The sequence below is a fragment of the Chaetodon trifascialis genome, chromosome 12 (assembly GCF_039877785.1).
Source record: "Chaetodon trifascialis isolate fChaTrf1 chromosome 12, fChaTrf1.hap1, whole genome shotgun sequence".
Classification (NCBI taxonomy): domain Eukaryota; kingdom Metazoa; phylum Chordata; class Actinopteri; order Chaetodontiformes; family Chaetodontidae; genus Chaetodon; species Chaetodon trifascialis.
This window is the reverse complement of record NC_092067.1, coordinates 522436-666614: the sequence shown is the minus strand read 5'-3', so window position 1 is coordinate 666614 and position 144179 is coordinate 522436. Positions and strand designations below refer to the sequence as shown.

Below are 144179 nucleotides of genomic sequence, written 5' to 3'. Positions count from 1 at the left end.
CAACCACATCATTACAGCTAAATACAACTTTCTACCAGAAATCAACCCATTACTCTTTATAATCGACCCCAAGGACCACATCCACTGGACCCCCCAGATGGCCGGGATGTTGCTCAGGTACTGGTGTCAACAATTAAACTGCTAACTGGGTAGAAATGTTCATCCACAACTCCCCACTCATCAAACATTACTAACCTCTGTTCTCCTCTCTCCATCACTCTGACAGCCGCTACAGATCTGTTATCACACACTCTGACTTCCAGGGAGGGAATTTCCCTGAAGTCCAACCCATCATTAATGAATGTAGCGCATCCTCTGCCATTTTGATTGTTAGCTCCATCATGTCTTATACTAAACCCAGGAATTACAGAATCTAACTGAGGTCGTAACCAAGTTTCCTGCACACATAGCACATCTGGAACTGTTTCTAGTACATGGATGTATTTTTTAAGTTCTTGCATTGCATTGCACTCCTTGCATTCCATTGTAGTATTTGCAGAACCATGATTAAGGCTTCAACTCTCATCTTGAACCTTCTCTGCTACTTCAGTTGCTGTTAACATTGCATGTATCTGCTCTGCGTTGATGTCTTTCATGTCAAGGAATTTTACAGCTGCCTCCACAATTGTTTTGATTTTATCACTTTTCTTTTTCATCATTGCTGTGACATTAATGGTGTGACAGATAAAGGCCACAAAGTTGACCTTTTTCCACCACCATTATGTTTTCATCCACTTTGCATTTATGTGTACAGGCAGTCTGAATGTGCACTGGTGCTACATGGATTGGAGCCTGATTTTCATGTGCATTCCTTTTCCCTTGTCCTGCATTACTTTGAGCCACTCCACCATCATTCCTGCTGTTTGCTCCCTCACTTCTTACTCCTTACTTTCTTTAGTGCTCCTGATATGACGCTTTATCCATTATTTTAACTCTCTGGGCTTCTCTGGCTTCTCACTGTACTATACAGCCTCCAAATGCTACACTGTGTTCTCCTCCACAGTTGCAACATTTTACCTTGGTATCTTTTTCATATTTTCCATACTCATGTTGCCCTCCACATCTTGCACATCTTAGCTTTCCATTACATAGTTGCGCCGTGCGCACCATTCTCTGGCATGCATAGCACCTGAGTGGCTTGGGGATGTATTCCCTCACGTTATAGTTCATGTACCCCATCTGCACTGATTTAGGGAGTGACTTCTCAAACATGAAGATAACTGACAATGTTTCTTTAAGCACACCATCCCTTTTGCTTTTAATTCTTGTGGCCTCACTTATTTTACCACCTTTGATTTCATTTTTAACATCTTCCATTGTCATACTCAGTGGTACTTCTTAGAATTACACCTCTCAGTTTTGCTAGTGCTTCATCCTTTCCCCATCAAGTGATGTCATTCTGAGTATCTTTTCCTGTTGCTGTCGACTAACTGCACCTATTAGTACTCGCTTGTTATTCATAAACTTGGTGTACTTGATTTTCCCCATTTCTTTCTCAATTGCTTTTGTGAGTTTGATCGGATGGTAGTGTCCACCATCCTGATTGAATTCAATCATTACTTTCCACTCTCTTTCCCGTGTTTGACCCACTTGTGTCTGTTTAGTCGGGCTTTTCAATAATTTTTTGTTAGTACTAGGCCATGACACACTCCCCTCCAACCAACTTTCCATTCTATCTTGCCTCTCTCTTTTTCTCAAATCTCTTTTCAGCCTTGAAGACCGAGATATCATCCACTCCATTTCATTCTCACTAGACCCATCCGACGTAGTTGACATGATGTTACAGTCAGAGTACAGTTTACGCAAATCCGCCAAATAATTTCCGATTTGCAATCCTACCGCTTTCGTCTCGTCGCATCTGCTTCCGCTCAAAAGTGTGCTCTGCCCTCTCACTTTTCTCGTCTCTCTCCTTCTCTCGTCTCTCTCCCAACCACCTTCCAATCATCTCAGACAGAATGATCTGACCATGTATGCCCCAGTCTAGGGGAGCAGGGACGCAACATAAAAGAGTGGAAAAACAAACTTTGTCTCCAAACCAACAAATGCTCTAAACCACAACCGGGTACATTATTAAATCACAATTTTATTGTTATTAACAAAAAGAGACCTGATGTACAGGCAAAAAGGGTCACAGCCAAAACAAAACAAAATAGTGCTAAATATATACATTGTAACAACCTATAACCCAAAAACCCGAAGAAGATCTACAACCCACCACCAAAAACCACACTACTAAACTAACGCTATCACACTATACACAATATGCACAAGAGATTTGGGGACAAAGTTCTCAATTCCAAAAATGCCAGAGACCACACAAGCCACTGCTGTGAAGCCAAGTCCCCCGATGAATGAAAAATCCACGGCTTGAAACAGGCTGGATGGGGCAGCAGGGACCAATAGGATAGCGGCACCACTTGCTGTATGGAGGAGGGCTGGACCAGCATAGCTGCTAAAAAAAAGAAGAGCACACACGCACACACAAAAACAAGGACCAGACAGAATGACACCACAGGACCACACAGGACAACCAAACAGTGCAAAAGCAATACGGCCAGGGCCGTAACACTGATATATCACATAAGCACATGAATTGACAGCAATCTTGTGTGTCCCGACCCTTTCACGCCTGCGCATTTATCATCATAGTCCTATATTTTACTTATTTACGTAGATATTTTAAGGGTTCCCAATTAATTACTGTGGTCTGTTATTAAATGTTATTTTATCCTCTTTGTTTCATCTTATTTCTCATGTTTAATTTGGTCTTCAGAATAAATCAAATGAATTTAACCCTTTATTTGCCTCACCAAATTACTTTATCCCCCATCTCCCTGGTTATGTTTACCTCACTTCTCTTTTTGAAAAATACATTAATTTAAATCCCTTTATGCCCCAAAACATTAGGTCAACCAGTATTTGACCACCAGGCTACATATAGTTAGTCTCTGTATTTGGGCTTTGGCCTACTGATATGACCTGAGTGGGTTCGGTAAGGACACTCAGTGGTATTTGAGGGAAGTTTAGCTTGTGGCACCTCAGACAGCTTAGAGTCCGTCTCTGGTCTGTCATTTGTGTGAATGCCACAGTCCTTCAATTTTGTTCAGTGTGTTGTAGGTGGTCATTGTCACTTAAAGTGGGCTGTGCTGGAGCAGGCTCGAGTACAGGCAGGATATGTCGGCGATTCCTCCTATACAGCTGTCCTTCTGAGTTGATAAGATAGGATCTGGGCTCTTTACAGATTCCCTTTATCATGCCTGTTCGGTTGTAACCATGTGGGGTTTGCAGCCTGACAACCTGTCCTGTCATCAAAGGCTGAAATGGCAAGCTTGATTTGTCATAGCACAACTTTTGTGACAGTCTCTTACTGAGACGCTGTGCCTTCACCTGTTGTGGTTCACACATATGTGGTTCAAAGCAGCTTGCTTGAGACTGGGAGAATAGTGTGTGTCTACCTTGACATCAGTCTCTGTGCAGGTAATCCTAGCGTTACATCACGTGGCACGTGTCTGACATTCAGGAGGTTAAGAAAAACATCAGTCCTATCTCTGTGAGACTTCTCCATGAGTTGTTTAGTGCTACGGACAGCTCTTTCAGCAAAGTCTTTTGAAGAGTTGGCTTGTGAACTGTTGGGCATTGTCTGATATCAGTGTGTGAGGGGCTCCATGCACTGAAAAGTGTCTCTTAAGTTTTGCAATAACTGTTGCTGAGGTGAGGTCGCGAAGCAGGTCAATCTTGTACCAGCCTGAATATGAGTCCACCAGAACCAGATACTGTTTATTGTGCCATTCAAAGATGTCCATTGCCACAGTTGACCAAGGCAGGTCTGGGACTGGGTGCAGTTTGAGTGGTTCTTTCTGCTGGTGTGATTTCGTGCTGTTACAGACGGCACATGACTGTATCTCTTTCTCAATGTCGTCAGTCATTGTGGGCCAGAAAACTATACCTCTCACTCTCTGCTTAGTAGCTTGTACACCAGGATGTCCTCTGTGCATAATGCTGATGTACTCCTTTTGCAGAGAGTAGGGGATGACTGCCTTGTGACCCTTCATAATGACACTATTTTCAATAGTTCATCTCTGAAAGGAAAGTAGGGGTGGAGTGCATGTGGAAGACTGCGCTGTTTGCTGGACCACTCATGTCTGATGATAGCACTGAGAGTCTGCAGAGTTGTGTTCTCAGCTGTGTGTTTCTTAAATTCCTCAAGGCGAGAAGAAGATATGTAGTTGACTGTCATCACATCGAAACTGTCCTTCTCAGCAGCATGTTGAGCTGTAGATCTTGTGGGAGCTCGGGACAGAGTGTCAGCCAAGTGCATTTGTTTCCCACTATTGTAGATGAGAGTAATGCTGTACTTCTGAAGTCTTAACATCATCCTCTGTAGTCTCGCCGGTGCCACATGTATGGGTTTTTTTAGTATTATAACCAGAGGCTGGTGGTCTGTTTCTATGGTCACTGGCCTGCCATAGATATAGTCTTTGAATTTTGAACACCGCAAGCAGCTCTTTCTCGATCTGAGCGTAACTGGTTTCTGTATCTGTCAGTGTCCGTGAAGCATACGCCACAGGTTTCCCTTCCTGTAAACATGCCACACCAAGCCCATACTGTGAAGTATCACAGGTGAGTGTTACAGACTTGCCGACATCATAATATGACAAAACTGGTGGGCTAGACAAGTGGTTTTTCAGTGCTTCAAAAGCGTTCTACTGCTGTTTATGCCATGGCCATTGAGTGTCTTTGTGTGTGAGTTGTTGCAGCAGAGCTGTCAGCTTACTGAAGTTTGGAATGAATTTTCCCAGGTAGTTGACCATTCCCAGAAATCTTTGCAGAGCTGACACATCTGCTGGCACTGGCATTTCACTGATTGCCTTTGTCTTGGAAGGGTCTGCTTTGAGGCCGTTACTTGTAAAGGCATGGCTGACCTCATTCAGTCAGAACCTGCACTTGAGCAGATTAAGCCCCAGGTTCACCTTTCTGGCACGGTTGAGCACTTTCTTTAAGTTGATATCATGTTCCTCATGTTCTGCCTCCAATCAGGATGCCGTCAACTATGATTGCACAGGGATATCCAGTGAAAATCTGCTCCATAGAGCGCTGGAACACTTCACTGGCAGAGTTGAGTCTGAATGGCATTCTCAAAAATCTCACTTGACCAAATGGAGTGCTAAATGTTGTGAGCATTGAAGATCTATGGTCGAGTGAGCAGTACAATAGCCCTGAAACACAAAAGCTTTCTGAGTAACACTCCAGACAGTTTTGTAAAATAAGAAAATGAATGCACATGCACACATTTTGTGAAGTTGAAGAAAATTCTTTAAAAAAAATCAGAATTGACCTTAAAAAGGTGTGCTTAAGTCAGTGTTTGTATAACTATCACTATACACCTGACTGTGTATATATGAAAACTACCTGATTATCTGGTCCTTTTTATCCACAGACACTCTTCCAGTGTATCCACAGCTTACTATGCCATCAGTAAGCTCATCAATGTTCTCATCAGTCGCTCTGTTTATCTGAAAGCAAACAGCATAAAGCAGAATAATTGAATTAAGTCAATGAAAAACTGTTTCCTGTCAAGGACACAACTGATGACACACTGTTAACTGTTTAGAAACTAAATTAACATTACCTCTATTATAAGCTCTGACAATTCCAAATCTGTGACATCGCTGGTTGATACCTGTATGCTGTCAGAGTCACCAGAGCAGAGGTATCTGTAACACCACTCACACATTAAGTTGGGGAGAGGTCCACCTTGTGCTATGCTAGCTGCCATAACTTCTCCTGCAGTCCTATTTTAATTAAAGTAACTTTTCAATTAATAAAATTATTTACAGGACACAAGGACAACACTATGCACCTGAAGTAGTTGTTATCCAGGCTGTTGAGACAGTAAAGGGGATTTTTCCCCATGTTGTCACTGCTGCCCATGAAAAGTTTCTTTTCGATTCCTGCAACCATTTCTGATTAACATAAAAACAGAAAACTGAAAATCTGTTATTACAAAAAAGTGACAACTTTCAAAATTGCAGTGCTATTCAACGGTACCTGTCAGAAATTCTTTACTAAGAGCACCGGTGTCAATGCCTGATTCGCCTAAAAAAGTAACCTTCAGTCTGCATTTAGGGGAGGATTTTTTTTTGGCGTTGCCACTGTTGCATTCCTCTAATAAAGAGGTCACTTCTCAACACACAAAGAGGAAATGTGCTGTCTTCATCCACCTGGCAACTGATCCAGTTCAGGACATCCTCTGAACTTTTATTTGAAAACACACATAAAGAGAAATACAAAAGATAAGTTCATGCTTTATTGATCCCTTTGAGGAAAATCAGGTGTTAAAAAAGTTGATTTTTAAAAAATTAAAAAAGAAATGCAATGGAAAATAAAGCTACACCATTCTAGAGATATTGAGTAAGTAACTTTTTTTAAAGAAGCAATAGAGATTATGCAGTTTTCAAACAGCTGAAACAGGAGGTTTTACCTTTGAAAAGAATGCATTGCTTCACTTGAGACATTGCCATTGCCATCATGGTCTGCAACTCTGCAGTAACAAAAAAAGTTGTAATTTACACACCCTGAATTAAAATGTAATTTAGTAATACTGAAATATTTTTGGTTCAAGTACCGTAATCCACACTCAGATGCATGAATCTCAATGACACTGTTGCTGAATACACCTCTGCACACAGGACACTCAGCTGTCTAAAAAATAATAATTTACCATAAATTAATATCAGAGGGTTAGCTTATTAACATAAAAATAAAATATAGGAATCTTACCATCTCTGCCTGGTTTTCCAGGCACACTGGAGACATATCATCCTGGGTGTAGTTTTCTTAGTGACAAAACATAAAACAGTATGAAATAACCCCACTGTATAAGTCACAGCAAAAAATACTTGAAGCCTGATAGAGGATTTGACATACATCCTCAGAAGAACTGCACAGATCTATATTCTCCTCCTTGCAGCTCTTGATGTGGTCTGGAAGAGCCTGAAGAGGAACAAGCTTTCTGCAAGTGTTGCATGGGGCTTTGGGCATTTTCTCAAATTCTTTCACTTCTGGTGGTAATGGAGTAGTGTCAATTTCCTCTTGTAAAGGGGCAATGTACAGTGTGCACTTTCCATTCCCACTCACTCCTTTTAGCTATTGCCCATTGTATCCATCTGAGTCAGGAGAAATGACAGCTAATTTGCGTTGCCCACCCCCACCTAGAAATGAAACAGCCATTAATTTTAGCAATCAAAGCTTTTAAAATGCAATAAAAACAATATATAAAGGTCCATGTATACCTGTGGCCTTGTGTAGCAACCAGCCACCACTGATACTTCCAAGTTTTGGATATGCATTCAAAAGCAAATCTGTCAACTTTTAGAACATGTTAGTTGATAAATTTAGTAAATATATGAACTAATGTGTTTATCATTTATGTAAACATGCAATTAGTTTCTTGTAATCACAAGAAAGACTTCTTGTGATTACAAAAAACTACACTTAATGTTGGTGTTGGTAATGGTAGTGCCTAAGATACTTCATCTCTTTTAAAAAGCATACCTCTGAATGTGTGATGTTTAAAGGCACTGTTAGAGAACGTTTCCCAAGACCAGCTAGTGTAAGTTGGAGTTCCTCGTGTCCTCTGGGGGTCTTTGAGCGCTGTTTGTCAAGCAGAAAAAAGTTTACCAAATAAGTCTTTTCTGGTCGTGCATATGGTGCAAAACGTGGTTTGCCTTTTGCCTCTTTGCGAAAAAGTCCAGGAAACGATCTGAAAATACAAATATTTTTGATCACTCACCAGAAACAATGAAAATAGTTTAAAAGATGAAAGACAAAGGCAGTATCACCCACAGGCAGGGCTACTATACATTTTTAGCAGAGATTTTCAATTACTTCTCCATGACCTCTCCCCAGACATTAAATACAATTGAAAGACCAAAATAAATTATACATAAAATTATTGAAGGCTATTCATATTAGCCATTCAATTAGCTACTTGCGACTGAGAGGGGGACTGGACAACAAACACATCCAAGGATTTTCTGTGTCATGACTCACCTATATAAAACTGTCAAGCCCAAAAATAGCCAAAACGCTGTTTTGAAGACAATTTTAATGGTATTTTGGAGTATGTTTGTGCAAATATGAGTTTATATCTTGCCAAATTACCAGTTAACAGCCAGATGCTAACAAACAGCACATTTACAATGAATAACTCCGGACTGGAGCAACACACGATGACAGAGATCATCACAGTGCCGAGGTGGCAGCTTTATAACTGACTGCGGCAGCTTTATAACTAAACTGAGAGTTAACTGCAGCTAAATGTAGCCGCTGTTGCTAACGTTAGTTAGCCCTGTGAGCACTCCTCTATCCTGACACAGCTCTGAGCTGTCCGGAGCCAAACTCGGCAAGAAATCCTCCTCGGTTCTGTATTCCCTTGTCATCAAGGTCACAGCCAGCGCTGCAGCTACATGACAAACATACCTAGCCATTTCCTGGCGCATTGACACTCCGGAGCCATTGCGTTGGGGGCACCTTAATTGTGAACCTGACAGTTGAGATGTCTGTGATTGACCTCTCTGTCCCTCAGCAGGCTGTGATGTATTTCCCTGAGTAACTGGCCTGACATTCCCTGGAGAACTTAACCTGCTGTTCAACATTGACACTAGACTGTGTGCCGTGTTGAGTATATCGGCTAACTGCACCTAGCACAAAGAAACCGATAAAGTTAGGTAATTAGAAACAAAGACTACATCAACAAAAGTAAAGCCACTTCATTGCCGACTCTGTAATATTTTGCGAATATCATGTTAGAACAAAGTAAAAAGAGATTAACATTACCTGATTCCTTGCTGTGTCCACATCGTCTGCCATCTTGGCGCCAAGAACCCATGGTCGAATTTCTAACACCTGCGCAGTTTGTAGAATCGATGTTATCTTTCACTCGATACATAATGCCTGTGACCTCGTGACGTAGTTTTGACAGTTACTTCACGCTTGTCAGATTCATATACATTCTGAAGGAAGCGTACGTCCGTAAACTGCAATCCGTATTTGTAATTTTGGAAAGTTGTAACTTTACGAGTTGCATTCTCACAGATAATGTATACACTGCATAATCTATGCATGATTTGACGTAAACAAGAGTTTACAAATTTTTTATTTATGCACAACTACAGACTAACACGCACACATTTTTAATACGTGCACGATTTTTATGTGTCCACGCACAAAACTTTTGACAGTAACCTTACCCCATAGTTATAAGACATATGAGTGAAATGGGTTTCATGTGTCACATACCTAAGGAACCAATCCAGTCACCTTGCGGGATAGGGCATTTCTCTGGGTAGCCAGGTGTAGTTTTATAACGGTATTTTGTAAGCTAAGTTTCAGTATTTTCAAGACGATGAAAGAGACATGTTCTATTTTCAGTTGCAAAGTTGCAAAAGGAGAAATAGCTAGGCTTCATGTCTAACCAAAGGATTTCAAAATCCAAGAGCCAAACTTCCAAAGAAAATGCTGATGTGCAGTAGCCATTTTCCAGAGCACTGTATTAAAAATTTTACAGAAAACTGATTTTGCCACAAAACTTATATTAAAGCACAATGCTGTTCGATCCATTTATTCTGACAACACAGAGAGTATGAGCCACCATGTTGATAAGTTTATTTTTATTTTTTATTTTTCTTCTTTTATCCATTGACTGGTGTCCAACAAATCTGCAGTGTGCTAGATGATGTTAGCCAGTACCAGCCTGCCAAGTTATACATGACAATTCATATCAAATGCTGACAGGACATTTTATATGGCTTGAATGTTAAACAAGAAAGTTGCGGCAATTGTTACTTAAAACACTTTGTCAAATAGCTAAGATGTTGAATTAGATGACTGCTGTATTCTTACAGAAACAGAAAGCTTCATGTCATGGAGTCATGCGTTGGAACTGGTTTCCCACTGGAATATGTCTGGCTAAATTACTCTATATTACCACTTGCCATTGTGTAGGATACCGTAGGCACCAAAATAGAAAACAAGCAGAGGTTTGTGTCTATGGTGATTAGGTATGCTTCAGCTGTAAGCGAGTGGTAGAGGGGTAGGTGGGGATAGAGGTGAGGACTATTTCGATCCACAAAGGTGTAGCCTAAAATGTAAGCAGTTAACTTGTTAATATGCATTTTTGATGAACAAAGATGAGTTTTTAGGAGTTTTATTAATGCCAAAAGCAATTTTAAGTGGTCTTTGTTTTGCCACTTATCACACAAAACAATGATGAAACACCCCTCACCATGTGATATGAAAGCATTATCAAATTCATACCCTCATACAAGATTCTTTGAAATAATCAAAAGCATATTACAAATATGATTATCTATTTCTAACAGTCAGTTAGAAACCCAGTGGTTGGATAGGAACTCTTCCTTAAACGTTTCAGCTGTAGGAGGTTTCGTCCATCTTTACTGTGCTCTCACAGGGAAAAAAAGGCTTGCAGAGCCTTCCCCCTGGAGATGTACTTGATGCTCTCTATCTCACCGCCATAGTTGCTGGGCTTCTGGAAGTGGATCTCCAGGTGGTCCTGCAGGTCCTCCTCATCCTCCATGTCATCAATGTCATCCAGGAGGATGGTTCGCTTCGGAGAGCCACAGAAGGTCTGAAATACAGTACATGTTCACATGTACAGAACATAAATGACAAGCTCTGTCATTAAGGTGCAAACACAATAATTATTAACAGTAACTTTAATTGTAAAATACTGCTCAATGAGAGAAATGGCATTTGGGGTTTGAAGCCATGGCTTTGAACTTTGGCACATTTTCACTTTTTATCAGAGCAACCGTCTTTAAGCATATTAAGCACATAGGTTTGGTACTTGCAGGTGGTAAAATGGACGCATATTTGTCAGTCCATTCCTCATTGAAACGGCGATTTTCACTGTCCACTTTTCTTCTCTTGGTCAATTTTGAGCATGCCATTTTGCTAGATTCGGTCTTCTACTGGTGGCATGTAAACAAACAGATTGCAAAGGGCTGGGTACGATTCGTGTTTCACACTGCTGTGGTCCGTCCAGTCTAGCTAGCAGCATGCACACTCTCTCAGCCAATCAGCGCATCGTTGTCATAGAGATGACAGCCCATAATACCCTGTCACCCAGGCAACAGCCAATCAGTGCTGTCTCCCGAAGCACACACTTTCTCTCACACACACACACACACACACACACACACACACACACACACGCATGCATGCACGCACACACACGCACGCACACACACACACACACACACACACACACACACACACACAGAACACAGAGCGCATGCAGTGATTGAATACAACAGAAGTGGGAACATGGGAGATATTTGACTAAACAGAATTTAGCGATAGAATAGTAGCGCATAGTGATAGATCAGCGATTAATACAAATAATACATGTTAAAAAAAGTTTGTTTTTTTATTTATTGTTTTTTTATTATTTATTTTTTTTTTGAAAAGTGCCATTTGCCCTGGGTCCGCAGAGAGGTGTGCCGCAGTCCGGTCGTGGACCGTGGTCCGCTAATTGAGGACCCCGGAACAAGAATATAGTACATCACTGCAGAGTGAATATTGTACCCTGCTTTAGTTGGCTGTATTGTATTTAACCGTGATGTTTGGTTTTCATAATGTGGAGGTTTGGTGTGGTTATTCACTGATTATTATATACCAGATGCAGAATCACAGTAAGTCCTCTCCTTGAGGCACGTTCAACACCCCAAAGGAGGTAGTCTGGTACCTCAATGCCATCAATGAGCTACTGTGACTAAACGCACTGAACAAATCATTGAGGAGGTGGAAGATGAGCTAAAAGTCAAGCTAGCCAGGTCAGACCACCTTGCTCTGACAACCAACTGCCAGACACCTGTCACTTCATCAATGCTGACTGGGAACAGGGTTTCTGTTATCTGGTGATTTTTTAGTGGAAAAATCTATTGAAGTCATATTCTAGGACACTTTTTGTAACAAAAAATTTTGTCTACAAAAATTGTATGGGTTTTTTTGCCTTTACCTTCACAAATTTTTAACATATAATAAATATGCATTTTTACACTTTTACAGCACGAATCTGCATTCACTCTATCGCACGCACATTCGTATGGCGGGACAGGGATCGAACCATCACCCTTCTAAAACATTGACAACTGCTCTACCTCCTGAGCCACAGCTGGTAAAGTAAAAGTTTGGGCACCCAAGGTCAGTTTTTCTGTAGCTGTGAATAGCCAAGCAAGTAAAAGATGACCTGATTTCCAAATGGCATTAAGATAATGATGACACATTTCTTTATTTTACACTTCTTACAACCCCCTTGGGAAGTGTCACAGCTTGTAAACGCTTTTTGTAGCCAGCTAAGAGTGTTTCAATTCTTGTTTTGTGAATTTTCGCAGATTCTTCTTTTCAAAATATTTCTTGCACGCACTGCTCTTTAGAGGTCTATCCACTGATTTTCAATAGTGACTTTGAGGACCATGGCAAAACCTTCAGCTTGTGCCTCTGGAGGTAGTCCATTGTGGATTTTGATGTGCGTTTCAGATCATTATCCTGTTTTACAAGCCATCCTCTTGACATCTTAAGCTTTTTAACAGATGTGTGATGTTTCAAAAAGTTCCATTCTAACTTCATCAGTCCACTTCACTCCTGAGGCTGAATTTTGTGGTAAGGATGAAAGAAAGGTTTTCTTCTGATGATTTGTCCATGAAGGTCATGTTTCTACAGGTGTCACTGCACAGTAGAAGAGTGCATCACCACTCCAAAGTCTGCTGTTCACTGCCATTTCTTAATTACATTGAATTACACTCGAGGAAACAGCAGCCTGAAAATACTTTGCTATCTCCTTAAAGCCTTCTCCTACATTGTGGGCAGTAATTATTTTAATTTTTAGAGCGCAAGGCAGCTGCCATGAGGAGCTTGTGGCTGATGATTGTTGGCAAAAGGTTTGAGGGGACAGAATATTATATTACTGTGATCAAGTAATAGTCCCAACAGTTTAATTAAGGTTAAAGATCTTGATAAAAGTTATCTGAGCCCTCAAATCTCCTGGGATGCACAACTTTTATATGTTGTTCCTTTCCTCTTTTCCCCTGTAAAATTGTTCAAATAAGAAATAATGCACAGATCTTGCTTAAAATGGTGAAAAGAAAGTTAAATCATGGAGATCAGTTCATCTTCTCTTCACTTAAATCTTCACATGGACAAAAATTTTGACCAATTCTACTTTTTCATCACACTGTATGCATATGAATGGAGGGATGAGTGTCAGTGTCACTGTTTTGGGTGGTTCACCCCTAAACAAGGTATCATACTAAAACCTCATTATAGGTTTTATGTGGACAATTTTAACCCGAAAAGTAACTACAGCTGTTAGATAAATGTAGTAAGGTAAAAACCACAAAATTACGAGAGAATACGCACTATGTGGTTGTCTGGTTTTGATCTCACCTGCCTCACCCTCTTGTACATCTTTGTTTAGTTTGTTTTTTTGTTTAATAAGTTATTATTTAAACTGCTTCTGCCATGTGTTTTGTTTGTCTGCCCAGCATTTCAGAGGCTACGCTGCCCAGCTCCTCATCTTCACCACTGCCCATCTCCTCGCCCTCGTCCCATCCTCACCGCTGCCCAGCATCCCAGAGGTCTTGCTGCCCAAAATCCCAGAGATCACACTGCTCAGCCTCCCAGAGGCTCCACAGCCCAGTGTCCCAGTCTACACCTCTCCAGTTCCTGTGCTACAGTCATCTCTAAAGCCAGAGCTGCAGGTGTCCCCAGATCCAGAGCCGCAGGAATCACCAGTCTCCAGTCCTGCTGTCCCGTCGCCAGCCTATTTCCTGTGTTTTCTTGCCCTCGTGATTGTATAGTTGTTTTCACCTGTATGTAATTAGTTCTCCTCCCCAGTCTAATTAAGTTACTGCGTGGCCCTTTGTCCTTGTCGGGGTCATCCCTTATATGTGGTGTTCCTGCTTCTTGTCTGTTGGTAAGAATATTGCCTCTCAGAGTTCTTCCTGGATTACCAGTGTGTTTGGGCTTTTGCCTTGATTTTCCACTGGACCTTGCTTGTTTTTGGATTTTTCAACTTTGTTTGCCTTATGATCTTTTACTTTGGTTTTGACCGTACCTGCCTTGCCCTCCTCTTGTTTGTCTGCACATTGGGTACACTTCCTGTTTTTTCTTTTTTTTTCTTTTGTTTTTTTGCATGGCCACACATAACATGCTGGTTGGAGTGAAGAGCATGCTGTACAAATGACTGAGTTTAATTCTTAGCATTGTATCTTACCTGAAACTTGTTCAGCTGATATTTGTAAATGGGTCCAACCTGCACATTCACTTCAGAGTACAGATCCACACAATACCGCCGTCTCAGGGCCAGGCTCTCAGCAACTACACACGTAGACACAGACAAACACAGACTTTTGCATTGATATATCATGAACACAAAAAACAACCCTTATCTTCAGTAGATTTACGCTGCTGTATCACTTTTTTTTTTGGTTATTAATATACCAGAACTTTGCAGTTTTTCATGTGTTTATTGTTGTTGCAGTAAAATTCAGCTCAGTTCAGGGAAATAAGAGGCATTCATCAGTCTTAATTCTTTGTGTTAATCAGAATTAGCCTATTAAGCAACCACATGAATTATTCGTCAAGTGTTATTTCAAAGTCAGCATAAGACTATTTATTTGGTGATAAGGTGAGTTTCTGCTGCAGAATATTGTCTATGAATTAACAGGATATATATTTAGTGATAAGTGAGTGATAGTGTTAATCCAGGTTTAAATGCTATGAATGGCAATCATGTTTCAACATTATATACCAAAAAATGGAAACCATTAACATGTTAAATCACAACTTTGTTTCTCTGATAGTTCCAACAAAGAATATCATTACACATTTGATTCTACATGGTTTTTCTTTTTATGAATTCACACTGTGATGTGAGCTCCCTGGCCAAGTCTGGGGACTTGGATTATTGATTTATCAGTTTAGTGTAGTACTATTCTGTAGTGAGCTGGTCATTTGTCACTGATTCTTCTATGATGTCCTCATGGGATCTTTGCAGGGCACACTGTATGGCCAGAGGAGGGTCCTGTACTTATTGTAACATTTTCAGTCAACTGATACTTTATGACGTGTATTACAAGGGGACATGGGTGCAAATTTATTTTAATCTTGATTTTTGGACAAGAAATCATCAAGGTAGGCTAAGTGGAATCTCAAAATGCAGTAACAGTAAGTCCTTAAATGTAATACAAGGAGCTTTTAACTGATTAATTGACTTATTAACTTAATACCGATACCTCCATGTGACCTACATAAGCAAATGTAACAATCAGCAAAAGACTTGCTATTTTTAAATAGTTACTCTTCATGTCCGTGGGACATCAGACAAAACAATTTAAGGTATACAGACCAGAAGAGCTTATGTTTCCATTTTCCCAGGCAAACTTTCACAGACAGTATGCCAGTTGCCAGTTTGCCAGTTAAAAGGAAGCAGGAAGAGATATTTGACATTGTATTTTGTGGTTATGGCTGATACTTTGGCTTATAAATTTTCAATTCATTTAGAATTCAGAATTGGTTCATAACACCCACCCCACACCAAACAATATGATGACAAATAACACATATGCTATTTTACATTGACAACTACCTATTATTTACAGCTCACAAATAATTTCTTTTGCTCCAGTAGCCAGAAAATAATAAGTTGGAGTCTAATATTTATGTCACAACTAGCTGGACTGTTTTTACCTCTAGTTAGTTCTCTGCCTCTAAATACCAGGCATAAACATAGTGCTGAAGGCATTTAAATACAGGCCTCAACAAGGATTGTAGTAGGAAAGGAAGCATGGCTTTACCTTTAATTCTACAGAAATCTAAATGATTAATGAATATGACCCAACTATTTGTAACAGTTTGCTTGGCTGCATTCACCTCAGTGTTGGTCAGAAGTGGGCGTTACACTGAGTTTGTCGCCATGACTAGTGTCACATTTTGCTATGACATGGATTTTGCAATGACGTCTTTACCTTGACAAATGTTTCAGCCTGGTAAAAATAATAAGCTTTACTTTGGTTGTGATAACATATAGGTAGAGAGCAACGCATATACATATACTAATAGAATTGGAGTTACATCGAGGAACATCTATTTTCCTGACTATAATGCCAACTCCGGTAACACGAAGACGTGGAAGGTAACATTATGAGCAATGTACCCCAAGTTGTTGGCTTCAAGAGCCAACACAAAAGTCTTCATCTACTCCCACCATCCAAGGAAGTGAAGACCTTGTGGACTTGTTAACAGTGTTGGGAGTAACGCATTACAAAAGTAATGCCATTACTGTAATGCATTACTTTTTGCTGTAACGTGGTAACGTATAGCATTACAAAAAAAAAATTGGGAATATTTTACTTGGTACAAATCTCAGTAACGCATTACAATGTATTTTAAACCTGAAATTAAGTGGTGTGTTGTTTTCATACAAATTCAAGGAGACAAATCCGCGCAAATGTTTCACTTCCTGTTAGTGCCAGAGAGCTACACTGATTGAGGTGAAGATCACTGCAGCAGCAGCTGAGTCGGACTCTACATTCGCCAGATGGCCATACACTCATTATTTTCAGCTCGTCAGAGACAAGGATACGAAGAACATTATAGTTCAACCGGTTTCTGTTCCATGAACAGATTTAGGCTACATCGATGTGCGTTTCAAAACTTTCAATATAATGTAGATGCATTATAAGAATATGTACTGTCCCTGATAGAGGAAGGTGGGACATGTCCATGCATGTTTAATCACATCTAGAGGACATTAGCTTTTAGAAAATGTATGGTGAAATCAGCTTTCCTTTAATACAGACCAAGGTCTTGACATACAAAGAATTTTGACACATAGTGATTTTTTCAACGTAATTCTTCTCATGGGACTGAAACAGGTACTGCACCCAAAATGTTTCAATTTTAACATTACATTCATATTCAGCATGGCCAACCATTTTCAAAAACTGTTGTTTTCAGTGTTGGTGGTTATGAATGGAGGGTAGCCTATATTTAAAGGTCCTTTAGCTAATGTTCAGTGTTTATTGCCTTAGGCCTCTATCTTACGCCCAGGCTACATGTGTCATTATGTTAATGTTAATAAAAGAGAATAAAGGGATAGAAATGTAAAAAGGGTTGTGTATCTTGTCATGTCTTTTTTTTTTAAGTTACAATATACAGTAGTATGCTCTAGTTCTACTGATTTCAAAATAAATACGCATAAATTTACAGTATTTCTATTATAATATGTATTGCGCCATGAGACATAACTGCGGCCATTATATTGTACAGTTGCTGCTGTTGTCAAATCCATATTTCCAGTTATTTTGGTGAAAGTAATGCAAAAGCAATGCGAAAGCAGTGTAATGCCTTCCAATTCAACGACAGTAATATTATAATGTAACGAATTACTTTGAAATTACAGTAACAAGTAATAAATAATGCATTATGTTTTTGAAGAACTTGCCCAACACTGCTTATTAAGTAGTGCAGTGTGTTTGTTATGTTTGTCTGTGTTGTGGCTGGGCCTAATGTTTGTGTTTGAGTTTTCCCCTCCAGTGTGGCAGTGGAGGTGTGGCCAGGCTGCTCGGCGGGGCAGACAGCACACCGCAAACTAGTGATGGGTAGTACCGTCCCAACGCTTTGGTGCATGTGTCGAGAAATCCTGGAAGTGTTAAGTGATTTCTCTCAGCTTTATGGTAGACTTTCCAGCCTTTTGTAGTGTTTGTTCCAAGCCTAGTTCCTAGTAGCCTGTGTGTGTTAACTCCTAGCCTAGTTCCTTAGTACCTTGTTTGGTTATTCCTAGCTTTGTTCCTAGTAGTTTGTTTGTGTCTATTTTTGCATTTTTCCTACTCCCTTGCCATGGTGTAGCTGATTTTTGTTTAAGGGCTGTTTTGTGTTTTTGAGACTGTGTTTCTCTTTTGTGGTTGTTTTTACTACTGTATTGGTATTTTCTGATGTTGTAAATAAACTGTTCGTGTTTAAACGGCTCCCTTAGTTCTGTGCTCTGTTTCTGCCACTTGGGGCCCTAATCAAAAAACCCTAAACCTAACATGACTGACTTGATGGAAATGTGCCCACAACAACAACTGCGGAAACTTGCTACGATCCTGCAGACTTGTCTGTCCTTTGTGTTTTCCTCTGTCCCTTTCCCCAGTCTAGATCTTGTCTGTCTGTCTTCCCTGTCTGTCTAGCTGGGTGTGTCTCTACACCTGGCCAGAGGTGGAGGTGCAAGCGTTAAAAGGGGAGAGCTCTCTCCTACCTGTCACTGGATTGTTTTCCTGACTCCTGGCGTGATCGTGTGTTCCATGATTGTGAGTAACGAATCCTCTGTCTCCTCTGCTCGTGTGTGCTAATGTTCCTCTCATGAACTACCACTCAAAGTGTGTTTATGTGTTTCAGTTGCCTGCCTGCCACGTCAGCGTGTGCCTTGCCTCAGACCCATCGCAACGGAGCTCCCTCAGTTTTTTTCTCCACTCCTTCTGAGTGCACTCTTTGTTGTAATTTATTTATTGTAAATAAATTGTGTTCTTTTTCTAACTACCTCTGGTTTGCATCTTTGGGTCCAACTAAGAACTACCATTCACAAGCAGAAACAATGTGTGCACAATTCATTTTACCTCAGACTGCCTTAAGAGCAATACAAAGCAGCATTCACTTCAAAACTGAAGCTCAAAGATGGATCAATAACACTTCATACTTCTGATATTTTGACATTTTTGCATTGCTTTACTTTTTTTTTTTTTGCTGGTTACACCAACATTGCTGGACCAATGTGTTTTATGTGGGACAGTCAAAAGAAACTATGAATGTTCAGCCTCATTTGAAGCCAGTTAAAGTAATAACTCGGATGTGGGAAAATGTTTCCTCATGTTGCTTTTGGTGTAGTCTCGCTTAGCCAGACCTAGCATTATCTCCACACTTCATAGTGCATAGCAAGCTCAGCTGGTCTTGTTGGTACACAAAAGCCCCCCCGTTATGCTGCATTGGTATGTGTGTCTGTCGCTGCCTTGTGTAAATGTACTTGACAGACATGTCCTGTTATAACTGTTCACTGTTACACTTACTTCGGGTTTTCTGCCAAATAAATGCTGTTGTGATGCTTAATCCTACCCATTGGCTAACTCTGAGAATGAATCACATTACATTTACTAATTAACATTATGAGGCAGGATATTCCTTCCAAAACACATGTAGGCATATACCTCAATTTCATTCTTATTTCAAGTGAAAAAAACTTAATAAAAAGCCAAATTTTAAATACTTTTTTCTTTCTTAAGATATGTTCCTTACATTGCTGATAGAGAAAAGAGATAGAATCATGTTTTTAGTTGGAGAAACATATACTCAATATCCACCTTCACCCACTACACTCTGAGCTGCTGAACTCTCTTTCTCTCTCACTACGAGATGAGGATGCTTACATTTACATTTTTCAGATTTTGCCATATCCTGCTTTATCATTCTGTCGCAGAAAATCAGAAGCTTAATACACAAAGAACGCGCCTGAAATTTCACTGAGAACTGCACCACCTTATGGTCTTTGTAAATGTGGTACAGAGAGTTGTACCTCCAGGGTGCAGGAAGGTGATCTGTCCTGTCCCAGTGTCCTGATCATACTCCACACTCTCCACCTCTCCTCCTCCTCTACTAGGTCTAGAGAAACTCATCTCCAGTTGGTCCCTCATTCTCTCATATGGCATGGAAGAAGGGATGTCAGAAACCTTGAGCCTCTTTCTGGACACATGAAGGTGGACCTACATTGATGACAGCACACACTCGTGGTCATGGTCATGGTCACTCATGGTCAACACAAAGAATACTTGTCAGTGCAATGTGAATAAACCATACAGTATGTAACTGAATAACGGCGTAACACATAAAGCACCATTAATCTTTAAATAAGTATGGAACTGAATTCAGCCTTATCTCAGCATATTTGAGTAAAGTCCCACTAAATAAGATTTGATGATGTGCTTAGGACAAATTTTGAACATATCTGGAGAGCAATGGGGCACACAGAAAAACTGTTGCTGAACTTGGAATATTAGTGACAAAAAACTTTTGCAAGTACAATTGCATACTTCTGCAGAGTGCAGACTATATGTGAGGAAGTAATAATTCAGGAAATTCAGGAAACTGTTAAAAACAAACTGGTCAGGAGAGCTGGCTCTGTCCTGGATTGCCTCTGGAACATCAAGGAGGTGGGTGAGAGGAGGATGTTCCCCAGCTGACACCAATCACGGACAAACCAAGATGGCGGTACATGCACAATGCAAGGCTCAGCGTCCCACTATCGCTTTGCGATATAGTTATTTTTTTCTTACTGATTTCAAGCCTGTTCCTTCCTACAGCAGACAACAACTTTTGGATCTAAGATTTCGATTCACAAGCAGTGTACTCGACAAATTTCAGCTCCCCCAAGAGATTGCCAGGATTGTGAGGCCGACCAACTCAGCTATGCTGACCGGAAGTGACCATTAGTGGCGTCGAGATCGTAAACAAAAGAGGTGGAAGTCCAGAGGTCTATGGACTAAGCTATGGTTAACCCTGCACCGAATATCACAACATACTATCTTCCTCACCAACGTTCGGTCCTTGGCGAACAAAATGGACGAGCTATGATTTCGCATCACCTCACAGAGAATGTATATGGACTGCAACGTCATAAACACGCTGAGATTGCCCTGCAACGGGTGGTGAAAACCGCCCAGTACATCAACATACCCCGAGCTCCACCAGTCTGCCGCGATCCAGATCTCCTTCCTTCACAGAAGTGCAACAGCATATTCCTGAACCAAGATTCACTTTCCACTGTTCAATATCTGTCAGTGATTTTGTATACCGAAGCAATCTCATTACTGCAAATCAGTTTGAGCTCACTCTCTGCTTAGTATGGTACACTGTCAGCTCGGTTTCCTCATTGTGTGTCCTGTACGGTAAGTGGCCAGTACTGCTTCTGGGTCCTAAACACACCCGTTACAAGATCTATGACGTCATAACTCACCAGTAAAACACACATTTGGTTAAAGTTGTATCAAACTCTGGGAGATACAAATAGAAAAAAATCAATATCTTTGTGTGATTTATACTGTGTGCCCACAGTGGATATTTATGAAACTCTCCATTGAGAAATTGCTTATTTCCAGGTCAAGGGAAACGTGCTTCTAACTGGATGAACAGGAACTGAACCTGATGTCATCAACCTACATGGCGATAACCATGGGTTTGGTTCATCTCCCCTGTTTAAAATACTATTATCCACTGAATCAACCTTGACCCCGAAAAATATCAATGTGGCTGTCTGTCACTCGTGGTAGGTTCAGTGAGGACTCTTTAAGAATGTTCACATACTCCTACAATGGCCGACACACACACACACACGCACGCACGCACGCACGCACGCACGCACGCACGCACGCACGCACGCACGCACGCACACAGATTCTCTTATGCTTGCACAAATGTACAATATCATTACTGAATTGCATTATTCTTGACACTTTGGCAATATTGTTCACCTGACATGTATGCCAGTAAACCATGGATCATATTTCTCCCATATTAGCCTCTCTGGACTGGCTCCCCACAAAATAATTAACATAGTTTTTGCTCTCCTTATCTACAAAGCTCTAAATAGTCAGGCACAATCATATCGTAAAGAACTCATAGCATTCTCCAAAAGCAAAATGGGAGCCAGAACCTTCAGCTTCTTCAAGCTCCACTCTTTTAGCACTTTTAGTTAGACAGGCAGACAGTCCATTTAAGAGTAGGTATAAAACAACAGTTTTTGAGGTATACATTATAATTTTTCAATGATTAAGACATGTATTTAGAATGTAAATAAGGTATGAGCTAATGTGTGAGCTGACAAACCAAAACCAGTTTAGGTGTGTGTGTGTGTGTGTGTGTGTGTGTGTGTGTGTGTGTGTGTGTGTGTGTGTGTGTGTGTGACCAGGTATTTATCACGTTGTGGGGACAAAAATCTGTTTGCATAGTCACATTGTGGGGACTCACCTGCCTTACAGGGACAAAATGCAGGTCCCCTTAATGTAAATCATTAAATTTTAGGGTGAAGACTGATACCCTCAGTCTTGGTTACGGGTTGAGTAAGGTTAGATTAGGTGTAGGGTTAGGAATAGGCAAATAGTGGTTATGGTTAGGGTTAGGGTAAGGCTCCAGGAAATGAATGTAAGTCTATGTAATGTCCCCAAGTGATAAAAACGTGTGTGTGTGTGTGTGTGTGTGTGTGTGTGTGTGTGTGTGTGTGTGTGTGTGTGTGTGTGTGTGTGTGTGTGTGTGTGTGTGTGTGTTGATGTGCAGCACAAGGTGTGCAGCACAAGGTTACCATCACCCCTGTATCAAAATGTACCTCAAACTTAACTGCAGAATCCATGGTAATTGTTTTTGGTTTCACATCCAAACTAATGGTGTCACAGGACACAGAGCATTTGGCAACCTTCAGGATTTGAGAGGCCACTGGAAGACAGAAAACATGAGAAACATGTATACTCATCACAGTGACATATTTTTAAAGTCTGAGTGTGGAACCACTGCTGTATCTTATTGGCACTGGTACATGATTGTCAGCCTTAGCCCCCAGGTCATTTTTGTCATGTTAGTCCAGTCATTCCTATCCATTCCATATATGTCCAAGACAGTAGCATACCCTGCTGGCTGAGTAGCTTCACTAGCTGAAATCAGCAGGAGGCCACACAAGTGTTTCTGCCAGACTGATGGAAGACACTGAGGTCATTTTGAAAATAAACATTTTCCTCTACATTTTGGCCTCTTATCCACACAGCAACAGAGCTCAAACAGACATTTTTGAAAATGCCTACAAAATATATATATATATATATATATATATATATATATATATATATATATATATATATATATATATATATATATATATATATATTTTGTATATATATATATATATATCGTCGCTGTCCAATAAAAAACACGTATCTCCACTTTTTACGATTTTGACTTTCCATTGGCTAAGGAATATTCACATTCTCCCCCAGCAACAGGTAGCATTGGGGATCCAAGTGACCAATGGAAAGACGTTTTATTACATCATATATTTAACACGTATCTCCATTGGGTGTCAGAAGTGTCCATCAATGCACTTATCTCCCGCCTCTGGCGTTGCCTGTATATCAGATGATTTGTCATGTCCGTAAACACAGACTGTATACCGTCAGTACTTGGCAGACTTATTATAGCATCTAACGCTAGACTAATGTTGTCCTTGCATCGAGCGATGCCGTTCAAAAACTTTTTATAACCATGACAGTGTTGTTTACGTTAGATTACTGACCGAGATGTATTCATTGACGTCTGATGTGTCTGTTATGTGCACTGTTTTCTCCTTTTCAGGCTAGACATGTCTCTCACGTTAGAGGAGCTATGTGCAATAGCAAAAGTAAAATACAGTAGAGCAGTTGAGGCAGAGAGGAGGGTCAGCAGCAGTGAAGCGATAGACGATAAACTCTGTGATTTCCTTGAACCGAGTCAGACTGATGCATGTGTGTTAATACAGTATTAGATGACTCTTCGCCTATATGGACTAATCTGATTTCAACACAAAATACCAAAAAAATCTTAGATTAGGGTAATGTGCTATGTGGAAATGTAGGATCGCCTGCTATCAATAGTTTACGGATTTAGTGGGACGAACGGGATTACTGTGGATAATTACTGTGTTTTGGGTTTAATTTGTAAGTTAATTGACGAGTAAAACACTTTTTTCATGCTCCTGAAAAAAACGAGTTTTGGAGATATGTGCTTTTTATCGGACAGCGACGATATATATATATATATATATATACATACGCACACTCAGCTACTTATCAGATTACAGTGCATCACACAGTAAAATAGATTAAGTCATGTGTACCTCTCTCCTCTTCGAACGTGATGAGTGCCTGTCCTCCCTGCAGAGGCACAGTGGGTCTCTGGCTAATGGCAAACACTCCTCTGATTGGCTGACTGTCATCCACCTTCTCATTTTTATTCTGACTCCTGAACTTCACCTCTGTGTCAGGAATCTGAACATTGATCTAGACAGGTGGAGAAACACTGTGAGTTACAGAACAATAATAACATCTGTGGCATTATAAGTGTCAAGTGTCATATTGTATGTTATTATTGTATCACAAACTCGCCTACTGTGTTCGTACTGCTTATGTATTGCTATATTATCGAGAGATCTTGTATTGTTACTAATCAATAGACTGAAATGGATGCTGTGAAGATTTTTAGTTATGTTGGCTGGTGGATGGTCTAGAAGACTTTCTTCATTCTTACCTTGAATTTCAGCTTCAGTTTGGTGGACTCAGTCCTCTTAGCCTCCAGTTCAGCTTGATATCTCTTCAGTTTTTTAAGCAAATCCTGTCTGTTTTTATTAAGCTTCAGGATTTTGTCCTGTATGAAAGCATCAAGCAAAGTAATTAGTTCCTTATTATTCTCACCTAATTTCTTCCCAACAGTCCATAGATGTTACAGAAACTACTGTACCTGTATGACAGTAATGCTTTGAGTGAATTCCTTCTGACACTCCTCCTGCTTTTCAATAGAAGCCAACATCTCCCGTTGGGCCTTTGTCTTGGCATCATCTTCTTCCAATTTTTCCAATATCAGCCTGGCTTTCAAATCATCAGCTTTCTCTACTTTAGTCTTAAAGACAAAGTAGGAATTTCTCAGAAAGACAACAGTTGGACCTGCAGGCATTTTTCTTAGAGACTGTTTCTTTCAGGAGAAAACAGTTCCAGTTCCAGATGATGATAATGGACTACCACATTAACAGGGAAAGAAATGTTTAATGTATTTTTTAATGATGTGAACACTACAAACTAAATTCCATTCACCTCTACTATATTGTGGATGCAGAAATCGTCAAAATAAATACAACCTGGTCTATCTGCATGGATTGATACCACACAAGAAAAAAATGAAACGAGAAACAATGCCTGAAGTTTAAGTCCTGACTGTCAGCTTCACTTTGTTGATGTCTAAATCAAATGTAAGAATCAAATGTTGCCTGACCTCAATCCAACTGAGCATGAGTTTCACCTGATCAAAACAGCTGCTGTACATGCCTGACAGATCCCTGACCATTAACAGGAAAGATACTTCACTAATGTGTGTGCACCACATACTTCAGCCAGTCACTGACTGCAAATGTAGTGCAGTCTTTAATTATCAAGATGTATGCCTCACTGTGTGGAACAGACTGGGATCAGGCTTCTATGTTCAAAAGTGCAGTTTCTTTTGGTTCCATAATATTTACAGACTATATACAAAAATAAAAAAAAAAAAAAAAGATTCCAATACTGTTGATCTGATGTAACCCACCTCTAATTAAGATAGTCAGCACTTTAACAGTACAGTCTTTTTTTTTTCCAATTCACTCTCTTTGAGTGCAGAACACTATGATACTCCATTGTAATCTGCCACAGACACAGGTGGAGATACTGAGAAGTGAAGTGTAATTTTGTCATATTGTTTCATTTTTTTCCAGTGAAAATCTATTTTCCATTACACTGTGAAGAACACACGTGGTTAAGTACAACAACATGCAACCTTGCCAAAGAGCACACAAAACATCAAAACACATGACCATCTGTCAGGAAGAGGTGAAAACGTATTGCTCACCCAACAATAACAGTAAACTCTGTACACAGACAGTGACCAACTTGGAGCCACTTCAGATTTCAGCTATATTCAGACTGGAGGCACAAGTGGCCCAAATCTGTTGTTTTTTTGTTTGTTTGTTTGTTTGTTTCATGCGTGCGTGCGTGCGTGCGTGCGTGCGTGCGTGCGTGCGTTCTGTTTGTTTTGGGGTTTTTTTGCTCATACGTGACTCAGATTTATTTTTTGTATGACAGTGTGAGCAGCAAAAATATTGTGGAATGTGATCTTTTCAATTCTGATTTGGGCCACTTTCATATGTGGTCACAAGTCAGATATGGGTCAGACTTTTTGCAATCCGACTTCAGTCTGAACAGTCAGATTGGAATCCACACAACTTTTATATCACTCACTCACATGAACTGACTGTTTTGCTGAGAGTCTTGTGGAGAGGCACTGACAGATGTTCAAAGTAGCCCTTGACATCCTGAAATTTTGAATGAAATCTGTTTCTTTGAGGCCATTCTCATCAAAATCCCATCACTCCTGGTTCTGTGGTGAGAGCTTCAGTGGGAGCCAGGAGCCAAGCAACAGCATTGGTCGCTACTTGTGTCACCTGTGTACAAGTACAAGCCATTGCTCCATATCATCATAATCAGATGATATGGCCTTCACATCATCTGATTATGAATTGGTTGGCACACTGCACATCAGTTTCTAATTGAGATCCTAAACACTGATTACAGTGGCATCCACGTTTACTTCTGTACATCAGCATGTTGTTATGATGTCTATGATGTGTTAGTGTTCTTTTCAGTCAGTTCAGGACCATGAGCAGTTCACACTAGAATCTGATATTCGCCATATTTAAAAAGTAATATGTACAGCCAAACAAACAAACACACACAAAAAAACAGATCTCAGCAATGAATGCCAATTGAGTGCTGAGGTTTGCTGTGTGACCATAGTCTATGAGTTGTTAGCAGTTCCACCACAGAGACATTTTCCTCTAAACAAAAAAGAAAACAGACTTATGTATAAAAGTGTTTTTTCTTAATGTCTCTCCCATTAATTATCTCATAACCCCTCTGACCCCGACCCCTCGGTTGGGAACCACTGAACTATACTAAGTGTACAGTATATAAAATATTTAAGACTAGAATGGGGTTATAGTGAGGGGAAAAGTGGAACTAAGTATCCATCAAGGCTGTAACATGGGGATAGCCCTCAAAAAGGCTGGAAATGCAACTTTGAAAGTTAACATCATTAACATAAATAAACTATCACTTTTACTGCACTGCCACTTACTACCTGTTGCACATGTCACCTGTTTACATACCGTGTTGCACATATTTTTATGGTTTCATAGAAATTACTTGCACTACCTGCACCTACCTGATACTGTTCATACCTCATGCCACTTGCATGTATTTATATTTTGGATATTATGACTATTTGCACTTCTGGTTAGATACTAAACTGCATTTCGTTGTCTCTGTGTTGCACTCTGACGATGACAATAAAATTTAATCTAATCTCATTATCTAATCTAAATCATTTGACAGGCTATTTCTATATCTAAAACTTGTTGAATATGGCTTCCTCCATGACAGACAATGACTCCCAACCACTCCATCACCGCACTGAGGAGCTCCATCAGTGATAGGATGCTACATCCAAAGTGTGTGAAGGAGCGGTATCGCAGGTCATTCCTTCCTGCTGCTGTCAGACTGTACAGCAAAAACTAATGAAAGTAATTTTTTGATAATTTATCTGTAAATCATCTGTAAATTACCTGTGCAATAATCTGGGCAATAACTGGTGCAATAATCTGTGCATTTATCTGTAATTTATCTGTAAATTATCTGTACAATAATCTGGGCAATAACTGGTGCAATAATCTGTGAAATTCATCCTGTACATAACAGTCCGCAAATACAATTTATAATTTGATAATGCTTATTTTTATATAATGCTTATTTTTATTACACTCTTTTGTATATACTTGCTGTTTTTTTGTTTTTTTTTTTACATAATTCCATCTTTTACTGGTGCTGCTGTAAATTGGAATTTCCCCTTGTGGGACAAATAAAGGTATATTGAATTGTATTGAATATCTGTATAACAACGGGTTATCCTGTGTTTTCAGGGGGTTTTTTTTGTTTGTTTGTTTGTTTGTTTGTTTGTTTGTTTGTTTGTTTTTTACATATCTGTGCCTTTAAGTTTAAAAACATTTATTATGCTATTTCTGTATTGCAACAGACTGAGCTAGCACTTGTTGGAAACGAAACATGATCCCAACGAAGTCTTATGTCTTATTCTGGAACCTCCTATTCTGAAGTAACAGTATTTGAACAGAACAATAGGCAATAGGTTATTACAAACACAGTTAATAAGATTGTGTTTTGAGACTCCGCTTTCAGAGACCTGAACACCCTATGCAGAATTCGGCATGCACGTAATCATCTGGACTATAAGATTTTGTTCAAGGGAGAATCAGGGGTTGAAATGATCTAGGTATTTTGAACTTTACGTCTTACCTTCCATGTCTCTAGATCTTTTATGGCTTCCTCGAACTCTGTGCCTTCCTTATCCAGACCACAGTCTGTCTGACAATAAGGAATAGCCATGTTACCACCCAGCCTTGCTGATTCAGTCTGTCATCGATAAGTCACAAGCAGACTCTTCCAATACTGAAATAAACCTTACCTTGCCATTTACCGGGCGATTATCGTAGATGTCAGCCATGACCTAAGGAAAGAAAATAAACCGCGATTGACAAAGAAAAATAAAGCCAGTCGAATGTAATCTGTCACGACAGGAAATGGCGCAACCCCTTCTGTATTTCGTTGTGGATTATTTTCCTTCCGAAAAGTTAGAAAAGATACAGACAGAGAACGCACAGCTGCTGTTCTTACTGATTTAATTCAAAAGCAAAAGTGAAAGTTAAAGCTGGTTTGAAATTGACGGAACACTGAATAAAGGGACCGCAGTGAAGTTCAGTTTAAAACTGCGGTAAATTAGAAATATATTCACAGATTCGAACTTCCGGGATCAATAACTCCCACGCGAAAATTTGTTAGACAGCAAACGATACCTCTTTCCAACCGTGGTAACACAGACAACGAGCTACAACCTCTACAACCTACTTTTTCTTAAAGTAAGCCGTCCTCCGTGCACCGGCAGGGAGACTGGAGCGCAGGGACCGTCTACAAATGTCCATACCGATAAGAAACAATGAAAGATTATTCAATAGCTTCACTTCTGTTAAATGTAGTGCCACTAAACTCACCTCACACATTAATTGCATCCTGCTGGTTATACTACATCATTTGCTTTAGAGAAACATGCTTTTACATGATTTTGGGGAATTTTTAGAGGGAATAATATTCAATAACTTCACATTAATAATGTGTTGTGCAACCAAAATCCCCTCATACATCCATGGCCTCCTCCTGGTTTTCCTGCAACACAGTTTGGAGGAATGTGCTTTTACATAATTTGGGGGAATTGGGAATAACATTCAATAATTTCACTTCTATGAAGTGTAGTGCCACCAAAATCCCCTCACATATCAATGGCCTCCTCCTGTTTATACTACAACACTTAGTTTGAGAAGAAGAAGAAGAAGAAGAAGAAGAAGAAATGTACTTTTATTTATCACACATAGTTAGTTGCACACTACATGCACACGCGCCATGCTTCCATGAAATTATTTTTCCGCATTTGACCCATCCTCGGTCTGTCGATCCTCCGCGGCAGACCAGGAGCGGTGGGCTGCCAGCCGATGCCAGTGCCCGCACCTGGGGACCCATCCCTTCTCGTCACCATTGGTCAGGTGGTGATCTTCTTGCATGTTTTCAGTGGGGGTTATTACGGAGGAAACCCCGGGTCAACACGGGGAGAACATGCAAACTCCACACAGAAAGGCCCCTTTTTCCTCGAGCAGCAGGCACTGAGACATGGTGGAGGACATGCCACCAGTGCCCACAGCGGGATTCGAACCGGGGACCTTCTAGCTGTGAGGCGACAGTGTTACCTGTGCCACCGTGCTACCCAACAATTTTGGAGAATTGTGCTTGGGGAAAAAATTCCCCAAAATTATGTAAAAGCAACTTGTCCCATACTAAGTGATGTAGTATAAACAGGAGGAGGCCATTGATGTGTGAGGGGATTTTGGTGGCACTCCACTCTATTACCATGAAATTATTGAATATTATTCCCAATAAAAAATCCCCAAAAGTATGCAAAAGCACATTTCTCCTACCTAAGTGTTGTTGTATAACCAAGAAGAGACCATTGATGTGTGAGGGGATTTTGGTGGCACTTACATGCCAGCAAGTTATGCAAGTTATTGAATATTTTTCCCTTGACAATTTCCCAAAAATTATGTTCAACCACCATTCCCCAAACTAAGTGTTGTAGTATAACCAGGCAGAGGTCATTGATGTGTGAGGGGATTTTGGTGGCACTACATGTTATTAACATGAAGTTATAACATAACTGACATGCTGAGGTAAGCGTATCGTCTCACTTCCTGTTTCTGGTTGCTGCCTTAGGAGTAGCGTGCGTTTGTCGCTCTTGTTCCTCTGAGTGTAATTTGCTCTGTGTTTTGTTACAGCGGCCTTTTGTCCGCGCTCTAAAGTAACATTAGTTCTGCTCAAGCACCCATTAGTCTGTTTATTTAGCGACCGTCAATTTCATTTGTCTACGTGCTTGTCTGCTCTGCTAGCTACACCAGCTTAGCCTAGCAGCTAGCGATGGCTTCTCTCTGTCCCTCTCCAGCTTTCTCCTGCTTGGTGTGTCACATGTTTAGCTACCCATCTGCCTCCTTTAGTGATACTGGTATGTGTAATAAATGTAGTTTATTTGGTGAGTTGGAGGCGAGGCTTAGTGAATTGGAAGCTCGGCTCCGCACCATGGAAACCAAACCAAACCATTAGCTTTAGTTAGCCAGGCCCCCGTAGCCGGTGCGGACCAACCAAGTGCAGCTCCTACTAGCCGTCCCTTGATAGATCCCGAGCAGCCGGGAAACCAGGGAGGCTGGGTGACTGTTCGAAGGAAGCATAGTCCCAAGCTGAAGCCCACGGGTCACCACCAACCGTTTCATGTTTCTAACAGGTTCTCCCCACTCGGCGACACACCCGCCGAGAAACCAACTCTGATCATTGGCAGCTCCATTTTGAGAAATGTGAAGTTAGCGACACCAGTGACCATAGTCAAATGCCTGCCGGGGGCCAGAGTGGGCGACGTCGAATCAAATTTGAAACTGCTGGCTAAGGATAAGCGTAAATACCGTAAGATTGTTATTCACATCGGCGGTAATGACACCCGGTTACGCCAATCGGAGGTCACTAAAATTAATGTGGAATCGGTGTGTACATATGCTAAAACGATGTCGGACTCCGTAGTTTTCTCTGGACCCCTGCCAAATCTGACCAGTGATGATATGTTTAGCCGCATGTCATCATTCAATCGCTGGCTGTCGAGGTGGTGTCCAGCAAACGGTGTGGGCTTCATTGATAATTGGCAGACTTTCTGGGGAAGACCTGGTCTGATTAGGAGAGACGGCATCCATCCCACTTTGGAGGGAGCAGCTCTCATCTCTAGAAATCTGACCGATTTTATTTATGAACCTAACCCCTGACAACTCAGAGTTGAGACCAGGAGGCAGAGCTGCAGTCCTACACACTTCTCTGCGCCTCCATTAGAGCAGTTACCCACCCAACACTCCATAGAGACTGTGTCTGCCCCCCAACCACGTAAACTAAGTAAACCAAAAGTACAGAGAAGAGGAGTTAAACATAAGAATCTAATTAAAATTAAAACAACCTCTGCAATAGTACAACAAGATAGGAGAATTAAATGTGGACTCCTTAACATCAGATCTCTGTCCTCTAAAGTTGTTTTAGTAAATGAGTTAATATCAGACCATAATATTGATTTATTTTGTCTGACTGAAACCTGGCTGTGTCCTGAAGAGTTTGTGAGCCTAAATGAAGCTACTCCTCCGAGCCATATTAATACTCACATTCCTCGAGGCAGCGGCAGAGGACGTGGAGTTGCAGCCATTTTTGACTCAAGCCTTTTGATAAACCCTAAACCTAAACTCGAATATAACTCATTTGAAAGCCTTGTTCTCACTTTTTCTCATGAAAAATGGAAAACAGTGCAGCCAGTTTTATTTGTTATAGTATACCGCTCTCCTGGTAATTACTCCGAATTTATAGCTGAGTTCTCGGAGTTTCTATCAGACTTAGTCCTTAAAGCAGATACCTGTAAAGTAATTATTGTAGGTGACTTTAATGTACATGTCGACGTTGATAATGACAGCCTTAGCAGCACGTTTATTTCAGTATTAGACTCAGTCGGCTTCCATCAGAATGTACATGAACCGACTCACTGTTTTAACCACACCCTTGACCTTGTTCTGACATATGGCATTGAAATCGAAGACTTAATAGTCTCCTCACAGAATCCTGTTTTGTCGGACCATCATTTAATAACTTTTGAATTCATATTACCAGACTACCAGCCAGTAGACAAAAATTCTTATACCAGACTCCTGTCTGATAGTGCTGTAGCTAAATTTAAAGATATGATCCCATCAGTATTTAATTCAATGCTAAGTCTCAATATAACTAAGGATTCCTATGCTAACGTTAGTCCCTCCCAGATTGACTACCTGGTTGATCGTGCTACAGGTTCATTGCGTATGACACTTGACTCTATTGCTCCCCTAAAAAAGAAGATAATTAAACAGAGGAGGTTAGCTCCATGGTATACTCCTCAAACCCGCAAATTAAAGCAAACTTCACGGAAAATAGAAAGGTAATGGCGGTCTACCAATTTGGAAGAATTTCGGTCTGCCTGGCAAGACAGTCTTAAAATATACAGGAAAGCCCTCCGCAGTGCCAGGGCAGCCTATTACTCTGCACTAATAGAGGAAAATAAGAACAATCCCAGGTTTCTCTTCAGCACTGTAGCCAGGCTGACAGAGAGCCATAATTCTGTTGAACCACGTATTCCTTTAGCTCTGAACAGTAATGAGTTCATGAGCTTCTTTAATGATAAAATTCTAACTATTAGAGACAGGATTCATCAGCTCCTGCCGTCAACAGGTACTGTTTTGTCTTCAAACACAGAAACCGCAGAAACTGTTACTCAGTCCGTTGCAGTTTTAGACTGTTTTACTCCTGTCGGCCTTCACCAACTAATTTCAATAATTTCATCATCAAAATCATCACCCTGTATTTTAGATCCAATTCCAACTAAGCTGTTTAAAGAAGTATTACCTTTAATTGACTCTTCAGGATAAGACATGATCAATCTGTCTTTATCAACAGGCTACGTACCACAGTCCTTTAAAGTAGCTGTGATAAAACCGCTACTTAAAAAGCCTACTCTTGATCCAGGGGTTTTAGCCAACTATAGACCAATATCCAACCTTCCCTTTCTTTCAAAAACTCTTGAGAAAGCAGTTGCCAATCAGCTGTGCGACTTTCTAAACAATAATAGTTTATTTGAGGATTTCCAGTCAGGATTTAGAGTACATCATAGCACAGAGACAGCACTGGTTAAAGTTACAAATGACCTTCTAATTGCATCTGATAAAGGATTTGTCTCTGTACTAGTCTTATTGGATCTTAGTGCTGCATTCGACACCATTGACCATGGTATCCTATTGCAGACACTGGAACACTTCATTGGCATTAAGGGAACTGCGCTAAGCTTGTTTAAATCCTACTTGTCAGATCACTCTCAGTTTGTACGCATTAATGACGACTCCTCTGTGCTCACTAAAGTCAGCTATGGAGTTCCGCAGGGTTCTGTGCTTGGACCAATTCTATTCACCGTATATATGTTTCCTTTAGGTAAGATTATCAGGAAGCACTCAATAAATTTTCATTGCTATGCAGATGATACCCAGCTATATTTATGAATGAAGCTGGAAGAAACCAGTCAGTTAACTAGACTACAAGCATGTTTTCATGACATAAAGACCTGGATGACCTGCAATTTTTTGATGCTAAACTCAGACAAAACTGAAGTTATAGTAGTAGGCCCTAAACATCTTAGAAAGTCACTTTCTGATGACATAGCAGTTATGGATGGCATTGCGCTGGCCTCTAGCACCACTGTAAAGAATTTGGGAGTCATCTTTGACCAAGACATGTCCTTTCACTCCCATGTAAAACAAATTTCAAGGACAGCCTTTTTTCACCTACGTAATATCGCAAAAATCAGGCATATTTTTTTAAATTCTCCTCCTTACTTACAAAGCCATAAATGGCCAGGCACCTTCTTATCTTAAAGAGCTCATAGTACTTTATTGCCCCACTCGAACACTGCGTTCCCAGAATGCAGGTCTACTTATGGTTCCTAAAGTCTCAAAAAGCAGAACCGGAGTCAGAGCATTTAGCTATCAAGCTCCTCTCCTGTGGAACCATCTTTCAGTCTTTGTCCAGGAGGCAGACACTGTCTCTACATTTAAGAGTAGGCTTAAAACTTTCCTTTTTGATAAAGCTTATAGTTAGGGCTGGCTCAGGCTTGTCCTGGACCAGCCCCTAGTTATGCTGCTATAGGATTAGACTGTCGGGGGACCTCCAAAGATACACCGAGCACCTCTGTCCTTCTGTCCCTCTCCATCTGCACACTTTCATGTCCTACCACGGCGTGTTACTAACTTAGCTCCTTCCCTGGAGTCTCTGTGCTTTGTCGTCTTGCAGGTTCTACAGTGGCTGAATCTGGATTGTGGATTGCAGCTGCGTCTCCTGCCTTGGCCCTGCCTGACATCCACTGCAACTGCTACTGCTATTATTACATCCACTGTCACTGTTACTGTGATTGCATGTCTGTCTCTTTCTCTCTCTCTCTCTCTCTCTCTCTCTCTCTCTCTCCCTCTCTCTCTCTCTCTCTGACTGCATTTCTGTCTGTCTGTCTGCCTGTGTCTGTCTCACTCTCCCTCTCTTGCTCTCCCTCTCTCACCCAACTGGTCGAGGCAGATGGCCGCCCACCCAGAGTCTGGTTCTGCCCGAGGTTTCTGCCTGTTAAAAGGAAGTTTTTCCTCGCCACTGTCGCCAAGTGCTTGCTCATGGGGGAATTGTTGGTTTTCTGTAGATAAAAGAGCTTGGTCTGTACCAGCTCTATATGGAAAGTGTCCTGAGACAACTTCTGTTGTGATTTGGCGCTATACAAATAAAATTGAATTGAATTGAATTGAATTGAATTGAATTGAATTGAATTGAATTGAATTGAACTGAATGAAGTTATTGAATATTATTCCCAATAAAAATTCCCCAAAATTATGTAAAAGCACCTTTTCCCAAGCTTAGTGTTGTAGTATAAACAGGAGGTGGCCATTGATGTGTGTGGGGATTTTGGTGAAACTACACTTAACAGAAGTAAAGTTATTGAATAATCTTTTATTGTCTCTTATCGGTATAGACATTTGTAGACGGTCCCTGCGCTCTGGGCTCGCTTCTGGCCGCTCGTAGAGACCAATGTAATTCATACTGCACGGAGGACGGCTTATTTTGATTTAAAAAAAAAAGAAAAAAAAAAAGTAGGTTGTAGCTCGTTGTCTGTGTTACCACGGTTGGGAGGAGGTATCGTTTGCTGCTAAAGGTAACACTAAACTGATATGGCAGGGCATCCATAATCTGACAAGGAATGAGCCACTCATCTCTGACAATTTTAAACTGAAAATTGATGGAATCCTGACAGATGACAAGGCTACTATTGCTGCTACTTTTTTTTGTTCAAGGTCTTTTTATTTAAGTTTTACAATTTACAGTTAACAGTTAACAGTGCAACAAAACAAAAACAGAACAGCAAAACCCACCCCCCTTTCCAGATACCAGACTTACTATGTAAACTGTAAAGAATACAGAGTTCAAAATAGAAAATTTAAAATTCACATGACCAGACACAAAGGAGAAAAAAAAGGGGGTTTACAGTAATATATCATTTGTCCCCATACTCTTCAACAAACAATAAAAAAGGCTGCCAAGTATTATAGAATTTCCTAGTAGACCCCCTGATTGTGTATCTGATCTTCTCCAACTTAATATGGTACATAACTTCCCTAATCCAGTGACTGTATGTTGGAGGTGTTGGGTCTCTCCATTTCAGTAAAATTAATCTCCTAGCTAGCAGAGAACAGAAAGCCAACATAGTTCTTTCCCACCTCTCAAAATGGGAACCTGTTTGGGCTACACCAAAAAGTGCAATGAATGGAGATGGTGTAAGCCCTTTTCCAAAAATCCTAGAAAAGGTCTCAAAGATGGACTGCCAGAAAGTGCTAAGCTTTGGGCACGTCCAGAACATGTGTAGGAGAGTGGCTGGATCCCGTCCGCATCGATCACATGTTGGGTCTATGTCAACTTTGATCTTAGAAAGTCTAACTTTAGACCAATGCAGCCGGTGTACAATTTTGAACTGAATAACAGCATGTCCAAGACAAATGGAAGATGAGAAAATTCCTTGTATTATTTTGTGCCAAATGTCATCTGTGATTGGTTCATTTAAATCTCTCTCCCATGTATTTTTAAGGCGGTCCAAAGGCGTCACGTCATGAGAATACAGTATTTCATATATTGTACTAATAGTCCGTTTTTTAACTAGTTTGCAATCAAAACTTGAATCTAACAGACTAGTTGGAGGATATGAGGGAAAACATTTAGAGTTAGAAAATACAAAATTCCGAAGCTGTAAATATCGATAAAAATGTGATCTGGGAATATGATATTTCTGTACCAATTGTTCAAAGGAGGCAAAACTGCTGTCAATATACAGATCAGACAGTGATACCATACCTCTTCTGGACCACCTATCAAAGATCTCATCCATTAATGAAGGGATAAACATATGATTTTTAGCAATTGGTGCGGCCTGAGATAGATCTGTAAGTGAAAAGGATCTTCTAAACTGGTTCCAGATTTTAACTGAATGTAAAACAACTGGGTTAGAGGTGAAGTTAGAAATGGGCTGTGTAAATGGCAACTTTGAACACAATAAGGCTTCCAATGAAGTGGAATTTACAGATGTCCCCTCCAGATTTAGCCATTCAGCATCAGTGTTACTATTATCTCCACCCATCCAATACAGCAATACTCTAATATTAACTGCCCAGTAGTAATACAAGAAATTAGGGAGTGCCATCCCCCCCATTGAGCGAGGTCTCTGAAGTATACTTCTTTTTATCCGGGGTGTTTTCTTATTCCAAATGAAGCTTGATATCCATCCATCCATTATCTATACCGCCTATCCCTTTCGGGGTTGCGGAGGGCTGGAGCCTATCCCAGCTACAATGGGCGAGAGGCAGGGTACACCCTGAACCGGTCGCCAGCCGATTGCAGGGCCACATTCAAGGACAAACAAACATTCACACTCACACTCACACCTACGGACAATTTAGAGTCATCAGTTAACCTAATGAGCATGTTTTTGGTCTGTGGGAGGAAGCCGGAGTACCCGGAGAGAACCCACGCATGCACGGGAAGAACATGCAAACTTCACACAGAAGGGCCCCGCCTGGCCCGGGGATCGAACCGGCAACCTTCTTGCTGTGAGGCACGCGCACTACCTGCTGCGCCACCGTGCAGCCCAAGCTTGATATCTTATTATTTAATTTGGCAAAAAAGGATTTAGTTAAAAAAAACGGAAGACACTCAAATATATATAAAAACTTAGGCAGTATATTCATCTTTACTGTATTAATTCTTCCACCCAAAGAGAGGGGCAGGGGACCCCATCATTCGATATCTTGATTTAAATTTGATAACAAAGGCTGATAGTTTGCAACATAAAGATCTTTATGTTTATCTGTGACCCATATGCCGAGGTATTTGAATTTTTTATGGTTAACTTTAAAGTGAATTCAAGGTTGTCGCATCATCACTGGTGCCAACAGGCATCAGCTCGCTTTTCTGAACATTAACCTTGTAGTCGGATAATTTGCCAAATTCTGTTAGCAAGATCAGTAGCTTAGGAAGACTCAAAAGGGGTTGTGATATGCTCCTCTCCTGCTCGTTGAATTCCTTTGATTTCAGTATTTTGTCTCAGAGTTAAAGCTAATGGTTCCATTGCAACCGCAAAAAGAAGCGGTGACATGGGATATCCCTGCCTTGTGCCATGTTTAAGCTCGAAAAAAGGGGACAGATTATTATTAGTACGAACAGTGGCCATTGGACATGTATATAAAAGTTTGATCCACGATATGAACTTATGGCCAAATCCAAACCTCTCCAGTGTATTGAAAAGATAGCTCCATTCCACCCTATTGAACGCCTTTTCAGAATCAAGTGAGAGGACTACTTCTGGCACGCCTAGTGGAGAGGGGCTATAAAGGATATCAAAAAGGCGCCTGATATTGAAAAAAGAGTAACGATTCTTTATAAAACCTGTTTGATCAGGTGATATAATGGAAGAAAGAACACCCTCCAGTTGGTGTGCCAGAACCTTGGCAAGGATTTTTGCATCAGTATTAAGAAGAGAAATTGGGCGAAATGAGTTGCATTCCAGAGGGTTTTTTTCCTTTTTTGAGAATAACAGAACTGCTTGGCGCATGGTCAGAGGTACGGTCTTAAGTGAAAGTGATTCTTCAAAAACTGACAACAGTAAAGGGGCAAGTTGATCTGAGAATTTCTTGAAAAAATCTGTCGAGTAGCCATCCGGCCCTGGGGACTTGCCACTTTGCATAGATCTAATTGCAGATATTATCTCCAGGGCCGAAAGGTCCTTCTCCAATGTGTCAGCCATGCTTGGGTCTACAGGTGCAACATGTAAGGATCTTAAAAAATCCTAATTTTTTAATTTTTAATTTTGTGGCTGTCTGTATTCCTCAGACCCTGTTCATCATTAATTGCAGGTATAGTCTGACTGGCAGTTCTTTGTCGTAACTGATGAGCGAGAATTCGTCCAGTTTTTTCCCCATGTTCGTAGCACCCTTGTCGAGATTTGGAGAGGAGATATTCCGCCTGTCGTGTTGATAGGATATCAAATTCAGTCTGCAAAGACAGACGCTTTTTCATTAAGTCATCAGATGGTTGGTGGCTGCATGATGTATCTAGTTCCAGTATTTGATCTGTTAGCTCTTTAAGGCGTGCTGTATCTGTTTTCTCATACGCACAATAAGAAATGATTTGGCCCCGTAAATATGCTTTTAGAGATTCCCATATAGTTGAGCAGGACATTCCTGGAGTTTGATTGATATCAAGAAATAGTTTTATTTCAGATGAAATGAAATTGGTAAAAGACTCTTCTGATAAGAGAAGGGGATTAAGCCTCCAAGGGCGGTAGCCATACTGTGTGTTAGGAATACGGATTATCATGGTTAAGGGACCATGATCTGAAATGACTATGGCTTCATAATCACACTTGGTTACAGAAGAAAGAAGTCTTTTATCCAGGAAAAAAGTATCTATATGGGAATAGCTCTTATGGACTGGGGAAAAGAAGGAGTAAGCTCTAGCATTGGGGTTACAAAACCGCCACACATCCGCTATACAATGGGCTCTATTTTCGACTCCGCCGCTAGCGCGGCGCAGGCTGCACCATCGGCGCAGTGGTATTTTCGAGCGCCGCAGGCAGGCGCCAACCAGAAACAGCCGTGACATCCTACAGAGCATATATACTGCATCTATCTCAGAGCACTCGAGAGACAGAGAGAGACAGACACATGAAAAAACGTAAGTGATGATCATTGTCCGCTATTACCCACGTCATTTCATTCCAAATACAAATGTTATAATTGTAATGCTTAACATTATCTACAAAGATGGAGTACATCATTGCTTTGAGGAGGAGGATTTACCATCTAAGGACCTCATACTTAGACATCAGAATCAGAATCAGAAATCCTTTATTTATCCCCGAGGGTTTTTGTTGCAGTGCTCCTTACAAGAATAGAATTAGAAAAAAATAGAAAAGAAAGAAAATAGAGAGAACTATATACATAAAAAGCAAATATAAAAAATATGTATATATATATAAACAAAATATACCACAAAATATAGAACATCATATAAAACAATATATATATACTGAGAAAAAATAAACAGTATATACAAACGGGTGTGCAAAGTAATACAAACGGATGTCAGGAGACATGAGTGACGTCAGTCTCCTGGAAACTTGCCATGCGCCTCGCTAGCGGTGTTCTTAAAGGTGAGGCGAGGAGCTGCTGTGATTGGTGAAGATTTGACTCGGCTGTGCCAAACCCACTCCACGCCTTTTCCCCTCCCTCTTTCCAAGTTGCGCCGCTGGGTGGGACTGAAATGAGAAGGAGGTGGAGATGCGCCGGCAGCGCAGCTCACGAAAATACCAAAGTCTGCGCCGCCAAGCCCCATCAGCGCAGCGGACCTGACTTTGCGCCGTGCCATGCCGGCGGTGGAGTCGAAAATAGAGCCCCATATGTTTTAAGAAAAAGCTGGATAGTTTGTGCTGATTTAGACAAAGAAGTCTTTTTGGAGGAACTGCGATCTAAGACAGGGAAAAGTATGCAATTTATATCACCACCAAGGATAAGATGGTGTGATGTCATGTTTGGTAAATGAGAAAAAAAATTTGAAAAGAATGTTGGATTGTCCCAATTTGGTGCATAAATATTGGCCAGGATGACCGGAAATGAAAAAAGCTGCCCTGTCACAATAATGTAGCGCCCTGCAGAGTCAGAATCAACATTAGTCATTGTAAATGGTATATTTTTATTGATTAAGATGGCTGCCCCCCTAGTCTTTGAGTGGAAACTGGAGTGATAGACTTGTCCTGACCATTCTCGTTTTATTTGGAACAGATCTGTTGTGCGCAAATGCGTCTCCTGAAGAAATGCAATATCAGTTTTAAGTTGTTTTAAGTGTGTAAATACCTTTTTACGCTTAACTGGATGATTAAGTGACTTCACGTTCCAACTCACAAAATTGAGTGAGAATCCATCCAGCCCTCTGGTAGAATTATGATCAGGATCAGTCATAATCTATTGAGTGAAAAATGCCATGCATTTGAAACTTACGTCTGGCTAAATAAACAAAAGGGAAGAAAGACATACAAATAAATAAATAAATAAATACATCAAACCAAGAAATGAGCAAGTCTGGTATAGTCCCACACCCCCCTCACCACCCACCCCACTTAGTACCTAGAAAAACAAGGCAAACATGGTACCCCTCAAGAACAAATCCACACATATGTGTTTGTGTTGGGGAACTTTCCTGTAGTGAGCCAACTGTCCAGGCTCCCATCGAACGCCTCGCGAAAACCAATTAAGCGCTTTAGTATAGTAGCATTATAACATCTGCTATGTCCATTCATCCATCCATTTTCTCCCGCTTATCCGGGGCCGGGTCGTGGGGGGAGCAGTCTGAGCGGGGGATGCTCAGACTTCCCTCTCCCTAGACACTTCCCCCAGCTCTTCCGGGGGGTATCCCGAGGCGTTCCCAGGCCAGCCGAGTGACATAGTCACCCCAGCGTATCCTGGGTCTTCCCCGGGGTCTCCTCCCGGTGGGACATGCCCGGAACACCTCCCTAGGGAGGCGTCCAGGGGGCATCCGATAAAGATGCCTGAGCCACCTCAGCTGACTGCTCTCGATGTGGAGGAGCAGCGACTCTACTCTGAGCTCCTCCTGGGTGACAGAGCTCCTCAGCCTATCTCTAAGGGAGCGCCCTGCCACCCTGCAGAGGAAACTCATTTCAGCCGCTTGTATCCGGGACCTCGTTCTTTCGGTCATGACCCAAAGTTCATGACCATAGGTGAGGGTAGGAACGTAGATTGATCGGTAAATCGAGAGCTTCGCCTTTTGGCTTAGCTCCTTCTTCACCACGACGGACCGGTACAGTGACCACATTACTGTAGCCGCTGGACCGATCCGCCTGTCAATCTCACGCTCCCTCCTTCCCTCACTTGTGAACAGGATCCCAAGATACTTAAACTCCTCCACTTGAGGCAGGAACTCTCCCCCAACCTGAATGGTCGAGAACGATGGCCTCGGATCGGAGGTGCTTACTCTCTTTCCAGCTGCTTCACACTCGGCTGCGAACTGCCCCAGTGCATGCTGAAGGTCCTTCCTCGAGGGAGCCAACAAGACAACATCATCTGCGAAAAGCAGAGATGAAATCTGTGGGCTCCCGAACCGAACCCCCTGCGGCCTCTGGCTGCGCCTAGAAATTCTGTCCATAAAAATGATGAACAGAACCAGTGACAAAGGGCAGCCCTGCCAGAGTCCAACATTGGTCCGACTTACTGCCGGCAATGCGGACCAAGCTCCTGCTCTGGTTGTACAGGGACTGTACAGCCCTCAACAGAGGGCCTCCAACCCCATACTCCCGGAGCACCTCCCACAGAATGACACGAGGGACACGGTCAGATGCCTTCTCCAAGTCCACAAAACACATGTGGACTGTTTGGGCAAACTCCCATGAACCCTCAAGCACCCTGTGGAGGGTATAGAGCTGGTCCAGTGTTCCACGGCCAGGACGAAAACCGCATTGTTCCTCCTGAATCTGAGGTTCGACTATTGGCCGGATTCTCCTCTCCAGTACCCTGGAATAGACTTTCCCAGGGAGGCTGAGGAGTGTGATCCCCCAATAGTTGGAACACACTCTCCGGTCCCACTTTTTAAAAAGAGGGACCACCACCCCAGTCTGCCAGTCCAGAGGCACTGTCCCCATCTGCCACGCGATGTTGCAGAGGCATGTCAACCAAGACAAGCCTACAACATCCAGAGACTTGAGGTACTCAGGGCGGATCTCATCCACCCCCGGTGCTCTGCCACCGAGGAGCTTGCGAACTACCTCAGTGACTTCAGCCCCATTGATGGATGAATCGACCTCCAAGTCCCCAGTCTCTGCTTCCTCTACAGAAGACATGACAGTGGGATTGAGGAGATCGTCGAAGTATTCCTTCCACCGCCTGACAATATCCCCAGTCGAGGTCAACAGCTCCCCATCTCCACTGTAAACAGTGTTGACAGAAAGCTGCTTCCCCTTCCTGAGGCGTCGAATGGTTTGCCAGAATTTCCTCGAGGCCGACCAGTAGTCCTCCTCCATGGCCTCCCCGAACTCCTCCCAGACCCGAGTTTTTGCTTCTACAACCGCCCGAGCTGCCGCGCGCTTGGCCTGCCGGTACCCATCAGCTGCCTCAGGAGTCCTATGAGCCAGCCAGGCCCGACAGGACTCCTTCTTCAGCTTGACAGCATCCCTTACTTCCGGTGTCCACCACCGGGTTCGGGGGTTGCCGCCACGACAGGCACCGCCGACTTTATGCTTGAACATGGTGTTTGTTATGGACAAACTGTGACTAGCACAGAAATCCAATAACAGAACACCACTCGGGTTCAGATTGGGGAGGCCGTTCCTCCCAATCACACCCCTCCAGGTATCACTGTCGCTACCCACGTGAGCATTGAAGTCCCCCAGCAGAACAATGGAGTCCCCAGTTGGAGCACTTTCCAGTACCCCTCCCAGGGACTCCAAGAAGGCCGGGTACTCTGCACTGCTGTTCGGCCCATAAGCCGAAACAACAGTGAGAGATCTATCCCTGACCCGAAGGCGCAGGGAAGCGACCCTCTCGCTCAGCGGGGAGAACTCCAACACATGGCAGCTGAGCTGGGGGGCTATAAGCAAGCCCACACCAGCTCGCCGCCTCTCACCGCGGGCAACTCCAGAGTAGGGAGTCCAGCCTCTCTCAAGGAGTTGGGTTCCAGAGCTCAGACTGTGCGTGGAGGTGAGCCCGACTATCTCTAGCCGGTGCCGCTCAACCTCCCGCACTGGCTCAGGCTCTTTCCCCCACAGTGAGGTGACATTCCATGTCCCCATAGCCAGAGTCGTTGTCCAGGGTTTGGGTCGTCGGGGCCCCCGCCCACGACTGCCACCCATATCACAAAGCACCGGCCCCTTCTGATCCTTCCTGCGGGTGGTGGGCCTACAGGAAGGCGGGCCCACGTTGCTCCTTCGGGCTGTGCCCGGCCACCAGGCGCTCGCCAGCGAGCCCCAACCCCAGACCTGGCTCCAGGGTGGGGCCCCAGTGACGCCAATCCGGGCGACGTACGCTTCCTTTGTTTTTTCTCTGTCATAAGGGGCTTTTGAACCGCTCTTAGTCTGACCCGTCACCTAGAACCTGTTTGCCTTGGGAGACCCTACCAGGGGCATTAAGCCCCGGACAACATAGCCTCTAGGATCATTGTGGTGGTGCTCAAACTCCTCCACCAATGTGTCAGATCTGCTATGTGTTCAAAAAAAACAAAAAAAACAACAACACTGGACATGCCATTTAACCCCCATATCTCTTATGAATTCAAATAAATAATTCAAAGGTATTAGGAATTAAACCCGGTGAATTACCTCATATGAAATTATGTTCTGTAATATGCTAAAAGAAAAAAAAAAAATAGCACCAACAGAAATATGTTCAATCAGAACTTTGCACTATAAGGCAACCTTTAAATTATAACAACAAAGCACTGTTTAGCATATGAGTAAAGGTGATAAGCATTGCCAAAGAAAAAGGGGAGAGAGGGGGTCTCTTGGTCGAGCCATTTTATATTCATTTTCATTTTAAATATTGAACATTAACCACTGTGCACAGCATAAGTTGGTGATAGTGTAGCAGTCCTTCAGAGTAGTGACAGTGACCCAGTCCGCTGGGTACAGCCAATTTAGCTGCTTTTCCACGGATGTAAACAAACATAATATTATCAGAATAGATGGAATCTGAATGTAACCACAAAAACAGTCAAACAGTCTCACTCACGCTACTCTGTTGCAGGGATGATGTGTTTCTTAACGTAAGTCATCGCTTTTTCTGCGTCGGTGAATTCCTTTTCTTCTCCATTATGTGTGACACAGATACGCGCTGGAAATAGTATGCCAAACCGGACATTCTGACAATTGTGGAGCAGCTTTCTGACCTCGGTGAACGCGGCTCTGGCTTTAGCGACTCTTGCAGTATAATCTGGAAAGATAGCAACTGTTTCCCCATTATATCGGAGTGGAGCACGAGTGCGCACTCAACTCAGTACTTCCACACAGTCTTGGAAATAGTGAAGTTTGGCCACTATCACTCGTGGTCTCCCGCCGGGTTTTCTTGTCTCCAGACTTCTGTGTGAGCGGTCAATAAGCACATCTTTATCCAACTGTAGCACATCTCGCAGCAACTTTGAGACCGCTGTCGTGGAGCTCGATCCAGTCGTCTCAGGCACCCCCAGTATTCTGATGTTACACCGCCGCGCTCTTCCCTCCATGTCCTCAAGTTTGTCTTGGAGCTGTGTCACCTCCGTCTTCAGGGTATTTACCGTGGTCTGCAAAGTCACCACCTCGTCTGACCACGTTGAAATTCCGGTCTCCATGTCTTGCATTGTGGTTTTCATTCGGTCGATCTCCGATTGGATTGCTGCCGTATTGTTTTTAACTTCACTTTTCAATGCCCGCAGCTTGTTTTTGAGGAAGTCGAAGTCTTCGGCAAGTGCGCTTTTCATTTCTGATTTTATCACCACTGAAATTTCAGTTTTCAATGAGAGAAGGATCTCCGATTTCAGGGACTCGACATCCATCTCTGGTTTAGGCGACCGTGGCGGAGACGCTTCCGGCGGGGCGGCAGTAGCAGTATGGCTTGAGGCGGTGTCAGGCCTAGTGTTCGCGGCTCCAGTCAATCTGTATTTACGTAGATTCATCGCCATTCATTCAGATGTAGACTTTTGCCCAGCTTCGAAAATGTTTTCACAGCAAATTCGTTGTTTTAAAATGCAGCGTGCTCATTATTAGTAACTCAAAAAAGTAAAAAAGAAAAGGTTCCATGGGAGCTCAAACAAAACACGTCCTATTCCATCGCCCGCTCAACAGCGCCCCCCCTATTGCTGCTACTTTTAATAGTTACTTTATTCTGTTAATGAGCTTGGGAGAAACTTCACTGGAGGGAAACTGGATATTTCACCCATTTCTTCATCCGATAAAGCTTTTGTCTTAGCTCGAACAAATGTTACAGAAGTGCATAAAATCATCGGCTCCCTAAAGAACTCAAAATCGAAAGATGTTTTTCAGCTCAATTCCATGTTTATTAAAAAACACCAAAACAAATTAGTACCACCAATCACTCATTTAATTAATCTTTCTATTGAACACAGTAATTTTCCAAATGCCTGGAAGCAGGCCATTGTTACCCCTATTTTTAAGTCTGGAGATCATTATGAAGTTAGCAATTTCAGACCAATCAGTATTCTTCCTGTACTTTCAAAAATTACTGAGAAGGTTGTTATCAAACAACTGACAACATACCTAGGAGATAGCAAGTTTGGCTTACACCCATTGCAGTTTGGTTTCAGGCCCAATCACTCCACTGAAACGGCTGCCCTGCATCTTATAGAACAGATCAAGTTTAAATTAGACAAAGGAGGGGTGGTTGGTACTGTTTTTTTAGACTTGAAAAAAGCATTTGACACGGTAAATCATAATGTTCTGATCTCAAAACTCTCAAAGTTCAATTTCTCATCCGAAACACTGCAATGGATGTCATCTTACTTATCTGACAGGATGCAATGTGTTAAGGTTAACAATGTCTTTTCTGACAATATCAACTGTAAAATGGGTGTGCCACAAGGTTCTTTTTTAGGCCCCTTTCTGTTCAGTCTCTACATAAATGACCTGCCACAACCATGTCCAGGCATGGATCTGCAAATGTATGCTGACGATACTGTTTTATATACACATGCAAAAACAGCTGAACTTGTGGCCAAAAACCAACTAAAACCTCTCTAAAACCAACCAGTCTTCCAGTGGCAGCATTTTCATAAAATCAGAGAAGATTGAAATTGTGAGGAGTTTAAATATCTTGGCTTAATCATCGATTCGAATCTAAATTTTAGGTCACGTGAAAAAAATGACCAAAACCATCAGGTACAATTTAATAAATTTCAGAAATATTAGAGGCTGTCTTTCAATGGATACTGCAAAGACGTTCAGGCACGCTATGATCCTTTCTCACTTGTTGTATTGTATCACTTGTTGGGGAAAAGCGTAAACCGTCAAACCACTGGAATCTCTGTATAAACAAACCTTAAAAACCTTGGACAGGAAATCTATGCAGTTTCATCACTGCAGGATTATGCAGAAGCATCACTTTCTTAGCTTTGACAATGTTAAACTCTTTGCTAATTTGTGTCTTCTGTTCAAGATTTTAAATGGTCTGGCTCCTCCCCCATTGCGTCAATTTGTTAATCTACGTCCTCAGCAGTCTATAAAATCCACTAGAATATCATCAACAAAAGACTGTTCTGTACCCTTTCGCCGCTCTGCTCTCGGTCAGTCAGCTTTCTCTGTAAAAGCTGTAACTCAGTGGAATGCTCTCCCCGATAGCATTAGGAACTGTGATTCTATCGGAAGCTTTCAGAAGAAACTCAAAGACACTCAACTCTGTAATCACTGATTTTTTTAAATATGACTGTATGACTGTGTTTGTGTATGTGAGTGTATCTCTGAGTGGGTGCGTGATAGTGTTTGTGTATATATGACTGGGTGGCTTAACTGTACAGTTTTGTGTCATTGTCTTATTGCCATTTTTCTGTGATGTTTGTTTACTGTCTTATTGCTATTTCTCTGTGATGTCTTTTTCACAAACTGACTTGTGACTGCAGATGTAAATTAGCTCTGAGCTAACTGCATCGAATGGGAACATTTATGTTTTTTATTGTACATGGTCCCTTTACAAATAAACTTACTAACAATAATAATAATGGCACGATCAATATTTTTGTCTCATTACTTGGGAGATGATATGCATTTAAAAACAAAAAACAGGAGATCAACATTCAAAATTTTAAAATCAGCAAGTTCCAATGATTGTTGTTGACCAGCACAAACGATAACACAGCTTCAAATTGAGTGAAGTCCACCTACAATTGGAATATGAATGAAAATGATCACAGAATCAAACTAAGACAAACTAATAGACGCGCACACACACACACACACGTACACACACATACACATACCTTACGTAGACTTTGTTGAGCCAGCATTTTCCTGTCACCAAACAGAATACATCCTGCTGTATAGTGGTTCATTAAATAGATGGTGCCCATCATATTGAATTTGTGGGCAAAAACATGAAGCAGGCCCTCAATAACCTGATAGAAACAACAAATTGATTGTCCAATTAATAATAAACATTCTCAAATAGTGTGAAATATGACTTACATTACAAGCATTACTATCTAATTATCAAAATAGTTCATAGTATAATAGGCCTACTTAAGATCAAAACATCAATGACAGTTTAAAAATAACATTTGCACATTTCATACACACCTCCCCTGTCAACCACTGGTGTGGCCTAAGTGTGCACAGCTCTGAGTGGTGGATAAGGAGGTTCCACCCCTTCATCTGTAAGGGAATCACCGCAACAACCACCTCGCTGTCCCTTTTTCTCCAAAGTAGGGTTAACTGCAAAATAGGATTAAAAAAAGTGTATGTTCTAAACGTGTGTGGATGGGGGGTGGGACAGAGATGTCTCAAAGATTTATTTATAAGCACATGTTAATTAGGGCCTGGCCCCTGGCAGTGCAAAGCCCTACTGTGTCTGATATGATTATTCGTATGGCCCTGGCCTACAGTAATAATTACTAATTAATTTTCACGCAACAATACATACTGTATAAATCTCACCTGTGCGTCTTTGTGTCGGTGTGGGTCGACCATCTTCATCTTGCTCTTGCGTTTAGTTATTTTTTTTGGTGGATTTAAGTATTTTGATTTTGACTTGGACTGTCCAACAGAGCTATCTCGCTTGTTCCACTGTTCAGTGGGGTCATCATCTGACTTGCCTGAACTTGTGTTGAGTTTCTCCAAAATCTGCTCTGGAAGATTATGTTGCATGATGTGCTCAATATATCTTCCCTGCATTGAGGCATACATTTTGGACACAAACTCTGCTGGTTGCAAGTACCTCTTCTTTTGCAGGATGGAATGCTTCAGTAAACTAAACCACAGCTCAACATGGCAGTTTGTATCTCTTGTTTTAGCCTTTCCATCACTTGTTTTAATTTTTGTCTTCATGTGCCGTGAGAAATCCCCAAGAAGCAAACCACTCCATAAAGGAAAGATCCCCATGTAGTTTTTAAGTAGCACATTGATAACACCAGGACAGTGGTACTGGTTTTTTGTGCCAACAGCATCATCAGAAAGGACGTCACATTCTGCTTGGTCCCTTTGGAGTTGAAAAACTCGTGTGAAAGGGGACTTTGCAGTAATGGTGTTTGCAGTTTTGTCCATGATGATCTTCTCACCTTCCATCATTTGGTCTTTTTTCTTCCACCTTAAGGCCCTTGTTTTCCAAAACACAAACGTCAAGATAAATTTTGCTCTGGTTCACCACTGCTATGTCCTCTCCTGAATCAAAAAGCACACACATGTGATAAAAAACCTCCAGAGCCTTCTTCATGCTAGTGCAGTTTAGAAGGTAAGCAAAGGTGTATAAGACATATTCCTTTATGCCTTTGTCTGTGGTTTTCTTCAACAAAGCTTGTAATACTGCCTTCAAAATGTGGGCAGAGCAAAGATGAAGCACTGTAAATGGTGGAATTTCTTTGGTTTGTCCCCTTCCAATTTTGTATGCTCTGTCAAGGTAGACAGAAACATTTTCTTTGTTGAATGCAAGTACACTGTTAAATCATAGCCCAGCTAATCTGTTTTTTTTTTTTATATTTGTCTTTTCAATTCCAAAAGCCAGTGTGATATGGCAGGAACTGAATGGCTGTTTGACACAAGTTCTGTGACTGGTAGGGGAGGGCTGTGCTTACCACTGCCGGGCAAAACTAGAGCATAATATAGAACTTTCTTGCTTTGATCTGGTATTTTCTGGACAACACTACCTGTAGCATCAAGGTAGAGAGTGACAGGTGATGGTTTTTTTAGGTGCTCAGTCAGAATGCTAAGTCCACCCTCTGTGTACAAATGTAGAGCAAATGGATCAATTTGTAGGTGCTGAAGGTAACCTTTAAAAGATACATGACTGCTGCTCTCCCGGATCACTTTTTGAGTGAGCATTAGTTCTAGCAATACATCATTGTGAAGCCTTGAAATCTGCCTCACTTCAGAGGATACTTTCTTTAAAACATCCTTTGTCAAACTTCGAGTTATGTTACCAGCTGTTATTTCATCAATCGGTGTATTTTTCAGCATGGCGTAATGAAAATTGCTGACACCTTTAGTGATGGCTTTGGCTATTTTCCCTCTTTGCAGGTATTTTGCGAGTCGGAATCTCCTGTGTTCAACTGCACCAACGCAAATTACTTGAAAACTTATTTTCTTATCTTTTGATTTTGGTTTCTTTCTCTTAAAGAAAAGGTACACAGCAGAACACTCATCAAAAGTGCATTTAGCTTTTGCACTGAAATAGTGGCATCTCGTTTTGTGACTATGCCTTTTTTAACATGCTGATATTTAAATGCAAGTGTGCAACATGGGTTCTCTTTCAAAAACTCATGGTACAAGATGTCAGTCCATGGAGATCTGAGCTTATTCATGTTAGGTTTTGGTTTCATTTTGTCCCTTTTTTTTTAAATAAAAATCTTGAACTTTTTTTGTCCTGGTTTGCAATGCCTGTTGGTAATCTGTTCATCCTTTGCACCTTCACCCTTTGTACTGTCACCCTTTTCTGCTGTTGTGTCTCCACTGAAACTCTCCTCTTCATCCTTCTTAACACTTGTCTTTCCCTGGCTTTTCTTTGCCTGTTTTTGTGTCCTTTTGCTTTTGGGACCAGTTTTGACTGTCTTTTGTGTCTGAGTGTGTCCCGGTGCACCTTCGTCCTCTGTACTGTCACCTATTTCTGCTGTTGTCTCTCCACTGGAACTCTCCTGTTCGTCCTTCTTACCATCTGTCTTTCCCTGGCTTTTTTGTGCCTGTTTTTGTGTCTCATCTACAATGAAAAAATATTTTTTCTTATAATAAAACATTACATCTCAGCAAAATAAGCCTTTACATCTACAAAGAGTTTCACATTAAATAGTTTTCTATTGGAATTGATCTTTTAAAGTGCAAGAAGTTTGGCATTAAGTAATATTTTATCCGTATAACTGTCCGTGGTGTTGAACACCTTGACAACAGTAAACATTTGAGACACAGCATATGTCCATAGTAGGCTATATAGGCCATGAGCGAAAAGAAGACTGTATGGATGTGCTTTACATAATACTATATTGATGTGCTACTGTATCGATGTACTGTATACAGCTATTATGTAGATGTATGGTACATGTAGGCCTACAGTGTGTTTCTTCCCATTCACTTAGCCTACATTGTAACACCTACACAAAATAAATAAATGAGTAGAATATAAATTTAAGTTTCAGTGTTTCCCTTTAGGTCTCGTTGGGGTCTGTCATAGTCTCTCATAGAAAAAAAAAATTTATAGTGTATTCTTTTCTTTTTTTAACAGTGTTTCAATATCCCTCATCTCTGTCAGTCAGCCCCTCCCGCTCTCTCTCTCTTGCACTCACTCACACACACACACACACACACACACACACACACACACACACACACACACACACACCGGCACATGAACAGGTCGCACTGTACACACCTGCACGAAGCACTGCTGTCTGGACTCCTCGTCTGTCCTCCCGCCAGATGATTTTCAGCCAATTGGTGATTTTTTTCCGCTGGTTTTAAACACATCAAGTGTGACTGATGTCCAGACATCTTCTGGGATATCGTCACAAACATGATGATGTATAAAAGACTGGATAATGGCCTCTCCACCGCCAGCTTTTTCCCACATGTCTCTGGTCCTCTGTCTTTGGCCTTTTTTGAAGCGCCCCATAATCAAGACCACAGTTAACTATAACATCCGACAGTCTCCTCTGTTGTTGTACAACCTGTCGCCGGCAACGATTCTACCGTTTAAAATATTTTATAATATTTTTTTCCCCCCGTAACTCTTAAACGTTTCGCGCCATCGCACAAAAGGGAAACAGTTTCTGAAAGCAGACATTCGGTGCTTTTCAGTGATTTACGGGTCATTACGGTAATCCCAGGCACAGCGTCTCAGCAGCAGATTACTTGTAGCAGCACCTCGATGGCCGATGTTTGAGGGAGGAAGGAGCTGGTAGCCCATTGACAAGTGAGATTTTGCCCCCCCCCCCTGTTTCTAGTTAGGCTATTCTTTTTACATTTTACATCGTTTTGTAATTTTTCATAAACTAACATTAGAAGTTCAGCTCAATAGCTACCAGGTCATGTGATCAATGGACTCAAAATCAGTGTGGGATGATAGTACTCCACTGGCTCCATGAGATACACTTCTTGGTTTTACATTTTACACCTTTAATTTTTTTTTTTTTTAATTAATTTTTCGTATGTAAATATTAGCATTTTAGCTCAATAGCTCCCAGGCCATGTGACCAATGGACTCAAATCAGTGTGGGATGATAGTACTCCACTGGCTGCATGAGATACACCTCTTGGTTTTACATTTTACACCTTTAATAATTTTTTACTAATTTTTCTGTTACGGGGTGTAATCAAGGCCAGAACCCAAAATTGCAGAGTCACAAACATGGACTTTATTAGAAAACAAAGTACAACTAAAAGCACCACAAGGGGAAAAACTCAAAGTCTACAAACAAACAAAAAAATACTCCAAAAGGGAGAGACAAGACTTACAGATGCTTGTAACAGAAAACACGCCCAAAAACAAAACTGGCGGAGGAATAATTTCTATGGAAAACCCAAAGTAATCAAACGGAAAAACTCCAAAAAGGGAGAGACAAGACTTATGTAAGCTTGAAACTGAAAACACGCCCTTAGCAAAACTGGCGGATAGCACAAATATCTTCTAATACACACTAACGAAACTATGAACTAGAGAAAGGCTCGAAGACAAGAGACACGGGTGAACACGGCTGGATTGAGGAATAGTCTGGCACAGGAATGAGTGTGAGCGGAGTTTAAGAAGCCGGCTAATTGCCGATGAGCAGCAGGTGCATCTCGTGTGCCTCGCCCCCGAGCCGACGGCCCCGCCTCTCCGCACCGAGCCAGCTGAAGCAAAGGGAAAAAAGGGTCAATATAAATACAAAGTGGCTGAACAAAATCCCAGACCATGACATTTTCATATGTAAATATTAGCATTTTAGCTCAGCAGCTCCCAGGTCATGTGACCAATGGACTCAAAATCATTGTGGGATGATAGTACTCCACTGGCTGCATGAGATACACCTCTTGTTTTTACATTTTAAATCTCCAAATAATTATTACTAATTTTTCAGATGTACATATCAGCATTTTAGCTCAATAGCTTCCAGGTCATGTGACCAATTGACTCAAAATCAGTGTGGGATGATAGTACTCCACTGGCTGCATGAGATACGCCTCTTGGTTTTACATTTTACACCTTTAATATTTTTTTATTAATTTTTCATATGTAAATATTAGCATTTTAACTCAATAGCTCCCAGGTCATGTGACCAATGGACTCAAATCAGTGTGGGATGATAGTACTCCACTGGCTGCATGAGATACACCTCTTCATTTTACATATTACACCTTTAATAATTTTTTACTAATTTTTCTGTTACGGGGTGTAATCAAGGCCAGAACCCAAAATTGCAGAGTCACAAACATGGACTTTATTAGAAAACAAAGTACAACTAAAAGCACCACAAGGGGAAAAACTCAAAGTCTACAAACAAACAAAAAAATACTCCAAAAGGGAGAGACAAGACTTACAGATGCTTGTAACAGAAAACACGCCCAAAAACAAAACTGGCGGAGGAATAATTTCTATGGAAAACCCAAAGTAATCAAACGGAAAAACTCCAAAAAGGGAGAGACAAGACTTATGTAAGCTTGAAACTGAAAACACGCCCTTAGCAAAACTGGCGGATAGCACAAATATCTTCTAATACACACTAACGAAACTATGAACTAGAGAAAGGCTCGAAGACAAGAGACACGGGTGAACACGGCTGGATTGAGGAATAGTCTGGCACAGGAATGAGTGTGAGCGGAGTTTAAGAAGCCGGCTAATTGCCGATGAGCAGCAGGTGCATCTCGTGTGCCTCGCCCCTGAGCCGACGGCCCCGCCTCTCCGCACCGAGCCAGCTGAAGCAAAGGGAAAAAAGGGTCAATATAAATACAAAGTGGCTGAACAAAATCCCAGACCATGACATTTTCATATGTAAATATTAGCATTTTAGCTCAGCAGCTCCCAGGTCATGTGACCAATGGACTCAAAATCATTGTGGGATGATAGTACTCCACTGGCTGCATGAGATACACCTCTTGTTTTTACATTTTAAATCTCCAAATAATTATTACTAATTTTTCAGATGTACATATCAGCATTTTAGCTCAATAGCTTCCAGGTCATGTGACCAATTGACTCAAAATCAGTGTGGGATGATAGTACTCCACTGGCTGCATGAGATACGCCTCTTGGTTTTACATTTTACACCTTTAATATTTTTTTATTAATTTTTCATATGTAAATATTAGCATTTTAACTCAATAGCTCCCAGGTCATGTGACCAATGGACTCAAATCAGTGTGGGATGATAGTACTCCACTGGCTGCATGAGATACACCTCTTCATTTTACATATTACACCTTTAATAATTTTTTACTAATTTTTCTGTTACGGGGTGTAATCAAGGCCAGAACCCAAAATTGCAGAGTCACAAACATGGACTTTATTAGAAAACAAAGTACAACTAAAAGCACCACAAGGGGAAAAACTCAAAGTCTACAAACAAACAAAAAAATACTCCAAAAGGGAGAGACAAGACTTACAGATGCTTGTAACAGAAAACACGCCCAAAAACAAAACTGGCGGAGGAATAATTTCTATGGAAAACCCAAAGTAATCAAACGGAAAAACTCCAAAAAGGGAGAGACAAGACTTATGTAAGCTTGAAACTGAAAACACGCCCTTAGCAAAACTGGCGGATAGCACAAATATCTTCTAATACACACTAACGAAACTATGAACTAGAGAAAGGCTCGAAGACAAGAGACACGGGTGAACACGGCTGGATTGAGGAATAGTCTGGCACAGGAATGAGTGTGAGCGGAGTTTAAGAAGCCGGCTAATTGCCGATGAGCAGCAGGTGCATCTCGTGTGCCTCGCCCCTGAGCCGACGGCCCCGCCTCTCCGCACCGAGCCAGCTGAAGCAAAGGGAAAAAAGGGTCAATATAAATACAAAGTGGCTGAACAAAATCCCAGACCATGACATTTTCATATGTAAATATTAGCATTTTAGCTCAGCAGCTCCCAGGTCATGTGACCAATGGACTCAAAATCATTGTGGGATGATAGTACTCCACTGGCTGCATGAGATACACCTCTTGTTTTTACATTTTAAATCTCCAAAAAATTATTGTTAATTTTTCAGATGTAAATATTAGCATTTTAGCTCAATAGCTTCCAGGTCATGTGACCAATTGTATCAAAATCAGTGTGGGATGATAGTACTCCACTGGCTGCATGAGATACGCCTCTTGGTTTTACATTTTACAACTTTAATAATTTTTTACAAATTTTTCAGATGTACATATTAGCATTTTAGCTCAATAGCTTCCAGGTCATGTGACCAATTGTATCAAAATCAGTGTGGGATGATAGTACTCCACTGGCTGCATGAGATACGCCTCTTGGTTTTACATTTTACAACTTTAATAATTTTTTACAAATTTTTCAGATGTACATATTAGCATTTTAGCTCAATAGCTTCCAGGTCATGTGACCAATTGACTCAAAATCAGTGTGGGATGATAGTACTCCACTAGCTGCATAAGATACGCCTCTTGGTTTTACATTTTACAACTTTAATAATTTTTTACAAATTTTTCAGATGTACATATTAGCATTTTAGCTCAATAGCTTCCAGGTCATGTGACCAATTGACTCAAAATCAGTGTGGGATGATAGTACTCCACTAGCTGCATAAGATACGCCTCTTGGTTTTACATTTTACAACTTTAATAATTTTTTACAAATTTTTCAGATGTACATATTAGCATTTTAGCTCAATAGCTTCCAGGTCATGTGACCAATTGACTCAAAATCAGTGTGGGATGATATTACTCCACTGGCTGCATGAGATACACCTCTTGGTTTTACATTTTACACCTTTAATAATTTTTTATTAATTTTTCAGACGTAAATGTTAGCATTTTAGCTCAATAGCTCCCAGGTCATGTGACCAATGGACTCAAAATCAGTGTGGGATGATAGTACTCAACTGTCTTCATGAGATACACCTATTGGTTTTACATTTTACACCTTTAATATTTTTTTATTAATTTTTCAGATGTAAATGTTAGCATTGTAGCTCAATAGCTCCCAGGTCATGTGACCAATTGACTCAAAATCACTGTGGGATTATGGTACTCCACTGGCTGCATGAGATACACCTCTTGTTTTTACATTTTAAATCTCCAAATAATTATTATTCATTTTTTACATGGAGCGCCTTAGGAGCGAATGTCTGTCGTATATCCAACTTAAAACTAACTTCACTGCGGTAATAAACTGAGGAGTCTATGGGAGACAGGTGGTCACTATTACGTCAAGTGTACACAGTAAATTCAATTAGAATTCGACATAGATCCTGAAAAACAAACAAACTATTCAATTGTACAATTCAATAAATTGGTAAAACATCTTACTGACCATAACATGTTTTTTCAGCATTTTCTGTGTCATACTTTAAGATAGTTTTGGCTTCATTATAGAGATTTTTATTTTAAAATGCCCATTTTCTAAAGTTTGTATGTTTTAAAATAGTAAATAAATGAAATAAACAGTAAATGCAGTCATGATACACATTAACCATGACACTGAAACAATCCAATATATTTTTAGAACTCAGCTCATTGTCATGCCCACATACCAAAATTGGTCTGGCCCCGTTCTGGCCCACACAATGCACTTACACGCGGCCCACATACCACAAAGAATGACGGCCCTTTGGTGGCCCAGATGTGGTTTGCCAGAGGTGGCCCACACATGGGCCAACAACGAGGCCAGCTGCAGACACACTGGTGGCCCTGTGCTGGCCCAGAACAGTTTCAGCACTGGCACCAGATGCCAGCCTAATGTATACTTTAATCAAGCCATGTAGTAACGACATGTGCCATATTCGACACAGATTCAAAATTCCTCAACAATGGTGATTCCATTATACAAGTAACATTTATTTTGAATTGAATAACTTATTCTAAATAACAATATATATTAAATCAAAATCAATCAATCAAAATCAATTAAACAAAAATCAAATAAAAAAATATTTAACTGTAAACTGAAACATGACTGGAACATACATAGTGCAAGAGTATTTTGCATTAGCACACTGTCAGTCCTTAACAGTTCAAACACTGATATTTGTGGGAAAAAAAACACCAAAACACTGCATCAAATTTAAGAGTGTAAAAAGGCATTGGAACAGTCTTTTCCTCAAACAGCAGCAACATTTGTTCAAACAGCAGCAACATCAGTAAACAGTTTGGCATAGCCTTTCAGCATTCTTAAATGCATCACTGCTCCCTTCTTCTCATTCATTCACTTCGCCCACCATTCCTATCTGGTGCATTTTGAAACCATTTGTTAATCCTGGTCTCAATTTCTTGGTCCGTGGCAGAAGAAGTCAGACGATTACATCGCACAGCTGCTAAAACACACAAACGTGCAATATTTAAAAAAAATCTGATACAGACAAAAATTCAGAATATGTTATCAAGACCTGCAGTGTAAATCCAGCCATACAAAATGCATAGTCAAAGTGAGTCTGTGAGGAAGTCACTAAGTCTCAAGACAAACCTACCAATCACAACATCTTTTATCTGCAGGTGCTGGAAGCCAATCTTCCCATTAATTTCTTGCATGTTGATACTCTTGGCCAGAGAGTGTGTTAAGATTGCACCCATGACTCTCTTCACACACTCTTTAACATCTCTCCCACCTTGAAGAGCCAGTGCGTCTCTCTGTGAATGGATATTTCTTTGTTAGTTGATCAGCAGTATGAAGGTAGATCTGTGCCTTTATTATTCAATCAAAAAAAGTTGCTTTAACCCCCAAAAATATTTTCTATCAAAAAAACACAATCAAAAAAATAAATAAACAAAAATAATTTGCCGCGGCAGGTTTGTGGGCCTGTTCGAGCGAGACTCGCACTTTCACTGTGCACAACTTTTTACTACTCCTTTTACAGACTGTTCACATCCTTGAAGTAAACAAACCCCTTGGTGTACATTTGAAAAGGCATCTAAAGTCTGTGGGGGGAAAAAAAATAGAATGGATGGAAGATGTATTTTCACCGTACATTGCAAATGGCGACCTTTGTTCTAGAAAGAGATTCCTATGTCAAACGTCATTGGTGTAGACACTTGTCACTCAAACATGTCAGAACAATGGGGAAGCATCCGTCCACTGCTTGATGTTTGTGTCAAAATGATTCAATCAAAAAAAAAGACGAGTTCAAAACTTTTTTCACTTCAATCAAAGAAGTGTTCAAATGCAAAAATAAAGTTAAACCCCCAAAAAATTCATCTACTTTTTTCTTTGATTGAAAATGTTTTTTTTATTTGTTTGTTTTTTTGATAGAAGTGAAGTTTTTTTTAATTGAAAATATTTTTTTGATTGAAGTGATATTTTTGGGAATGAATAATAAAAACACAAAGGTCCTACCCATAATATGGCCCAAATACAATCAAAGAAAAAGTGTTCAAATGCAATTGGAATAATAATATGTAAAGTAAAATAAACTACTGAAAGGAGATCCAAATTACCATGCACTTTGACATCCTGACTAAGGTGCACAAGACTATGTATACTGTAAACTAAAAATTCTTGCCCATAAAGACAGCCAAAATGTTCAACAATTGAAACCAGTAAAGAGTTTGCAAATTCATTCATTCTCAAACAATATTCCGAGCTCACTAAAATGTACACACCAACAGACAAAAGAATAAAATTGTCATAGAATTGACAACACATCCTTCAGTACAACAGGACCATTATACAACAAAAACTGACATAGTTCTGTTGCCTTCCATCTGTTTCTGTCAGCCAGTGTACATGGCCTTCTGGCAAATTCTGATGGATTATAATCCTTCAAAGCAAGTAGTCTCTCTGAAACCAAATATGCCTGTCTAGATGACATACGACAACACAATGGACCAGGAGGACCCAACCACAAATCAAGTACACACCTCATTACCCCTAATCACACCAAGTGCATGTAATCATGAGGGAAGGTGGCAACCATGTCCATATCAAGGTTGGAGAAAGGTGAGCATGCATGGTGGTGGTCCTCATCAGTGGCTTGTCTAAAACATTTGTCAGTTCTCCGCCTTGCACTGACCTCAGAGAATGTCATCCGGCTACCTATTTGAACACCACTTTGATGGCACTTGTCGCATGCATGGTATGCAGTATGTGATTTAACAGCTTTGATAAAGGCTCGGGCTGGGCCGTCACACACAACGGAGCTGACATTCAAAATGAATGTCTTTCCCTTAAAAACAAACCCACTGCTCAGTGTTTTTAATTCATTAACCAGATGCTGCAAATATTCTGACAAGGACTTAGGTTTAGAATTGCCACAAAAAAGGCCAATCACCACTGGGTTCTTACTGTACCCCTGCAACATGACAAGTATTGGCCAAAACTGAGTACTTGTGCTCTTAAAAAGTGGAAGACCGTCAAAAATCAGTTGTAGTCTAAAGGTGCATCTATCTGGGAGAACAGACCACACATTATCCAGAACCCTATGACATGCATTCCATCCATCCATTATCTATACCGCCTATCCCTTTCGGGGTTGCGGGGGACTGGAGCCTATCCCAGCTACAATGGGCGAGAGGCAGGGTACACCCTGAACCGGTTGCCAGCCGATTGCAGGGCCACATGTAATGACAAACAAACATTCACACTCACACTCACACCTATGGACAATTTTTAATTCAATTAACCTAATGAGCATGTTTTTGGTCTGTGGGAGGAAGCCGGAGTACCCGGAGAGAACCCACGCATGCACGGGAAGAACATGCAAACTTCACACAGAAAGGCCCCGCCTGACCCGGGGATCGAACCGGCAACCTTCTTGCTGTGAGGCACGCGCACTACCTGTTGCGCCACCGTGCAGCCTGACATGCATTCAGTATTCCAAAATAGTCAAATATTCCACCTGCTAAAGTCTCAATTTTGTATGTTGTTTTTGTTCTGAGCAATGTTTTTCCATCTTTGGGCAGAAAGGGATGGTGATGTTTCAGGATGGAGAGCAGGGCTGATCAGGGAAATGCCAAACTCAATGGCCCAGTCTGCCAGAGAAGCCCTTAAATCAGAGGTGCTCTCACTGCATGCATCTGTGTGATCCATGTCAATCTCATCAGAATCATCAAACCTATGTTCTGCCTCCATAATTAGACTAAGCTCACTCTCTTCTTCACTATCAGTGTGCATCTCTTCACACCCACCTGATGCCTCAATATTTAAGCCTACCTCCACGTTTCTATCATATTTTACATTTTTCTGCTAATTTTCTAATGATTCCATAAGTTTTTGTACCTTTTTCATTGCTCGTCTTCTCATATTGCTCCGCTCATTGTAAGCCCAGTTCCCTTCCATATTACTTACATTCCTGTTCTGCTTAAAGTGACAAGCCCAAACACAGCCCTGCAAGAAAGGAAAATTTAAAATTAGTTGTAATAAAGAAATAACAGATAAATATTGTGATAAATATTGATTCTGTTTACAGTTGACATATTTTATATCAGTGGTTCACAAACATTTTCATGTCAACAACCCCCACGTTGATATGCATGTGGCAGTAGACCACCATTTGAAAAGGTTTTGTGCCAGGGAACCCCAGATGATTTGTGTTGTTAAGGATTTTCAAAACAGTTCCAAATTTTAAGATTTTTCATAGTTTTGCAAAAGACAGCAGATCTACAAGCTCACAAAGCATCCAGTGTGATGTGCTGTGAGTTTGAACATCTGCTGATGATTGATTATTCAAAGTATAAAATAGGGTTAAAGTGGATCAACTGATTTTGATGCTACAACTTTTGCTGTGGACCCCCTGACCCCACTTTGAGTACCATTTTTAATGATTTGCCATATATATATGATATATAATACTGAGACATCTTCAAAATAAACTAGTTAAGAAGCCACATATATGTTTTACATATAAACCCAATTCGAGGGGATTTGAACCCCAATCAGCTGATGTATGCAGCGGCAACAGTCATCCTGTGCATGCTAGGCTACAAGATGAACAACAGTAGCCAGAAGGAGCAGGGGAACCCTCCATGGAAGAGGAGACTGTAAAGCAAGATCACGGCAACAAGGAAGGAGGTTAGCTTGCTAACTGAGCTCCAGAAAGGTGTAAAGATCAGGAAGGAAGTGCCAAGGCGATACAACAGGCTGTCCATAGATGAAGCTCTGGAGACTGCCAAGCAGAGGCTCACAGCTCTGGCTACCCACCTTAAGAGATACAGCCGAGAAGCCGAGACCAGGAGAATAAATAGGCTCTTCTCCAACAACCCAGCTAAGGTCTACTCTCAATGGCAGGGTAGTAAGAAGACCCAGATAGACCCACCAAAGTCTGAAACTGAGCTCTACTGGAAGAGCATCTGGGAGAAGGAGGCATCACATAATACCACTGCCCAGTGGTTGTTTGAATTGAAAGCAGACCACAGTAGCCTCCCAGAACAGGACCCAGTAGAAATCACCACTGCAGACATCCAAGAAAGAGTGTCTAAGATGAAGAGCTGGACAGCACCTGGGCCCGACATGATCCATGCCTACTGACTCAAAAAGCTAACCGCACTCCATGAACGACTGGCAGCACAGATGGATCAGCTGCTAAGATCGGGAACCCACCCAGAGTGGCTGACCCAAGGCCGTACTGTCCTCATCATGAAGGACCCACAGAAGGGCCCGGTACCATCCAACTACCGGCCTATAACCTGTCTGAGTACAACATGGAAGCTCCTGTCAGGCATCATAGCAGCCGAGTAGGCACATGGACCAGTACATGAGCAGAGCACAGAAAGGAATTGGCAACAACACCAGAGGAGCCAAACACCAACTACTGGTTGACAGGGCAGTCACCCAGGACTGTAAGACCAGAAGTACCAACCTGTGCACTGCCTGGATTGACGACAAGAAGGCCTGTGACTCAATGCCCCACACATGGATACTGGAGTGCTTAGACTCCGTGTAAGATCAACAGGACACTCAGAGCCTTCATCAAGAACTCGATGGGGTTGTGGAAGACAACTCTGGAAGTCAACTTGCAGCTAATTGCAAAAGTGAACATCAAATGTGGTATATACCAAGGAGATGCACTGTCCCCCCCTGCTGTTCTGCATAGGCCTAAACCCCCTCAGCCAGATCTTCACCAAGAGTGGCTTTGGATACCGATTCTGAAGTGGGACAACAATCAGCCACCCCCTTTACATGGATGACATCAAGCTGTATGCCAAGAGTGAGCACGACATTGACTCCCTCACTCACCTCACCAGGATATAAAGCAATGACATCGGGATGTCATTCGGACTGGATAAGTGTGGACGGATGGTGTGCAGAAGAGGGAAGATGATCGCCACTGAAGGGATTGAACTACCTGAAGGCAACATAGCAGATGTTCAGGACAGCTACATATACCTAGGGATCCCACAGGCAAATGGCAATCATGAGGAGATCAGCCACAGCCAAATATCTTCAGAGGGTGAGGCAGGCCCTGAAGAGTCAGCTGAATGGAAAGAACAAGATCCAGGCAATAAACACCCACGCCCTGCCAGTAATCAGATACCCTGTTGGTATAATATCCTGGCCACTGGAAGAAATGGAAGCCACTGATATCAAGACAAGGAAGCTCCTTACGATGCATGGAGGGTTTCACCCTAAGTCCAGTCAAGTGGAAGACAGGAGTCCGCGGACTAGTGAGCATCAGAGTCACCATCCAGGAGGAAACAGCAAGCCTCTGGGAGTACATCAGGAAGATGGCTCCCAATGATGACCTGCTGAGGGAATGCCTCAGGCAGCAGAAGCCCAGCAAGGAGGAGCCAGAAGGCTTGCCATGGACAGACAAGCCCCTGCGTGGCATGTACCATCGACAACTTGAGGAAGTGGCTGACATAGCGAAAACATACCAGCGGCTGGAAAAGGCTGGAAAAGACTGAAAGACAGCACAGAGGCACTGATCATGGCCGCACAAGAGCAAGCCTTGAACACAAGGTCAATAGAGGCCAGGATCTACCACAGCAGACAAGACCCCAGGTGCAGGCTGTACAAAGATGCCCCTGAGACAATCCAGCACATAACAGCGGGGTGTAAGATGCTGGCAGGGAAGGCATACATGGAGCGTCACAACCAGGTGGCTAGCATCGTACACAGGAACATCTGTACCGAGTATAGGCTGGAGGTCCCAGGATCAAGGTGGAAGACGCCTCCAAAGGTGATCCAGAACGACCGAGCCAAGATCCTGGTGATGGCGAACCAGCCAGACATAGTGGTGGTGGACAAAGAACAGAAGACAGTCACAGTGGTGGATGTAGCGATCCAGAGTGACAGTAACATCAGGAAGAAAGAGCACGAGAAGCTGAAAAAATACCAGGGTCTCAAAGAGGAGTTGGAGAAGATGTGGGGCATAAAGGCAAAAGTGGTCCCAGTAGTGATCGGGGCCCTCGGAGCAGTAACCCCCAAGCTGGGAGAATGGCTCCAGCAGATACCAGGGAACAGCGAAGATCCTGCGTAGAACCCTCAAACTCCCAGGCCTCTGGTAGAAGAGGCCTTAGGCTGGTAGTTATGACTCGACATCCTGTGCGACTAGCCCACTGAGTTAGCTTCACTTTCTATAACCCAGTAACTAAACCAATATTGTTTTTACATATAAATAGAATTCCAGCATAGAGGCTATCTATGTCCCACAGACTATTACAACCCAAAATATGGAAAAGAAATAGCTTGCTCACTTTTCCGTTTGCAATTGTACATTGCACCGATTGAGTGACCTTTTCCTTCAACAGACATGGGAAACTCAGAACATTCCAGTTTCCCCGTTCAAATGGAATGCAGCCTAAACTCTCGAGTTATTTCTTAATCAAAAATATTCTGTACAGATTACATAAATAAAACCGTAAACTCACCTCAGCTTTGTTGTTCTCTTTCTGCTTCTTCTTCTTTCTTCTTTCCATTCTCTTTCTGCTCAAAGCAGCGCATCCAGTTCTGTTCATGCTCCTTACAACAGGAAGTAGCTTGATCCAATGACAGCGTAGGAAATGACACACGTTGAGAGCTGGCCAATGGGAACAAAGGACAAGATTGGTTGGTTGGTTGGTTGGTTGGTTAGTTGGTTGGTTGTCAGGTGGATGGCCATTCTGTAGTTTTATTGGTTTGTTGTAAGGGAAGCGTCAGCGGACTGTCTTTTTAGAATAGTGAGAGATTTAAATTCTCAACACACAAAATTGTCCTGTAATAGGTGAGGCTAGGGCCATCTCTTTTAATTATCACTCATTCAATTCTGACAAATAAAGGTTTTCTGTCAGTGTTCTAGCACGTGATGTGGATGTGTTTATGAGTTTTAATACACTTAAGCTCTGAAAGAAATTGAATTAGGAGTGGGGTGGTGGTGTGTGAGACACCAGTAAGGGCAGAAAAACATGGTAAAGGTAAGACTTAGCAATTCTTTGTGGTTCACACTTAAGAGAACACATGCGTGCCTGTTCATATGAGACAGATATGGGCAACATAAGCTCAACCACAATCGGCCCACATGTGGCATGGACAAATCTGGGCCACATAAACCAAACCACAAACGGGCCACATGTGGCATAGACAGATCTGGGCTACATAAACCAAACTACAATCGGGCCACATGTGGCATGCCATCATATAAACAGTGCCATCATTGCCAGACCTGGCCCACATCCAGTTGACATACCACTTGCCATGCCAGCAGTCGGCCAGCAGTGCAGGCTTAACACCAGATCTGGCCCAGACCTGTCTGCTATGTGGATGGTTATTCACACCGATTCTTTTCACAGGAACAGAGTTTATCATGTTAGGGGTTTTTTTTGTTTTGTTTTTTTGCTTTGTTTTTTTCATTCAGCTGTAGCAGAGCCGGCCTCCAACTGACCCCTTCTTTCCCTCCTTTTCTGGTGATACTCAAGGGAAATGGAGGTGTAAACCCGCCAACTGATTGAATTATAGACCATCTGGTTTACCTATAATGCAATCTGATTTCGAAGAGAGACAGGATGTCTGGCTCTGTAAACTACTCTTCTCAAGCACACTGAAGAAAGAGAGCCAAAAGGTCAACGCCTATCTCCTACCCAGGATGTCCCACTCAATGCTAATTACTCCCCCAATAGCCCAAGGACTCAATACAACAAAGCTGTCTGAAGAGACAAATGGCATGCCTCAGAGGAATCCACAAACATCAGCAAATGCTGATGGGTCGTAAACCGGACATCCACTGAAGCAACTGGTGACACATGTTTGTGTGCTTTTTTTCAATACTCCAAGATAACCAGACTTTTATGTTAAACTTAACTTTTGATATTTTCAACTTACAGGACTCGTTGTACGCATAATATTGATGTTTTCCCAGTATCTCTGACCTGAAGTATGACCAAGTTGTGATTTTAACGGTTTTATAAAAGTTTGTCTGAATTGTCACCACAAAACCATACTGCCATCCAGAGGTTCCTAACCGTCAGATTGAATATGCTTGACGTGATACATTTATCAATAAGTAACCGTAATAGTGATTATCATTTTGTTGGACAAGTATAGTCTGCCTTTCTTTATTTCTTTATTTCTGTGTTAGTTATATCTTGAGTCATCATACATATTAGGATGACATTGTTACCATAATTATCTTTAATGTTGTCATCCAATCATAGGAATTGCCTAATGCATGCTGTGAGCAATGTTGAAATGTCATTGAGAATTTGTCATTGAAATTATTTGTGATTGACCATAGTGAGAAGCAGATGAAGGGCTGCACGGTGGCGCAGCAGGTTGTGCGGGTGCCTCACAGCAAGAAGGTTGCCGGTTCGATCCCCGGGTCAGGCGGGGCCTTTCTGTGTGAAGTTTGCATGTTCTTCCCGTGCATGCGTGGGTTCTCTCCAGGTACTCCGGCTTCCTCCCACAGACCAAAAACATGCTCATTAGGTTGATTGATGACTCTAAATTGTCCGTAGGTGTGAGTGTGAGTGTGAATGTTTGTCTGTCTTTGCATGTGGCCCTGCAATCGGCTGGCGACCGGCTCAGGGTGTACCCCGCCTCTCGCCCATTGTAGCTGGGATAGGCTCCAGCCCCCCGCAACCCCGAAAGGGATAGGCGGTATAGATAATGGATGGATGGATGGAGAAGCAGATGAGCCCCTCGTATGAATCATTGATTAGTTCAGCTCCTTGAGGCGATTGCGCGTCACAAAGCGTCTCACATGTTCGACGGCCTGCCCATTAGACACGCCCCTGGAGCGAGATTTAAATGTCTGCAGCCGCAGCATGAATTCAGTGCGCGTTACTCAGTTTTGTTTTAAGTTATGTTACGTTATGTTTAGTTTTGTCTTTTAGTTCTGTTTTTATTTTTCCTCTTTCTACGTCTAGTCACTCTCAGCTGAGTTCTTTTTCTTACTTCTTTGTCTTAAGTTTTGCACAGTCGTTTTGCTCTTTAAGTTTTTCGTCTTCGAGCTACTCAAAGCCATTCCGAGTAGCGTAAGTTATCTTCAGAAGCCGTATTCTTATAATTTGCCGTAAGCTTTCAAGTTAACTTTCTATTTAGCCAAACGTTTTGTTTTAACATCAGTAAATTTAGGCAAGTAATACTAATTTTGTAGCCTTCTTCGACCAGCCATCGAAGAGACTCTTAATTTGTACTATCAGTCTAAAATAATCCGTCACGGACTCAACCGAACCAAACCCTGCAGCCAGCTGTTGATCCTTGGTCCGGCTAACAACCATCCGGAGCTGTCCCTCATCTGTAACCAACACCGCAGAACCAGTTCCAGAGACACCACCGTTCAACATCAGCTCTTCACCTTGGTGCCTGGGCCTTCCACCAGACCACCAAGCAGATCGAGCCACGGACGAACATCTGGAACGTCTTCGAGTTAGTCCGGAGCAGAGCACAACGGGACGCCAGCAATCAAGTAGGCACGCTTAGCGGGTTTGAATAAGAGTTGGTCCGTGAGGTTAAGAGACGGTCAATTCGTCCAAATTCTCTCCATTAATCGTCTATTCCCTTAACTCTACGTTCTCGTCCCCATTATTCCCTTTTAACTACTTCTCACTATGGCCAAATTTATTTACCATTGTGTTGCCATAAGTTTCTTGTGTCTTCTGTCATATCACCTCCCATCTTCTGTCTTATTATTCCTGATACATCACTCATTATCCATAATTCTGCTTAATAAAAGATATTTTGATATAAGTCCTGGTTAGACAGTGTCCTTTTGAACTGAATATATGCGATCCCTGTATCCAGAGTTTACACTTCAGATTATCAGACTGATTTACTTTTAGTCCATTCGTTAGTATTTTATCAGCGTATAGCAGTTAATTTCTGCAGTCCTTCTTAGCTGAAGAAGGTGGTGCCCCGTCATTTTATCAACGAATGCAACATCAAATTAAGGTAGTACACACTACACAGCTGTTTTAACTTCACAATGTCCTCTTTTCAACGTCTGTTTTATTCCTCAACACAATTTTCCTCAATGGTTAATTTTACAAAACTGAGGCTACAATTCACACAGGCTCACCAAAATTGGACAACAGAAGATTGGAAAAATGTTGCCTGGTCTAATGAGTCTCAATTTCAGCTGTGACATTCAGGTGGTAGGATCAGAATTTGGCGTAAACAACATGAAAGCGTAGATCCATCCTGCCTTGTATCACCGGTTCAGCCTGGTGGTGGTGGAGTAATGGTGTGGGGGATATTTTTTTTGCACACTTTGGGCCCCTTAGTACCAACTGAACATCGTTTAAATGCCACAGCCTACCCGAGTATTGTTGCTGACCATGTCCATCTCTTTATGACAACAGTGTACCCATCTTCTGATGGCTACTTCCAGCAGGATAACGCACTATGTCACAAAACTCAAATCATCAATTTCAGTTTCTGCACATCTAATTCAATTTTGCATATTCAATATTCAGTATATATAGTAATTCTAATATATATTTTCCATTTCAATTTTGTACATCCTACTTCAATTTTTGCACATCCTAATGCTCAGTATATATATTTGTTTTATTGCTGTACTTTTTATTGTGTTGTTGTTGTATATTTCTTATTTACATATATCCTTAGTATAAATAGTATTTTTTTTTATTTGCCTTTATATATATATATATATTCCTTCTTGTTCTTTTTTTTCTAATTTTATTCTAATCTTTAATTCTATTTTGTATGGAGCAATCTGAATCTGAATCTCAAACTGGTTTCCTTCCCATGTCTGAGAAACAGCCCAACAACCCACACCACTCTCAATATAAAGGCAAACCTCATGTGACTACCATCCATTGGCACAACGGACAGGTTACCATCACGTACGAGTATCTGGACTCGTCCAGTGACCGCTGTGAAAAGACAGCTGGCAACATAGGAAAGACTCTGTGACAGCTTGGAGAGACAGCTGACTGGAGGGAATAGACCCCACTGGGGCTGTCATGGGCTAGCTACCCATGATGGTAGTCTCTGACGCTGTTTCAGTTTGTTGGAGACACCCACAAAGTGCTAAAGAAAGTGAACTAAGGAACATACCCCTAGTCTGCGAGACTAGGGCCTTGCATTGACTAGTACTTCTTACAAGGCAACCAGTCAAATCAGTCGATGAAGCACAGCGACGGGACAAAAACCAAAGTTCGCAGAGCATCAACACCCCTGTCACTGAGGAGGAGAATACAAACTCAGAAATGCCGGTGGAGGAACCCAACCAACCACAGAGACCTCCCAAAGAGGAAAAGATCATACGGCACAGACCGAGTGTGAAGTGGCCCAAAAGAGAGAGTGGGAAACAGTCAACAACAACCTGACAAGATTCCTGGAGAAATAAATTGGCACAGCAGAGAGAAAGCTAGAAAGGATGGGTGACATCATCTATCCTTACAGAGAAGACTGCTTTGGAGTGAGTAAGGAGAAGCTATAAAGCAACACCAGCACCAGCTAAATCCAGGAGGCAGCAAGAGATCAAAAGACTGGTCAGAGAGAGAAGACAGCTGAGAAAGCAGTGGAAGAAGGCCTCTAATGCAGAGAAAGATGGTCTCATGCTACTTCAGGGGACATCAAGTGCCGGTTGGCAACCTTACGTAGAGCAGAGAACTTGAGAAAACTTTGCAAGAAGAAGGAACACAGTTCTATAAAAACCCCTTCAAGTTCATCAAAGACCTTTCCACTAAGGAAAAAAGCGGAACCCTGAAAACTCCAAAGCAAGAACTGGAACAACATCTGGAAAAGGTCCACTGTGACGCGAAAAGGCACGAACAGCTAGTTATTCCACATGACATCCCACCCATTCAACCTCCTGAATTCATTTTGGAGAATGGTCCGATGAGGCGCATAAGATCAGCTTCAGCCCCTGGGCTGAATGGAGTACCGTATAAACTCTACAAGAACGCACCAGATGTTCTTCGCTATCTTCGGAGGCTTATGAGGATAGTGTGGCAGAAGGGAATAATTCCTAAGGCGTGGCGAAGGGCTGGGGGTGTGCTAATCTCCAAGGAGAAGGATGCAACAGACATCAATCAATTCAGGCCAATCGGCCTACTCAACGTTGAGGGGAAAATCTTTTTCAGCGTGATCGCACAGAGGCTGTCCACCTACCTGGAGAAGAACAAGTATGTTGATACATCTGTACAGAAGGCCGACATTCCTTGGTTCTCTGGTTGCTTGAAGCATACCAGTATGATCTGGCACCAGATTCAAGCAGCGAAGAGGGACAAAAGAGACCTCCATGTCACTTTCCTTGACCTGACCAATGCCTTTGGATCAGTTCCCCATAACCTCCTATGGGAATCCTTTGACCTCTTTCACATTCCATCATCCATCATCCATCACTCATCTCGTAAAAGCCTACTTCGAAGACCTGCAACTGTGCTTCACAACTGCTGACTTTACAACATCATGGCAGCGTGTAGAAATATGAGATGGGTGATGGGGGGTGAGTGAACTAAGAACGGGATCCGCCTTCCACCTATCCAAGCATACATGGATGACATGACTACTCTGACCACTACTGCAGCATGCACCAGGCAGCTACTTGGAAAACTGCAGGAGAACATCAAGTGGGCCCGGGTGAAAATCAACCCGAATAAGTCATGAAGCATCTCAATCGTCAAGGGAGAGCTTAAAAATGTGAAGTTCTGCATTGGTGATGACCCGATACCAACAGTGTCTGAGCAGCCCATCAAAAGCCTGGGCAGATGGTACAACACAAGCCTCAGGGACAAAGATGAAGTGCAGGAAATAAGGCAGGACATCACCAACAGTCTGGACAAATTTAAATCTGCTAAGTCTGTAGTTAAGACTGTAAAAAGATGGACCACTGATGCAAAGCTGGAACAGCAGACTTGCTTTGACTGCAATGATTGGTTTTGAGGCTGCGCCAACAGATCTTGATGAATTTGTTTTTGTCCTGATTGTTGAACATTGTTCTGATGATAGAGCAAAGTCATCCTGGATAATGTAGGATAATGTATTGTATATAATCTAACAACTTCCCCTACTCTGGGCTGTTTCTTGCCATCTCACACTCGAGACAGCTCAAATATTCAGTGCTCTGAATATTCAGTTTATGATCACAAAATATAGTGAACAAAGTACTGAACAAATTAACATCTGGGTTCAGGAGTGTGGGTTTCCATGAACTGGCAGTTTCTGCCTAACATAATTTGAAAACTTGAAAATCCAACGAAGAAAAAGGGAAAATTGTTTAAAGCAAAATGGGAAACTTATGCTTGTTGGCTCGCTGACACCAGTACAAAATTGCCAGAACAATAATCAATATGAAATGTGCAATCCAGATGAACTTAGCTGGGTTGGCAGGAGGAGATTTACAACAAATCATGAGAGCTGTATGAAGTTTCCCTATGCTTCAAACACTCCATAATAATTCTATCAGTGTCAAAAAAAAATTCTCCATTTCAGGATTAGGTGACAACAGGCCTGAGGTCTGTGGTCATGAAATCCTTTGAGAGACTGGTGTTGACTCAATGGAAAGATATCACAGGCCCCCTTCTGGACCCCCTGCAATTTGCCTACTAGGCAAATAGGTCAGTGGAGGACGCAGTCAACATGAACTACACTGAACTACATCCTGTAACACCTCGACCACTTAGGGACATATAAAAAGATCCTGTTTGTTGGCCCGGCGCAAGTTCTGTAAACAAAGAAAAAACTTTTTTTTTTTTTTAAAAATTAGTGATTTTCATTTTTTTTGCAGAATTTGTAAGTTGATGTTTCAAATATCAAAAAAAAAGTATTGGGGGCCTTAAAACAATAAACTTTGTATTTGAATTTGGGTTGCTTTAGAGAAAATTGTTGGTCCTAGTTGGGGGTGTGGCGATTCAACAGTAAATTAGCATACTGGCTTTCTTTGGCTATTCACGTGCTTCTGTTCTTTTTTCGGCCAATCAGTTGCACGTTAAAAGGGAACCATATGGCTACTTATGCAGCTTCTGGTTATGCCGACAACGATCTCACTTCTGATTCTGAACCCACACTAGAAGATGAAAATGAAGAAATCGAGCGACTGCATTACACTGGAGAACATTCCTAATCTACAGTTGACCTTAGCTGAAGATGAAGACGATGAAGAATACGACGAAGAGTAGTAGTAGTGATAGTGGTGCGTGTGGACACAGTGGCTTCTTTCTGTCCTGATAATGTGGTGTCTACATGTTTGTCTTCATCGGTGTGTTCGAGTGATTTTCTGTTTTCGTCGCGCTTGTTTGTCCCAATGCGCACATACAGCTGTGGGACTCTTTTTGACATTGGCAACACAGCAGTCTGCAAATTAAACCCGGCACACGCTAAGGAGTTACTTGACCTTGGCCTACTCCGGCGGCCCATTTCGAGACCAACCGCCACTACTGCAGCGCACCTGCAGAGGAAGTGCCGCAGGCGGTGCGAGAGGAGGCGGAAGCAGGGAAAGCGCAGGGGTATCCGGGCTAGGCTAGCAGCGAATCCACACAAGCCAGCTTACCATCTATCGTACTCGCCAATGTATGCTCCTGGGACAACAAACTGGACTATATACACCTTCTGAGATCGACCCAGCAGACCGTGACTCATGGCTCAATAACAGCATAACAGCCGGACTCCGCCATTCAGCTGAACCGACTAACATGCTACCGAGCAGACAGACCCGCGGCGGTGAGTCTGTGTTTATATCAGGGATGCTTGGTGTCAAGACGCTGTGGTGATTTGTAGACACTGTTCACCCCTTGTGGAGTTTATGATCATCAAACTGGACAAGTTGTCAAGTGCTTCTGTTAATGCCCTGTATATATAGCAGCATTGACAATAAAGTTGACTTTACTTGACTCATTCAGTTCATTCAGCAACACTGATACATCCCACTGCACCACAGAGTGACAGAATTTATTTTATTTTATTTTATTTTATTTTATTTTATTTTATTTTATTTTATTTAACATTAGAAATAAGCATCTACATTTGCTCCTTCTAACTCTTAAGTATATTACCTTTCTTGCTTTTCATTTTTATTAAGGGGCTTTTTGTAACAAAAGAATTTCCATTTCCATTTGATAACCATTGTTCAAACTACTACAATAGTTTGAACAATGGTTAGGGGGTTGGCCACCTCTTCTTCAAGTATTTTCTGATTTCCATGTGTTAGACATCGTTGTAAAGCTTAGAAACTACACTTTTAGAACCTGTAAATAACTCAAAGTGCCCCCCAGACTTGTTGCTGGTTTTCTCATGGCTGGTCACATTTAGATTAACTCCAGTTTTAAATCAGCTATATTTTCCATAATAACGACCCATTTTGCTATATTTACACACTAATCTCCTGTCTTTTTTCCTGTGATGGACTGGCGACCGGTCCAGGGTGTACCCCGCCTCCCACCTGTTGACAGCTGGGATAGGCTCCTGCCCCCCCCGCAACCCCGAAAGGGATAGGGATCATGAAATATTTGTGGAAAAATCTTTTTTGTGTTTCAAAAGGTGTGGTTGCATTAGACAGACACAAACAAATACAAATTTTTTTTGTTGTTGTTTATTGTTTACAAGAAAAACTAACAAAACTAAATTCTTGACAGCTTCAATATGTCAGTTCTCAACATTGTCAGTATCAAAGTCAACAAATAACAGAGAATGTGTTCAACACTGAACAATAAATAAATGAACCATCACATCATCAAATTATTTAGTAGTCTTGCCATTAGCACACAGTAGAGCTCTAATCCTGGCTGGCTGGTTCCCCACAAACCTTTCACACTGTTGAGGGGTAATCTTGTCCCATTCTTCTTGAATTACTGCATTTAATTCTTCTAAATTCTTTGGTTTATGCTTTGAAAAAGACTTTTTGATAACCAACCACAGATTTTCAATGGGGCTTATGTCTGGGGATTGAGCTGGCCACTCTAAGACCTGGATACTGTGCTCCTGCAGCCAAGTTCTACTGGCCCTGGATGTGTGGCAAGGAGCATTATCTTGTTGAAACATCCAGTTTTGAGCTTTATGGAACAGTGCACGTGCAGAAGGGAACATGTGGGTTTCGAGAATGGCGCAATACTTGGCAGAGTTTAATGTGCCATCACAGACAGTGAGATGACCAACACAAGGAGCACTCATGCATCCCCAAATTATTACTTAGTGCGCATGTGCCGACCGTGCGTGCAGCCTGTTGCAGTCGCTCCTGTTTCTTTTTCTTAGTTTTTCAATTCTTTTGCTCTATTCTTTATTATTAATATCTGCAACTTTATGACCGTCATTTTGAAGCTGTGCCCTCTCCAAACATGCGGGCTGAAAGAGTTCTGGTTTGTTACTACAACTACTACTCTCACTGGGACACTACTACTCTCACTGGGACACAGCAGCGATGTGCAGCACATTGTTTACGCCTGGAGAAAAACACACAGAGGATGCAGGAGAGGACAGAAACAGCAGAGGAAAAGAGCTGGGTCGAGACAACAGAGGCTTATAGAGAAGAGGAGATATAAGCCGTGTCTCCCCTCTCTCATCATGGGCAACGTGAGGTCGCTGGTAAACAAGACGGACAAGCTAACAGCACTCACCAGGAGTCAGAGGGAGTACCGAGAATGCAGTCTGATTTGTTTTTTGGAAACGTGCTTGCATCAGGACATACCCAACAACAACGTCTCCATCAGTGGCTTTCAGACTGTTCGGGCCGAATGGGATTGCACACAGAGCGGTAAGTGTAAAGGAGGGGGGCTCGCTGTTCTAGTCAACAACCATTGGTGTAATCCTGGTCACATTACCATTAAGGAACGTATTTGTTGGCTGGACATTGAACTGTTGGCTGTTGGGCTCAGGCCATATTATTTGCCCAGGGAGTTTTCACATGCCATCATCGTTGCTGTTTACATCTCCCCCTCTGCCAACCTGACGGCGGCATGTGATGTCATTCACTCCGCTGTGGCCCATCTACAAACTCGGGTGCATTCATCGCTATCTCGGGTGACTTCAACCACATCACCATGGCAACAACACTGTCCAATTTCACACAGTATGTGAGCTGTCCCACAACAGAGGAGAGAACCCTGGACTTGCTGTATGTTAACATCAAGGATGCATACAGCTTCTCCCCCCTCCCCCCTCTGGGCAGGTCAGATCACAATCTTGTGCACCTCACTCCCTGTTTGTGCCTCTAGTGAAGAGTCAGCCTATGACCACAAGGAGAGTGAGGAGATGGTCAGAGGAGACATATGAGACACTGCAGGGCTGTTTTGAGGTGACAGACTGGCAGGCACTCTGTGAGCCACATGGGGAGGACATTGACGGGCTCACAGAGTGCATCACGGACTATATCACTTTCTGTGTGGACTCCACTGTCCCATCCAAGACTATCCATTGTTATCCAAACAACAAGCCATGGGTGACAAAGGACATCAAAGACATCCTCAATCAGAAGAAGAGGGCTTTCAGAGCTGGCAACAGGGAGGAGGTGAGAATGATACAGAAGGAACTGAAGGTGAGAATCAGGGAGGCTAAGGAGAAATACAGGAGGAAGCTGGAGTGGAAACTCCAGCAGAACAATTTGAGAGAGGTCTGGAGTGGTATGAGGACCATCACTGGCTTTGGGACAAGCAGCAGAGGAGTTGAAGGCAATGTTGCCAAGCCAAATGAACTGAATTAGTTTTTTAATAGATTTGACACTTCAGGCCTGGCTCATCCTCCCTCTGACTCCTCTGCTGTCTGTCCTGGACGACCATCATCATCTACACACACACCCCCCCCCTTCTCCCCCTCCTTCTCCTCCTTCTCACACCCCCCATATTCCTGTGTGAGCCCTCTTAACACCTCCTCAGACTGCCAGACTATCTTCACTCACCAACCAGAGGACTACACCACACCTCCCCCACCTGTCACCTCCACAGTGTGCTTCACTGCTGACCAGGTGAGAAGACAGCTGATGAGACTCCACTCTAACAAAGCTCCAGGCCCTGATGGTGTCATCCCCAGGGTGTTCAAAGCCTGTGCCCGCCAGCTGTGTGGAGTCATTCTAAGTCTCCAGAGGGTCCCCATGCTGTGGAAGACGTTGTGCCTCGTTCCTGTGCCAAAGACATCACAGCCCAGGGCCTCAAAGGACTACAGGCCTGTAGCACTGACCTCCCACATTATGAAGACTCTGGAGAGACTCGTCCTGGAGCAGCTTCAGCCCATGGTCACGCCACTGTTGGACCCCCTCCAGTTAGCCTATCAGCCCCGACTTGGAGTTGAGGACACCATCATCTACCTGCTCAACTGTGTCTACGCCCACCCGGACAAGCCGACGAGCACTGTGAGGGTCATGTTTTTTGACTTCTCCAGTGCATTCAACACCATTCATCCGGCTCTACTGGGTGACAAGCTGACAGCAATGCAGGTGGACGCCCCCCTAGTGTCCTGGATTGTGGACTACCTGACTGGCAGACCACAGTATGTGCACCTGCAACACTGTGTGTCAGACAGAGTGGTCAGCAACACTGGGGCTCCACAGGGGACTGTCCTCTCTCCATTCCTCTTCACTCTCTACACAATGGACTGTATTAGTAAGGGCAATGAGGATGAGTACAGGGCTGCTGTGGACAACGTTGCCACATGGTGTGAGCAGAACCATCTGCAACTAAATGTGGCAAAGACTAAAGAACTGGTAGTGGACCTGAGGAGAACCAAGGCACTGGTGACCCCTGTTTCCATCCAGGGGGTCGGTGTGGACATTATAGAGGATTACAAGTATCTGGGGGTCCACATTGACAATAAACTGGACTGGGAAAAGAACACTGACGCTCTCTACAGGAAGGGCCAGAGTTGCCTCTATTTTCTGAGACGACTGAGGTCCTTCAACATCTGCTGGACTATGCTCAGGATTTTCTATGAGTCTGTGGTGGCAAGTGCTATTCTCTATGATGTTGCGTGCTGGGGCAGCAGGCTGAGGATGGCAGACGCCAACAGACTCAACAAACTGATCGGCAAGGCTAGTGACGTTGTGGGGATGGAGTGTGACTCTCTGACAGTGGTGTCAGAGAGGAGAATGCTGACTAAGCTACGGACTATAATGGACAATGTCTCACACCCACTTCATGATGTGCTGGCAAGGCACAGGAGTACGTTCAGTCAAAGACTCATACCACCGAAACTAAGGACTGAACGCTACAGGAAATCAGTTTCTGCACATCCAATTCAATTTTGCACATTCAATATTCAGTATATATAGTAATTCTAATATATATTTCCATTTGTTTTATTGCTGTACATTTTGTGTTGTATATTTTTTATCTACATATATACTTAGTATTAATATTCTGTTGGTTTTTTTTATATATGTTGCATATTTCTTTCTTGTTCTTTCTTTCTAATTGTATTCTAATCTATAATTCTATCTTGTATGGAGCATTGCTATAAAAATCAATTTCCCCTCTGGGATCAAGGAACTCTGAATCTGAATCTGAACCATGATACTGCCTCCACCATGCTTGACAGTAGGTACTGTACATGCTGGAGATAATGCTTTGCCTGGCCTTCTGCGTATCCTCACATTAGCAGGAGGAAGATAAAGCTGGAAAGTGGACTCATCTGAGTGCAGAATCTTCTTCCAGTTCCTGGCTGTCCACTTGTTGTGTGCTTGGGCCCAACAACGTGGGGCTAACCTCTGTCTCTCATTGATCAGGGGCCTCTTGACAGCCTTGTAGGACCTTAAGCCATGATCTAAAAGTCAGCCACGTACAGTGTGGGTGGAACACTGGACACCAGTTGGTTTGACCACTGCTGCTGAAGCTCCTGTGATGTCATTTGGCAATTTTCCCTGCACATGCGGATCAGGATGCGGTCATTTCTTGCTGAAGAAACCCTTGGATGCCCAGATCTTGGTTTCTCTTCCAAGCTGTTGGTTTGTCTGTATTTCTGCAGAGTGTATCCAACTGCTGAAGGACTGCATCTGCACTTCCTGGCTATCTGGCGGCAGCTGTACCCTTCCTGGCTGAGAATCTGTATCTTCAGGCATGTTTCCTGTGTTAGGTTCCTTGTTTTAGCCATTTTTGTCTCTGAAGAACTTTCAAATGCGCTGGCTTTATATAGACATGAAGCACAGTAACAAAAAATTGTGTCTTTTAATAAAAAGCATTATTCATTAATGGATCACTGGTACCAAAATGACACAATATTCAAAATTTCTTTTGTATTTTTATGGAACCAATCAATTTTTAGTTTTTAATGGCTTTTTTAGGATTTGTTTAGTATTTTGGCTGTGACTGTACTAAAAGAAATTGCACTTGAAGACCTAAGAGGGATTCATAATGCAGTATTTCACAAATGCATTGGGTGTCCGAAAACTTTTTTCCACCACTGTACATATATATATACTATCCGAAATCACAAACCCTGTCTACTACACAAGCAAAGCAAAGAACACGGTGTAGAGTGCATGAAACAGAAGTATGTATGTATGTAAATCCCAAGATTATTTGGTAATAAACCGTGCTATGAGACCCAAGTTTTACACCTTAAAGGGGGCCTATGGTGAGTTGCCAAATGCATACTATGAAGATTGGCTCAGTGACACCATTAGATTAGATTGCTGCTGGTGGATGCTGGTGGACAGAGATCAGCAGGATACAGCTCTGGGGAAGAAGCTGTTCCTGTGCCTGCTGGTGTGGGAACACAGGCTCCTGAACCTCCTACCATCAGCTAGGGGGGCCCATGGTTGCACTCTAAGAACTTTTACTGTGCTCTACTCAATTTCTTTGGTGAAACATTTTTAACTTACAAATATTGAGTAAATGAAAAAGTTGCAAATTCATTTAAATATACTTTGTGATGGTAAATCTAATTAAAAATATTAAGTATATCTAACTAACTACATTTAGTACCATGACGTGAAACAATTGAGTAGATATAATAAAAATCCTGAGTCAACGCAATTGTGCCTCATAAGTTGAAAACCACAGGAAAAAAAATACATAAAATTTCAAATGCAAAGTAGATGTAAGTGAAAATTGGACTGCTATTTAACCAAACATATGTGCTAATTTTACTAATTGTTGTGATGATTAATTATCAAAATAATTCGGTTGTACTTACATAATTTTAAAATTGTATTTTACCTTTTACTCCTGTATTTTACCTTTTACAGCAATTGCTAATAAAAAATGTACACATAGTAACATTTTAAGGAAGCACTTATTAAACCAAAATTTAACCTGGTTTACAATGCCAATGCTACAAAAACCAACTCTGCATATTAGTTAAATGCATCAAGAACAATGGGCACAATCAAACACAGTCACCACAAACTATCAAGAAAAGCCAAAGGTTTTTTTCTTGCCAATCACAATGTGAGACCAACAGGCAGAATTGCTCTGCAGACTGAACTCTGAAAATGGCCAAAATGTACAATTAACAGTAAAAAGCTTTGATGATTATTGCTTTTGATTCATTGATTATTACTGTTGTATCACTTATTTTTGAAATTGGATATAAACTCTACCCACCTTGTTGGAAAAGCACAATGAAGACAAAACAAGCGCATCATTATCACATCTATTACAGAAAGCTATGGTAGCTCAGCCAATCGCATCAAGAGGAGATGGGAGAAACTTGTCCAGGATTTGGTGATTAGTTAGTTTGTGATGATATGTTACGGTGGCTAACCAACTTCTCTCCCTAAGTTTTGTTTTTTATGGTTTGTTTTCTTGATAGGGTGTGAAACCAGGCGGAGTAGGTAACATGGTCTTCATCTCAACAAAACCCAAGTCCAGACAGTACACAGCTGCTGATGGTGTAAGGTAATATTTACTGTCAAGTAATAATGTATTCTGCAGTCATTGTTAGATTCTTTTTGTTTTGAGGATCATTGTTTATTTTTTTTCTAATTATGACATAACTGTTTTCAAAGGAGCAAGCGCTACAAAGCAGTGCGGGGAGACTTGCCAGACCCAGATGTCCTGAAGGTCGATAAGGTATACCAGGACTTCACGGCAGACCTTGCTCTGCTAATTACCACACTCTCCATAAGTAGTGATGTCCCCCTCGTTGATTCAGCCTTTGGGACTGTTCAAGAAGGCAGCATTATTTCATACCAGCACCCAGTGCCAGTGAGTAGGGTAATCATCCACCACCCAGACACAACCCCTCCACCACCCCTGCCATTAGATGGTCACAGGCTGGACCCAACCACATGTTCCTTTGTGTGCACTCACCAACAACACCTAAATGTAATGTCGCTTAACATCACTTTCGACATGGCAAGATCCATCGAGATGGCCATGAGGGAACAGAGTGGCAGCGCAGAGTGGTACAGCCTGAGGAAGATGAGGCTCACCTCCTCCAAGTTCCGGGAGGTGTGCCATGTCCGAGGTCACAGCTCTGCAGAGAATCTTGCACAACGCATCCGCAAAGGTGGGGTTCAGACAGCCTTGATGAAGAGGGGGCTGTCACTGGAGCTAGTAGCTATTCAGGAATATGCCCACATTAAAAACGTCAACTACTGGCCATCAGGATTTGTCATTCATCTGGATGCTCCCTGGCTTGGATCCTCTCCAGATGGTGTTGTTTTTGATCCAACGGAGGCACCACCATTCGGGCTGGTGGAGGTGAAGTGCCCCAAAGAACTATGTGGACTGTGGGTACCTGCACATGCATAGTGGCGCCTTGTGCCTGAAACCAGGCCACAGCTACTATTGGCAGGTGCAAGGCCAGCTGCTTATCACCGGAATGCAGTGGTGCGATTTTGTGGTTTTTGCAGAGGAGGACCTTCTTGTGCAAAGAATTTATGAGGATGCGGACGTCACTAGGGTTATAAGGGAGAGGGGGGATTATTTCTTTTTCTATTATTACTTGATCTGCTCTTTGTGTGTTGTGTATTGATCTATTGTGTATCTGATCTATGACACTGCCTGTCTATCACAGGGACCTCTTGGGCTTTACTCTTCCCCTCTTACTTTTTGTGTTTGTTTGTTTTTTTTGACATAGGAATATTTGCAGTGTTTTTATAGGTCTAGTATATAGGTATAGTCTTTTTTCTATGGCTGCAATGATAAGCCAATTAAGAGTTTCCAGACCAACAGAGCCACACATGCTTTTAAAGGCCACAGCCTGTGTTTGACCTACACTGTGAGCTGCTGTATAAATATATATAGGAAAACAAATAATAGCACTCGAGGCCTATGCATTGGGTTACAGTGGCTTCACCAGACAGATGATTTTCCAGACAAGACTGAAAGACACAGGGTGGCTGAAATGTTGAAAATCAAATTTCCCCCCAATGAACAAGAAGAGTCAAAATGTGCAATACAATGCAAAAGACTTTAATAAATTTCAGAAGCACTCACATACATAAACAAAACATTTATGGTGTCATGTAAGGTGCATATTGTACTCCACATTGAATAAAAGTGAGGTTGTCTGTCTCCCTTACAAGGATAAAAGCTTTCACCGTGTATGGGTACTTTTTTTTTTTTTTCTATTTTGCTTTTCCCCAAAGATTAGGCAAATCTAATCGTTACACAGTGCTAGGATGCCGTGTATATTTCATACTGTGGCTCCTTCGCAATAGTGAATACATTTGATACTATAATTACATGAATATACCTCCTCTGATACAACAACCTGCCTCACTAGGAGGCGGGTTGTTGTAGTTGTTGTATCATTTTAATGATTCTAATTCTATGGTTGTGTTTATGTACTGCAGGTGCCGTTTAGGCCTTACCTACCAAAGCAGTCTTTAGCTTACCAATTAACAGGACTATTGAACGACAATGTTGCTAACCCATCAAACCAGTTACTGTTGTGTTACCGCAGAGATTATTCTAGTCAGGACACACCATAATGACTCTAAGTGTAGAGATACAGTAGGTGGGGGATCTCAAATAATGGTTTTTAAGCAGCAAGATAGATCTTTAATTCACTGCTGAGTTGCCCATGCCTTCACTAACGGCCCATTCTGATAATTGACCAGTAAGCAGGCCACACTGAACAACTGATCAATGTTCCCGCATATAGACAGTGGTATGTCCCTGTGGAACAGTTTGTTCTCCTTCACTCTCCTGATACACCTCTCCACATGCACCCTCAGACGTGCAATGTCCTGTGTCTGTCTGACATCCTCTTGACTCATTTGTTGTTTGCTGAGAAAGGCGGGCCGGTACATCCTACAAGGAGCAAGGTTGTCCACAACAAACCCTTTGTCCACCATGATCGCCATACCTGGCTTCAGCAGCTTTACAATCCTGGAGAGCTTGAAGATCTCATGATCACTCATAGAGCCTGCATACAGACCAGACACAAAGGTGACAGCACCGTGTGGTGCCATGCCAATCATGGCCTTTAATGTAGTGTGAGATTTGTAGTTAGAGAAAACCTCACTCTGAAGGAGCAGAGAGGATGGCGTCTGACAGAATATCTCTGTACAATCAAGGACCACCTGTGTATCAGAAAAAGCTGCAAACTCAGGTGGCAGGTGAGCTCTCACAAGCTCTGGAGGAATCCAAATGCGCTGGCTTCCCAGCAGGCAGTACAGGAAATGAGTCCATGTGGAGATGATCCGACTTGCAGTAGTACGATGAATGCTGAACCTCTCTGCAAGGTCCCTGAGAGGAAAACCCACTGACAGGTACATCAGGAACAGCAAAAACTCGTCAATGGGTCTCAATTGCTGTTTAGTTACCTTGACATTGACATTATTACAAAGTATAAATCAGTTTGAACACATTCATCATGTCTTCCTTTCCACTAACAATACATTTTTGTTACTTTTGGTCAGACTTAAGATAAAAGGGATGTTATCTTTGTTTGTCAGTTTTGGAGGTAATTTCCTCCTTCCTCAGAAAGCATCCAACTGACAGCCAGAGCGGCATGTCAGCTGGCTGCTATACATGGCAGTCTGTGCGGTGTCATGGCCAGCCCACCTGACCTTATACATGATGATATATTATAGATGACTTGTCCACATGGACTCATTTCCTGTACTGCCTGCTGGGAAGCCAGCGCATTTGGATTCCTCCAGAGCTAGTGAGAGCTCACCTGCCACCTGAGTTTGCAGCTTTTTCTGATACACAGGTGGTCCTTAATTGTACAGAGATATTCTGCTCCTTCAGAGTAAGGTTTTCTCTAACACTACATTTAAGGCCATGATTGGCATGGCACCATCAACAGGTCATGCTGTCGGCCCAGTCTCCTGATCTCAATAGCCTCTTTGATCCAGCGCTTGAATTTGTTTTCCTCTGATCCGATGATTCTTTCAAAGAAAGCACCATCAACAGGGACGAGGGAGCTTAGATGCTCTCTCATACCTAGGACTCTCTGCTCCAGACAACACCGGACAACAGGAGGCGCGGTCCTGTAAGGTCAGGTGGGCCGACCGCGGCCACCCTGTCAGGTCTGCCGGATGTGACAGGCGCGCAGCACGAACAGTCTGCTATATATAGGAAGGAGGAAGTTACCTCTGAAACTGTCACGGGTAAATAACATCCCCTTTAACTTATGTCTGTTATGTCATGTCTATGTCATGTCTATGTTATGTCTATGTCATGTTACCACATTTGTTACCTACCGTTGTCGGGTGATGGACTGTGCTGGTGCTGGCAGAGGCTGTCCTGGTGCTGGTTATGCGTACCATCTTGTGGATTACGGCAGGTTAAATTAATCTCCAAAATGCCATGAAACTCCTGTAGGACGCAAACCTGGTATAAAAGCGCACATCCTCATCTGATGCAGACAGGCGCTCTATCCCAAAATGCTGGCAAAGTTGAAGGACTTCTAACTGCTGTTGTAGCTCTCTGGCGACGTAGAGCTTCGTTCTCATCTGCCAAATTACTCGCCCTCGCTCCTGTTTGAGGGACTACACAGTAGTCATGATCGGGAGCCATTTCGGTCTCCATCTGCGAGTCCGACTCTGACTCAGGGGCAGGAAACTCAGCCCGCGGAGACTGTTTCCAGACGCTTGGTCTGGGAGCGGGTAGTTCGTACCCATTCCAGGAGAGGTAAACTGGTACGGTTCCCTTCTTCAGCCCCCCCCCCCCCCCCCCGGAGTCACAATAAAATCAGTCTGCCTAAAATGCCGACTACAGACCTGGCTGTTTTTGGTCGGGCTGAAGTCATCCCGCTGGATCTTCTGCATCCACTCAGCCCGTATCGCAGCGTCAATGGGGAAAGCATGAAAGCTGGCTTCTTTGTTGTAACTTGACGGAACAGTACATAATGGCACACAACAATGAAGTGCCGAGTTTGTCACCCTCTGAAATGCACATCGCCTCTCCTTAATCCTAAAAACACTCATTGTGAAAAACTTTCTCTCTGCTTATCTCTGGTTCTCAGTTGCTGTTGTCTCTTGCTGTCGGACGCACACTGGAAGTATTGCCTGGAAGTTGTAGCAGAACTGGCCTCTAACTGACCTTCTCTTACCCTCTCTGCAATACTCCAGAGAAATGGAGTTGTAAACCAGTCTAACTGGTTGAGTTATAGACCACCTGGTTTGCTTACAAGGAAGGTGTTAATTTCAGAGACAAGATGTCTGGCCAAGAGGAATCTCCTCCATGTTTTCTTTTCGGGGAAGCCAGAGACACAGACGCCTCAACATCAAAGGTTGCCTTCTCCTCACCTTCTCCTCACTATGTTTCTCATGGCAACGCTAATTCTCTCCGATAGCCCCATGAGAGATCAAGACAATAAAACTGTCTGGAGGGACAAATGCCATGCCTCATAGGAATCCACAAACTGGATGGGGCTGATGGGTTGTAAATTGGACATTCCTCAAGCAACTTGTGCTGTATGTTGTGCGCTTTTCCTACTACACCAGGATAACCAAATCTCCATGTTAAACTTAACTTCTGATGTTTTTACCTTGCAGGACTCATTGTACGCATAATGTTGATGTTTTCCAGTTCCTCTAACTTGAAGAATGGCGAAATTGCGATTTGAACTGTTTTATAAAATTTGTCTGAATTTCTACCATGGAACCATACTGCCATTTAGAGGTTCATAACAATACGGGGCAAATATAGTCTGCCTCTTTTTACTTCTTTATTTTGTGTTAGTTATACCGTGAGTCATCATACATATTAGGATGAAATTGTTACCATGATTATCTTTAATGTTGTCATACAATCATAGGAATTGCCTAATGCATGTTGTGAACAATGTTGAAATGTCATCGAAAATCGTCCATTCAGCATATATGTGATTGACCATAGTGAGAAGCAGATGATCCCCTCGTATGAATCATTAATTAATTCCAGCTCCATGAGGCGAAATTACATTGCGCGTCACAAACCGTCTCACGTGTGTGACGGCCTGCCTATTAGACATGCCCTGGAGCGAGATTTAAATGTCTGCAGCCGCAGCATGAATGCAGTGCACGTTACTCAGTCTTGTCTTAAGTTATGTTACGTTATGTTTTAGTTTTGTTTGTTACTTCTTAGTTGTCTTAGTCTTGTACAGTCGTTTTGCTCTTTAAGTTTTTCCCGTCTTCGAGCTACTCAAAAGCCGAGTAGCGTGATTTATTTTTTTAGAAGACGTGTTTCCATAGTTTTGCCGTAAACTTTCATTTTTCTAAGTCACACGTTTTAGTATCTGTAAATTTTAGTCAAATAATAATAATAATTTTGTAGACCTTTTTCGACCGGCCATCGAAGAGACTATCAATTTTGTTACTATAAAATACTAAAATACTAAAATAATCCTTCACAGACTCAACCAAACCAAAACCCTGCAGCCAGCTGTTGATCCTTGGTCTGGGTTAACAACCATCCGGAGCCGTCCCTTATCTGTAACCGACACCGTAGAACCCAGTTCGAGAGACATCACCGTCCAACATCAGCTCTTCAACCTGGTGTGCCTGGGCCTTCCACCGGACCACCGAGCAGATCGAGCCACGGACGAGCACCTGGGCATCTTCGAGTTAGTTCGGAGCAGAACTCACCGGGACGCCATCAATCCAGTAGGCATGCTCAGCGGGTTTGAATAAGAGTTGGTCCATGAGGTTAAGATACTGCTAATTTATCCAAATTCTCTCAACTGCTCGTTTAATCCCTTAATTTTACGTTCGCGTCTCTATTATCCCCTTACAACTACTTCTCACTATGGCCAAACTTGTTTGCCATTGCGTTGCCATAAGTTTCTTTTGTGTTCTGACATATCACCTCATATCTTCTGTTGTATTATTCATGATATATCATTCATTATCCATGATTCTGCTTAATAAATTAAATTTTGATTTAAGTCCTGGTTAGACAGTGTCCTTTTGAGCTGAATATATACGATCCCTGTATCCAGAGTTTACACTTCAGATTATCAGACTGGTTTACCGTTAGTTCATTCGTTAGTATTTTATCAGCGTTATAGCAGTTAATTTCTGCAGTCCTTCTAAGCTGAGGAAGGTGGTGCCCCGTTATTTTATCAACGAATGCAACATCAAATTAAGGTAGTTCCCCTACAAAGTACTGCCCCGCACACTCAAGTTCGAAGGTCAACGGTCGCCATATTGTGCACGGGGCAAATTGAGACAGAGCCGAGGAGGCACAATTCAACGTAATGAAAAGCACCCACATACATGTAGAGGCCGCATTGCGCTGGTTGGGCTGTTGCTGCATACATCAGCGTGTCCGCCATATTGGATGTGGCAGATCTGCTCCGTAAACTAATGCAAGGAAACGGACCGAACTTCATAAAGTGCTTTCTACAAACTGATTTAACGTCATGCCTTGTATTCACCCATTCACACACACACTAATATATTTGGGAGACAAATAGGCATCAAAAACATCATATGTAACTTTTAATGTGACGTGATAGTGGTTATAGTCTTATAGTATTTTGCAAAATTTTGCTATAGCAATATAAGATTGTACCACAGGAACACTCAGGAGGAAACAAATTATAGCCTTGAAGTATTATACAGGGATGGTACCATAGAACACCATAGAGGTATTAAATAACTATTATGGACCTTAAACCTTGATTATACATACTAAAGAGATCTTACAGGATTCCTAGACCTTTTTTTGTTAGAGTACAAAAGTACCAAACCAGGGTATGTTTTTTAAGTTGTTACAGCTATCAATGTATGCAACACTGTTGTTGTGATGATAAATATTGAAATATTAAACATCTGTTTGTAATAACCAGATCCTGAATTTTAGATGTGACATGTGGGTTTTCTGAATAAAGTGCACAAACATTTACATTTCACTGATTTTGATTAATCATTTTCATATTCAATGATTGCTGAACATATATACATACATATATCTATACATACATCTGTACATATTTCTACATACATACATATTTCTATACACAGTGTTTCCCACACGTTCATTTATTTGTGCGGCCCGCCACGAATAAATTTTAGCCGCCACAAATACATTTTTCGGCTTTTGATTCGACCTTGCCTCCGGACTGTTTGCTTTGAGAATGTCGCGTGTCATTACAATTCTGGCGCACTGGGTGGCGGCATGCGCCGCCTATAAATTAGAGGGGCCTTCACATGATAAGAAATTTTCTCTTCGCTCACCGCCAGGTAGGGCGCAGAGGCGCTGAGCGGAGGCGGCGGAGCGCAGGTATACGTCATCAACAAGTCCAAGCGATTCACCGTTGCTAGGCAACGCAAGTACTTCCTTTCACTCCGGAAAGCTAATCGTTGTTTGTAAATTATACACACAATGTATCTGAGTTTGTCGCAAAATAAGGCCCTTGCAGTAGCGTAGTATTAGTAGTAGTAGTCGCTATTCCAGGCAGATGCAGTAGTCACTGTGTCTGCCTGGAATAGCGAACGAACACAAACAGCTAAGCTAACGTTAGCATTGTATTTAGCTTAACGGTAGTTCGTAAACGCTGCCTGGAGCTGTCATCTTATTGGTTGCGCTTTGAAAGGTCAGCGGCAAACGAGGTCAAAGTTCAAGTAATTTGAACTTTGAGCGCAGCGGTAAGCGGCAGATCCGGTGCGCCATGCCGAGAGTGGCGGTGACGCTTAGTTGGGCGCCAGCGCTCTCTCCATAGGGAAACAATGGGACAGCCTACACATGATAAGCGTTTTTACCGCTGATCATGTGTAGGGGCCTTAATATGACGCAGAAGAAAAAGTAGTGGTGGAAGAGGCGTGGCTCGAACGATGAAGGTAAGATGTGCCAGTACAAAGTGGTCAAATAAGACCAAAAGTGGTAGTTTATGTTAGCCGACAGGCATCAGAACTGCTGCCGTAATCTTAATCTCTGCTCATTAGTAATTAACTTGGAAGTTCACTCCTTTACACAGATGAGTATAGAAAAATATTTTCTAAAGAATGTTTTTTGCCCTATAGAGAAGACAACAGCAAAACACAGGGTCAGTGGTTTTGACCCTGAGTGGCTAAACATGCCACAATTTAAATCCTGGCTGTATCACACTATGTATATCTATTAATTTTGTGTTGCCTTTCTGCAACTGAAGAGTGTTCATTGTGGCATTAGTTTATGGAAGACAGACACGACAAATGACATCAGTGCAAAATGGTGGTTATCAATCCCAAACTGTGTATCTTGAAATGGAAATGGAATTGGAATTGAAATTTCCCCTTGCCGGGACAAATAAAGGAATACTGAATTGAACTGAAAAAACACATCCTCAGAACCAATCTCAGCCCGAACAAAGTGACTGATCAAGGCCAATTTGACAGCTTGCCCGGGCATTGACTGGCGAATAAACCACTCAGCTGATCTGACCACCTTTACTGTGCCCTTGGAAGGGATCATCAGCCCTCCTTTGTTTTTCAGTGTGAGCAAGTGGTAGCTCTGATCAAATGATGCGGGAAACGCATCAGTTACCAAGCTACCACGGCACACATGACAGGACAACTTTTTCAGAATTTGGCACACAACAAACCCTGAAATGCACACTAATGCATTATCCACAAGACCACCAAAGCGGGTAGGTAGGTAGTTACAGTCGCACACTAAGGCATGAATGTTCACAAAAGGGGATGGAAGCTCTTCCGTTTCTTTTGCTGCTGGAGAAGACTCAAAAGCAGTTTGCATTCCTCCTCTCTTTTTCCAGACTCTCCACCCTATTCACGGCTTCCCTGAGTCTGGCTCTCAGATCATCGTATGATGAAGGCAGAGCATAGGAGTGGTCCTAGTACAAACAAGGATGAAAATGGTACATCATTACATCACTCAGTGACAGTCCGTAACATCTTTACTAGTACAATGTGCTGTCCAATGTTCCACATTCTTACATTCTTAGTTTTAGCTCTGCTCAATTGTACTAAGCACCCTCCGAAATGAAAAATCCTCGCTCCACAGTGTCAGTCCGAAGCGACGTCAATTACTGATGACGTTTGCACAGCTGTAAAAGCTGTAAAACGTGATATTATGGTCAGATCTGCAGTCAGACTGTTCTACTCCTGATTGCTATTGATGAGGTTTCAATTATTTGCCGTTAGAGGCATAACAGAGGACGGGTGTGTGGTAGATTAAACCAACAGCCTTGTAGCCTTGCTTTAAAAAACCGTAAATATATACCAAGAATTTTCATTAATTTCTTGGTGACAGATACAATTGTTAAAAGGACACAGTTGAAACAAGAATCAGGATTACATTTGTGAAGAGGGTGAAGGAGGGTATAAAAGTGAAGCCAAACGAGTGGGATGCCCTCGCTACCTTACCGGAAACAGGAAAGAACAGTTGTCGTGGAGATGGACAAATGCGTTGCCTGTGCTCCACTGTCCCTGTAAACACATAATATTTCAAAACATTAAACATGAGATAGATGACGTTCATTTACGCACACAGGCATTTGTGCGTTTGCTACATGCGGCTTTAGGGATAATGTGATCATCTTTTTAATATGTTCGAAAAAAAGACTAATCAAATCACAAATCTCCTTTTAATTTCTGTTATTTGTTGGTGATCTTTCACATGTTCTATTTAGTTTGAGATGTAGCCTGTGTCAAGGAGATAAATGTGTGTGTTTGATCTAAAATACTGGGAAGAAGTAGACGGAACTTACATTTGAATGTTGTTTCTTCCATTTTCCGGACGTGATTTCCGCTGCACACACCGGGGTGCCTGCACCTGTGCAGACTATTTAAGGGCTTGACAAGCCACTTCCACTCGGTGATAATTGGTTTGGGACGGCCCTTAATATGGCGGAACTGCGCGTGAACGCACAAACGGAGGGGTAGTGGATAGGGTTAGGTGATAGGGACTGGTTTGGGATTGGGCCGAGGAGGCACAATTAAATGTAATGAAAAGCACCCGGAGTTTCGTTTCCTCCGTCCTCACGTCCCTTCCTCGCATCCCTCTTTCATGTCCTCGCTGGGGCGGAGCTAAAACGCGAGGAGAGGAAGCGAGTGGAGGAGACGAGGAGACCAATTTATGTAATGAAAAGCACCCAGGGACGTGAGGACGGAGGAAACGAAACTCCGAAATGAAAAATCCTCGCTCCACCGCGTCAGTCCGAAGCGACGTCAATTACTGATGACGTTTGCACAGCTGTAAAAGCTGTAAAACGTGATATTATGGTCAGATCTGCAGTCAGACTGTTCTACTCCTGATTGCTATTGATGAGGTTTCAATTATATGCCGTTAGAAGCATAACAGAGGACGGGTGAGTGGTAGATTAAACCAACAGCCTTGTAGCCTTGCTTTAAAAAACCGTAATATACCAAGAATTTTCATTAATTTCTTGGTGACAGATACAATTGTTAAAAGGACACAGTTGAAACAAGAATCAAGATTACATTTGAAGGAGAAGAGGAGACGAGCACCCTTATGAGGAGGCACAATTCAACGTAATGAAAAGCACCCTATGAGATGACTGCAGCGGTCACGTGGTACTCGTCATGCTTTGTCCTGAGGTGTCTAATTCCTGCCAGCTGATCGGCGTAGCACAGTGCCCAATGTTCAGGCCCTGAAGTAGAAACGGACAGGCTGACTTAGTTTCATGAATTGATATAATTTAGCTGGTTGTCACAAATCAAGAGACGCTCGTAAAGATGCTTTGGTTTGAGGGTTCGATTCCTGATGCCATTAATGCGGCTAAACAGCGGAGTTGCGTCTTTGTCGTTGTCATTACAGGTACGTGTGTGTGTCGAGTAGCCAGCAAGCTAACGGGAGCTTGTGTGGGTGGCAAGTGATTATAAAGCATTAGCACATCTCCTTCAATACCGCTAGCGTGCTAGCCAGCCTTCAGTGGTAACAATTGCACTAAACCACTAGCCAGCAAGCACAGCCAACCAACTATCAAAGAATTATATATTAAAGGGTCGTTACTCATATTTGAGGAAAATGATCCACCGAAAGCAAGAAGACAAACGCAGTAACTTAAATATGTTGTAGCTACAATGGTGTGCTAGCTAGTAGTGTTGCTCACTGGCCTGCGTAACGTTATTAAGGCAGAAATGGAAATGCCTTTACAATAGTGCCAGTTGTCGCTAATAGCCTTACCATATTAACACGCCTAGAAAGAATACACGTTAGCTATCCTATATGATTTTTCTCATGTTACCCGACATTTGTCAGATTATGATTCAAGTAATCTGGGCAATGTATCCCCCTGCTGACAGGATCAGTACAGTTGGTTCACACGTCAAATGATAGCCAGGTAAATAAAAGCGTCACTAGTTTGAGTGGGTCATTATTTCATCGTAGGCACCAGTAATGGCAGTTGAGAGTTTAGTGAATCAGAATCAGAAATACTTTATTGATCCAAGAGGGGAAATTTAGCTTTAGTTAACTGTAGTTGTTTAAATCATTGGAGCTTTGTAGAAAGTATCCAACTCCTGACAGCATGGTTTAATGTATTGACAGTGAGCTGCAACTAAATGACTTCTCATTGTCACTCTCTCTGTTCTCAGGGGAGGATGAACAGTCAGCACAGCTGATATCCAGCTGGGAGAATTACAGAGTTTCAGAGGCAGCTCAGAACAGTTGTGTGGCCATCAAAGTCGATGCCAAGAGGTACTCATTTGTTAAGTTAAATGCACAGTGTGTGGCACTGAATTTTAGGTGCAAGAAAAATAATTGTCTTCAAGTGATCACACACTTTAGTAAACTTTAGTAAAATCTGTAGTAAACTTTTATCTAATTTAATGTGACTTAAAATTAAGTTTTTTTTCTTTTCGGAAATTTATTGGCCATATTGTGAAAAATTGTTTTTGGCAACGCAGCAAAGCAGTAAAAATACATGACAACATAAATTAACAGTGCAGTGCATATAATTCCTTTGTGTTTGTTTGATTTAATACATTTAACAAATTGATTTGAATGTGTATGGAGTTTTACCATGTGATGTGTTTTTTTTTTTTCCCCACAGTGAGACATGTGTGCAGTTCTCCCAGATCTGTATCTTTTTCATTATTCAAAATACTGGTCATTTCCTCTTGAGTTGACTAAGTGTCGAGCTACAACAGAAAGTAACTTGATTACGGACTGGTCTCTGAGGAAAGCTATTAGTTGCACTACTTGTTACAAAGTCACATTCTTTGGCCAAATAAATACTGTTGACCTAAGCCCACATTATAGAGTAGTTTCCAATTTGGACCAGAGCCAACCTTATGTATGTTTCAGACCATGAACTTCCCCTGTCAGGCTAAATTAAAAAGGAAATGTTTATAAAAGAATATATACAATTAGTCATTCAATAGATGAAATCTCTCAACCATTAAAAATATCTTGTTTGTAGAGGTTTACATACTGATGATACTGGAGTCGTCCCAAGCTGATCCTAACGATCATTGTCTGTGGGCCACCCAGGAATATTTTAATTGATAAATATCTGCTAAAATAAAGTTAATCAAAATCTGACTCTGTCTTGACTGAACTCTACTGAGATTTGTCACCTCAGCCCGCTAGTGTTTCAGCACTGCTCTCCTTAGCAACACTGAGCAGTGAGAATGAAAATTAGCGTGTGAAAAATAATTTGGTTGTGCTGGTGATTGATTCTTTTCTGACACTGGTTTGGCAACATTTCATAAGCTCTAGCAATAATAAAATCTGTAAGCTCAGTGTAGAAAACATTCAACTCACAATTTTTCATTTTTTGCTGGTGCTGTCACTTTAACTGATTATTAAATGGGAGCATGTCACATCAGCTATCACTGTTATTCTGGGAATTACTTGCTAGCAGGCCAAAATTAAACATGGCCATTTTTTTTCTCTCTGTAGCTAATATCTGTACTCAGACAAAAAATATTTATGAGGTGAGGTTTAATTTTGTTCTGTCATCAAGTTACTCATGGAATGAACATTAATTGGTGATAGCTGATTATGTCCTGATGCCAGCTATATTTCTCATTTTAACCAATGAAAATCAATGGTCAGCACCAGCCAAAAATGAGAAGCTGCTACATGAATGTTTTCCACACTGATCTTTGCTGATGATAGATAATAGCATATCTTAGCTAATCTGTGTTTTACCTATCTGTCAGATAGAATTTTTCACATTCACACACTCTAGTTTTTACTTGGAAATGTGGTAAAGTGGTCCACTGTAGGCTGTGGTTAAGAGGAGCAGTGCTGCAACACCAGCAGCTGAGGTGGGCCAAGTATAGTACAGTAAAAAAACACAGTGGAATACGGTAAAGGAGAATGGGGTGGAGTAATACTAATATTTATTCTAGCTGATGGCAATCGGTTGAAGTAGTTTAAAATTTTTGATGGGGGCATCTCATGTTTTTGACTTAGCCTAAGTTTTAGCATTTATATCATTCATTTACCTTTCATCGTTTTCTATGACCAGTGAAAATGGTCTTCCATAAGTGTGTGATCAGTGAAGATAGCTTTTTATCCTGCATATGTAAACATTAAGTGCTACAAAATATCAGTTGCTGGGAGCTTGTTCTTTAACCCACCCTGTGCGAAGATCCAGTGGTGTGCATACCCTCTAGCTTCTTTATTGGAGAGAATGGGATTCCTCTGGAAGTCATCGCTGGCAGTGTGTCGCCTGAAGAACTGATGAAAAGAATCAACAGAGTTAAGCAGGTATGAGCAAAAAGAAAACTACTGTTTTTTTTTTTTTTTTTTTCAAACTTTCCACATATTTTATCTAGCTAGCAGTGTGTCACTGGTCATCAAGCATGTTCACCCGTAAATGGGTTACAGAACACTCAGATGGATCACGCACATAGAATTGAGTAAAATGAAACTGTAAAGCCCCTGATGCCGCTGTACATTTTAAATGATTTTTTAAATTTGTTTGTCAGTATAATTTTATTCAAAGTTCAAGGAAATCCACAATTAAAAAGCAGTTTTAAAAAAAGTAAATGTGTGTTTTAAAGTCAGTGAGTAATCATGTTAAATAATTGCAATCTCAGTATTGACCGAAATAAGCCTGATTATGACGTAATTGAGCAGTCTGGCCTACAGACTGGTAGAACATCCCTGGCATGGTACTACACACTCAATAATTTGACTTGAGCTTCTGCAGAAAGTAGAATTGGCTCTTCCTTCTTGTACACACAGCCTTGATGAGCTGAACGCAGTCCAGCTTATTGTTCAGGTGTCCTTCCAGGTACAAGTAGCCCTGACCCGTGCCCATATCTATTCCCTGGATGGTAATAGGTGTAGCAGGTATTTTAAAACTCATTTGTTTCACCATTGTTAAGCTGCAGGTGGTTCAGGACACACCCCTCAGCGAAGGAGTCTACCAAGCCCCTGTACTCAGTGCTCTGTGTCCTCTCATTGATGTAGCTCACAATTGCAAAATCATCAGAATTTCTGCAGGTGGCAAGACATGGAGGGTGAACAGAAAGGGCGATTAGACCATTTCCTGTGGGCGGAGGTACAGCTAGGGTGACATAGTTGAAGTCCTCTGATATGGTGACAAAGGTATTCAGGTGCTGCCTGTATAGTCTTGTGACAGTGTGTCTGCTAAGTGTCAAACTTAAACAACCAGAATGATGGCATGGGAAAACTGTGGGCATGGGCACAAACAGTCTTTAATGCGATATTCAACTTTTCAACTTTAGGATTGCGCCATTTGTTGTCAACACAAATCCCCCACCTTTCTTCTTGCCACTCATTGTACTTGTGTACAATGCTCAAGTGCTTTGGGATTTCAAGTTTTGCAAATACACTTGGTCAAAGTGAAATGACACCAACGTTCTGTGTCCAATCGGTCACAGTCCACATCTCCTGAAAGAGTTCTGTGTCCCAGAAAATTTGACTTATCTAATTATGGGCATTATTTTCCCGTCTTTCTTTGTCTAAGGGACTAATGGAGACAACAATGTTTGAAGTTTTTCTAATATTGAATGAGAGTTCAGCAGCCGAAGCCATGAAACGGCCTGCAATGTAATCTGTCCAGGCCATCAATATAATGTTTGTTTTTGCCACAGAGAAGCTCAGATTGTTATTTTAAGTGTCTGACAATATTATGGAAAGGATCCTTACAGAGATGGACCTTGAAAAAAACTATGTGAAACTCATCAAAACCTTCTTGCTTCATCTTTCCACTGTCATAACAATTATCGCCAACTGTGGATTGATTGAAATCAGCTTAATTCAAAGAATTGAGAGAGGACAGGCATCATAGAAGCACTGAAAACGGCATGTTGAGCCACAATATTTTCATATCTACCTCAGGAATTATTTTTAACCTGACATTATGCGCAACAATATTTCCCTGACATTATGACCAACAATATTTTCCTGGTTAAAAAAAAAATAAAAAAACAGTAATGACTGGACAACACAAACTCTGATTTTTTGACTGTCCATTATGCACTGCACTCGGTGGAGCTGATGCCATGCTGCTGCCTTTTTTGTTCCACAATTAAATATGAATTTTCACAGCCGAATGTATGGATTTCTTTTAACAATTTGAACATATTAAAATTTAGAACATTCATTCACAGCTCTATTCCTGGCTCACATCTAGTTGCAGGAAAATAAAATGGATGAAATAAGACTCAGGCTAACTCAGCAGTGGGAAATCAGGGACTGTTCTGCCTGCGTCTTTACAGAGACCTGGCTCCATCATAATATCCCTATGCTAGCTAGATCCAAGCTATTACATGTGATGAGTGCACCGTGTTCCATGCCGACAGAATGCATTGCTCTGGTAAGATGAAGGGAGTCCAAAGTTGATAGACAATGTTTCCCAGATGTTGAGCTTTTACTGTGAAGATTCCAACCATAGTATCTGCCCAAGAATTCACAGATGTCTTTGTTGTTGACGTTTCCATTCGTCCAGATGCAAACTCAAAAAATGCATTACAGGAATTTAATGCTATATGTACTGTAGTGACCTCAGAACTGTTTCACCTAAGTTCCACCAGCATGTCCAGACCCACACCAGGGGAAGCACTATCAGAATCAGAAAAAACTTTATTGCCAAGTACGATTTTACACATATGAGGAATTTGTTTTGGTGAAGTTGGTGCATGACACATCCACTAAAAATAAGCCATTAAATAAGTGAAAAAATTATAGTATAAATTAGTGCTGTCAATGTTAAAATATTGAATCGCGATTAATCTCATGAATGTCATAGTTAACTCATGATTAATCGCAAATTAATTGCACATTTTTATCTATTCTAAATGTTCCTTGAATTATCACTTTAATACTCATATCAACATGGAAAAGTGGATAGGCTTGCTTTGTGTAAATGTGTTTTAATTGAAAGCAACAGCGTGTAGTGTTATATTTCACACTAACATTCTCACTTTGAGCAGTCATTCACATTTGAATGAATCAAATCTCACACAATTTAACACTGTCAATAAACAGATGACAAAAAATAAATAGTTGGTTACAAAAAAGCCCCTTCAACAACCCTTTCTAAGGGATCAAAACAGGGTGATACAAGATAAAGTTACAAAGTGTACAACATTGTAAACTAGGGTCGCTTTCACACCAGAGCTCCGCTGTAAACGGACCAGAGTTCGTTTCCTCGGATAGTCCACTTCATTTGGGCAGGTGTGAAAGCTCATCCGAACTCTGGTGCAGACCAAACAAGCGAACTCTGGTCCGCCTGGAAAAAGTGGGTCTCGATTCGCTTGCAAGTGAACCCCGGTTCGGTTCATATGCAGTGTGAAAGCTCACCGGACCAAACAGGACCAAATGTACGTAGTGACCCTTTATGCAGTGCGTACGCAGTGCTTCTAGGGTAGAGGAAGTACAGCGTGCACTCCAAACCAAAACAAACATGGCAAGAGGACAGATGTGGACTGATGAAGAGCTCAAAGCTCTCCTGAAATATGGTCACATGACCACATAAGCCTACTTCTGACATCCACTCACAAAAACAATGAAATTTTTAAACAGTTTAGTGAGAAAATGGGGGGAATGGGTTTTAATCGAACAGCTGAACAATGTCGGATTAAATTAAAAAAAATTGCGCCAGCAATATCACAAGGTCCGAGACTTCCTTCGACAGAGCGGGAGTTCCAGGGAGGAAAAGGACTAGTGTCCCTGGTATGATGAACTGGACGCTATACTTGGAACAAGACCCACTTCTAATCCGAAGCACGTCGTAGAGTCATACGAAGATGTGACAGCACAGTCGACATCACCAGCAGCGTCAAGTGAAAAAGATGACTCCGTTGATATGGTCTCAGAAAAAAGCGGTAAGAGTTTGTGTCTACTTACGGTGTTTCATCACTTCACACCAGCAACAAAAGCAAACAAAAAAGAACATAATCCGAGGCACTCTTCTGGGAAAAAATCAAAAGGTGGTCATTTTTGTGATGCTCACGATCACCTCTTTTCCTTTGCCTGCTGCTCCGTTCCCATGGAGACAGAATATTGTAGTTTTTACTTTACTGCAGTTACTGGTCCTGTAATTTTCACTCTGAAATCAGAAACATCAGAATAAAGGCTTTTTATTTTTTTTTCCCAGAGTAGTGCCTTAGTTTTTGTTCTTTTTTCATGCTTATGTTTCCCCACCAAAGATCGCCTTTACCACTTTTTTAACTTCCTGTGTGCTTCAGACTTTTTCCAGTGAACAATAACTAGACAAACTTTTGACACAGAAAATGGCATTTTTATTTTTATAAACAGGGGACCAGAGCTCAGTGGACTTCAGTCTTGAGGAGGAAGAGGGCACACCAAGCACCAGTACCCCCAGGCCTGACAAAGGCAAGAGCACCCCACGGTGGGCTATTCAAAACCCACAAGTTACCATCAACTACTGGAACAACCCACCTGATCCCTCAGTTCAGCAACGGGACACTTCTTCTGTCCTTCATGATGTAAACAAACTGTATGACCTTAAAGGTAACTAGACACAACACAGTGTGGTGCACAAACCGTTGCCTTGTTTAAAAAATGTTTTGTATTTTCTGTTTAAAAATGTAAAGCAGATTTTTTCAGAAAGAATGTTCAGCATAATTTTGCATTGTTTTTATTCTTGAATGCTTTTCTTGATGCCAGTATTTTTGCACTACAGAGACATTGATGTTACTTGGTTAAAAAACTATTGTTTAAAAATGTAAGGCAGGTCATTTTGAGTTTTTTTGAAAAAGTGAATATATTTGGGTTGTGGACGGCTAGTTTTTACAGAACAAGACATTGATGTTACTGTGAATCTGTTGACATTTATTGATGTCCATGTTTGAATATTTATTGATGTCCATGTTTGTTACAATAAACATGCAAAGAATTGTCATACTATCTAATTACAATTATTCATTTCAAAACATTTAAGGTTAAAACAGAAAAATAATGGGCTTAACAAAAAACTATTGTGCTAGCTGTGCAACCCCTATATTAGCACACACAGTGGCATAAGGGTTAAAATGGAGCACAACACTCACACCTGTGTATTACAACATGAATTGCAAACGTGGATATTTTTATCACTTCCACAAATACAACACAAATTATACCTTCTCAAATTACAGGTGCACAAATCCTGTTCTACAAATCAAAAATTAATAAAGTCATACTCTCAACATTTTTGCTTTAATTGCTGCAGTGAATATGGTTAATAACACATTCACACACCCGTATAAGAAAACAATTTCTATTATCAGATAATTTCACCCAGTTTGGAACAAATAAAACAGGAGAAAACAGCAAAAGCTTGTCAGTGTGAAAAATAGGCACATAGTGCGTCTCTGATATGGTGACCATGTTGGGCCTGATGGAGATTGTCATCACCAGCCTGTCCATCATCTTCAGGATCCTCGTCTTCCCATTGCACGTTGTGTATTTCACAATAGTTAGGTAAAATACAGCAGGCTGTGATGATGTGGCTGACCAATGTAATGTGTGCATCACACCTTTTGAGGAGACATCTCCATCTACCCTTCAGCTGTCCGAAGTGTCTCTCTACAGTCATCCTTGCCTGACTGAGTCGATAATTGAACTGCGTTTCAGCTGGTGTTACACCTCTCCCCTCCGGAAATGGCTTCAGCAGCCAAGGCAGTAGTGGGTTAGCCACATCGCCGAGAATAACCAGGGGCACATCCACACCTTCAAATTGCTCAGTCCACCCTGGAAACAACATGCCACTCTGACCCTGACGATACACGACAGATTTTGCAAAAACTCTGGCATCGTGGACTTTACCTGGCCAGTCACCATTGATTTCCCAAAATGTCAATTTGTGGTCAACTACACCCTGCAACAGGATCGAGTAGAATCCCTTCCTGTTGTAATAATCTGCAGGGTGATCTGCTGGTGCCAGGATGCTGATCTGGGTCCCGTCTATTGCTCCCATAACCTGTGGGAACCTCCATTTATCTTGATAGCCCTGGACAATCCCCCTTAGCTCCACATCAGATGGGGTCTTGATGTAGTGGTGTTTCATTTCTCGGTTTATGGTTGTCACAACCAAGTGGACATGCCAACACCAAACAAATGTGAGATAGATCTTTATTCAAGATTGGTTGCCAAACGCCACAGACATATTGCCACCAGAAGACCTACAGGGAGAGGGTGTCTGTATCTTGTACTCTGGTGTGTCAAATTAGGCCGCAGGATGTTACATAGGTGCTGAAAGGTCACTCTTTTCATTCCGAAGTTGAGCTGCCAGTCTGTGTCGTTCCAGTTTTCATTAATGTGTTGCCACCAACTACAGGAGCGTAGATTGGCCCACATGCTCCTGTTGAGATAAAGCACATTAGATAAACACATATTATACCTAAATTATAGTTGAAATTTTAATAAACCCTCCTGTTGTCCTCGCGTCAAGGAAGGACGAAGGAAGGATGGAGGGGAAGAAGGAAGGAAAGAAGGGAAGTAGGAAGGAAAAAGGAAGGAGGACAGAAGGACAGAGGGGTCGAAGGAAGGGAGGGAAGTAGGGAGGAAAAAGGAAGGAAGGAGGAGAGGAAGGAAGGGATGAATGAAGGAAAGGAAAGGAAGGAAACTAAAATCAATAAACTGTCAGAATTCCAATAAACATTAAAATAGGCTTATATAATAAAGTATTAAGAATGATTAATTCTAGTACATTGAATAGTAGGCTATCTGATCTACAATTCTTATAGCTAAATGAACCCAAAGATTCCAGTAAATTCAAATGTAAATTATGCGAATTAAACAAATAATTTTCTATAGGTTTACTAAAATCATGTATTCTGTGCTAAAATACAACGTATCTCATCTGTATGTAGCTTGATTCTGCATCTCTATTTACAGCTCATTAGTCCTTACGTGAATGTTTACTGTTGCTATGGCAACAAGTGACCGTTGACATTAGCAGTTGCTAGCTAGCTTAGCTCAAGTGTCTGTACAACAATAACCCATAAATTCACAATTTGGCATATTTAAACAAAATCAAATCACAACTACCAACAGTCACAGTCCATAAACTCTGAGCTCATATGTTGTCACGTTAGATCGTCAAAGTTAAAAAAATAACAGAATCAATCCCTGACAAGCTACTATAGCATTTTAGGAACAGTTGCGTTCACTAACGTTGTAGCATTCCCTAAAATAATGTGACCAAGCACAATACAAGATGGCTAGACCACCCGTTTGTGATCCGTGAGGTTACATACCTTGCCTGCCGTCTGTGTAGCAACACCAACAACCCGTAGTCTGTCAGCAGTTCCTCAGTCTTCTCCAATGCCACCTCTCTTTTATTCACTTTTAAACACTGAGAAATGCTCCATGCTTCGCTGCCTTACCAGGCGGTCATATTGCACCGCTTGCCGAGCCATGTGCATTTGAAACATACAGAGAAACACCATCCCCAAAACAGCCAACTTCACATGATGCCCCATGTTCACTGTTGTTTTTCTGGGCCGGGAGGGAGGGATTTCCCCTCCTACTTTGTCCAATCGACAAGCGCCCCTTTCAACCACGTGACGCTGCTCAGAAAGTTTGGTGCGCTTTAGAAATCACAGTGTGAAAGCTGAACCAAAACTAGTGATAAATGTAACAATGTTGCGACTTCCAGCTCCCCAGTTGAACCGAGTCTGCTTGGTCAGGTGTGAAAACGACCTAGGACTCACCCTATAGTGCAGTTAAACCATGGCTTAAACTTTCCTTTCTTAAGTTTCCTTCAAACATAATAGCATCCATATGCCTCTGTCGAAAGCCATGTCGCCTGGTTTTGACAAGGAGGCAGCGGAGAATTCGCATTCGCCGTGTGTTTGGCCATCAAGTGGTATTTCAGACTGGATGTGCTACGGTGATAATTCAGTTCTCCCGACAATACACACAGATAATTTTGGCTGATTAAAAGGGTTAAAGCATCAGGAAAAAACAGTTAAGTCTGGAGAGATAAACCTACAACAGCATCACAAATTTGTCAAAATTTAATTTTGTTCTGATATCATATTCAATTCCATTAGAGTTAATTGTATAGCGCCAAATCACAACAGAAGTTGTCTTAGGACACTTTCCATATAGAGCATCTGCTATCTACAGAGACCCAACAATTCCAATTGTGAACCGCCCCCTCCCTCTGCTCATGCTGCCAGCTGCTGCTCATTCAAACAGCTCTGGAGGCTAGTGAAAGCCATGGCGGAGCAACAGCCACCCGCAAAGGAGAAACTGCCCACACAGCTGCTGCCAACAACAGCATATACAGCTAAGACAACAAATAACCGTAAAGCCAATAGGCTGATTGTTACAGTGACACTGCGCAGTGCCTACGGTATGTTAGCGACTGTGATGTAATGGCTTGGCAGAGTAAGCTTGTTTCTGATGCTAAGGCTAATGTTACTGTTTGTCACGGCAGCCGCCGCAGGGAGGAGGGGCTTGGAGGCAGGTCATGAGTGCAGCGGAGGGAGGGGGAGTGACATGGAACTTGTGTTGGTTCAAATTTTCAAGTCTGCTCTCTTCTCGATCTTACCTACTGTAGCTTTAACAGAGACATATATCTGTGTATCATTGGCATAACAGTGATATGACACAGCCTGAAGACAAATAACACAATGGCAGAATGTACAATGAAAAGAAGATTCATCCAAGGATTGATCCTTAAGGGACACCACACAGCAGAGTAGCTGAGGACAACATGATTGTAGATACAGACATTCAAATATCTATTTGTCAAACAGGAATGAAACCATTGCTAAACTGTACCAGAAATGACTTGCACTTGCTCTGTATACGGCATTCTGTAATATTCAATTTCCAGTAATGTAGATAGGTAGGTGTAGGGGAATTAACTTAATTTGATGTTGCATTCATTGATAAACTATTGGGGCACCATTTTCCTCAGCTAATAAGGGCTGCAGAAATTAACTGCTATAATGCTGATAAAATACTAACAAATGGACTAACAATAAACCAGTCTTAAAATCTGAAGTGTAAACTCTGGATACAGGGATCGTTTATATTCAGCTCAAAAGGACACCGTCTAACCATGACTTGAATCAAAGTCTCATTTATTAAACACGATTATGGATAATGAATAATGTATCATGAATAGTATGACAGAAGATATAAGGTGATGTGACATAACACAAAAGAAACTTATGGCAAAACAAGTTTGGCGATAGTGAGAAGTAGTTGTAAGGGAATAATAGGGACACGAACGTAAAGTTAAGTGATCAAATGAATAGTTGAGAGAATTTGGACAAATTAGCAGTATCGTAACCTCACGGACCAACTCTTATTCAAACCCGCTTAGCATGCCTACTTGGTTGATGACGTCCCGGCAAGTTCTGCTCCGAACTAACTCGAAGATGCCCAGATGTTCGTCCGCAGCTCGATCTGCTCAGCGGTCCAGTGGAAGGCCCAGGCACACCAAGGTGAAGAGCTGATGTTGGATGGTGATGTCTTCCGAACTGGGTTCTACGGTGTCGCTTACAGATGAGGGACGGCTCCGGATGGTTGTTAACCCAGACCGAGGATCAACAGCTGCAGGGTTTTGCTTCAGTTGAGTCCGGGAAATTTTATTTTATCTCTCTTCTCTTCTATGGCTGGTCGATATGGGTCTACAAAATTATTATTATTTGACTAAAATTTACTGATATAAAAACAAAACATGTGGCTTAGAAAAATGAAAGTTTACGGCAAAAATATAAAAACACATCTTCTGGAAAATACTCACGCTACTCAGTATGGCTTTTGAGTCGCTTGAATACGGAGAAAACTTAAAGAGCAAAATGAGCGGACAAGACTAAGACAAAGTAGGCTGGATAAAACTCAGCGGAAAACAACTAGATGTTAGAAAGAAAAATTAAGAACTGAACAGAAGACAGAAACAGAATAGAAACTAAAGACAACTAAAAACTGACGAAAAACTAAAACTTAACATAACTAACAAAAACTCAACTGAAAAACAAAAACTTAACGTAACATAACTGAGGACTGCTGCATTCTACAAGCAGTTTTAAAAGTCGCTCCAGGGCGCGTCTAATGGATAGGCAGTCGCTCATGTGGGACGGTTTGCGACACGCAGTGTGATTTCGCCTCATGGAGCTAGAATTAATTAATGATTCACATGAGGGGCTCATCTGCTTCTCACTATGGTCAATCACATATATTTTGAATGGATGATTTTCAATGGCATGGAGATATCTCTGCGCCAGACATCCTGTCTCTCTCTGAAATCACATCTCCTTGTAAGCAAACCAGGTGGTCTATAACTCAACCAGTTAGACTGGTTTACAACTCCATTTCTCTTGAGTGTTACAGAGAGAAAAAGAGGGACAGAAGAGGTCAGTTAGAGGCCAGTTCTGCTACATGGGTATTCTTTTAAATCTGTATGGTTGGTGCTGTATGATTTTTTTTGCTGCATTTGCCTTTACGGTGGATGACGTCAGACCACTCTCTGGTTGGAGTTGAAGCTTTCAGCCTAGCGGCTGTGCTACAGAAGCCTACGGAAGCCTCATTAGGGAAGGCTTCTTGGGAGCCTAAACACCTTATTCAGTGGTGTTAGGACACATCCAGGAGAACTTGTCAGCCAAATCCGTAACGGGATGTTTAGCATTGATGTAATGCTGTGTCTATACACTTTGTATAGTAGTTGTTACATCCTGTCAATGGACTGCCCATTCTCACATATTTGATGCAGTGTTTCTTATACGCTACCAGTCCATTCAATTACAATTAGTCATTTGGCAGACGCTTTTATCCAAAGCGACGTACATATGAATTCACACATCAATGGCACTGCCTTGGGAGCAGTTTTGGGGTCCAAGGATACTTCGGCATGTGAACTGGGACATGGGATCGAATCACAGACCTCCTGATTGGCAGACTGCTCTACCTCCTCAGCCAAAGCTGCCCCCTCATATCTTAATCCCAGGTTTCTGGTCACAGACAGCAAAAGGCTTGTGCTGTTTTAAGCTCATGCTCACACAACACAGAAGAAGCAATAAAGGTCCTAAAGATATGGTGGTAGCCTTCTGTATCTTTTCTGAATTAAAGTCCCGGTGAATTCTAAATATCCAGGATCCACTTTCTGTAGATTTTAGCAGAAAAAACAAGGATATCAGCATATGACCAACTGACTCAGTTATGCTGACTGGAAGCTACTGTTGATGGCGTCGAGATCGCAAACAAAGGAGAGGGAACCACCAAGGTCTAAGGACAAAGCTATGGCTAACCCTGCACCAGCTATCGCTACCCAGTATCTTCCTCACCAATGTTTGGTCCTTGGCTAACAAAATGGACAAGCTATGACTTTGGATCACCTCACAGAGAATGTTTATGGATTGCAACGTCATAATTTTCACTGAAATGTGGCTTAACAACAGCATCCCAGACAATGTGATAAAGCTGCAGGGATGCCGCATCTTCAGAGCGCACAGAATGCCAGAGCACTCCGGTAAGACCAGGGGCGGAAGACTATGTATCTATGTGAACAAAACTTGGTGTACAGACTCTGTTATCACCGGGAGTCACTGTTCTGCCAATCTGGAATATCTGATGATCAAGAGCAGGCCCTTTTATCTGCCCAGAGAGTTTACATCAGGGGTGGGCAAACTGTTCCACAAAGGGCCGCTGTGGCTGCAGGTTTTCTTTCCAACCAATCAAGAGCTCACAGTTTGACCAATCAGCTGTCTGAAGAGTGAGATCAGTTGATTGAATGAGTCAAGTCTGGTGTGCTGCTGCTTTGTGGAACAGTTTGCCCACCCCTGGTTTACATCCACTGTGATAAGTGCATCTTATATCCCCCCGATGCTAATGCTAAACTAGCAATGAAAGAATTGTGTGCTGCTATCCGCAAACAACTAACTGCACACTCTGATGAAGCCTTTATTGTTGCTGGAGACTTCAACCACTCCAACTTGAGGACTGTTCTCCCCAAATTTCACCAGAATGTCTGCTGTCCCACCAGAGGAGACAAAACCCTGGACCATATATATACAAACATTCCTGAGGCTTACAAAGCCACCCCCCTCCCCCACCTGGACAGTCTGATCACCTCTCATTGTTCCTACTCCCCAAGTACACACCACTCGTCAGATGTATGAAGCAGTCAGTGAGGACTGCTACAGTATGGCCAGAGGGAGTGGACTCCACACTCCAGTACCATTTCCAACACACAGACTGCAGTATGTTCGCCACCTGGGCCATGCTGGTAGTGATGGGAATTCGGGTTCTTTAAAGAAAGCCAGTTTTTACGGCTCAGCTCTCTTTAAAGAACCAGCTCGTTCGGTTCCCAAGTGGCTCCTCAGACTTTTTTTAATTACTAATATACAAAACATACTTTATATCAAATTTAACTTCATTTCCTACCATCACTCATTTTCTCACCTTTTCAGCATTTTGTTTCTGGCACGGCTAACTCTGTGTGTATGTGTGTGTCAATTGCGTGTTTAACAACAGCGATGAGTCAAACTACAGGGATGAGGTTCAGCAGCTGGCGATGTGGTGCACCAACAACAACCTGACCCTCAACACCAAGAAGACGAAGGAGCTCATCATGGATTACAGGAAAACTAAAGGCTGCAGTTACACCCCCATTCACACTGAGGTTGAATGTGTCTCCAGCTTGAAGTTCCTGGGTGTGCACATCTCTGAGGACCTCTTCTAGGTCCTCAACTCCTTCACTTTGATTAAGCACCTCTACTTCCTGAGGAGACTGAAAGTTAACCTGGCTCGTCAAATCCTAGTTAACTTCTAACGCTGCACCATCGAGAGCATCCTGACTAGGGATGCGCCTATCCGATATTGGTATCGGTATCGGTCCCGATATTGAAGAAAATTCTAGATTGGGTATTGGTGACAATAGATCCGATACATAGGGGCCGATCTATTCAGTCTAACGCTATGATATAGGCGCCGCGAGTTGCGTCATGCACAAGCAACACGCAGTGCTGAAGCTCACATGATGTGAACCGCATTGTTTTCAAAATAGAGTGAGCGAAAGGATTGGCTATCAGGAACTTTTTCACACTACCTCAGCTTACAAACTCAACGGATACTTGCAATACCTGTGTAGTAAATGTTCCGAGGGGCTGTGGTAAAATGTCAAGTTATAACACGACCAACTTAATCAAGCACCAACAGAGATTTCACGTCAGGGAGCACGCTGACTTCATTGAACTGGATAAACAAAAAGGAGGCGGTATGTCGCAGCTAACTTTGCAGGAGATGGAGGCAAGAGGTGAAAAATTTAAACCTAATAGTGCGCCGACATGCTTCCTTGAAATTATTTGTCCACATTTATCCCATCCTGGAATGTCCTTCCTCCGCGGTAGACCAGGGGCCCGTTGCACAAAACTAGGATTAAGCCATCCAGGATAAGTGAATGAGCTGGGTTCAACCAATCCAAAACATGACCGTCCAGGCTTAATCGGTTGCACAAAGACCAAGCCAGGATGAGCAGACACGGATTCAACAAGCCAGGTGAAACCTATCCAGGATAAGTATGTGCACGCGGCTTCCTCAAACAGACCCCGCCATTGATCACAGATTCACCGATTCACCATGGCAACTAGAGCGGCATACTTTTTCCCGTCGGAGGCAGAAGTCCTCATGGAGGCTTACGAGGAGGTGAAGGACCAAATTAAAAAGAAAGGCAACACCACTACAGTTATAAAACAATGAGAGAAAGCATGGCAAAGTATTGCAGACTGCCTGAATGCATCAGTAGCGCACAAATACCCACTCACTGCTCTGCTGAAACCATCACAATTACAATCCAAATAGTTGAGTAACATCTCCGAAAACATAGTTGTACTCTGATTATGAATCAGTTGAAATTGTAAGTGAAATTGTGTAAATGTAACTCCATTAGACTGTATAACTCCTTGTTATACCATGGTCTGGGTGAATACTCGAGTCTGATTGGCTGCAGGGTGTCCGTTAAAAAGTGTTATAGGACACCTATAAAAAAGTTCCGGTCAAATAGCCGGATTGTTCTAAATTATTGCCCTGGCTCAAATACTAGTTGGTAACCGTGGCAACAGAAACTGTCTTGCTTACCTTACTTACTTACTTGCTTGATACACATTTAATGATCAGAGTCAATGGTGGATAATATTTCTTGTAATAAAAACGATTTAGGAAACTATCTGTGGACTTTGATTCTTTGAAACAAAATTTCACATCATCCTCTGGACACACACAAGCGGTAAAAGGTGCACTTGCCTTCTGAAATAATACTTCGTATCACGTAACATAACGTTATCTCACTTCCCTCCACTGATTAGGCCTAATATAACAGCTGCGGCCGACTGAGCTGCAGGTTCTGAGGCAACGCGTCACAACGAGAGATATTAAATTGTCCACTCAGCCGCTTCTTGTGGAAAAACTTACGATTTTATTGGTAAAAAAACAACATTACGTATTAATAATTGATTTAATATTTATTTCTTTCGTAAGTGACCATGGTATAAGCAGAGCTTCATGTTGGACAGTTCACGCCTTCGCGTCCATTCATTTCTGATAATGGACACCTCGTTGGGCATTATCCCTTACATAATTTCTCTTTGGGATAAATAAAGTTGATCTTATCTTATCAACTTAGATTGATTTGGCCTCTTATGTTTGTGCCGTATACAAGCTTGCAGGCTACTACATCCATTCATTTGTCTGTTCATTTGTTGTGTACGGATTTGTCTTGCATTTATTTCAGTGTGCAGACGTGGGGTGTATTATATACAGACCGTTGGATGTGTATTTATTCTTGTGTTGTATAATATGCTTTGATTTTGTGCTTTCTCTCTTGTAGAGTCACTGTGTGACTTCAGTTTGGAAAGGAACTGGTGCTTTGATTTATCCTTATTCAATAAAGGAACATCATGTTACTCTTTGATGTGTATTTATATTTATATTGGATGTGTATTTTATATGTAGTCTATGGGAAACTGTCTATCTGATGATTGCAACATCTAAAATCATCATTTATCTACAATGATTGAAATTAATTAAAATTGAAATTAATGATGCTTATGTTTTGTGTTAATGTTTAAATAATGACAGTGGATCTAGTTGAATGTGATAACAGTGTGTAGTGGTCAGTGGAATAGCAATTGGTTTCCGTTTGTGATGACTGCTGACTGAGATAAGGGATGAGATTAAATAGATCCTGGAACTTGGCCTGGTCTGGAGCAGGCTAGCTCCACAGACTAAATCTCCATGGTAACTTATCCCATAACATATCCCACTTTCCGCTATCCTGCTTTTGTGCAACCGGATCACGGCTAAGTTGAGCCAGGATAACCAACATATCCCGGCTTAATCCCTTATCCTAGTTTTGTGCAACGGGCCCCTGGAGTGGTGGGCTGTATAAATACTTTATATTATGACATCCTGCACCATGTGCTTAATTGTGTGTTGTAAGATCACACCATTAAGTTCTGGGATCATGCTCAACCAACAAAGGCATCCATGATATGTGGGGTAGCCCTAATCTGCATGACAATGTGTAGTTGAAAGCTAGTATAACACAACTGTAGTTGTGAAGACAAACCTCCAACCCCTGAGCTATCACCACTGAAGCTACTGTATGTAATGATCTTTCTGCCGGCTTTCTGACAGATGTATGCTCAGCAGATTGAAGGTGGGGCAGACTTACCAGAGACAAGTACTTCTGTGGAGACCAATCCACATGACAACATTACCACGGAACCTGCTCCAGCCCCAGCTCCAGCGATGCATTTTAGGTCAGCTGCAGCAGCCTCAGAGCCTGTAGCAGTACCAGGAACAGGGAAAGGTGAGTTACCCTGCATCACACAGTCATCCACCAGGCAGATGCACTGTCATGGTCCTTTGGAGTCAAGGGCTTCGTTCAGGTCAAACTTAGCTTAATTCATGGAGGAAAATCCACCGCCCTTTGATTTCTGCATTCTTCTTAAAGACAAAAAGAAAGTTGCAGTGCTCACCGGAGAGGCATGTTTTCTTTAAAGAAAATCACCAAGTTTTCACCATTTATGATATCAAGACTGTAGAAACAAAATATATTATAGTCCTACTCAAATTTCCTCTGACAGTCCTTTAAGAAATCATATGCTATGAATGCTTCCATCAGGAAAAATAAGGATTAGATCAGGTCCTAGATACTGATTAAAACCAATTATGGGGAAGTAAAATGTTAAAATATTTCAGTTTTGCCTTCTCAGTGTGCAGCAGTCACTTAGTCATTTTGGCAGATGCTTTTATCCAACATATGAACTCACACACTGATGGTGCAGCACTCTGGCCTCCGCAGTCCACATGCCGAAGTATCCTTGGGCAAGATACTGAACCCCAAGTCTTTCAAATTCTAAAATCTAAGAATAATGTTTTAGTATTTAGAAAAAAAAAATCTTCTGTGTGTCTTATCAGAATGCTGCCAATGTTTGCATTCATGTTGTCATTTAAATCTGAAATAAAGAGTTTACTACCAGTTTACTATGGTGTTGCAAGGGGTTCGGACACGTGAATAGGAGTCTGTTGGTGAAAGAACAAAAATCCAGAGAATAACAGTGTCTTTAAAATCACTTTGAATTTTAATTCAGTGCATCCTTTGTGTGTTTCTATTTTGTGTAGCATCCCTCTCAAACACAGGAGATGATCACAGCCTTTCAGCCACAGTGACTCTTGCAGAGAATGCATCTTCAGATCATGCTACTCAGTGTTCTCAGAAAGAAAAACTGGATGCAAAGGTGGAAAGGTAGGAGCACACATTCTGTACATTCTAGACATTAGATATTAGCATTAGACATGTAACAAACTTTATTAAGACTTCAGAAAGAAATTTGATCAAGTAAAAGTTTAGGCCAGGAGAAGTACGGAGGTGGAGGAATGAATTGTCACGTTGATGATATCACCCCCTTTTTACGTCAGAGCAGGCCCTCTCAAAGTTCTCTCAAGAGTACCTTCGCGTTGCACAGTGCTAACAGCTGTAAACAATGGAGCCGTGACTGAATGGATCTCCAGATGTTGTTTTGAATTGTACAGAAAATTAGCAAAAAGCTTATAACAAGTGTCACCATTTGTACACCCGTAGAGGAACACGTTCAGCCCAGAGTAGTGACGGAAGAAACACACTAAGAACACTAAAACAAAGAAAAGCGATTGATGCTGCTGTAACTAGCTGCCACTCTTGCAGTGCCATTTTGTATTCATTCATTCACTCACTTACTCAGCAGTGAAAGAGGTTCAGTCTGTACTGAGAGTTTTTTTTGTTGTGTTAGAACTCATTTAATGATAGTTGAACTGTGGGTTTTGTATTGAAAAAAGTACAGAATTCATAGTTCACCAGTTCTAGCCTACAGAAAGGGATACTTTTTTCAGTTCAATTAAATTTTATTTGTATAGCACCAAATCAAGTTGTCTCAGGACACTTTCCACTTAGAGCTGGTACAGACCAAACTCTTTTATCTACTGAGAACCAACAATTCCCTCATTTATCAAAAAGGAAAGTTTTAAGCTTACTCTGATGCTTACTCTATGTAGAGACAGTGTCTGCCTCCCAGACGAAGACAGGAAGATGGCTCCACAGGAGAGGAGCTTCATAGCTAAATGCTCTGACTCCTGTTCTACTTTTGGAGACTTTAGGAACCATAAGTAAGCCTGCACTCTGGGAATGCAGTGTTCTATTGGGGTAATTGTTAGGATATGCCTTAGTTGGATTCAAAATGCAGACCAGAGACAAGAGTTGGAAAGAAAACAATTTATTAACAATAATGGTGAACAAAAAGCGCATTCATAAGGAGCGGAAAGAACAACAAAAAGCACACTCTCAAAGAGTGGAGCTAAACAAACACAAAACGCACTCACAACGAGTGGAGATAACAAATAAAGGAACACCAAACGGTGGGTTGAGGCAGGACAAATGCTGGATGTGGGTGGTAGGCATTGAAACAATGTGAGTGGCAAAAGAAAAGGACTATTGTAAGTCTTAAAAAAACACTGAGAGCAACTGGCAAACGACTGGAGAAACTTACAAGACAAATACTCAGGAAACTCATGGAAGAGGTCAGGATAATTTGGCAACAGGCAAGGCTGAGAGCCTTCCCTAAATACTCAGCCCTAGTCACGTTCATGTGCCCCTGGTGTGCTGCTGGTAGGGTGGAGCCAGCTTAGTGCAGGGACACACCCAGCTAAAACAGACAGGGGAACAGACAGACAGATGCATAACACTAAGGGAGAAGGGAAAAAGAGAACACTAGGAAAAGACAAGTTAGCGGATCCTAACAGTAATAAGGTATTCTGAGCTCTTTAAGATATGATGGTGCCTGACCATTTATGGCTTTGTAAGTAAGAATGAGGACTTTTAATTCTATTCTAAATTTTACAGGGAGCCAGTGTAGAGTGGCTAATATTGATGGAATATGATCTCTCTTCCATTCTCGAGCAACTGGATTATATTCAGCAACGAATTTTAGCAGCCTGATAGTAAGGATTTGCAATAATCTAACCTGGAAGTTACAAATGCATGGACTAGTTTGCATCATTTTGAGAAAGGATGTGCCTGATTTTTGCAATGTTATGTAGGTGAAAAAAGGCAGTCCTTGAAATTTGTTTTACATGGGAGTGAGAGGACATGTCCTGATGAAAGATAATTCCCAGATTCTTTACAGGGCTGCTGGAGGCAACCCATAACTGCTATATCATCAGAAGGTGAGGTTCTTAGCTGTTTACGGCTGAGCGCTATAACGTCAGTTTTGTCTGAGTTTAGCATCAGAAAATTGCAGGTCATCCAGGTCTTTATGTCTTGAAGACATGCTTGTAGTCTAGTTAACTGATTGGTTTCTTCTGGAGAAATATATCTGGGTATCATCTGCATAGCAATGAAAAGTGTTTCCTGATAATGTTCCCTAAAGGAAGCATGTATAAGGTGATCATCATCAGACTAGGTCTTCCCCAGAAACTCTGCCAATTATCAATGAAACCCACACCGTTTGCTCGACACCACCTCAGCAGCCAGCTATTGAATGATGACATGCCGCTAAACATGTCATCACTAGTCTGGATTTGGCAGGGGTCCAGCGAAAACTACGGAGTCCGACATGGTCTTTGCATATGTACACAACAATTCCACATTCCGATTCCGATTGGCGTAGTCGGGTGTCATTACCACCAACCTGAATAACAATCTTACTGTATTTACGCTTATCCTTAGCCAGCAGTTTCGAATTTGATTCGACGTTGCCAGCTCTGGCCTTGAGCAGAACTATTGTTACTTTAAATAACAGATAATAAGCTGCTGTAACAAAAGACAGAGCAAATTACACTCAGACAAGCAAGAGCAACAGGCGTACGCTACTATTAACGCAACAACTGCCAACAGGAAGTGAGGCGATACGCTTGTATCAGCACTCAGACCACTGGAGAGCCCAGTGAAACCTGTGCTACTCACAGAGAATCTCAAAGCTTGTCTATTAGATGTAAGAGGCATCACTTAGGTTTATTTTGACATTGTTGTCATGGTGATGTTAACTGCTGGAGAGAGTGTTGTGTGTTCTTGCTGCAGAGTTCAAACATTACCATTACACCGCAGAATTTGCTATCATCTCCTAAATCACAGTTACAGAATGTGTCTTGTTTTATCTAGGACACAGTTTCTATTGCCCTATACAAAAGTGTACTAAGTACTAACATTGTAACCAGTGGTGTAATTGTGCCTGAAGAAGTGTACTCTTTCTGCCCCCCCCCCCTTTTTTTAAAGTGACCATTTCAGTAAAGGATAAACGCCCTGTGTTATTAACACTGACATGTAAAATTCCTTTTGCATATTTAGTTCACCCCAAAAATGTGCCAATAGTATTTGCACATTGTCACTTAACTTCTGCTGCTTGACTTCAGGGAGTAACAATCATTATGATATAATGTAGCATCACAAGGTTGTTTTTTTCTGAAAGCAGATTGTTGTTTGATTTGTTTGCTTCATATTTCCATCATTAATTTAATTATTGACTTAATTATCCAACAGTGCAAGCAGGTAGACCACAGCCAACATTTATTTTCCTAGGATGGCATTGGCAACGTATGACCCGCCCTACTTTGCCTCTGATTGGATCACCCTGATACTCTTCCCCAACCAACCAACAAAGACAACGAGTCATAGCTAATCAGAGTAAGGTGGGTCATGCCTTTGCCAACCTCAGAAAAAATAATTGCAGCACACACAAATGGTGCGCATCAGAGGGAATTTGTGAGTGAATGACGACTGAAAAATAAGTGGGTATACGCCGTATACCTGCGTATACCCTGCACTGCATCGCTGATTGTAACTCTCTTACATACTGACCATAATTTACTCATGCTGAAATTTTCAATATATTGTCCGAATCCCACCTTATTAAACTGAATAGCTGCATAAACTGGACCAATGAGCCAGTCCAGCCCAGAAATCAAGAGTATTTAAATTGTAATAATTATATACATATAATTATGATAATAATAACTAGACAAATTCCCCTCGGCGGGAAATTTGGAGAGTGATACAGTGCGCAAATGCCGGGGCCTGTGGCAAACGCCGGGCCGTGCACGTGCCTAGTGCTATCATATTAGCACGGCAACCCGATATCAAAAGTCAAACCGGTTCATAGGACCCAATTTCAACATCGGTGACAATGCTAAGTTGACATTAGCATGTCAAAAAACACATTGAGAAGGTCTCAAACAGCATTAGAATGCCTTTACCAATCAAATAAAATAACACATTAAAAACCTCTGAACCATCATTAGAACGCAATGAACATTAATTTTAACGTATGTTAGCATATTAGCATTAGCATGCTAACATTAGCATGTTAGCACAACAACCCAACATCAATAGTCAAACCTCCATGCACCAACAAGTTCATAGGACCTCATGTTAGCATTAACATGTTAGCATTGTGGCTAATGCTAACGGGCCAACACCACTCATTATATCACTAACATATACAACTCAACAGTAGGTAGCTTGGCTGTGGCTGGTTAGCATGTCACTATAGAGCTTAATGGAGAACTGATCATTTGACTGAGCTGCACAGCTGCAGCTAAAGCTACGTGTGTGTGTGTGTGTGTGTGTGTGTGTGTGTGTGTGTGTGTGTGTGTGTGTGTGTGTGTGTGGGAGAGGCACTGAGGCTCAGGGGTTGCCACGGCAACTTGAGATCAGGCCACCTGCGGGTCTGCGAGAGTCTGAGAAACGTTTGAATTTGGCCTCTGCGCACCCCTCCGAACAAACGCTTCTCACGCAAAGACCGAAACTCCTATCTCCGAAATTTCTTCACCATGAGTGCTACAAGGCTTTGCTGTACACGCTGATCACTTTCTTTTTTCGCTGGGCTCAAAAATGCCGATTTTAGAGTGAGTTAAAAAAGGGCTGGTTTCTGTCTCTCTTGTTTTTGGTTTGTATTGGACCTTATGGGCGAGGTCAGAGGTGCTCTCCTCTTTAGCCAGGCACATCGTGAGAATCAGCGCAAGCGGCACTACAACTCTGGAAATTTTGATGCGCGTAGAGTGAAATTTGTGCTTTGGAGGAGCGTGGAAAGACGAAAGTTTCACACAATTTTCAGAGCTTCTCTCCACTCTGGCAGTTAATCCCCTCCACTCTAGCGCAAACATTCCATGCAATACACACCTATTATAAACTCACAATTTCTCCCAAAACACTCACGGCCATCGAACGTCGACTGCTCAAAAACTATACGACCTATCAAAACGAGACTTAATACACCAATATACGAGACTTGTTTCTACGTTTTAAAGTTGGAATGGCGTCTCTACGTGAAAGTATGCCGGAGCAGTATCCATCCATCCATCCATTATCTTCCGCTTATCCGGGGCCGGGTTGCGGGGGGAGCAGTCTGAGCAGGGACGCCCAGACTTCCCTCTCCCCGGACACTTCCTCCAACTCTTCCGGGGGGATCCCGAGGCGTTCCCAGGCCAGCCGAGTGACGTAGTCACCCCAGCGTGTCCTGGGTCTTCCCCGGGGCCTCCTCCCAGTGGGACATGCCTGGAACACCTCCCTAGGGAGGTGTCCAGGGGGCATCCGATAGAGATGCCCGAGCCACCTCAGCTGACTCCTCTCGATGCGGAGGAGCAGCGACTCTACTCTGAGCTCCTCCCGGGTGACAGAGCTCCTCACCCTATCTCTAAGGGAGCGCTCCGCCACCCTGCGGAGGAAACTCATTTCAGCCGCTTGTATCCGGGACCTCGTTCTTTCGGTCATGACCCAAAGTTCATGACCATAGGTGAGGGTAGGAACGTAGATTGACCGGTAAATCGAGAGCTTCGCCTTTCGGCTCAGCTCCTTCTTTACCACGACAGACCGATACAGCGACCGCATTACTGCAGCCGCTGCACCGATCCGCCTGTCAATCTCACGTTCCATCCTTCCCTCACTCGTGAACAGGATCCCAAGATACTTAAACTCCTCCACTTGAGGCAGGAACTCTCCTCCAACCTGAAGGGAGCAAGCCACCTTTTTCCGGTCGAGAACCATGGCCTCGGACTTGGAGGTGCTAACTCTCATCCCAGCTGCTTCACACTCGGCTGCGAACCGCCCCAGCGCATGCTGAAGGTCCTGGCTCGAGGAAGCCAACAAGACAACATCATCCGCGAAAAGCAGAGACGAAATCTGCCGGCCCCCGGACCGAACCCCCTCCGGCCCCTGGCTGCGCCTAGAAATCCTGTCCATAAAAATGATGAACAGAACCGGTGACATAGGGCAGCCCTGCCGGAGTCCAACATGCACTGGGAACAGGTCCGACTTACTGCCGGCAATGCGGACCAAGCTCCTGCTCCGGTTGTACAGGGACTGTACAGCCCTCAACAGAGGGCCTCCAACCCCATACTCCTGGAGCACCTCCCACAGAATGACGCGAGGGACACGGTCGAATGCCTTCTCCAAGTCCACGAAGCACATGTGGACTGTTTGGGCAAACTCCCATGAACCCTCAAGCACCCTGTGGAGGGTATAGAGCTGGTCCAGTGTTCCACGGCCAGGACGAAAACCGCATTGTTCCTCTTGAATCCGGGGTTCGACTATCGGCCGGATTCTCCTCTCCAGTACCCTGGAATAGACTTTACCAGGGAGGCTGAGGAGTGTGATCCCCCGATAGTTGGAACACACCCTCCGGTCCCCCTTTTTAAAAAGAGGGACCACCACCCCAGTCTGCCAGTCCAGAGGCACTGTCCCCGTCTGCCACGCGATGCTGCAGAGGCGTGTCAACCAAGACAGTCCTACAACATCCAGAGACTTGAGGTACTCAGGGCGGATCTCATCCACCCCCGGCGCTCTGCCACCGAGGAGCTTGCGAACTGCCTCAGTGACTTCAGCCCCGGTGATGAATGAATCGACCTCCAAGTCCCCAGTCTCTGCTTCCTCTACGGAAGACATGACAGAGGGATTGAGGAGATCCTCGAAGTATTCCTTCCACCGCCCGACAATATCCCCAGTCGAGGTCAACAGCTCCCCACCTCCACTGTAAACAGTGTTGACAGAAAGCTGCTTCCCCCTCCTGAGGCGCCGAACGGTTTGCCAGAATTTCCTCGAGGCCAACCGGTAGTCCTCCTCCATGGCCTCCCCGAACTCCTCCCAGACCCGAGTTCTTGCTTCTACAACCGCCCGAGCTGCCGCACGCTTGGTCTGCCGGTACCCATCAGCTGCCTCAGGAGTCCTATGAGCCAACCAGGCCCGATAGGACTCCTTCTTCAGCTTGACGGCATCCCTTACTTCCGGTGTCCACCACCGGGTTCGGGGGTTGCCGCCACGACAGGCACCGCCGACTTTACGGCCACAGCTATGGACGGCTGCATCAACAATGGAAGTGGAGAACATGGTCCATTCGGACTCAATGTCTCCAACCTCCCTCGGGATCTGGTTGAAGCTCTCCCGGAGGTGGGAGTTGAAAACTTCCCTGACAGCGGGTTCCGCCAGACATTCCCAACAGACCCTCACGGTACGTTTGGGTCTGCCAAGTCTGTCCCGCTTCTTCCCCTGCCAGCGAATCCAACTCACCACCAGGTGGTGATCAGTTGACAGCTCAGCCCCTCTCTTTACCCGAGTGTCCAAGACATACCGCCGAAGGTCAGATGATACGACTACAAAGTCGATCATTGACCTCCGGCCTAGGGTGTCCTGGTGCCATGTGCACTGATGGACACCCTTATGCTCGAACATGGTGTTCGTTATGGACAAACTGTGACTAGCACAGAAATCCAATAACAGAACACCACTCGGGTTCAGATCGGGGAGGCCGTTCCTCCCAATCACTCCCCTCCAGGTGTCACTGTCGCTGCCCACGTGAGCATTGAAGTCTCCCAGCAGAACAATGGAGTCCCCGGTTGGAGCACTTTCCAGTACCCCTCCCAGGGACTCCAAGAAGGCCGGGTACTCTACGCTACTGTTCGGCCCGTAGGCCGAAACAATAGTGAGAGACCTATCCCCAACCCGAAGGCGCAGGGAAGCGACCCTCTCGCTCAGCGGGGAGAACTCCAACACATGGCGGCTGAGCTGGGGGGCTATAAGCAAGCCCACACCAGCTCGCCGCCTCTCACCGCGGGCAACTCCAGAGTAGAAGAGAGTCCAGCCTCTCTCAAGGAGTTGGGTTCCCGAGCCCAGACTGTGCGTGGAGGTGAGCCCGACTATCTCTAGCCGGTACCGCTCAACCTCCCGCACTAGCTCAGGCTCTTTCCCCCACAGTGAGGTGACATTCCATGTCCCCATAGCCAGAGTCGTTGTCCAGGATTTGGGTCGTCGGGGCCCCCGCCCACGACTGCTACCCATTCCACATAGCACCGGCCCCTTCTGATCCTTCCTGCGGGTGGTGGGCCTACGGGAAGGCGGGCCCACGTCGCTCCTTCGGGCTGTGCCCGGCCGGGTCCCGTGGGCAAAGACCCGGCCACCAGGCGCTCGCCTGCGAGCCCCAACCCCAGGCCTGGCTCCAGGGCGGGGCCCCGGTGACGCCAATCCGGGCGACGTACGCTTCCTTGCTTTAATTTCTTTCATAAGGGGCTTCTTGAACTGCTCTTAGTCTGACCCGTCACCTAGAACCTGTTTGCCTTGGGAGACCCTACCAGGGGCATTAAGCCCCGGACAACATAGCCTCTAGGATCATTCGGGTACTCAAACTCCTCCACCACGATAAGGTGGCAGTTCAAGGAGGAGAGCCGGAGCAGTAGTCCTTTCAAAAAGGGGGAGATTTTTTCGCGTTTTTTGCCTTCTCCCATTTACTTTGAATGGGATTTTTTCGTATTCTGTAGAGAAAAATAATAGCCATCGATTCCCGATCGAGCCGCACGTTTTGATATATAATTCGCCTGGGTGCTCGCTGTCGTTTATGACTAGTAGCGAACCGAAAAAAGTACGGAAGAGGAATAACTAGACAAATTCCCCTCGGCGGGAAATTTGGAGAGTGATACAGTGCGCAAACGCCGGGCCGTGTTGCTGACATTATGTGTTGCTGACAGAGGTCAGTGTCCAGTACTAAAAACACAATGTGAAGCAAACATTAGCATGTCAAAAAACACATTGAAAAGGTCGCAAACACCCATCATTCAAGATGAATAATAATCGGAAGAAGAAGAAGAAACACGCAGAAGAACAATAGTGGTTCAGGGCAAAAGCACTGTATCACTAATTATTAGTGATACAGTGCAAAGCACCGAACCACTATTGTTCTTCTGCGTGTTTCTTCTTCTTCTTCTTAAAATTATTATTCCTCTTCCGTACTTTTTTCGGTTCGCTACTAGTCAAAAACGATAGCGAGCACCCAGGCAAATTATATATCAAAACGTGCGGCTCCATTGGACTCGGTCTGCTAATATTTTTCTCTACAGAATACACGTTTTTCGCGTCGTAAAACGCACGAAAAAATCCCAGAAGAAATGAATGGGACGAGCCGAAAAATCCGAAAAAATCTCCCCCTTTTTCAATGGACTACTGCTCCTGCATACTTTCGCCTAGAGACGCCATTCCAACTTTAAAATGTAGACACAAGTCTCGTCTGTTGATGTAGTAATTCTCATTTTGATAGGTCGTATAGTTTTTGAGCAGTCGCCGTTCAATGACCGTGAGCGTTTTGGGAGAAATTGTGAGTTTATAATGGGTGTGTATTGCACGGAATGTTCGCGCTAGAGTGGAGGGGATTAACTGCCAGAGTGGAGAGAAGCTCTGAAAATTGTGTGAAACTTTTGTCTTTCCACGCTCCTCCAAAGCACAAATTTCGCTCTAGACATGTGAAAATTTCTAGAGTTGTTGCGCTGATTCTCACGATGTGTCTGGCTGAGCGAGGAGAGTGCCACTAACTTCGCCCATAAGGTCCAATACAAACCAAAAACAGGAGAGACAGAAACCAGCCCTTTTTTAACTCGCTCTAAAATTGGCATTTTTGAGCCCAGCGAAAAAAGAAAGTGATCGGAGTGTACAGCAAAGCCTTGTGGCTCTCATGGTGAAATTTCGGTGATAGGAGTTTCGGTCTTTGCGTGAGAAGCGTTTGTTCGGAGGGTGCGCAGAGGCCAAATTCAAACTCTCCCACACACAGACAGACACACACACACACACACACATATATATGTAGCTTCAGCTGCAGCTGTGTAGCTCAGTCAAATGATCAGTTCTCCATTAAGCTCTGTAGTGACATGCTAACCAGCCACAGCCTAGGCCGTTTCTCAATACCAAGTACGCCAAGTTCGGACTTACGAACTTGGCAGTTCGGACTTAGCAAGTTCGACTTGGGAGTACAGTCTCTCCAGGACGGGAGGATGCAGGACCGTCATTCTGCAATTGGGACAGCAGTGTACTTGATGACGTTAGCAGGACACATCTCTGAAAACTTTGGAGCAAATTTTAAACTACGCGCTATCGTGATGAATCGACCACAGATTTTAAGTTTTAACATCCACTTTCTCACATAAAATAATCTTAAAACCACATTCCATACTACTAAAACAGCAGTATTTCCAAACTTGTAACTTATAGTTGTGAGTCCTCTCCTCCGGCATCGTTGCGACGAAATGCAATCTGGAATACGTGGTTGCCCCAAGTCCGCACAAGTCACCATCCGATGCATACTCGATAAAATGGGAGGGGCAAGAACACATCGTGGTATTTGAGTGTACTTGTCGAGATGCGGACTTGAGAATTGGAACAGTACTTGGACTCAGAGTGATGACGTTTCACAAGTACACAAGAACACAAGTACAGAGAAGAACGCATATTGAGAAACGGCTCTAGCCTATCACTGGTGAGTTCTAAGTGTTAGTGAGGTCATGAGTGGTGTTGGCCTGTTAGCATTAGCCACAATGCTAACATGCTAATGCTAACATGAGGTCCTATGAACTCCTTGGTGCATGGAGGTTTGACTATTGATATCGGGTTGTTGTGCTAATATGCTAATGTTAGTATGCTAATGCTAATATGCTAATATACTTTAAAATGAATGTTCATTGCGTTCTAAGGGTGTTTGAGACGTTTTCAATGTGTTTTTTGACATGCTAATTTTAGCTTTGTGTTCTGTTTTTAGTATTGAATTTGTCTAGTAATTATTATAATGATATGATAATAATGATAAACATTATTTGTATAACACCTTTCACAAAAGAATTGCAGCCCAAAGCCTTTGTTTTTCAACAAAGAAATCACATGCACCAAGTGCTTCACAAAATAAATAGATAAATAAAAACTGAAATAAAATGACCACTTTTTGGCATAATTTACAAAAGGTGCATCCCCGATTTTCCTCCAGTGCAAAGCAGCTAAAACTGTACTAAAGTCCTTTTGGTTCTGTTTAACAAAATATATTTTTAGAGGGTTTCCTGTGGTCATTTGTGTTTCTACACTGCTCCCAAAAGCTAGGGATATTTGGCTTTCGGGTAAAATTTATGGAAAATGTAAAAGGTTCATGCTACAATGATATTACATTATGAAAGTAGGCCATTTAAGTAGAAGTATGCAGTGGTGATTTCCTCATCTCAAACAATTTATTGAAAAAAAGCCAACAACAGTGGTGGGTATACCACAACAAAAAATGTCAGTGTCTCAATAACTTGTACAGCTTGACAACGATGTCTCATGCTGTTCACAAGTTGACTTATTGTCTGCTAAGGCACAGCATCCCATTCTTCTTGAAGGGCAGCCCTTAGGTCATTGAGGTTCTGGGGTACAGAATTACAAGCCTACACAGCGACTCAGCTGATCCCATAGGTTTTCTATGAGATTCAGGTCTGGCAAAAGTGCAGGCCACTCCATTTGAGGTACCCCAGTCTCAGCAGCCGTTCCATATTGATGCGACCTCGATGAGCTGGAGCATTGTCGTCCATGAAGATGAAATTAGGCCTGTTCACGCAGGGGCACACTGACTGGGTTACTGATGTTATTCAGCTAGTATGGGTTTGTCACTGCACCATTCACAAAGTGTAGGGCAGTCCTGCATTGACAAACACACCTGCCCACACTGTAACACCACCACCAAAGGCTTGTCTGGTGACAACAGTGGCTGATGCATAGCGCTCTCTTTGATGTCTTCAACATCGTTGGCGGCCATCATTTCTGCTCATCGTGAATCGACTTGCATCAGAGAACAGCACTGAGGCCCACTGGTCCCTCGTCCAGTGCAATTGCTCCCTTGCCCATGCAAGACAATGATGCCAATGCCTGGTGGTGTGGTCAGGTGCCCTTGCATGTCGTCTAGCAGTCAGACCACGCTGATGTAAACGAATGGTCTGATGTGACGGAATGGCTTCTATGCCTTTCTGTGACTCTTCCAGTCTCTCTGTATCTCTGTTGCAACCTGCTGAAGACACTCTGTGACACTCTAAGCTCAATGACCACTTCCCTCTGAGAACATCCTGCTTGAAGCCTTGCAATGGCGAGGAACTGTTGATCAATTGCTAGGTGTCGTGTTGGTCTCATGATGTCAAAATGTGAACAGTATGTTGAAGAGGACTGTTTAAATACCAATTCTAATTGAACCAGGAAATGTATTGGTCGATTCATGGATCAAACACCTGTTGTGAATTTTGTCATTCAGCTCCTTGTTAGAGAACAGCAAGTTGTGCGAAAATTACTGAAACACTGAACACTTGGACATGTGCATTCAAAAGTTTAGAGAAGGTCAAATTAAGTTCACCTGTTGAAGTTATGAGGTTATGGTACAGTTTAAGTTCATCCTGAAATTTCACCCAAGAGCCAAATATCCCTCACTTTTTGTGAGTAGTGTATCAACAGCAGTGCTGGTTCTAATTGATATAATCTTTTATTTTGTTATTGAAGAAAGTTGCATGTTTTTCACAGTTTGATGACAAGTGCGGACTGATGAGGACAGTGTTGAGTTGCTGGATAATAGTGGAGAATAATATTCTCTTGGAAGAATATTATCTTGGAAAAGTAATACCTTCTTTCCAGACATATTGCTTAATTATAGACAGGCATGTCTCTTTTGTATTATGTTACAGTGAACTGAGCCCAGTTTTCCTCCATTTTCTTTAATCTTAACAGATATTCTTAATTTCATTATATTGTCCTGTCAGGTTGACCAAGAAGCTGGAGGAGAGACGAGAGCAAAGGAAGATAGAAGAAGAAGAGGTAAGGAGACAAGCCTTTTTGGTCATTAACCTCCTAGGACCTGGCGTCCACATATGTGGACATCATATTTTGGGTTGTCTAGACCTAGTATTGTGGTCTAGACAACAATTTTGCTCTACGAGGGCCTGATCTCCACATACGAGGACATTACACTGCAAATAATAATAATGATATATATCCATCCATTATCTATACCGCCTATCCCTTTCGGGGTTGCGGGGGGCTGGAGCCTATCCCAGCTACAATGGGCGAGAGGCGGGGTACACCCTGAACCGGTCGCCAGCCGATTGCAGGGCCACATGTAAGGACAAACAAACATTCACACTCACACCTACGGAGTCATCAATTAACCTAACGAGCATGTTTTTGGTCTGTGGGAGGAAGCCGGAGTACCCGGAGAGAACCCACGCATGCACGGGAAGAACATGCAAACTTCATACAGAAAGGCCCCGCCTGACCCGGGGATCGAACCGGCAACCTTCTTGCTGTGAGGCACACGCACTACCTGCTGCACCACCGTGCAGCCCAATGATATATATATAACATACATAATATAATAATAATATATAAAAATAATAGTAAAAATATACTGATAATTCTTTGTTTTTAAACTCATCAGGTCCCAATCAGCCCAAATAACAAAAAGAAATTAAAAATACATGCCATGCAAGAGTTCAGGTCTTAGGATGTTAAAGACTACTCCATATTTTCCATTGTGCTGCACCAACGTGTGTAATCACAGTGGCCACAGGGAGGTCACGTCACCCCAATATGTGAAATATGGAAATTTGTTACTAACCGGACACATGATTCAGTTCCTCCAAAAGGTGAAAGAAAGCCTATTTTTTCCCCTCAGTTATCAATGTTAAACATACTGGATGCTCACTGAGCTCCTCCTGTCATATGTCACCCAGCAAGGGTGAACACAACAGTTGTGAGCACATCAGGAGTATAGGACAGAGTTGTTGGTCCATTCTGTCTCGGCTTATCCTCCGCACCCTGTGCACAGATCTCCGATATGCACAGGCTAATCACTTGCAGTTACAGTTAAACACAGTCTGCTTTAATCTCAACATCACTGTTATGTATAAATCAGTGTAGGGCTGGGCGGTATACCAGTTCACACCGAATACTGGTGTATATGTTTCTTATGATATGAATTTTTAATATACTGCTACACCGGTGTATGTATCCACAACGTCCAGAATGCTGCACGACACTGTTTCAGACGGGGCCGTTTTCAATGTTGCTTCTGAACAAGCATGGTGTGGGGCGTGATGAGGGTAAACTGTAGTGCTCAGGTGTTACGTTATGGTGAAGATGGATGGGACAGACATTGAAAGTTCCGAAATCGAAGCTGCAGAACTAGTAGAACATGATGACACAGACGAACTTGTGCCAAAAAGAGGAGCCATGTCTGTTGTTTTTTTCGTCGGGCTAAAGTCGTCGCCGGATAGGCAACACGATCAATTTGCTCTAGTTCAGATGGTCAATGCTCACGCTAGGAAGCACCAATCCTAACGTGTAGCATGTCAGAATGACGGGGAGAATCTCAGTTAAAAGCCTATACCAAGCATTGCCACCAAATGAAACATAATTCATACAGAAATAAATTACATGTGCATGTAACAAAAAGACGAAAATAGCGTATGTCCATTCTAGAGCCTCTGCTGATTTCACCACTTGATGCAAACCACACAAGCCTGGTATCATATAAAAGCAGAAAGTCTGATGATCACGAAGATGTCTGCCTCCTCACTGTGCGACAGAAACTCGGTGAGCTAGCAGCCAAAAAGTAGCAGAAAAATAACTTTGCTAAATCATAAAGTATGTCTTACCTTTGCTGTTTTGGGGTCCAAAGTTAATTTCCAGCTCCTTACATCTCCTCCTATGACTCTGTGTTAGTTTTAGTTCAATCACGAAGGCCATGGTTGTATACATAAAGAGGAGGGGTTTCTAGAGTGGAGGGAGCGCTCTTCATGCAATAACCCAGGTTACCTTTGTGATCGACTGGTCGATCACAAAGGTAACCTGTGGGTTGATCGCATGACATTAAAAAAAAAAAACACGTCAGCCTGTCATCCATCCTGTCACTTGATTGATATACAGGGCAGCCAGTCAGATGACATCTGATGTTTTCTGACACTTAGGTCACTGCGCATGCGCAAACAACGGCGCTAAGTGCAGCAAAACTAACAAGCTAGTTAACAAGTTACCTCCAATTTTTAGCCCCCGTTTTTTTCTCTTAAACTTAAGAAAGGGTATAAAAATGAGTCCAAGTAAGAAGGCAAAGACTTATCACTTTCATACGGAATGGGAGGAGGACTTTTTTTTTCCCGATGACATTTTCAAAGTGCGTTTGCCTCACCTGCAAGACTACCATCGCAATACCAAAGAAGGGAAATGTGGAGCGGCATTTTCGGACTGTTCATGGAAAATACGACACCGACTTCCCGCCGAAAAGCGAGCTGAGAAAGAGAAAGGTGAAGGAACAAAAATGCCAGTTGTCCAGACAGCAGTCATTGTTCTCGCAACATACTTCAAAGGCAAAAGCCGCCACCAAAGCATTGTTTCGGGTGAGTCACCTCATCGTTAAAAACAAGAAGTCTTTCCAAGACGGAGAGATGGCAAAAGAGGCATTCGTTGAAGCAGCTGACTCACAAGGCAGAAATGTTATCTTCGATCAAAGCTCTCCAGCTGTCAAGAAGTACAGTTACATGGCGCAGTGAAGCCATGGCGGAGGATTTGAAGCAGCAACTTTGGAAGGACATCGCGGATTGTGAGTTTTTCTCACTGCAGTTGGATGAATCTACGGACGTGAGTTACACAGCCCAGATGTGCATTTTAATTCGTATGGTGTTTACTGATATCACTGCAAAAGAGGAGCTACTAACAGTACTGTCCATGAAAGAATAGAAGCGAGGAGAGGACATTTTTCAGTCATTCAAAAACTTTATCGAGAAAACCCAGCTCCCAGTGTACAAATTGGTGTCCATCACCATGGATGGAGCACCCGCAATGGTTGGCCGCTTGAATGGATTTATTGCCAAGTGCAGGCAGGACGACGCTTTTCCGGACTTCCTTAATTAACATTGCATAATCCATCAACAAGCGTTATGCGCTAAAATGCTCAACATGAAAGAGATCATGGATGTGGCAACAAAGATCGACTGTTCTATTCGCGCCAGATCTCTTCAAAGACGGTTATTCCGTGCACATCTGGAGAAGGCTGACTGTGACCACTCTGAGTTGTTGCTACACACTGACGAGAAATGGCTTAGTCGAGGGAAATTCCTGCAAAGATTTCGAGAGCTCTGTCCGGAGATTAAGGAGTTTTTCCGTGAAGCTGGACATGCAGAATACAAGCAACTAAATGACGGTCAGTGGCTGTTAGACTTGGCATTTTTAACCGATCTGACAGCATGTTGAATGACCTCAATCTTGAGCTGCAAGCAAAAGACAAAACAGTGATCAACATGATCAGCTCAGTTAATGCATTCAAACGAAAGATGCAACATCTCTCCTCAAAGCTGCAGCGCCATGATTTGGCAAACTTCCAAAACCTGTTGTCAGAGCTGGAGATGCAAGGGAAGGCCTATGGGCAACTTGACAGTGCACGCTACACAGAGCAGATTGACAATTGTCTGTCAGAGTTTAAGAAACTCTTTCAAGACTTTTCTTTCCTCGAGCCAGTCGCTACATTCATGTGTTATCCTTTTCGAGAAGATGCTGAGGTTGATTCACTTGCATCAAAAATTGCAACACTGTTTCACCTGAACTCTTCTGGAGTGGAAGATGAGATTTTGACACTACAAGCCGACATTCAGCTGAAGTCCAGAGCTAATGGACAGTTCTGGAACTTACTCACAGAGGTCAAGTACCCCAACATGAGGAAATGTGCTACCTCCTTGATTGCATTATTCGGCTCCACTTATTTATGTGAGTCAGCCTTTTCCCACCTGAAGATCATTAAGTCCAAGTACCGTTCCACCATGACTGATGATCATTTGGAAGTGTGTTTGAGGCTGGCTGTCAGCAGCTACTGTCCGGACTATGCATAACTGGCTGATTCCATTCAGTGCAAGTCATCAGAGTAAACTCGGGTAATGACAAAAAATGTACAATAGTTAATTGTGTTGTGTTGTGCAATATTGGCTCATGCGGTTATGCAAGGTACATCAACACACATTGTACATATAAAGAATCCTCAGTATATTTATAAATAAATATATGTTTTGCATTTTTGTAGTAGGTAGATCATTTTGACTTGGTCATTTTATAAGTAGCTCGCATGCTGAAAAAGTGAGCACCCCTGTGATAACCTATCTCTGGGCTTACTTCCCTCTGGATAGTCATTGGTGTTACTATGGTGAATTTGGGCACTGCCCCTCGAATCTCTTGACTCTGACTGGTCAATAGAGGTGTTGATCATCAAAATTGACCAATTGGTTGCTGAGCTATTGACCAGTCCAACTGCGCAGTGAGTTTCACCGCTCCGTCTCATTTACACATGAATGAGCAGAGCGCTAACAGAGGACTCTGCCGACCAGCCCGACTTGTTATTTTATTGTTTTATTTGCATTTCGTCCTTTTGTGAGAGATAAGAACAATAGCAAGCAGAAGAAAAGGATGACAAAGTATTTTCAACAGAGGAGTTTCTCTGTATGCTTGGACGAGATAACGGTACTCTGCCCAAATGAGTGCCTGGATATACCTGTGTTAAAACATCTGTCTTCCAGATGAAAGACAAAACAATACCGTCATGTACCGTGAAACTGTTATAATTCTGAAAAATACTGTGATATGCATTTTTAGTCATACCACCCAGCACTAAATCAGTGCAATACTGCTCTTGTTGATTAACATGTTCAGTGAAATGGTCTCAAGGGTGATCTGAGGTTTCCTCAGTCACTTGTCCTCTGAATGCTAGGTCTGTAGTTGATTTGTCTCTAAACTGTGAACCAACCGGGATATCACAGTGTTTTTTAAAACATGTTTGTGGGTCACAATTCCAAAAAATCAATGTGGAATACATTCTCTTGCTTCGTAAATGTTCCTCATTGCTCTGTCTACTGTGGTCTGTGTAGCTGCTGATTACAGTGAAGCTATGTAACTTTTACATGGACAAAAGGCACATTCCTTTCACTCACCTATGGACATGTTTCCTTTCATCTCAGTCCTGGTTTCGCGTCAACGTCTGCTCCCCTTTAAATTGTTTTTCTTTCCCAGGATATTGTGCTTGCCTTCATTCACATAACATCACAATTATATGCAACAGCATGATGAAATTACTAGTGGTGGCAGCAGAGGCCACTGTTGTAGCTGCTTAGCAAAAGTGTGAAGAAGTGTATAGTGCTTGATTGTTTTTAAAAATGCAGTTTATATACATTGATTGGAATGCATAATTAATGTGGTGCCAACCACCCCTGACCTACCTGTGTGTTAACTGTGATTCAGATTGAGATCAAGAAGGAAATTGAACGACGGAAGGTAGGGAAGGATATGCAGGACTTTAAGAGGAAACAGGAAGAGGAGAAGACCAAGAGACTCCTGGAGGAAAGGAACAGAGAAAAGGCAGAGGAGAAGGCTGCCAGGGAGCGGGTGAAACAGCAGATTGCCTTGGTAAGCTCATCTTTCTCCCTCCTCACATATTTGCTGTGGCTGCCTCTGTCGCTGATAACCAACACCTATGCACAGAGGTTTCACATTGAAAGTCCTCCAGTGACGTAGAAGGCATAATCTCTTCCTTATTTGCTGATCAGCAGTGTGTTTCTGCATCTCATGTCTCCTATTGTCTTTTATTTTGTATGTGTTTCTAAGTAATATTTGGTATTAGTATTTGCAATATTTATTTTGAAGGGGGTCCACTTTTTGACCTCTCATTGGTTTCATCTGAAAAGTGTTCTCAGCACTTCAGTGGTATGTCATGAGTCTGTTGTACTGATGGAATTAGGGCTGTGGAGACATAAGTACATTATGTTGAATTTACCATGTTAGATATTAAAGTGCAGGTAATCCACCCTTGCAGTGTTTTTTATGCTGCCTATTATGGCTCAGTATCTGGTTGCCTCCAGCTATCTGAAAACCAGCTTTTATTTGATAATTCACAGTAATTTCAGCAAAATGAGGTAACAGAAATGGATTTCTTTTGTCGATTCTAAAACTCAAAAACAAAATTCGAATGACGCTCGACACAAAATATAATTGTGATTTCAAGCTTTTCCAAGACAGAAAATGAATGTATTCACATCCATCTTTAATGTGTAGACATATGGTATATCATGTACATTAACTTTGTTAACCTGTGTCCCTTCTGTCCTGCAGGACCGAGCTGACAGAGCAGCGCGCTATGCCAAAACGCAGGAGGAGAAGAAGGCAGCCAAGCAGGCACTACTGCATGCCAAACAGGCAGAGCAGGAGGTCAGGAAGGAGACATTAGTCCGGGAGAGGAGGTAAAATGTTCCTTGGACCAAGGAGCAAACTATAAATGTTTCAGCTGCCTACACTGCTGGAGAAAATGTACAGTGCTTGCGGCTGAAAATTTTGCAGATGAAACATTTGAAGTAGATTAAATACTGAAACTTAGACTTAGACTTAATTGATCCCAATCACTTTGTTGCAGCAGCAGGTTAAACATACATACAGTACAGGCCAAAAGTTTGGACACACCTTCTCATTCAATGCGTTTTCTTTATTTTCATGACTATTTACATTGTAGATTCTCACTGAAGGCATCAAAACTATGAATGAACACATGTGGAGTTATGTACTTAACAAAAATGGTGAAATAACTGGAAACATGTTTTATATTCTAGTTTCTTCAAAATAGCCACCCTTTGCTCTGATTACTGCTTTGCACACTCTTGGCATTCTCTCGATGAGCTTCAAGAGTTAGTCACCTGAAATGGTTTTCCAACAGTCTTGAAGGAGTTCCCAGAGGTGTTTAGCACTTGTTGGCCCCTTTGCCTTCACTCTGCAGTCCAGCTCACCCCAAACCATCTCGATTGGTTTCCGGCGACTGTGGAGGCCAGGTCATCTGCCGCAGCACTCCATCACTCTCCTTCTTGGTCGAATAGACCTTACACAGCCTGGAGGTGTGTTTGGGGTCATTGTCCTGTTGAAAAATAAGTGATCTTCGGACTCATCAGACCAAAGCACAGATTTCCACTGGTCTAATGTGCATTCCTTGTGTTTCTTGGCCCAAACAAATCTCTTCTGCTTGTTGCCTCTCCTTAGCAGTGGTTTCCTAGCAGCTATTTGACCATGAAGGCCTGATTCGCGCAGTCTCCTCTTAACAGTTGTTCTAGAGATGGGTCTGCTGCTAGAACTCTGTGTGGCATTCATCTGGTCTCTGATCTGAGCTGCTGTTAACTTGCGATTTCTGAGGCTGGCAACTCGGATGAACTTATCCTCAGAAGCAGAGGTAGCTACCACATGGCTACCACAGCATCCTGCAGTGACATGCCATCCCATCCGGTTTGCGTTTAGTTGGACAATCATTTATTTTTCAACAGGACAATGACCCCAAACACACCTCCAGGCTGTGTAAGGGCTATTTGGCCAAGAAGGAGAGTGATGGAGTGCTGCGGCAGATGACCTGGCCTCCACAGTTGCCGGAAACCAATCGAGATGGTTTGGGGTGAGCTGGACTGCAGAGTGAAGGCAAAGGGGCCAACAAGTGCTAAACACCACTGGGAACTCCTTCAAGACTGTTGGAAAACCATTTCAGGTGACTAACTCTTGAAGCTCATCGAGAGAATGCCAAGAGTGTGCAAAGCAGTAATCAGAGCACAGGGTGGCTATTTTGAAGAAACTAGAACATAAAACATGTTTTTAGTTATTTCACCTTTTTTTGTTAAGTACATAACTCCACATGTGTTCATTCATAGTTTTGATGCCTTCAGTGAGAATCTACAATGTAAATAGTCATGAAAATAAAGAAAAGAATAATCGAATAAGAAGGTGTGTCCAAACTTTTGGCCTGTACAGTATAACCATAGAATATATACAATAAAGAAGAATAAGGATGATAACAAAACTAAGAAATGTTCTTAAAAATATAACTAAATATATAAACACATAGAATATCAGCAATTGTTAAAAATATAAGTAAGTATATAGTTATATAATGTGTATTATAATATATAATACTTATTATGTAATAATATAATACAATAAAATACAACTAAGTATATAAACAAAGATTAAAAGCAGTTCTTAAAGAGAGAGAGCGAGAGCCAGAATTATAAACTATGTAGCAGAAAAAAAATACACTTACTGGCCACTTTATTAGGTACACCTTGCTAGTACCGGTTGGACCAGCTTTTGCCTTCAGAACTGGCTTAATTTTCTGTGGCATACTTTCAACAAGGTGTTCCTCAGCGATTTTGGTCCATATTGACATGATAGCATCATGCAGTTGTTGCAGAATTGCCGGCTGCACATCCACGATGCGAATCTCCCATTCCACCACATCCCAAAGGTGCTCTACTGGATTGAGATCTGGTGACTATGGAGGCCACTGGAGTACAGTGAAGTCATTGTCATGTTCAAGAAACCAGTTTGAGATGATTTCAGTTTTGTGACATGCTGCATTATCCTGCTGGAAGTAGCCATCAGGATGGGTACGCTGTGGTCATAAAGGGATGGACATGGTCAGCAACAATACTCAGGTAGGCTCTGGCATTTAAATGATGCTCAATTGTTACTAAGGGCCCCACCGCCACCACCAGCCTGAACCGTGGATAAAAGGCAGGATGAATCCATGCTTTCATGTTGTCTACTCCAAATTGTGACCCTGCCATCTGAATGTCATAGCTGAAGTCAAGACTCATCAGACCAGGCAACATTTTTCCAATCTTCTATTGTCCAATTTTGGTGAGCCTGTGCAAATTGTAGCATCAGTTTCCTGTTGAGTTGACAGACCCGGTGTGATCTTGCTGTATCTGCTTCAAGGTTTGGCGTGTTGTATGTTCTGATATGGTATTCTGCATACCCTGTTGTAACAAGTGGTTATTTGAGTTACTGTTGCCTTTCTATCATTTTGCCCATTCTCCTCTGACCTCTGACATCAACAAGGCAATTTCATCCACACAACTGCCGCTCACTGGATATTTTCTCTTTTTCTGACCATTCTCTGTAAACCGTAGAGATGGTGGTGCATGAAAATCCCATAGATCAGCAATTCCTCAGATACTCAGACCATTCTGTCTGGCACCAATGGTTTGAACTTCAACAAGTTGTCTTGACCACGTCTACATGCCTGAATACATTGAGTTGCTGCTATATGATTGGCTGATTAGCTATTTGTGTTAACAAGCAATTGAACAGGTGTACCTAATAAAGTGGCCAGTGAGTGTATGTGTAAGTATCAAGTGATAAATAAATGTAAACAATAAACAGTATTGTGCAATATTGAACTAGTGCAAATAATATGTAAACACTGAAATATTGGAGTTTGTGAGGTTAGTGGAGATTAACTGTTTAAATTTTATGAAAAGCAACATACATATGAGATTTTCATACATCACAAGCAAGGTTCAGTGCCCTAATGCAACTTTCTGGTCCAACTGGACATAGGTGCTACAAGACAGTGCTACAAAATAATGCATAGAGTGAACAGTTTTTTTTGTTGTTGGTTTGTTTTTGTTTGTAGTTTTGTTTTATAGAAAGAAGGTGTTCAGTAAAGAGCTTGGTCTTAAGTCTTTTTCTAAAGATCAAGAGGGACTCTGGAGTTTGGTAACTCGTTCCACCACCTGGGAACCGCAAAAGAAAAGAGTCCAGCTAGAGACTTAGGGCCTTTTGGAGCTGGCAACACCAGGCGCTGTTCTTGGGCAGAGTGTAGTGAGCGGGAGGGAGCTTAAACCTGAATGAGGGAGTTCAGGTAGGTTGGAGTGGTTTTGGTGGTTATTTTGTAGGCAAGCATCAAGGACTTATACTTGATGCAGGCAGCAACTGGGAGCCAGTGGAGGGATATGAACAGTGGAGTGACATGTGCTTGTTTGGGCTGGTTAAAGACCAGGTGAACCACTGCATTCTGGATCATCTGCAAGGGTCTTAACAAGCATGCTGGGAGCCCTGCCAGTAAGGAATTATAGTAGTCGAGGCATGATTGTACCAGCGCTTGTACTAGGAGTTGTGTTGCATGCTCAGACAGGTAGGGTCTGATTGCCCTGATGTTGTACAGGGCAAATCGGCATGACCAAGCAACAGAGGTCACATGCTCTTTAAAAGTTAGTTGGTCATCAATCATGACACCCAAGTTTCTAGCAGATTTTTTATGGGAGTGACCAGAGCTGAGTGAAGCTGGATACTGATCTGTTGTTGTATTGAGGGACTGGCCGGGATGACAAGGAGTTCTGGCGGGAACGAAAGAAGGAGCTGGGTATCCTCAACATATGAATGGTATGAGAAGCTATGTAAGCGGATGACTGCACCAAGTGCGGTGGTGTATATTGAAAAGAGAAGGGGTCCAAGCCCTGACCCTTGAGGTACCCCTGTGGATAAGCAGTGGTATTTAGACACTTCTCCCCTCAAAGATACTGCACAGGATCTCCCTGAGAGGTAGGACTCAAACCAACAGAGAGCAGATCCTGAGATACTGAGCTCAGCGAGTGTGGGTAAGAGGATTTGGTGGTTAACTGTGTCAAAGGCAGCCTATAGGTCAAGCAATAGTAGAACAGAGGATTGACCAATAGCCCTAGCTGATCGTAGTGTTTCCACTACAGATAAGCGCGCAGTCTCCATAGAGTGTCTGCATTTGAAACGGATTGGCTGGGATCATACAGGTTGTTATCAGAAAGGAATTCAGAGACCTGATTCAAGATTGAGTCTTGGAAACGAAAATGAGGAGTGAAACCGGCCTGTAATTTTGAACCTGAGCTGGGTCGAGTGTAAGTTTCTTTATTAGTGGGGTTACTCGGGCTTGTTTAAAAGCAGTGGGGAACACACCCATTGTGAGGAGTTGATCATGTGGGTGACAGCAGGGATAAGTGTGGGCGAGATGGCCTGGAGGAGGTCTGAGGGTATAGGGTCCAGTGGACAGGTACTGGGGTGAGAGTCGAGCAGAAGGTTGGAGACTTTCTCCTCTGTGACATGGGAAAATGAGTCTGATTGTCTCTGGTCAGAGGGATCTCTGGTTTTGCTCCATTTTCTCTCAGCTGCTCTGAGCAATGCCCGTTGCTCTCTGATAAGACCGGATAAAACCGGTGAGCCATGGACTGGTGGGGGTTTTACAAGCAAGTTTTGATGAGAATGGCTACCGAAGAGCAGAGTGTGTCTATTGCCTCATTTACAGGTAGTGAGGAGAGCAGTAACCATGATTGCATGATTTTCGAAGGAGGAGCTGTTGCTTAGAGGAGTAGGCTTGGTGAATTTGCAGTTTTTGGAAATGAGTGTGCCCTTACCACCTCCATGTCCATCAGCATGAGGTGTGTGGGAGAAAGTAGAGTCAGCTGAAAGCGCAGCTGGTGTGGCTGTGTTTTCTGGACGGATCCAGGTTTTGGACTTGCTAGGACTTGAATTTGATGAAGTGCTTGGATAAATTTGAAAATAGATAAATGGAGGGCAAAGGAAAAAGCAGAGGGAGTAGATCAGGTTTTTCTGAGTGAGTAGTGGTTCTCAGGATTGCGTCGCCTTTTATGGCCAATGCGTTTTGTTTTTTTGTTGGTTTTTTTTTCGCATGTCCTGGAGGACAGGAATATACTGATAGCACATGGTGCGTGTGCGCAGAAAGGCAGCGGGAGTAGTGTAAGAGTAGTGGTGGTTACCTGTGTCCCTGCTCAGTAGACTCGCAGGTCTTTACCCAAAGGGCTGACGCACAGAGGCTGATGCTTCAGCACAGCCTGTGTGTTAAATATAGGAAGTGCCACAGCTGTGCCCCCTCACAGCTTGTTGCCATGGCTGAACCTGCCCCTTCAGGATTTTGCCAGCTAGTGACAGATAGAGGGTGTGACCCACGTCAGCCGACCCTACTATCAAAACTCAGAGAGTGAGAGCAAATGTTCCGTGACAACAATAACAACAATAACATCAAAGTGTGCTAACAGCCTATCTGCTAGTGTGAGCCAGAAATAACGACCGAAAACACTTACTGATCAATTGCCAACTCCTATCATCCACAACATAGCTTGCTCTTGTGACAGCAGAGCTGGAGCAGTCTGTTGGAGAAGGAGCTGTGCTGTCTGTCCGCCAGGTGGTAAAGAGGATGTTCAGTGTTATCCATGATGGATAACAGTCTGTCCAGTGTCCTCCTCTCCACCATCCCCTCAAAGGTGTCTAATTTGCAGCCAATGATGGAGCCAGCCTTCATGATCAGTTTAAGTCTGTTGGTGCTGCTCCCCCAGCACACTCCAGCAAAGAAGAGTGCACTGGCAACAACAGACTGGTAACAACTTGCTGCACACATTGAACATATCCGAGCCTCCTCAGGAAAGAGAGTCTGCTCACCCTCTTCTTGTAGACAGCATTGATGTTCGTTTTCCAGTTTAGTCTGTTGTCGAGGTGCACTATTTGTAATCCTGCACCACTGTGACATTCTCCCCCAGAATACACAGTGGTTGTGAGGTCAACCCTGTTCCTTCTGAAATCAATCACCATCTCAGATGAAGATGAAGAAAGAATGATGAAGAAACAGATGAAGTTAGTCAAAATAAAAGGATATTGATATATTGAAAGCCACTCAAATAGCAGTTGAAATGAAAGAAATTTAAGTGTAAGTGCAGCGTGAAGTCTTGAAAGCATTTGAATTTTCATTTGAAGAGATTAAAGCAGTTCAAATGTCTATGTTAATGAGACAGTTGAATCTCCTGTGAGGAGCTGAAGCCTACATTGTGACGATGTTACCCAGTCTAGATTTGAACATACTGCATAATACACATCAATATAAACATCTGAGATAAATCAAAATGAAGAGGTTTAAAGGTGCTTTCGCTCCTAACCTGTTTGCCTAGTTAGTGCAGTTCATTTGGGCTGGCTCTAATGTGGGCCAAAAATCAAACAGAGACCACCTGAAAAGGAGGTTTCAGTTTCAGTACAATTTCAAAATAAAACTAGACAAATTCCCCTCGGCGGGAAATTTGGAGAGTGATACAGTGCGCAAACGCCGGGCCGTGTGCCAAACGCCGGGCCGTGCGCATGCCTAGTGCCATCATATTAGCACAGCAACCCGATATCACAAGTCAAACCCGTTCATAGGACCCCATTTCAGCATCGGCGACAATGCTAAGCTGACATTAGCATGTCAAAAAACACATTGAAAAGGTCTGAAACACCCTTAGAATGCCTTTACCAATCATTTTAACATATGTTAGCATGTTAGCATTAGCATGCTAACATTAGTATGTCAAATATCACATTAAAAACCTCTGAACCCCCATTAGAATGCCTTCAACAATCATTTTAGCCTAAGTTAGCATATTAGCATTAGCATGCTAACATTAGCATGTTAGCACACCAACCCGACATCAACAGGTATACCTCCAGGCACCAACAAATTCATAGGACCTCATGTTAGCATTAGCATGTTAGCATTGTGGCTAACGCTAAAGGCCAACATCACTCATTACATCAATAACACATACAACTCACCAGTAGGTAGCTTGGCTGTGGCTGGTTAGCATGTCACTATAGAGCTTAATGGAGAACTGATCATTTGACTGAGCTGCACAGCTGCAGCTCATGCTACATGTGTGTGTGTGTGGGAGAGGCAATTAAGCTCAGAGGTTGCCACGGCAACTTGAGATCAGGCCACCTGCGGGTCTGCGAGACTCTGAGAAACGTCTGAATTTGGCCTCTGCGCACCCTCCGAACAAACGCTTCTCACGCCGACACCGAAACTCCTATTGCCGAAATTTCTTCACCGTGAGAGCCACAAGGCTTTGCTGTACACTTTGATCACTTTCTTTTTTCGCTGGGCTGAAAAATGCGGATTTTACAGCGAGTTAAAAAACAGCTGGTTTCTGTCTCTCCCGTTTTTCATTTGTATTGGACCTTATGGGCGAGGTCAGAGGCGCTCTCCTCGCTCAGAGGCTGAGAACTCAAAAACCGTAAGTCCTATTGCTGAACCAGGCACATCGTGAGAATCAGCGCAAGCGGCACTACAACCTTGAAAAGTTTCGCGCACGTAGAGCGAAATTTGTGCTTTGGAGGAGCGTGGAAAGACAAAAGTTTCACACAATTTTCAGTGCTTCTCTCCACTCTGGCAGTTAATCCCCTCCACTCTAGCGCGAACATTCCGTGCAATACACACCCATTATAAACTCAGAATTTCTCCCAAAACGCTCACGGTCATTGAACTGCGACTGCTCGAAAACTATACGACCTATCAAAACGAGACTTAACACACCCATACACGAGACTTGTGTCTACGTTTTAAAATTGGAACGGCGTCTCTAGGTCAAAGTATGCCGGAGCAGTAGTCCTTTGAAAAAGGGGGAGATTTTTTCACTTTTTTCGCCTCTCCCCATTCATTTCTTATGGGATTTTTTCGTGCGTTTTTCGCGTCTTACGACGCGAAAAACGCGTATTCTGTAGAATAATAGCACACCGATCCCGATCGAGACGCACGTTTTGATATATCATTCGCCTGGGTGCTCGCTATCGTTTCAGATTAGTAGCGAATCAAAAAAAGTACGGATGATGAATAATAACTAGACAAATTCCCCTTGGCGGGAAATTTGGAGAGTGATACAGTGCGCAATCGCCGGGCCGTGCGCGTGCCTAGTGTTCAGCATCAGCGACAATGCTAAGCTCATATACGTGTTTCATGTGGTGTAGTTGACCATCGTCTGGCAGTATTTGCAAATTGTTTCGTGTTTGTCAGTTTCCTTTTCACCATTGTCAGTTATTGAAATGGGAAAATCAGAATGCTGCCTGACATCAGCTCTAAAAGGTATTGGAGCATCCTCACTCTTTTTCTTTAACAGCACATTCATTCCTTTCTCGTACTCGTCGTCTTCCACTTATCCGGGTCCAGGTTGCAGGTGCAGCAGCCTCAACAAGGAAGCCCAGACAGCCCTCTCCTCAGCCACTTCCACCATCTCCTGCTGAGGGATCCCAAGGTGTTCCCAGGCCAGCCAAGAGGCATCATCCCTTCAGCGTGTCCTGAAGGTCTGGCCCTGAGGTGTCCTCCTTGATGAATCTCTTAACTTGGAGGAACAACGGCTCTACTCCAACCTCCTCCTAGATGTCCAAGTTCTTCACCCTGTCTCTGAGGCTGAGCCCAGCCACCCTGCAGAGGAATCTCATTTCGCCTTCCTGTATTCGCAGTTTTGTTCTATCGGTCATTACCCAAAGTTTGTGACCAAAAGTGGGGATCGAACAGTAAATTGAGAGACTGGAGTCTGTCTACTCGACTGCTGTGATTGCGCCCTCTGCTGTTCAACCAAAAACAATACAGTTTTCAACAAAGAGAGATAGTAAATAACCATGTAATGTCCCGATAGTGTAACAGTCCCATGACAGCAACAAGCCATATTTTTGTAGTGGTATCACATGATATGATGTATTGTTACACCCCTAGTAATAACCTCTCAAATATTGCTGTACAGGATGCCTCTTTCTCAACCTGTCATCTTTGTAAACATTAAATTTGCATACTAATAATGCTGATAATCATCTCTTTGTGAGTTCTTCTTGACTCCAGAGAACATCCAGTAAATATACACATTAGAAGAATTGAAGTGCTGCATTGTCTGCTGTCGCCAAGAATCCATTTCCTCACATAGGTCCTGAACATTTTCAATTTTGGAATTTTTCAGAAGTTTCGAGGTGAAAGTGTGTTAAATAGTTCAAAGCCAAAAAAGAGTCCAGAAGAATCATAACTGAAATACGTTTAATATGTTTCATCATGGCTGCATTCCATTATTAACATTTCCTGCTTGAGCAACACAACTGCTGTAAAAAAACATATTTTGCTCATGGTTTTTGGGCCAAATGGTCTGAATGCTGTTTAGGAAGTCTTTCCACTGTTGTAGTTACTAATTATTAACATAACGAGTACAGGATTGTTGCTAATTCTGAGGCCACATGAGAGAGAAAATGGTGCAACAAGACAGATATTACCTGAGGTTTCTGTGCATACAATGTGTTGAATATAAATGGTGTGTGTGTGTGTGTGTGTGTGTTTGTGTGGTGGGGGTGTGTGTGTGTGTGTGTTTTCGTTCGTTCATTTGTTCAGTACCATAGCAAGGATACAGTTTCGCCTCCCGGATGGCTCATCCTTCACCAACCAGTTCCGCTCACAGAGCAGATTACAGGAGGCTCGGCACTTTGCTGTTCAGGTCTGTCTTACTATGTACTTCGATACAGTCATTGTTGTATTTGTTGTCATAATTTTATTGACAAAAATTATAGAACATTATCCTTGAGGTGATCCCCAGGATTTCATCATATTCACTTATCAGTGAAGCTCATGTCATTGCTCTCACAAGAGTAACTCTGTAGTACTTGACTTCCCAAACTGAATCCACACCTAATATTACATAACCACACTACTTAAGATATGAGCATAAACCATGCCATATATTTATTTAATACTTGTTTGATAACAGTAAATGGAGACAGAAACTATGTTAATACAATTAGAAAGTTTGTTTATCATGATAGCAGGAATGTGAGACTAGACTACTTTAGACTAGTAGTAATTATCTAAAATAAATTAATAATAAATCTTAGTGTGAATTCTATACAGGACTTGTATAGAAATTGGTATAAGACCGTAGCTCCAGAGAAGCATAACTGAAATATATTTACAATGTCCCGCTGATGTGAATGTGTGAAACACTGGAAAGAAGGCAAACCTAGTGAACCTATTCAGAATATAAAGTTTTTAGAGGGTTTAGAATGAGCCTCCTTATCAAGAGCTGAACCCTGGCTACACAACAGGAAATAACTGTATATATCTTGCAATGAAACACATGAACAGCCAAATGCAGTATCAACATATCAATAAACACTGGAGTAAGAAATAAAAATACAAAAGCTGGTAATGACAACTGGTTGACTGTCCCAAACTCAAATACATTCCCAACATCATCCACAGACTGGCCATGTTGCTCCTTCAAAGCTGAATGGAAGTGCTGGCTTTCTCCATCAGCAGTCATCAGCAGCGCTATCCAGTATCATAACTCTTACATAGGGATAGTAATTAATAAGATTTTATTGACCAGTGCTACTATAGATTCTGCTGATCGGTCCAATTCTTTATTGATTCCTCAGCCTCTCTATCATCTGATGGTACTAATGAACTGATGAAATGAGAGAGGTATTCTTAGTCAAAGAAAAAATCTACAAAGCCTGCCTGCATGGCACTAATGTTACTAAAAAATAGGATATTTACCCTCTGTAACAGATGTGCTGCTCAGTTGTTCACGTGTACATAACATTCCTGGAATTTAAGCCCACATCATAGAGAGAGATGTGTTTAACAATATCGCTAGAGTTTCCGCTAGAGTTTCCACCCTTACTCTGTCATTTTCAGACATTACAACTAGCTATGTTTCCGTTTTCTTCGTGAAATGAAGCTGCACATTTAGCAGTTTCTTCATCTCCACCATGAATTCTTGTTACAGCAGCATATACACATCATCACACACACAGCATATGACATCATTGCTCTACAATGCACAACTGTCAGAAATGGTTCTCAAGGGTTCTGGTTATCAATTCCCATTCCTCCCTTGGGGGCTAACTAAAAAAAAAAACCATGAGCTTGTGGTCCTATTTCAGCAGCTTGATGGAAGTACCATCTAAGCTTGGCAAGCAAACTGTGAATTAAGCCACAAATTAATCCAGTAGCTTATATCTGTGTTAGCTATGAAACCATTAGCTTTTTTACCTACAGGGGTAATCCAAATGTTAATTAAATTGAGAACCAGAGAGCAGGCAGTCTTAAATGGGTTCTGTGTATTTATACTGTCTTCCAAATTATGATACACATTGGTGGACACACCAATGGTGTTTTTTGCAGCATGGGTTGATGTTTAGGGTAAGGGTCAACATAGGTTACCAAAGCAATGTACCCTAGTTGAAACTCTGATGTTGTACAATCTCGGGAGTCAATGGACTTAACAGTGACTTACCAGTGATTCCATGTGGGACACTCAAATCTTTGAATAATGTGATAGCATACTAAAGTGTACCACATTCATAGTACTGTAAATCTCTTCATTCAGAATCACTGTGAAATATTTTGTACCGCCCATGTCGTAGGAGGTGGGAAACCGCTACGGAAGCTTCTCCCTGGCTACCATGTTCCCTCGGCGGGAGTTCACTAGTGAAGACCTTAACAAGACTCTGCTCGAACTAGAACTGGCTCCAAGTGCTTCCATCGTGCTTCTGCCAGTGAGTAGACCAGATTCCACATTTCATGTTTCATTCAGTCAACTTCCCGCCGAAACTGACTAGACCCTGATTAACATAAATAGACCAGTGCATGCTGCTCAGAAGAGCTACCTGATCTTCTTGGATGTCACTGTGACATTCTTAAACACTGGCACTTTTCATTGACACTTTAAAAGAATGTTTTTTTGGAAATTATTTGATGTTCAGTCAGGACCAAAGTATCTTAACTTTGCAGAGGGATCCACGGGGAAACAGCATGGCTAGCTCCTTACAAATAAATGTATGTCTGAAAATGTTAAACGTCTTATAAATGTGCCTCTTGTATCAACATTATTTGGATGCTCTCCCTCTCAGCAGTCAGGCAGACCGGGTAATGCAGTGGTCCAGACCTCTGGGAGCGGTATCTGGGCAGTCCTTGGATCACTCTTCTATCCTCTGCTGGCTGTATGGAGATTCCTCAGCTCCATCATGTTTACAAACCCAGCCCCTGCTGGAACAACAGCCAGACACCCCACCCACCAGTCCAACTCTTATACCAACTCAGCTTCTGACAAACCAAAGAGGTGAGGGCTTGTAAACAGCAGTATGCAAAACAGCAGTAGGGTGGTAAAGATTTACCCATATGTGTCAGAAATGTGACTCCATCAGACTACATTGATCCACAACCACAGATCAAAAGCAAATTCTGTTTGTAATTCATCTAAAGTTGAGGGGGTTAACACTTTTGAATCCATGCAGTGTTGTTGAAAACACCAAATTTAGATGGAAGACACTGTCTCTGGAACTCAAGTCAACACATCACTGTCAAATGCCTCCACCCCTTGGCCACTAATGTATCATGCTTGTGTTAACTGTTGTTGGGTTAGTACAGTGACCACAATGGGATATTTATGAATGAGCACTTAAAACTAAAATTAAATGCATTTGTTTTTTTAATTCATCATTCCCAATACATTGTCATTCATGAGCAAATAAAATGTAATTTCTGAGCTTTATCAGAATTAAATCACAACTGAATTAAAACTGAATCAGCAAAAATAACAAATATAACATCGTTCATTTGAATCCATTCAGTGGTTCTGCTGCTATAGTCTTATTTGATCTGGTTTGACCATTAGCTTATGGTAGATAAAGCAAACTTAGAATACAGTCGATATTGTTGTGTGACAGCTTTTGATGTTATTGAGCCAGTTAGGTGAGTTCTCTCTTCTTTGCTTGTGCTACTGTTTACCATGCTACTAGTTTATAGGATTACGACTCAGTTACATCAGCACTTTACAACAATCAATGCTTTTGAGATTTTATTGTTATATACAGTATGTATAAACTGTATATGCCATTTTCTTCTGTGTCAACTCAGAGAAACACTCTCCAAGCACACTCTGGAGAAAAAGCCCAAGGACTTCAAGAAAGATGGTAAAATTTGCAGACTCCGGACTCAGGAGGACAGTGAGGATGACAACAACACCTGGAATGGGAACTCCACCCAGCAGATGTAGCACAGTGACAGCAGCTCTCCCTTCCTTTTGCTCTCCTTGTGCGATTAGATCAGTCTGACCAGTTCAAGGTTTCTGCTACACTTCAGGCTCATCCTCATGTTTTCTCTTTCTCTTACTGCTTTCCAGGCCTACACCCTGCACCTCACCTACATGGGTAGATCAATACTAATCAACAGAATCTCCTTTAGGTTTTAGATGAGTATTTTGTGTTGATTATGACATTATTCTGTCTCAGAACCTGGGCTCAGATTACAGCAGGCTTAAGCTCCGATCAGACTTTGAAAAGCTATACAGTACCAGCATCCTTTGGTAAGTAGCTTATAGCTTATCATTCTCAAGTGACCTAGGTTGCCGTGATTGTCAGGCACCAAATTCCTTGAAAAGAGAAAGTTAACAGTTAACCTGACCTGAAGATGTTGTAATCTGAGCCTGTCTTCACATTATGTTGTGGAGTCACTACTTTGTGGATATGTCTAACTTTGAAAAGTGAATGGCTGATTGCCAGTGATTCATACTGATTGGTATCTATCAGTGGAATGATGTTTTTTTTTTTTTTTGTTTGTTTTAGATATATGAAATTCTTCTTGGCAGAGAACTAGAGAACTTTATGCCAATAACCCCCCCCCCCCCCCCCCCCTCCCCCCCCCCCCCCCCCCCCCCCCCCCCCCCCCCCGAACCTACACATATACACACACCATGGCAGTATGGTAGTGTTTCTACCAGTGGCTGGCTACTGTATTGCCCCTCAACCAGCAATGAAAATTAAAGCAGCCTGTCTTTTTAAAATAACAACAACAACAACTTTGAGTTGTGTCTTGTCTGAATCATTCCTGACCTGTTTCATCCAGGCTGACATGATGTCACCATAATCCAGAATTGTTGGCTCTTTGGACACAGTTGGAGCTTTGATTTGTTATCTTAAATTATAATGTTATTTTGAAAAGCTATCATGCCATGCCACCTCATCTGTACTTGTTGCCATTCCTGTCAAAATCACTAATAAAGCAGATCCATCTTACCTAAATTATAAGTCTATCATTTATGAAACCCCATCAAATATAACTAGACTATTTCCATTCCAACATGCAGGTTATACTCCTAACTGAAGTCTGTTTTTTACTGTCAGTTCATCAAAATATAATTTCATACCGTGTTTGCTGGCCCTTGAACCTAGAATGTCTTTTGTTCATATTATCACAAACTAATTTTAGGTTTACTGATTTCAATTTTATGTAACATTAAGTTTATCATGTAAAGGAACTTGATTATTGAGAAAATAACATAACTCATTAATTCATTTTACATGGAAAGCAATGTCCGTTACATTCAAGCCATTGCCAAACAACCTCACACAATGCTGATGAATCCTGTCATCACAAAATAAATATCTGTATTTTGCAATATACCAGTGGTTTTAAATCTTGTGTCTGTGGCAATATATAATATAATACCCTGGTGCACCGGCAGTCCAGTCTTCATCAAAATGGTTAAAGTTACCACAAATGAGCACAATTATTTCACTGTACAAGTACACCAATGCAAGGGTCACATATCAACAACATCTTTCAGTTTACCTGCTAACATGAGTGAAATTTGATATTGCACTGCCACGTTTTGCTGGTGATTGCAGGAATAGCATGCTCGTCGGTATCTTTATTAGAGTGAATCAA

The 144179-nt window shown here is 42.3% G+C and overlaps 2 protein-coding genes across 5 annotated transcripts; one reads left to right on the top strand and one right to left on the bottom strand.

Moving 5' to 3' along the window:
• Window positions 1-9608: 9608 nt before the first annotated feature.
• Window positions 9609-28894, bottom strand: nmi (N-myc (and STAT) interactor). Of its 3 annotated transcripts, XM_070975289.1 has the most exons (10): window positions 28851-28894; window positions 28411-28452; window positions 28242-28310; window positions 24589-24747; window positions 24379-24495; window positions 23969-24131; window positions 22433-22539; window positions 19631-19817; window positions 14297-14400; window positions 9609-10648 (listed from the first exon to the last, which is right to left on the bottom strand). In XM_070975289.1, the coding sequence occupies exons 2-10, from the start codon at window positions 28447-28449 to the stop codon at window positions 10466-10468; spliced, it is 1128 nt and encodes a 375-aa protein (XP_070831390.1). In that variant the 5' UTR covers window positions 28450-28452; window positions 28851-28894; the 3' UTR covers window positions 9609-10465. The 3 variants fall into 3 exon arrangements, with proteins under 3 accessions (XP_070831390.1, XP_070831389.1, XP_070831392.1); XM_070975288.1 differs by lacking the exon at window positions 28851-28894 and having other exon boundaries at window positions 28411-28553; XM_070975291.1 differs by lacking the exons at window positions 24589-24747; window positions 28851-28894 and having other exon boundaries at window positions 28411-28553.
• Window positions 28895-90215: 61321 nt separating this feature from the next.
• ubxn4 (UBX domain protein 4) lies at window positions 90216-143892 on the top strand. 2 transcript variants are annotated; one of them, XM_070975855.1, is made up of 13 exons: window positions 90216-90441; window positions 91221-91323; window positions 91679-91707; window positions 93227-93345; window positions 108706-108880; window positions 109696-109819; window positions 122614-122668; window positions 128126-128290; window positions 128993-129120; window positions 138846-138948; window positions 140879-141010; window positions 141368-141573; window positions 142371-143892. In XM_070975855.1, the coding sequence occupies exons 1-13, from the start codon at window positions 90360-90362 to the stop codon at window positions 142507-142509; spliced, it is 1560 nt and encodes a 519-aa protein (XP_070831956.1). In that variant the 5' UTR covers window positions 90216-90359; the 3' UTR covers window positions 142510-143892. The 2 variants fall into 2 exon arrangements, with proteins under 2 accessions (XP_070831956.1, XP_070831954.1); XM_070975853.1 differs by having other exon boundaries at window positions 141365-141573.
• Window positions 143893-144179: the final 287 nt, after the last annotated feature.

What these genes read in the sequence shown, in the direction of transcription:
- nmi (XM_070975289.1), bottom strand. Translation starts at nt 28,449, where the DNA reads ATGGCTGACATCTACGATAATCGCCCGGTAAATGGCAAG. An exon ending in ATCGCCCGGTAAATGGCAAG is followed by an intron (nt 28,311 to 28,410) that starts GTAAGGTTTATT and finishes CCTTATTGTCAG; the next exon opens with ACAGACTGTGGTCTGGATAA. An exon ending in AAGATCTAGAGACATGGAAG is followed by an intron (nt 24,748 to 28,241) that starts GTAAGACGTAAA and finishes TTTGTCTTTAAG; the next exon opens with ACTAAAGTAGAGAAAGCTGA.
- ubxn4 (XM_070975853.1), top strand. Translation starts at nt 90,360, where the DNA reads ATGCTTTGGTTTGAGGGTTCGATTCCTGATGCCATTAATGCGGCTAAA. An exon ending in ATCAAAGTCGATGCCAAGAG is followed by an intron (nt 91,324 to 91,678) that starts GTACTCATTTGT and finishes TTTTCCCCACAG; the next exon opens with TGAGACATGTGTGCAGTTCT. An exon ending in CTTCCATCGTGCTTCTGCCA is followed by an intron (nt 141,011 to 141,364) that starts GTGAGTAGACCA and finishes TCTCCCTCTCAG; the next exon opens with CAGTCAGGCAGACCGGGTAA.